At 41.4% G+C, this 143681-nt stretch overlaps 3 protein-coding genes across 13 annotated transcripts; 2 read left to right on the top strand and 1 right to left on the bottom strand.

Moving 5' to 3' along the window:
- Nucleotides 1-4630: 4630 nt before the first annotated feature.
- Nucleotides 4631-18006, bottom strand: LOC135412151 (b(0,+)-type amino acid transporter 1-like). 2 transcript variants are annotated; one of them, XM_064650622.1, is made up of 7 exons: nucleotides 17798-18004; nucleotides 17138-17440; nucleotides 15395-15528; nucleotides 11923-12052; nucleotides 9621-9745; nucleotides 9103-9190; nucleotides 5035-7878 (listed from the first exon to the last, which is right to left on the bottom strand). In XM_064650622.1, the coding sequence occupies exons 1-7, from the start codon at nucleotides 17879-17881 to the stop codon at nucleotides 7645-7647; spliced, it is 1098 nt and encodes a 365-aa protein (XP_064506692.1). In that variant the 5' UTR covers nucleotides 17882-18004; the 3' UTR covers nucleotides 5035-7644. The 2 variants fall into 2 exon arrangements, with proteins under 2 accessions (XP_064506691.1, XP_064506692.1); XM_064650621.1 differs by having other exon boundaries at nucleotides 4631-7878; nucleotides 17138-18006.
- Nucleotides 18007-32154: 14148 nt separating this feature from the next.
- PUM2 (pumilio RNA binding family member 2) lies at nucleotides 32155-105672 on the top strand. 9 transcript variants are annotated; one of them, XM_064650616.1, is made up of 21 exons: nucleotides 32155-32172; nucleotides 55705-55773; nucleotides 62008-62113; nucleotides 62409-62596; nucleotides 63232-63404; nucleotides 66437-66707; nucleotides 67012-67105; nucleotides 68963-69088; nucleotides 70258-70397; nucleotides 72006-72144; nucleotides 81486-81629; nucleotides 82661-82942; nucleotides 87713-87949; nucleotides 94378-94645; nucleotides 95203-95332; nucleotides 97271-97405; nucleotides 97688-97825; nucleotides 99478-99603; nucleotides 100435-100556; nucleotides 101826-102018; nucleotides 102743-105672. In XM_064650616.1, exons 2-21 carry the CDS (start codon nucleotides 55723-55725, stop codon nucleotides 102872-102874), a joined length of 3195 nt encoding a protein of 1064 aa, XP_064506686.1. In that variant the 5' UTR covers nucleotides 32155-32172; nucleotides 55705-55722; the 3' UTR covers nucleotides 102875-105672. The 9 variants fall into 9 exon arrangements, with proteins under 9 accessions (XP_064506686.1, XP_064506685.1, XP_064506683.1 ...); XM_064650615.1 differs by lacking the exon at nucleotides 32155-32172 and adding an exon at nucleotides 32580-32729; XM_064650613.1 differs by lacking the exon at nucleotides 32155-32172 and adding an exon at nucleotides 32890-32978 and having other exon boundaries at nucleotides 97271-97399.
- An 11280-nt stretch (nucleotides 105673-116952) lies between these two features.
- On the top strand, nucleotides 116953-143049 carry SDC1 (syndecan 1). 2 transcript variants are annotated; one of them, XM_064650609.1, is made up of 5 exons: nucleotides 116953-117268; nucleotides 138237-138318; nucleotides 139349-139842; nucleotides 140061-140190; nucleotides 140701-143049. In XM_064650609.1, exons 1-5 carry the CDS (start codon nucleotides 117212-117214, stop codon nucleotides 140865-140867), a joined length of 930 nt encoding a protein of 309 aa, XP_064506679.1. In that variant the 5' UTR covers nucleotides 116953-117211; the 3' UTR covers nucleotides 140868-143049. The 2 variants fall into 2 exon arrangements, with proteins under 2 accessions (XP_064506679.1, XP_064506680.1); XM_064650610.1 differs by lacking the exon at nucleotides 116953-117268 and adding an exon at nucleotides 134314-134551.
- The last annotated feature ends 632 nt before the right edge of the window (nucleotides 143050-143681 follow it).

Genomic DNA, 143681 nt, shown 5'->3' with positions numbered 1-143681 from the left:
TTTCAGTTTAAAACCATTGCCCCTTGTCCTACTGCATCTACTAAAAAGTTTGTCCTCATCTTCCAGTACCCTTTAGGTACTGGAGAGAGTACCTTTAGGTACTGGAGAGAGTACCCTTTAGGTACTGGAAGGTGCTATAAGATCTCTCCAGAACCTTCTTTTCTACAGGCTAAGCAACCCCAACTCTGTCAGCCTGTCTTCCTAGGAGAGGTGCTCCAGCCCTCTGATTATCTTTGTTGCCCCTTCTGGTCTTGCTCCAAAAGGTCACTGTTCCTCCTGTGCTGGAAACCCCAGAGCTGCACACAGTACTTCAGCTGGATCTCACAAGAGCAGAGTAGAGGGGCAGAATCCCTGGACCTGCTGGCCACTCTGCTTTGGATGCAGCCCAGGATATGGTTGCCTTTCTGAAGTGGCGTGGGGTGTTAAGGGCAGCTCAGGGTGCTCACCCCCTTTGCACAGGGGATGGACGGACAGCAGACTGTGGCAATGGAAAGGAGCAGGCAGTGTTTTGACCATGCCTTCTCCCCCTGGGAAGCCAAAGCTGATGACCAGGAGCTGGAGGGAAGCCAGATGGCTGTACACTATTAGAGAAACCCCAACAGCAAAATCTGGGGAATGATCTGGGAAAATTTCTTCCAAAAGAAAAGCTTTGTGCTGGAGGACACATCTGGATCCCATTTGCTGTCTGTCATCTGTGGAGATGCATCAGACTGTTTGAAAGCTCCCGTGACCAGGAGAGACAGGAGCTGGATCTGGCTGTGTTTTCATAGACTAAAGTCTGGGATGTGACCAGAAGCTGAAATTTACTTGTTGGAAGAAGTTCAGAGTGTGTGTCCCGCAGAGGGAGCTGCACTGGCCTTCAGGAGAAACTCAGCAGGAGGTGAGGGGCAGTTTGGCCATGTCTGCCCCCAGTATGGCACTGCTGCAGCAGAAGGAGGGTAGTTTTAAGGCTTTGTAGTTAAAATAATGCAGGTTTTATATCAGGTTTGATTTTCTTGCTTTACTGGTGGTTGTGCCTGTTCCTCCCTTACACCCCCCAGCCAGCCTAAGCCAAAGCCATCCACACAAAATGCTAAGATAGTGTCCTGGATGCTGGGGATCCTCCCACAGAAAGGATGTTCAGTATCCCAGAGGCAACATGGGTCCCAGGACGCTGGCTTGAGAAAAGCCAGATAATGCAACACAGCCCTGGAGAATTTGCTGCTCTGAGTAGTAAGAAAGAGACAACGTCATTTACCAGGTTGAAGAAACCTGCTAATATTCAAAGCGCTTCTAGGAAATTAATTAGCTATTGCTGATGCCTTTTATGAGTCTCACTATATCCACCCACAACATTGTCAGACCCAATAGCCAAAGTTTTTGCCCTTTCTGGACTTTATTTTCTATACTCTCTTACGAACTAGAGCAAGTATAGTACTTTACATGTATTCTTTGCTTTGCAAGCTTTATGATATGGATCGGATATCTCCATTTCTGCATGAAGCAATACAAAACATCTCTGTGGCTGCTGACGTGTCATGAGTATGGTCTCTGGCAAATGGTTTCATTTTTGAGGGGGCTTCTGCATATATATAGCACCTAGCAAAATGCAGGTCCTAACTCACAGATACAACTTCTCTGTGTTAGGGACTAACATATCATAAATAAATGCTAACTTTCTTTAACCAAAGCTCTAAGCTACAGAAAAAAGAAGTTTAACTGACCCTTCACCATTATCCCATGTGTTTATCTCCTTGCACTCACCTGGGACAATGAAATGAAAAAATCAGATTCACTTTGTGCTCAGTTACACAACTTGAGCTTTGAGTTTTACTCTGTGGGTTTCCAGCAAGCCCTGAGCTCAGCTGGGCAAGGTCCTGCCTGCTCTGCAAGGCAGCTCCTGCTTCCTAACAAGCTTTGATCTCAAGACAAGACAAAGAGCCAGGTTTTTAAAATGCACTACAAAAGTACCTCTAGGGGTATCTAACTCCAGCACAAAAGCATTTCATCTGGATTTCCAACATGGCAGGGGGATGGATATGTTTTGAATACAGACATGAATAATTCAGTTTTCATGAATTTGCCTGAATTTACAAGGACTCATGCTGATTTCAGCCTGATAAGCTGCCTTCATTTCTAACCACTACTACTTTAAGCAAAAAAAGCCATGGCCCTTGGGAGAATCCCCTGTCCCAGGGCAGGAGGGGTTGCTGCAGCCCAAGAGGAGAGTCCCTGGTGCTGTTCAGAGAGCAGCTCTGGTGGGTGCTGGTCACAGGTCACAGGACAGGCGGACACAGGGACCAGGGGGCTACTGCTGCAGAGGGCAGGACTCACTCCCTTTCTACATTTCACTTCCAGCCACAGGACTGCCTTCTCCCTTGCTGCAGAGCTGGCATCTGTCTGACCACGACCAAAGCTTATTGATTTTATTCCCCTGACCCAGAATGGACTTTTCTGTGATGTCCGTGGATGAAGCTGGAGGGTGGTACCACCGGGTGACTGGGTGGGCAGAGGCTGCATGCAGCTGCCCATGGCAGCACAGTGAAACAACTCCCTGGGTACAAAAGACGCCTTCCTCGGCCTCAGCTGCACACCTGAGGGCAGCTCAGCTGTTCGTCTTGCCCTGTCACAGGAGAGGGAGAGGCTGATCCTGCCAAGCTCTTCATCACCCGCCTGCCACAGACACCTGCCAGCACCTCTGTTTGCTGCAATGTCACTTCCCTGGCCCTCTGTTCCCAGGACCATCTCACCTGTCTTGAGGAGACCATACCAGGGGACTTGCTGGGCTTAGGGGAGACCTCACTGCTCTCTGCAGTTACCTGAGAGAAGTTGTAGTGAGGTGGGGGAGAATACTGGACTGTTGCTCTGCTTTGTTAATGACACAGATACACTGTGGTAAAAATAGATGGTGAACTAAGGAATAACCCCAGAATGTACAAACAGAAAGGAAAGGAATCACTGCTAAGAAATTTTATTCTGGCATTTCAGAACTTCTGGGCACATGTCTTTGCTGTTTAGGTGTTGTCCATGTCTGTATTTTACATACGTAATTCAGACACACAAGACTTGCACAAACAGGAATTCTTTCTCAATCTACTTTCCCTGTTCTCAGCTCTCCCTTTGCCTGTCATCTCACTGCATGGAAACCAGGGCATAGTCCATGAAATTAAACAGTAAGAACTAATGACCAACCTTTAGAAGGAGAAGATGATCATTTATCTGCCAGACACTCAAGCCATAGGGTTCATTGTCTCTGAGGACAAATCTGACATGGTAGCTTGATTCTAAAAACAGATGGGCTATTTCACTACCCATTAGTCTCACTGATAGTTCACAAATCTAAGACCACCCATTTATTGTATGACCCTGGGTTTGCATCCTTTTTTAGCAAAAATCACTCCTTCAAGAGGAATGAGTCACATACACAAAGCCCCTGATGGAATCCAACTAACTAGTCAATAAATGGTAAAGTGCAAGGTATAGATCTCTCTTCACTGCTGGACTGAGTCATCCTGATGCTAGATTTATCAGAGCCTAGCCAAAGTTTCTAATAGGAGCATCAACTGTATAAAATAAGGGTTTGCCATTGCCTTCAACTGAGCCAGCTGAAGCTCTTAGAAGTGACAGACTGGATGAAAGGAGCTGGGGTTACAAATAGTGGCCTATGCTGGGAGGGGTACAGTCAGCAGACTGAGGGATGTTAGTGTGTCTCTGTAGACCTGACACCTGTGAGGACACACTTGGAATGTTGCATCCAGTTTTCGGATCCCTCCCCAGTTCAAAAGGAAAGTGGAGAAACTAGGGAGGGGCCAGCAGAGAGCTCCATGAAGAAGATTGTTGAGTTGGGCTTGCTGAGTCTGGCAAAAAGAAGGAGAAGCAACGTAACAGCAACCATGAAGCCACAGCAGCTCCATGAAGAAGACCTACAAAAAGGATGGAGCCAACCTCTTTGGCAGTGGCAGATGACAGAGGGAAGGGCAACAGTCACAAACTGCAGCTTGAAATGTTCAGATTGAGCTTCAGGAAAATTTGTTTATCAGTAGAGCAGTGCAGAGAGATGGTAGGCTGTCTATCCTCAGTGCTTTCCAAAACATGAGGGGACAGTCACAGGTGACCTAATCTAGCATGATAATAGTCCTGCTCCAAGCAGGGAGGCCTTGCTTACTCCCTATGTCCCAAGAAAGAGCAGGAGAGACTGAACACTAAACCCTCTGCACTGGCTGAGAACTGATCAGATAAATCCAGCCAATCTAAGTGGGTGAACTGTTTCTGCAACAGAGGAAGATTAAAGCCATTATGAATTCAGCCCTGTCCCACCCAAGGGGAAATTTCTCCTCAACCACAAATTATGGCACTTGAACCTGGGCATAGGAGCAAGGCTTACCAGAAAACCACCAAAGACTTTCTGTACCCTCTCATGCACCGAACCATCTTTGACTGTCCCCAGGTGCAGCCCATCTCTGATGCTTCTGAGGAGGTCAGAAAAGGCCCAGAATACATTCAGCTCTGTGCATCAACTCCTGACTGGTTGTTGCAAGTTGCCAGCTGGAGGATGGGATTCAATTATACTCAGGATCTTGAGGTGAAGTATCGATCTTATGATTATCTTGAGGGCAATGCTGATAGTCCAGCTTTCCTCTGAGCCCACGAAGAAAGGGGTTAAGTACTGGTCACAGGGATCTGGAGCTTTGGAGACAGACAGAACCAACAGGATCTTACAGTACCACCCGTACAAGCGGCAGATGCAGAGCTCTGTCCGCCATCACGTTGTCACTGTGTTGCAGTAATGAATGGTAAGGGCATGCTGCCTCTTCCTGACACTTCTATTGTAAATGTCTGATGGAGGAAAAAGAGACTCTGATTTGCATATGCTGGGGTTGAATAGATAAGCAATCATCTTGAAAAATGAGTCTACGCACATATAAGCGCCCACGCACGTAGTTAAACCTTCTGACCAAGGAGAGATAAGCCTGATGCTGATTGTTTATGATCATGCAGTAAAATTTCTACAGAATTGTTTTTCTTGGATGAAAAACAGAAACAGCCACATTAACTCACTTCATTGTAATGCCCATTTTATTGTAATTATCTTGCAATTCTCTGAGCTTTCAGCATCTTGTTTTGGCATTATAAACACCTGTGCTTGCAAATCCTAGGCAACACAAATAAAAAGAACATCTTGTTACAGTAATATCTACAGAAAATGAGATTGGTGCAATATATGATACTTGCAGCTTTCCAGCTTCCTATGTCCATACACCAATAACATATAAAGGCTATTTATCTAAAGGGGTAAGTCTTTTTGTGTTCTTTATCAGTGTTCATATGTCACACGTGCACAGGGAGAAAGGATGGGCTAAGTGGTAACATGCTTGACTGGACCTTGGGGAAACAGTCATATTTTCCACACATTTCCTGTATGACTGAGCAATCCACTTAATCCTTCCATCTTCCCATCATCTATAGTGCACTACACCCATAATATCAAACAGTGAGAATAACTCCTGTTCCACAGGAATTGCATGCAGGCAATGCCAACTCTGATTGTACTTGGGACACAAGGATAGGTGGCTAAAGCCCCAACTAAGTGCATGTCTAACCCTTGAATAAGCTTTTAAAATCTCACTTTTTAGATACGCACTGTAGGTGGAATCATAGAATGGTTTGGGTTGGAAGGGACCACTTGTTACTAGTCTCCAGTTCAGAAGAGCACAACCCTGTGCTCCATAAAACAGGTGAAGGAAACAGAGGTGGTTTCCAAAAAATTATGATCAGAGAAATAATATTATCCTAATTTTTAGATAAGTGGCTGACATGCAGTTCCATTAAGAAGCTTGCCTGACATCAGATGAAGGGCCTGGAGTAGTGGTGGAAAGGTAACCTAGACCTCCTGAGCTCATCAGTGCTTTTAAGTACATACTGTCCTTTAAGAGAGGCATCCCAAGAATTTTGCATTGTCATAGGATTCAGGAGGGAACACTGTTCCTTCATTCGCCTTTGTTGACAATGCCAATAAAAATCAGAAGGAAATCCTCCTAAACACTCTTTAAGCTGAGGATTTGCATGAGTGGCAACTGGCCTATCCCATTATCATACCTAACACCTGGAAAAACAACTGTTGTTGCATCCCTGTAGCTGCTGGTATCACCACTCAGAGGAACAGAAGGGGTAGCATTGCAGAATGAGATTGTAATCAGATACACAGCTCTGAGATGGGCCTGGGAAGAGGCCTGAAGGATCAAGTGGCCCTGTTCCAAGATCACAGCAGCAGTTAGGTACACATTGGTAGAAGAATGCTGACAGGAAGTTGACCTCAATAACTTTCAGTACTTTATGATATAACTAGGCATTTTAGGGACTAACTCCTAGACTGTTTTAGTCTATGACAGGACAGATCTTATCCTGAAACAATCTGGACAAATTGGAAGAAAACAGCATGTAATATCTCTCTTTCCCCTAGAACAGGAGAAAAATGGTTGAGCCTCAGGTAATGGGAAACAACAGAGGCTTCAGTGTGTCAGGTCTGGGAGAGAGCATAGCCCACGACTTTTGTGCTGTGCCTTTAGAATCAAAGAGTTTTGTGGAAGTGGCTGTGGTGGAAAATATAAGAGAACTGAGATCTCACCACCTTTATGCACACTGCTCCAAGGTTGCACTGCCCTCGTGGTGACAAAATTTTCCTTAAGTTCAGCCTGAACAACTCAAGCCACAACTTGTGGCTGTTGCCCTTAGTTGCCACTACCAAGAAGAGCCTGACCCTGGGGCCTTCACAACTCCAGCTGAACAGCAAAGCCCAACACTGCATGCATGATTTCAGAGGGACAGAGTATTTCCTTGATTTGCTGGCCACACTTCTCCTAATGTATGTGGTTTCTTTAATTCCCAATAAGAGTGCCTTGCTGGCACATGTGCTCTAGGGGGTTTTCTTTTTGTTGTTTACTTTGTTACAAGGTAAGTTATTTGTCTTCAGGGGAATTACAGGAAGAATACTGGGTGACTGTTGGTACTTGAGTGATGTCACTTGTGTCCTCACCATGAGTGGATGGATCCCATATGACAAGTGCATTCTCAACCGAGTAAACTGACAGAACTTTAAAGTACTTCTTGTGTCACATTAGAGATTTTTCTACAAGAGATGTAGGATGATTTGGGACAGAGAAAGGACTGTTGTGACTGTGCACCTAGGACTGGAAGAAGCAAGGTCTTCCCAGAGCAAATACCTGAGTGAAAAAGGGGTTTTTTTTGTTGTGACCATGGTGAGCCCATGCATTATTGATTTGAGAAACTATGTGGTCACAGTGGGCAGAACTAGGTGGAAATAATTAAAGGCATTGCCAGGAATGGCTTAGGGTCCCAGCCTACTATAGGAATAATATTTCATTGTCTGCCTTTTGTTGCCTTTTAGCTTGAAATATAAGATCTGAGATTTTGATGAACAGGCCCTCTTAGGATGGAAAATATACGAAAAGGAGAAAAACACCTCCCCAGAATTTTGAGGAAACCTGAGGAGTCAGCTCTAGTCCATCTCACCTGGACACTTTAATGTCACATTCATTCTACTCATTCATCTTTACAGAAGAATATTTTCTGAGTCTTGAAAACCAAGGTGCCAGGATAAAACATGAGGTGCAGGCAACGTCCTCCATGCGACTGGAGGATGTTATCTCAGTTTGTATCCTTAGTGGTTGGGGCAACTTCCAGGAACAACTGGAGGTGTAAGGTGACGGTCTGCAAAAAGCGAGGGTGGCACTTGAAGCGAACCAGTGGGAAATAAAGAATGATGCCACTGAAAATGAAGGCGATGATGTAGAGGATCTCGATTTGGGGTTGATCAATGATGGGAGCTAACACCAGGTACACAGCTGCCATCAGCACAATTATGGGAATGATAATTGGTACCTGTGAAAGCAAAACAATCAGTGTAAAGACACATGTAATTCAGAGGCAATCTCTGTAAGCCTAGTCAGAAAGCATTTAAACTTGAATTTGAAGCCACCCTCCCTCAAAGTCTAAGAAAAATTACTGCTTTCAAACCAAGGAAATCTTTCCTCTAAATATAAACCATCAACAGATGCACAGATTCTGCAGGACATCAGCCATACCCTGTCAGTTGACATCAGCCATACATTGTTAGTTGACCTGAAACCTTCAGACATCAGCTGCTTCTAGTTAAGAAAAGAGCCAGGTCATCAAGCCAAAGGCTGAGCAGGCTGACATCTTTGATGGATTGGCTGGGAGAACTGTGGGAGTTCTATGCAGTGTATGAAACACTACTGCAGAAACAGAACTTCTTAAAGCCCATTCAGACAAGCTGGGTGAACATCCTTATCCAGCATCCTAATTTCAGGACAGAGCAGCAGAAGCCAGTGACTGGAAGGCCTAATGGAGCGCTGCTGCTCTTTGTGCTAAACCCTAAAGGACACTCAATATTGCTTTGCACAGCCTGTCCTCTAGTTCCTGGAGGAACCTCATAGTAACCAGGATGTTTGTTCAACTCAGGGAAAAGTCACTGTCTTTCCTTCATGGTCTCATGGATCCTATGTTCCTGGGATCTTTTCTGTAAAGATACTTCTCTCAGTCACTGAGGAAGCACTGCAGCTCAACCCGCTCATGGCGTCAGAGGGCAAAACACGTAACTCCTGATCTCCTTCCCCTGTTTTGTGGGGAACAAACCGGCCCCCTGGCCATCTCAAAGGACTTGGAGCATTCTACCTGAGTTATTTTTTCTCTGCAAGACTCTTACACCTGGACTACCCTCTGAAGAGTGTGACCAGAGTCTGAGAGCATAAGCAGGTGGTTGCATTGTTATCAAAATCATCCTTCATTTACCTTTTAAATCTTTTAGAAAAAAAGAGGATATGGTAGACATATTTTCCATAGCGAGGGGGCAGTGCATTATTAACTTATCAAAACTGAGAATTCAGCCTTGACTTATGCCTGTATATCCACACCACCTCACCCCTCTTGGTGACTTTGCTGAGACAGAACTTGAAAATAAAAAAAAAAAAAGTACAACCACATTAAATCTGTAAGCAACCAGTGCTCACTCTTTTCTCATAATGTTTTCTTAGTTATTTGGGCAATATAGGAAAAGGGGTTGAGGGGTTTATGTTATTACTTCACCTTGTAAGATCTTGGCAGTTCTGGTTTCTTGATTTTTAAATACAGGAGCCCAGAAATAGTCATACCATAGAAAAGCCATGCTATAAAACTGGAATAAAAAGAAAAAATAGAGAGCGTTACATCTGGGGTGAGATCATCCAGGAATGTCAGGCCTGCCTTGCAGATCCCAGATGTTCATGCCTCCAGTTAAAAAGGAGAATATTGATATAAATTTAGTAGTTCTTGCATTCATTTCCTTTGCAACATAAACAAGAACTTTGGAATTATCTGAATATTACAGATTTATTTCAATATGAGGATGAATCACATCCAGTTAAGTCTATAGTGACAGAAGCATTCATGCATTGCAAAAATGCTGGTTCCCAAGCTCTTTCTTTTCTTTCTTTCCTCCTCCTCTCCCCAGTATTGGTTAGAAAGTAACAGCCCAGGCTTAAAAAAATATTGAAAGAAAATATTCATAAAACAATATAAAACCCAGGAGCACAGGGGATGCAAACAGAAACGTTACACACACATACCTGAAAAAGTTCACGATACTGGTGAAGTTTCCTGATATTATCATTATTAAAGACATCACAGATGTATACATGAGTGCAGGGGAGGGTGTGAGGCGTCGCACATGAGCCATAGACAGAATGTCTGGCTGAAAGACAAAGCAAAACCGTGTATCATCATATCATGTACTCAGAGGTCCTTACTCATCCCCTCAGCCGCTGGTGGGAGCTCTGCCCGCAGCCAGAGCCACTTGTAACCAGCAAATAAGCATCATATAAAAGCAATTCAGCTCCAAGGAGTGTAAACACAGAAATCTCCCTCGAGGGTATTTTTATTGTGTCTTACTGATTTCATATGAAATATGCTCAGTTTGGGGAGGCAAAACAAGGTTTTCAAACTACCGATGTGACAGACTAAGGCTGAGTCAAATTAGAGCTTCCTGGCCCTCATCAGAACCTTGTGCATGGTCCCACTCTTCTGCCCCTTGCCATGTCTCTCTGGGACTTGACTTCCCTTGGGATGACTGGAAAATAAGACAAGGACTACTCCTGAAACATTTATGTAACTAACTTCAATTTAGATTAGGTTTTGTTTCAGAACACTAAGAGGACTAGTAGCCTCTTTATTGTTTGTTTCATTGGAAAGTTTAATGAGAAAGGCTGTTTTCTTTTCTTTTTTATATTTAATTTTTAATTCCTAACTAAAATATGCAACAACTTCTGCTAGAGCTGAGTGCCTGAGAAATGGCATAAGCATTCATCTCTTAGCCTGGTATGGTCAAATGTGAACTGCTTAGCACAGAGCTTGCCGTGATACAGCAGGCACTGTCCTCAGTGAGAGAAGCTGTAGAACCAGCAACCACCGAAACCAGTAACCACTGAAACCAGTAACCACCAGTCCAGTCATCTCCACCAACCTGGTCATTCATATACATAAAAGATTCCCTGCTATGAACCAGGAGTGGAGCTGGTGTGGAATCACAGACCTATGGAATGGTTTGGGTTGGAAGAGACCTTAAAGGCCATCTAATTCCAAGCCCCCTGACATGGGCAGACACTTTTCACTTCACCAGGTAGCTCAGAGCCCCATCCAACCTGGCCTTGAGCACTTCGAGGGATGGGGCATCCAAGCATCTCTGGGCAACCTATTCCAATACCTTTGCACCTGAGAGCAGAAATGCCAGATGATGTGGGTAGGAAGGACCAAAAAAACAGAGAGGTCCTGGAGGAACACAATATGCCTGCTCAAAACAGAGGAGGACAAATGCAACTCAGTCTTTTTTCTCCTCTTTTTGGAGAAGTGTGTTGGTAGTTGTAGGTGGTATACCTGTGAGTGAGGGGGTCCATATCAGCAGCTGGAATGGGGCAGCAATCTCAGGGGCTTGTATGCCCAGGTACCAGCAGCTGGGAGACTGGGATGCAAGGGCAGCTACTGGGCAAATTGAATGTCTGAGCCCAGCTGCTGGAGGGACCATATTGTACAAATGTTTCTATATATATTTCCCCCTAACAGGCCCCTAAACAGCCAGAGAGGGGAACAACATGGGGTTCTCGGTGCTGTTAGTGTTTGTGTGTGTTGTGTGTCTGTACATGTGCCCTGCTGTCTGGGTGTGTGTATGTGTGTACATATATAGGTTTTATACCTGTGTTTGTGTGTGTGTGCCTACTGGGAATACATGCTGAAATTACTGGCTGGACCAGGGAGGAGGGAGCCGCAGCAGCCTCATCTCTGCTGGGCTACCAGATTTGGCCCCACCTAACAAAACCAATGATAAACCCCAGATAGGGGAGATGTAAGGCTTGGTGTCACCTCATAATTGCTATGAAGCTTGAAGAGCAGATATCCTGTGTTGCATCGGAGCTGGTCTACCCACGAGAAGGCTGAAACATCCCTGAGACCAGCCCATGTAGTCAGTATAGCATGCAAAGGCAGCTGGGCTTCCTTCCCAGTGCAAGCAAGGGTGCCTTGCAACACACAAGCATGGCCAGGTTCCCTCTCTTCACAAGTACATTGGCTAAGTCGCCCCCAGCCTGTGCCCTGTCCTCCAACGCAGCAGTATTTCAGTGTTTCATTTTGAAGCTGTTCTTAAAATTCAGGCTAGATGTGAATATGTGTCTTTTTGAAAGCACTTGACTGGAGCAGAAAGCCCAGAGACAACATATACACTACATTTGAAAAAGATGGGGGTTAAAGTCTTTGAGCAAGGAACCCCTGAAGAGCTATCACTCTGACAGCTGAACAAACACAGTGTTTTCCACTCTGCTTTAGTGTCACAAGAAGGTAAAGCTGCTCAAAGCAAGGCAGACCCCTTTATTTTGTGCTTACCATGTGGCCTTCCCTCGCAGCGATGTAGCACACGCGGCCTCCGCTGAAGAACGTGCCGTTCGACGAACCAAACGTGGACAGTGCCACCGACAGGGACATGAGCCATGCCCAGCTGCCCAGGACTTTGTCTCTGAGGTGGGAAAGAGTTCGCAGCATAAGATACACTTCGTAGATGTATGAAATATTCACTGTAGAACCAGTTTTCTTCCCTCAGTTACACTTACTGAATTTTTTTTTGAAGTCTTTTAAAATGATTTTAAATCTTCTTCCAGTTCCTATAGTATTTAGTGACTAATAAGTTTGTCTTGTCCAGGAAAGACAGCTTTTCTTTGTGTCTGGTGTGTATATATCTACATCTGTCCACAGTGCAATGGGGTACAAAGCTGTCATAAGAGGAAACCCCCCATTTTTATGTACTGATGCTGTGGCAAAAAGCCTGGAGATACTGCTATCACAGCCAACAATATTAGCTTGGAAATCACAGGAAAACTGTTCCCATCACACCAGAAGAAATATTCTGCATTATAACCTCTTCCCCAATATGCATAAGAATTTAATCCTTTAATCCTATATGTACCTATTTCTGCTACTCTGTGAATCAGACTTAAGCCAAAGCAATGGTTTGAATTCCAGAAGTTTGTTTCTACAACATGTTCAGACATTTGTGGTTTGCTTTCTCTGTAACAGAAGAAGTAGCAGGGGTACAGAGTTCAAGGTAAACATATGGAAGATATGATAATCTTCTCACCTGAAAGTGAAGATTGTCATCTGGAATGAAGCAGCATGAAGAGTATTAATTGAGTAATAAATGTTGGCGTTTGGGGTAATTATCACATACATGTATATACACATACACAAACAAACTCACTGTTCATCTAACTGGCAAAAATCCAAAACTCAAAAGTTTTTTAGAGCACTTTATATTTCCATTGAACTGTATGTCTTTGAGCCATCAGTATTCTTTTTTAGTATCAACTCTTTCAGATGTTGAAAAAATCAAGATCTCAGCTTTCCAAAATCATAGCAGGAGCTTATCTACCACAATAATTTTAAAAATGTAGCTTAGAAACTTAATATCTGGATTATGCTCCTTTGAGCTTCAAGTTATTAAGCTTGAATACTTAATACTTAATACTTGCAACAAACAGAACTAAAATGTTTCCCTTTTTAAATGATGGAATCTGGCCATCTCCTATAATCATGCAATTCCATAACCACAAGATATCAAGGGAAAACAACATACATCACAAAATTAATAATGAAATCTTTAGCAATTGTGTACTTCGCATTTATGAGATTGGTTCTTTACTGTTTTGACCCTGGAAATGAAGTACAGGGGCTACTGCAAGCAGCTTCTTACAAGCAAACTGAGACCTGCAGTTGCTGTTAAATCACTGTCATCAAAGAAATGCTGCAGAGAGTTTCCTGAGCCCCTCCTGTGGCTGCACCTCTCACCACAGAACAATGTTTCTCTCTGGCAGTTTTCTTCTTATATGGGGAATAAATGCATTTAAATGTGACAAGTCTGGCTTCATTATACTCCTCCCATGCTTTGTTAATGGCCTGAATAGCTGCATCTCTTGCTTGAGCCACGGCCATTAGCCTCTCCTCAGCATCTGGCTACCTACCTGTACACTCCAGGCTTTTGAGTTCCCCCCTTTCTGGTTGCTAGTTCAATATTTCTTCCTGAATTGTGCTCTTGGGTGAAAAGGTTAATCAGGCAGGAAAAGGAGATGTGTTAAAAAGGAGGAAGCTCACAAATAACTTGTTAATCAGGAATGATGGGAAAGGAAGTGCAGCGAAAGTTCATGACACTGCAGCTTAGTGAGGCTTTGCAACATGCTCAAACAAAGCACTAGATCTTTAAAAGCTCCTATTTATAATGACATGAAAGGCTATTAGAGAACACATCCAGCAAGAGCCCAGTCAGATCTTCAAGCTGGAAATCTTGTGAAAAGCACAAAGAAGCAAAGCTGCTGCTGCTGACTCTTTAGGAAGAGGATGAGCAGCAACATAATCTGTGGATATACCATGTCATCACTTCTGCCAGACAACTCATTTAGGCCTATCAGAAATTCTGTGTCTTTGGAAATATTTAGACTAAGGCTGGATGTTCTGGTGAAAGATCATTGATGATGCCTACATCTCTCATGATGGTCCCTTCCTTCTCTTCCTAAATTCCTTGTCTTGCATGCAGACTGTTTGATATCACCAAACGCTTCAGGTTGATGGAAGATACAAACAGTTTCTGTGCAGCTCTGGCAGAGCACAAGCCCATTAAAGTTACAGTTACCAAGATTACCCAATCCGTGTATAACACTTCCCAAAGGTGGTGTAGAGATCTGTGTCATTTTCTATTTCCCCACATATGGAGAAACTGAACCAAAAGGCTCTGCTCTGCTTTAATTTCCAGGTGCCAAGTGGACAGGATTCACCCAGTTGGCTCCTATCTCACTCCCAACCCACTGCCTCTGCATTAGCAGGGCAGCACATTGCCCTCTCCATTTCTATGGAGATACCTAAAATGTGGAGCATCTACCAGTCCTCAGGTCTGGATATGTGCCATCACTGCATTCCCAGTGCCTATGGGGAGATGCTCCTGGTATGCCCCTCAGCTCTTCTTTATGGACACTTCCCACAGGATGAAACATAAGCTGGATGGGAGCCACAGGTTTCCAGTGTGAATAAATGGGAACGAGGAGTAAGGGGTGTGCCATCTTGGCAGCCTTGATGCCTTGAAGACCATGGCCAGATGGGGCTGGTCAGCCTTGGCCTTCGGTGGGGGAAGGCCATACATTGCTCTGTAGTTGACAGAGCTGGGACACGCAGCCTGCTTCATAGAACCATAAACTCATAGAATCATAAACTCATAGAATCATAAACTCATAGAATGGTTTGGGTTGCAAAGGACCTAACAGATCATCCAGTTTCAACCCCCCTGCCATGGGCAGGGACACCTCCTACTAGACCAGGTTGCACAAAGCCCCATCCAAACTGGCCTTGAACACTTTCAGGGATGGGGCATCCACATCGTCTTTGGGCAACCTGTTCCAGTGTCTCACCACCCTCACAGTAAAGAATTTCTTCCTTATAACTAATCTAAATCTACCCTCTGTCAGCTTAAAGCTATTCCTCTTGTCCTATCACTACAGGCCCTTGTGAAAAGTCACTCTCCAGCTCTCTTGTAGCCCCTGTAGGTACTGGAAGGTGCTATAAAGCCTCACCAGTGTCTTGACTTCTCCAGGCTGAACAACCCCAGCTCTCAGCCTGTCTTCAAAGGAGAGGTGCTCCAGCCTTCTCATCATCTTTCCTCTTCATTGTCTTCCCTATAAACCTGGCCTGACTGATGTTCCTGGCCTGACCATTGAAGTACTACCATTTCTTTGGGGAATCTCCTAAATCTCCTGAAACTCAGGAGAGAATCAATATTCCACTGGGCTGCGTTGGTTGTGTTGCCACACGCAGAGCTCACCCCCAAGTGACGGCCACAGCTCCTGAAGACAGCAGTTCAGAGGGAGTCATGGCTGCTAAGTAGCTCACGTTCACCAGCAAATACAGGCACGTAACCAAGGGAATGGCAATCATCACAGCTCTGGGAAGGGTCACCTGGAAAAGGGGTGACAGCAGTGTTAGGTGCAGCACATTTATGCCTGCAATGGGCTTTTTTTGCTTGTTTTGTTTTTGCCACCGCCCACGTCTCTCATTCAAATTCCTTCACTTCCTAAGCTTTTCCACAGAACAAGACTTAGATCCAGATTCACATGGCAGTTTTTACACCAGCTCCCAAAGATGTCAGGCTGTAAGGTTGTACATTTCCAAAGTTAGTCTAAAAAAGCCCACAACCAACCAAAATAAATCAAACAAAAAGAACCCACCAAATCTTATTAAAAAGATTTTGGCTCATAGCTACCCAAGATGTCTGTTGCATACTTTTTGATTATTTTAATATTGATTAGTGTGTTATGTGTCCTGCTGTGCTGCATCTTCCCATGAACATTGCACTGCCGTGAATGAAGTTCCAGAGTGTGTTGTATCACATTTAACTCCTCTACAGTTTAAATCAAAGCTGGGTTTTGATCTCAAAATCTCAAAAAGGATTTGCTCTAGGAGGGAAATATTTTATTTTTCTTATTAACAGGATGCTATCTTAGAACACCATAGACTTATTTTAAGACTCAATAAAATCAACTAACACTGTCTTATGCAATTGAAAATACTGGGAAAAAGCAACTGTATACATCTAAGAACCTGAAATATCAATTTTTGCATTCCCCAACCCCACCATAGGACAAGATAGAGCAATTCCTAATGTCCTCTGCAAGGGCCTGAGTATCATTGCACACGATCCTATGGGAGACAGTGCAACGTGACCCTGCGATCTTTGCTGCCATTTAGGATAATATTTAACTGTGTATTTTCATTTAATCTGTAGGATCTTGTGTGCTGCACTGGTAGAAAGCACATTCTCTACACTCTGCACTAACACAGCTCTTTCCAAAATAAGAGTTGTTCACTGCTGTACTGTCTGATCTGTGAAAATAGGTAATATGGCACAGAAAAGACTCATGTGAGATGTAAGCAAGCTACTTCAGTGCCTATAGCATGGACTGAACACATGCCAAAAAAGTAGATGTTTAAAGGCAAGGATCATTCAAAGAGTTAGATTCTCTCTCCAGCAAGACTTGGCTTGTTCAAAGCTGCCCCTCCATGCAATGGGGAGAGATAAAGTGGTTTTCTGATGCATACATTATGGATCAAGTCTTTTATGTGGTGTTGAGGATCCTTTATGGATTATAGTAGTGAGTACTTTTCTGAATAAATCTAGACGTCTACAGTCTAAACACTAAGACAAAACTTCATCCCCAAAACATCCAAGTGCTGCCTAATAGTTTTTTTGCAGTCAATGGGGTATTTTAGGGCTTTCATAGAATCACAAGATGGTTTGGATTGAAAGGGACCTTAAAAATTATCTAGCTCCAACCCCCATGCCGTGAGCAGGGGCACCTTGAACTATACCAGGTTGCTCAGAGCCCCATCTAACCTGGCCTTGAGCACTTCCAGGAATGGGGCATCCACAACTTCTCTGGGCAACTGGTGCCAGTGCCTCACCATCCTCACTGTAAATCCCCTGATTACCCCTCTTAAAAGATTCATAGATAGAATCAAACATATTAACAGCAGCATTGAGTAAGTAAAGCCCATCTCATTCACTCACCTCAGGCTTCTTCAGTTCTTCAGTTACATAGTTCAGGTTGTTCCACCCATCATAGGACCAGAGTCCCTGGTAAAATGCCACTCCAACTGCCCCAATACGCGCATTCGTGCCTTGAAAGCCATTCTGAAAACTCTGAGTTTGTCCCTTGGCAAGGAGCACCAGTCCACCCACCACGATCACCAACAAAGCCATGAGTTTGGCAGCTGTAAAAATGTTCATAACAGACGTCGCCAGCCTCACATTGAGACAGTTGATGATAGTTAAAAGCAGGATGCAGGCAGCAGCTGTGCATTTGATGACAACCTGTGGAGAGGAACATCCTGGGTAGAACGGCGCAACAGCGTATTCTGCAAAGCTCAGACAGACAGCTGCCAAACCAGCTGGTCTCACCAGGATGACAGAAGTGTAGGCGAAAAGGAAAGCAGGAAAAGAACCAAAAATCCTCAAAATGTAAATATATTCTCCTCCAGACTCTTTAATTATGGTTCCAAGCTCAGCATACGACAAGGCTCCAAACACGGCCAGGAGACCACATGCTGCCCAGATAAGCAGGCTGCTGGCAGGGTTCCCCATATGATGTAGTACCCACTCAGGGGACATAAATATCCCCGAGCCTATCATTGTGCCTGCAATTAATGACACTCCGCTAATCAGGCCGACCTCTTGCTTCAGTCTTAACTTCTCCTTCCCTTCACTCAGATTTGTGGATGAATGAGGTGGATCTGTTGTCTTCCTTTCCCTCATTGTGGAAATGTGAGGAGATGTTGTTGTTAGGAGAGAATATGAAAAAAGACTAAGGCATTTGAATAAGGACTGTTTCAAGCTTTAAGGTTTAGTTAATAATTACAAAAGTCACGCTGAACGCTGTCAAGACATATAAACTTATCTTCTGCATTTCACATTCTTTCATTACCCATCTTATCTTGGTAATTTATTATGGTTCAGATTCTGCCAAGTTTGATTATCTCTGAATCTCACTGCAATCCAGCACCACCTCAGAATCAGTCAGCACCTTACTGGACTGTGTCCCTGGTTATCTCTCCTTCAAATTATGCTTCAAATGGCATCTGAAATAAGGGTCAGGTAAGCAAAGTCCCCATGCAAATCTGTGCTTCATTCTTTGTTTAAAAGTCAATGTTCAAGCACCTGCTTCAGCACTCAATCATACTTTCATTCTCCACTATAATGTGATCAAACAAACAAGTCTGCCAGCCAGCATACTATGGCTTTGCTCAACCAGAAACATTTCCAGTGTCTCAATCAAAGACACAGAAATATTTTGCAAAAAACAGCCCAGAGACTGTTTTTCTGCACAGTAGTAGGGGGCGATTTGAGCTTTCCCAATTTTAGAAAGTGCATGAGGAGAAGAGTGAAAAGGCTGTAATTACATTTTTCCAGGGCCTTTTTGCTATCATACATGAGGGGTGCACACTCTTACCAGACCTCAGTCTTCAGAACACTTTGTCACAGCTCATCAAACACACATTTCAATGCACACCTGAGAGAAACACAGCACAAGCTTTTGGAGATGCCTCTGACACCTTCTTAGATATCTAACACATAAAATTCCAGACTTTGAGGTGGGTTCTGCTGTAAATCTATTGTTACAGTGCATGAGGGTGCAGTTTGTGATCTGTGATATGTATGAAGTATTGAGCGGAAGGGAATTTCCACACGGATTCCTTTGAACTAAACTTTACTGGAGAGTTACTGTCCTTGGTGGTCTCTTGCAAACTTCTGTTGTGATAAGTACCAGAAAACAGGAGAGAGACCTTCCTCTGCCCTTCATGGCAACAACAGACCTTGAATCTTTGAAACTATCTGTCCTCCTCAAACATTTGAGCTAAAAAAAGCGTGACTATAAACAGAGCAGTATTTTTATTGTTTGTCTAAAAATTCCTTCTAAATCATTTAGACTTCTCTTTCCTTGCCTTTTTTGAAAAAAAATCATCTCACTGGCTTTCCAGTTCTCTGCAAGAAGAGTCCAAGATAACTCTTGGACCCTTAACAAAACTCATGGCTCCACATGAAAAACAGCATACACAGGTCACATCATTTCTCATGCTAAGGCAAATAAAGTTACTCAAATTTTACCTCCATGTTGAAGGCCTTTAAGTTCTTTAAAGCATAAAACCCCCTCAAATCTGATTAAAGAATATTTTTTTACAGTATAAATGTTATTAAGGAAATAATGTGATTAAGGAGATAACAAGAAAAGTTTGGTGGTTTTCAAAAAGGATTTTAGAAGCTATTCCTAATGCCATCTCACTTGTATTCACTAGGAATGGATCCCAGCTGGTTTTCTCCTCATTTCAAAGTCATTGATAGAAATTCACAGCTGATCAAGCTGTAGCTCTAAAAAAGGCAAAAGGTTGTGCTTTATCTCTCAAGTAGGTTTTTCAAGCCTTCTTAGCAAAAGTGTGAGTTCTGAGAATAAACATACACCTTGTACTGCAAGGGTGCAAGTGAATGCATTTCAAGTTAATGGTTTGCAAAGGGGTTGAGAACTTGGAAGGAGGCATGCCAGTAATGCAGAGTATTTTGGTTTACTTCTACTAAGTGACAGTACCCTTCTTGTTGGCTGGTTTAGCTATTTTTAGTGTATTCTTTTTAAAATTGTTAATGACAATGTTAGGCTATGCTGGAATCCTTCAGAGGTCTAAAGGTCTTGTTTTTTTCTGCACTATAGACGCTCTACTTCTATATACATCCACACATGTATTATGTATACCAATCCTTATTGAAAACAAATGCAAAAAATATGGTTAAATCAATGCTAAAAGAAAACTTAATATGACTACAGATAGTTAAGTACCCTTTGTCCTAGTTAGAACAGCTGGGACCAGTTCATCACTGTATGGGTGTAACCCAAAACTGTGTATTCTATAGCCTTTCATGGCATTTCCCAGAAACTGTTATCAATAGACTATTTACACCCTCAGCCCAGAGCAGCCTGACTTCTCAGGCTATAAACTAGGTGTTAAGAGGCCTGCGAGATAGGAGGATGTTTCTGTCCTCACACCCACTGTGGAACTCCCCGCCCTGAGGGAGGTACTGGGCATTCCTGCCTGAACTGGAAGATATATAATCTTGGAGTCTTGGAACTCTTTTAACCACTCCTGGGATCCAGAGGAAGACTGCAGATCACTCTTCTCAACCAAACTGCAGACCACCACTCTCAACCAGACTGCAAACCACCACTCTCGACCGGACTGCAATCACCACTTTTGACCAGACTGCAACAGCACTCTCACCAACAGGTTTTCCCCTCTCCTTTTCCTTTGGACTCAGGAGGCCCAAAGAACACCACTCTGTTCATGCCCCAGGGTGCTGGGTTATACATTTGGTTTTTGTGGGTTAAACCCAATTGTTTGTCTGTATAATCGTACTTATCATATTATTTTATTAAATTGTTATTCTGACTTATAATCTCTCTTCTGAGTTGAGTTCATTTCCCCTGCTGGTTTACCTCTAAACCAGCACACCCTTCTAGCAAGGTTACAGATGTATTTCCACAACTGTTCTCCTGTTTTAATGAAGGAACTTCTTTTATGAAGTGTAAATACAAGGTTCTTGGATGGGATTTTTTCAAACCTTTACAGTTCTTGCTCCTAGAAATAAATAATTTTTAATCTGATGTTGTAGGAAAAAAAATAGAATTTCTTCAAACTTGATCATGTCAAAAAATTTCTGTAAGGCCACTCATATAACCAGAATTAATTAGCTAATATGACAATAGCCTCAGTCAGTTCCTAAATGGAAATCTATTTCTGATCCTAGGATCATTGCTACTCAGTTCTAACTGCTTCCACCAAAAGTAATAATGAATCTAATTAATCACTGTAAGAACTTAAGGCTATTCCTGTGGAAGTTAAGGCAGTCTGATTGCTTTGGATTTTTTTTCCCACCATCTTGGGGTTTTTTTGACTGATATTAGCAGCAAGGAGCAGCCATATGATATTTTAGTCAAATGGATTGTCACAATTATAATTTGTCAAAACTTACTATGTAAAAGGGCAACTTACTGCTCCCTTCCAAAAGACATGTGGAAGAAGGAGTGAAAAATACCACTACTGCTTTCTTCTTGAGTGGAGCAGCAGAGCTTTGCTGCTCAAACTGTCATCTAATAAATCCCCTACCTGAACAACTCTCACTTACCTTTGACACTGCAATGGGTGGTTGCCATCTACTGGTCCTATGCAATAATGCAGCATGGCTCAGTCTGCATTTGGTTTTGATATTTTGCCTTCCTGATTAAAAAGAAACCCCACAATAAGCATTATTTCTTCAATATTAAGGTAACACAAATAGACTAGAGTCGTGAATTAAAACACTCCTTAATGTCCTTAAGGCTATTTTTATCTCAGCAGTAACTACAAGGACTAGAGAAAGATAATTTAAAGTAAAGGCCAATGACAGTGGTAAGAACTAGGCAAAACATGCGGGCAAATATTTTGCAATATTTCATTTAGGTCTCAGGAGTGGTATTTGGAACACAGTTATGGGCTTAGTTTCCCTGTCCCATGCTTGGGGAAGAGTTACAAATCTCAGAATGGGGGTAATAATAACCCATAATCTGAGGGTGGAGTGGCCAAAACCATTGCCCATAACTTTCTTCAGAGGTAGACACCAATATTATACTTATAAAATTGTGCAGGGATAGAGATTTTCTTTCTTTTTTAATTAAAAAAACCCAAACCAAACAATAAACACCAAGTTATATGAGGGGTACTAAAGGTTAGAGAACTCATCCAGTACATAAGAAGTGGGTTTGATGGTCTTCTCTACTCGAGAACATGGAAACCCACAAATGCAAGTTGAATACCCTCACCTCCAAAATGCAGGCTTTGAACTGCAATTGCAGGCAGATCTTAGTGCCTGTGCTTCTGTATAAGTAGAGATGCCTAACTGAAAACAGGGAGGAAATAAAGGCTAGGAAAGGGGAGCTCTGAACTATGTCTTGAGCCCAGAAGAAAAATTGGGGCAGAGAGAAAACACACCCCAGATGCACTGTGTGAAGACAAAGGAAAGAGAATTCATCAAGAGGTGTCTGCCTGGGGAAGGGGTGCCCCACACGTTTGACTCTAAGACTCCACATCCCCAGTGCATCCTGGCTCTTCTCACATCTGAGCTTTGAAAGAGCACAGCTTTGGGCCTCCATCCCACTGGAGATGAGCTGGACCCACCAGCTTTGTTCATGTTGCACCCAGGGCCAGCAGTACATGGTAGCCCCCAAAGGCGACAGTGCCCCTGACATGCCGTGCAGCAAAGAAGCTCTGGCTGGGATTTTAAAAATACCAACTTAAGCTGCAGCTAGCAAAAAAAGAAACAACAGCTTGGGCTACCGGGAGTAGGATGGTGGGGGGAAAATGACATTTCTGAGGATGCAGGACAGCCCTAGGCTCTACAACAAGAACCATCACTAAAACAAAGCTTGTTTATACTTGGAGTAACTGCCTTCCCCTGTCATATTTTAACAGCAGATCTGAGGTCAGGGGATTGAATCTGAAAAGCAATAATTTACCATAAGCTGAGTTAGTGCTCCCTGTCTGGGTCTGCAGACAGCCTGAGCAGGAGTCTTCCCACTCTTGCTCAGCATATTCTGGTTCTGAAACTATTAAACTTTGAAAGATTTGCTTTTGGTTTACAGATATTCCGTATGAAAATGTATTTGGTATCCCATATGTTGCCAATCAGCTACTAGTGTTGTACTGCACATTCTCTGGGCTGCTCTACTGAGCTGGTCATAGGGCAGCAACAGTCCCACTCTTACATATTGTTTGGGTGTACTCTGCAATAAAAGAATGAGGAAGGAGAGGTGGTGAGGTGGCTCTGTACATTAGGGAGTGTTTTGACTATATAGAGCTCAAGGACAGTGATGGTAAGATTGAGTGCCCCCCAAGGATGAGGGGAAAGGCCAACAAGGCAGATATCCTGGTGGGAGTCTGTTATTGACCCCCCAGCCAGGCTGAAGAGGTGGATGAAGTATTCTACAAGCGGCTGCTTGATGTTTCACAATCACCATCCCTTGTTCTTGTGAGAAACTTTAACCTGCCAGATGTCTGCTGGAAACTCAACACAGCAGAGAGGAGGCAGTCTAGAAGATTCCTGGAGTGTGTGGAAGAGAACTTCCTGACACAGCTGGTAAATGAGCCTTCTTACAGCTTGACCTGCTGCTTATAAACAGAGAAGGGCTGGTGGAAGTTGTGGTGGTTGGAGGCTCCAAAATTCTGTTTAATCACTGAAATAAATTCCTACATATATGAATAGATGTATAGTAATACCTTCACTAACACTAAATGGTTTTAATATTTTTAAAACAAATTTTTTCAACACACACTTAGGGCTTAACCTATAAATCTATATTCACTGTGTTAGGTAGCATTCTATTTGGCGAAACAAATAGAAACACCTGAAGAAAAGTACAAAGATCAGTGTTTACAGAGCCATAGTGTTGTCTACTCTCTTATACGGATCTGAATCATGGGTCATCTACCGCCACCACCTGCGTCTCCTAGAATGTTTCCATCAACTCTGCCTCCGTTCAATCCTAAACATCCACTGGTCAGATTATGTGACCAATACATCTGTTCTAGAACAAGCAGCAATCACAAGCATTGAGGCCATGTTGATGAGAACCCAGCTGCGTTGGGCAGGGCACGTCTCAAGGATGAAGGATCACTGCCTCCCTAAGATCTTGCTCTATGGTGAACTTGCCACCGGCTGCCGCAAGAGAGGAGCCCTGAAGAAAAGATACAAGGACTCCCTGAAACAACATCTCAGCCTTGGCCATATTGATCAACATAACTGGTCTACTCTGGCCTCCAGTCGGGAGACCTGGAGACACACCATCTATAACGCTGCTGATGCTTTTGAGAAAGCACACAGGATCACCCCTGAGGAGAAAAGACAATGCAGAAAGAATCGTGCCCTGCAGAATATACCACCTAAGGAGTCTTTCTGCTGTGCCTTTTGCAACCAGACATGCCTACCTTGTATTGGCCTTTTCAGCCACCAAGGCACTTGCAACAAATGTGGGTAGAGCCCTTCCCAAATCTTCATTCGCGAAGCCCAGCCATGATGATGATGAGGTAGCATTCTATAATAAAATAGTCTCCTCTCTACAATTCTTGTCAGAAACATCACAATAACATTGACCCAAACCATTCCAGTTTTTCTTAGGTGAAAGTAACTGCAGGTACTAAACTCAATGCCTAAAAAATTTCACCAAAACTGATCCTTATTTTTAACGAAACTCTGGACCAGAAGTGACATTCAGGGCCCACAGAAGGCAGCTCCCGTGCCCAGCCTGGCCCACTGCTGCCACAACAATGTCTTCCCGCTGATACCCCAAAGACCAAAGGGCTGTTTGCCCACCTCTTTTCTTCTTCTTAATCGCAAAAGTGGAGGAAGTATCCAGCTTTGTTAGTCTGGCATAGCCGAGGACCTGCTCTACTACTATGGGACTAGGAAAAGCACAGGAGGAACAACGGCCAGGAAGGAAAATAGGTTAGCATTGCTTGCAGCAGCTCATGAAAGTTTTGTGGGCTGCCTCTGCCTGTTTGCTTTCCCTGGGCCACAGTCGGGAGCGCAGGGTGGGGCTGGGTGGCTTATCCCTGCCCAGCACTGCTGCTGTCAACATGTACGGGGCAGATCACTCTTCCACGGCTCTTCCCCCACACAGCAGTGGGATGGGCTTCAGCACAGAGTCAGGGCCAGCATGAGGACAAGCTTTGCCCCTGCGTGCCCAAAACATTTTGTTTGTGGAGTAGCTGTAAGCTGTACAACAGGGTCTGGGCCATACTTACAGTACTGTGAAGTTGATCTCCTCAGAGAAGCTTAGCCAGGGACAAGGGGGCTCAGCCTGTCTCTGTGCCAGTTACTGCCTAGCTTCTCAAAGAGCTAGGATGAGGGATTAACTTTAACACTGTTTAATTATAATCTCAGACTTTGCCAAACATAAAGGAAAAATAATGTTTGCCTGGAAAAGTCAAATAAGTTATGACACTCTTTTACATCTCTGGCTGGTGCTTTATCAAGTTGCAACAAACATGTATTTTCCAGATAATGCTTCATCTTGCACAATTTTACCAATAGAAAAACTAACAATCTTAAGAAGAAAGTGATGTGTTGACATTGTATTTACTCCCATCTGTATGCTTTGGTTAAAGCTATAAATAGATATGAATAAAAGGAAAGATGAAATGGATTACATCTTTTCTTGGCCTTCCAAGAGAAGTACATGTGGGAGATGGGGACCAGGTTTTAATTCCATTTGGCAAATTTTCATTTGGGATTATATGAAGAAAAGAACTGTGTTTAAAGGCTTCGAGGACTCTTTCTGGTCCTAGACCATAGCTCCCTAATTGCCCTTGTCAGTGATGCAGTCAGCATGATGTAACAAGGAACACAGGAATGTACAGGAATCACTCTGACGTAGTATTGTTCTCTTGGATGAAAATTTGATGCATCTACAGATGTTGTCTTCTAATTCTTAGCCCTTAGCCAAAATGAGTGGTAAGACACTCTTATTTAAACATACACACTTCCCGGTTTGGAATCCACTAACAGGACGTATTACGAGGGAAGAAGTTTTCCAGCTGATCTGGATTTCCGTCTGGAGCCTGCTCAAGCCAGTAGGCAAAACAAGCCAAAGACTGCAGGGTGTGGTCTTGTGCCTACTTTTCCTGTGCCAGGGAAATGGGAATTGATTATTCCCATTTGAAGAGCTAATCCCTGCTTCCCACTTGCAAAACTCTTTGCTCCCAGCGTCACAGAAACAGCAAAGGTATAGCTGGCTGTGTGGTGGTTTCCTCCCCCAGCAGCTCCTGCATTAAAATGAAGTGCTGCTCTTCCATCTTGCCCTGTCTTTTCCATTTTCTGCTCCAGATGCAGCCTCATCCTTGCCCCCCCCCTCCCCCAGCACTGGGGGTGCAAATGCACAAACGGCTGTTGAGCCCTGATAGCAGATTAGCTGAAGACAAGGGTCCTCCTGTACTGCAAGGGAGGGAGAGCTGACTCACAAAAACAACTTGAATTTTGCAATGTTTAAAAAGGCATTGTCTCATCTCAATGACTTTTTTGGTTTGTTCTGTGTTTGACTAACTGCACAGGAAGAGGGATGCATTGGAAACAGAAGAAATACTTTCAAAGTCTGTAAAACCTGCAGATTAAAGGTAAGCCCACGCAGGTATGAATATACTGCTGTTATTTGTGTAATACTTTATGCAATATGTGCTTAACATTGGCAAATACTTTTTAGTATTACAGTGCTCAACGACTTTGTTTATGCTCAGGAAGCAAACTGAGATTTCTTTTTCTCAGTCTGTCTCTGGCATTCTATATTCACTGGACCATGCCTTGTTTCTCTGAAGGCATGTTTGGCACAGAATAAGGTTTGGGTTTTCTGTGTGGAAATGAGGGCCAGTGAGTATGTCTTCATGCTATAAAGATGAGTCAGAACAGAGGTCTTAACTAGCTCTGAGCTAATACAGTCGTGATCCATTTTGGTATTTAAATGATGTGTCCAGTCATCTTGTTGCTTGTGGTTGGTCCCCTTTGCCACTGGGTAAGAACAGGAAATTCTGGGGAGCTTCAGATGCAGTTAAGATAGAATAAAAATTTATAGCCTAGAGATTACACCGCAAGAGTAGAGATGGCCACAGATGTCCAACGTTACCCTAAACTAAGTCCACTTAATGTTGGGCTGCTTGTTCAGAGCTCTGTCAGAAGAACCTGCAGCAGTTGGAAGGATGAGTATTTGATACAGCAATAGGTAAAAGGTTGTTAATGAACCTAAGACATGAAATTATATAAGTCGAAGTACTATTGCAGATCTTTCTTCTGGTTTATCCTCTGCACTATGGCTTCTCATTTTTGAAGATACAGAGAATTTCTAGTTCATGAAAGTTAAGTTGGTGAGACTTTATGTAAAAAACCTAAAACTTATGGATATGCTTTTAGGGTTCTTAGAATGTATTTCCCTGGGAGAGGAAAAAAGCATGCATTCTTCACACTCTTCCTTGTTCTGACATGGCTGAACTATCTCATCCTAAGTAGGCAAAAAAAAAAAAATACTGCCTCTTATTGAGAGCTCTTGTGCTTGTTTCTGTTGCCTGGGATATTTCTTTGAACTTTTTTCCCTTTCTAAAAATTAGAGTGTTTACTCATTACTGCTTAATGTATTAAATGAGTGACAATTTATTTAATGCTCCTCTTTGAGGTTTCATTCTTTGTGCTGAGTATCATATATATTATTCAGCTCTAAGAGCCACAGTCTGCTTTCAGCATGAAGCGTTCCTGGAACTTAATTCTCCACTTCTATTGAGACATGCAGGCTTTTACTTAAGATAAGCATTGATAGCTACTCTGTTTTGAACAAAGTGAACATGAATCTAAAAACCAGCCAGCGTTATCTCTGGCTTTGCCACTCCACAGCTATTCACATTCAGGTACATGAAGTGATGCCATTAGTTACTCTTGTTGTGTTACAATGACCTGGGGACCAAAGCTGTCCTGCTGGTGAAACAAGTCCTCAGCTGACACCCGCCTGGCAATTCTAGCACAGACTTAGTAAAGCATTTCCACAGGAGACGTTTCTTTCTTGGGACAAGTTCATGATGATCTGTGTTGCAGGGCTGCGCATTCCACTTGCTGACACCTCCTCCCATGCATTTCCTTTAAACCCCTTGCAGAATAGCTTCTTTGGAAAAGCTGATAATGTCTACAGGTGCAATGACCATGTGTGTAACTGAAAGGCAAGTCTGCATTTTAGAACAGTAGTATAGAAATTAGTAATTCCAAAAATGAGATTAGTTACAAAATGCATGATAATTCTACTGTGAATTTTCTGTTGGTCCTAAACTGCTCTCATGTGCACAAGCTCACTATGTCACCCCTGTTGCTACCTAGTCCCTAAAAAACCCAGAATAGATGGTCTTCCTTGAAGAAACTTACAGTTGCACAGACAGATGGGGAAACAAATAGAAATACTACAATTTTGAGCAATAAAGCAGATTGGGACTTTCAGTGTACTGAGAGCCTGGGTGTTATCAAATGGGTTTATGGGAATCATACTAAAGGAACAGCTTTTTGTACCAGTTTTGTCTTAAATGGGATATTTGAAGGATGCTAACTAACTCAGAATTCTTTCCACATGTGGGATAAAAAAGCTTAAAATGTGTAGTTTTAAACATTAAATAGATGCAGTTGCATAACATGGGTCAAATGTTTCTGTATCAGAAGAGAGGGCTGAGACAGGAATAAACTGTGAAGATTGAGGGAATTCAGACAACAGTACCAGTACAACGAGATGCAGCGGGATCTGAGTTAATGAACATGCTACATGGTCAAAAGCAACAGAAGATCAGCCCTGAGGTAGCACAGTGAATGGCTGTGGCAGGGAAAGGCTGTGTTTGTGAAGCAATAGTGGGGCACTGTGAAGGTGGTAGGTAGGTAGTTAACTGCTGCTGTTATTTCAGAGAACTGAGGGGTTCACACATTTATGATTGCTCCTCTTAAGCCGAAGGATGACAGCTAGACTGGGGCTTAGACTGGGAGTAGTTAGACTCGGGAGGATCATTAAATCCCTTCCAACCCAAACCATTCTATGCTTCTATGACTTGAAGGCCAGCAAGGCCATTAAGCAGAAGATCTGAGACAAAGATGGTGAATTCTTCCTGGCAGAACAGCCCAGCTGCAGCAGAGGGCAGCCTAAGTAGGCTGCTGATTTTGAGGACTCTCTCCAAGGAAGTCAGACCTGTGAATCTTGAGCAAAGGAATCAAATCTGGGTGCTCTCCAGTCCTAGGAGTGAAGGGTGTTGCACACTTTGTTTTAAAAGAGTGCAAGCTTTTGTAGGGACCTGCGTCTTTTGTGAATATGATTGGAGAAGGTCTACCACATCTTGTTTCATTTTCATGGAGGAATACTTTTCAATATTTTCAGTTAATACACTTTAATTATTTGATGCCCAGCTAGATCTAACAGCACTGTGTCAAAACTGCTGGGGAACATGAATGTTGTGGCATAGCAGGATAAATTCTGTTCATGTACAGAGTTTTAGGTCTGTAGTTCATGGCTTTAGAAAATGTAGACTTCTTCAGGATTAGCTGCTAGCTGAGTGGGGATGGTTAGGGCTGCAGCTTTCAGTTTCTGTGACTCCTCCTCAGTTAAGTACCTTACCCAAGGTCTCAGAGGAAGACTGTGAAGGAAGGCAAAAGCATCCAGACTTCTGTATCCTTGACTACTTTTTTAAACTGTAGACTGTGTATTTGTTTAGTATTTTTCATTGAGGATGTTTATTCACAGGAAAAACAAAGCATAACTGTGTTAATGGAGTTTATTTAAAACTTGCAGAGTGTAAGCAGAGCCCAGTCAGCTGTTAACACCTCCTTAAAAAAAGGAATAGCTAGGAGAAGGATTTTGTAATGGAGTGATACCAACTAAAACTATCTAAACTATTAAGTACTTTCAAAGTTTCCACTCAGAACAAAGGTAAGACAGAAAGACTTTTCTTGAACTGTTTTAGTGTGAGCCAAAAACTTTAGTGCCATTATTAAATAGTGAGGTGTGTGGTGGAGGAATTTTTTTTTGTTTTAATTTTTTTTTTGAAGAATACTTTAGAAAATATCTAACTAACTGTATTTATCAGTTAGTGCAATCTCAAACTGATTGCACTTAAACATTTTTCTGGTTCATGATCAGATTGGGTTTTTCAGTAGTGAGAAGCAGACTGGTGTAGAAGTTGCTCAAGTTTATGATCACAGAATCACAGAATATTCTGAGTTGGAAGGGACCCACAAGGATCATCGAGTCCAGCTCTTAAGTGAATGGCCCAGACAGCGATCAAACCCCTGATCCTGGCATTATTAGCCCCATGCTCTAACCAACTGAGCTAATTATGTTTATCAAATGTATGTTGAGTTCTTCCTGAACACTTGATGCTTTATACAAACACTGATTAGAATTATTGAAGGCAAATACGGTCCCCAGAAGGGTCAGAGCTGGAGAGATGGTGTAATATAGACCAGCTGCTGTAAGTGTTCAGGATGCCAAGAGCATAACAGGGTTTCCTTCAGTCCCAGCTGGTCTGCATGAAGGGAAGAGCTGGTTTGGAGGCTGTGACTTAGAGACTTTCCCTTCTCTGTAAGCAAAGGAATTGGCTTTTCAGCCCTGCAGCCCCTCTGGAGACAGCCCTAAGGCAGCAGTGGGATAAGACACTGGGGATCAAGCAAGCAGCAGCCGGGTATTTGGCTGAAATCTGGGTGTTTAGCTGACTAATATTAGGCTGAACAAATCATTTCTTGCAGAAATGTTTCTATCTTTATCGGGAGCTGGGAACTTTCATGTTTTTAACCATGTCTATAAATACTGAAAACAGTGAGGATTTTCTCCTTTGAGACATCTCTATTTTTAAGAACACAGTTGGTAGTTACAGACATATCATCTCCACAACTGCTGTGCCAGCAGTAGCACCAGTACAGGTGCTATTCCTGCACCTCAGCTCTCCCGTTCTCACCCTGCTGTACCCAGGACTCACTGTCTGCCTGACTCCTGTCTGCCTCCAGAACAAGGGGCTGGCAGCACTGAGCTGTGCAGTGGCCACAGGACTGAGAGCCTGGTTTTGTCTGAAGATTTGAGCTGTGGATAGCATCTGTGTGCTATTTCCTGCAATGGAGCACTCTCTAACCAGGCTCTTGAAGAAATGGTAAAAAGGCAAAATAGGGGATTTTCTTGTGAAACATATATTTTAAAATGTTGCTGACATGTAGAGATCCTTCTAATTTTAGGGGCTGATGAATAAGCAGAATTTATGTTCACATTGAGTGAGGTTATCAAGACCCATGCTGGCAGTGTTTACCAGCACCAGAACTGTATTTACTAACAGCATTGCTCAGCTGTACTAGTGGTCCCATCTTTAACTTTCTTTAGGAAAGGGAATAATTGACTCTTTGCCCAAAATCACCACTCAGTAACTATTGGCACTGCAGTTAATTTACAGCTATGGGGATGCATTTCTGTTTATTGTACCAACACAGTAACACACACACACAACCCCCCTCTGTGGGTGGTGCTGGGCACAGGGCTCTCAGGACCCCTCAACCAAGGCTCTCCTCCCCTTTGTCTCCCAGCCTCAGGCCCTTGGGCAGGCTCTGCCTTCCACTGCCACCCCTCCCCAAAGGCCTAAAATCAGAGAATCACAGAATTATTAGAGTTAGAAGGGACCTCTGGAGATCCCTAGTCCAACCCCTCTGCCAAGGCACGGTCACCTAGAGTAGGTGACACAGGGAGGTGTCCAGGTGGGTTTAGAATGTCTCCAGAGAGAGTCTCCGTGGCCTCCCAGGGCAGCCTGTTCCAGTGCTCTGCCATGCTCAGCATAAAGAAGTTCTTCCTCATGCTGAGGTGAAGCTTCTTTTGTTTTTGTTTATGGCCATTGCTCCTCATCATGTTGCTGGGCACCACTGAAAAGAGTCTGGCACCATTCTGGGACTTCAGGCTGGAGAAGACTGAGGGAGGAGACCTCGCTGTGGTCTTCAACATCCTCACGAGGGGAAACAGAGGGGGAGGCAGATACCGATCCCTTCATACTGATCTCTTCAGTCTCGTGATCAGTGACAGGATTTGAGGCAAAGGCATGAAGCTGAGCCAGGGGAGTTTTAGGTTGGATATCAGGAAAAGGATTTTTACCCAGAAGGTGGCTGAGGCTCCCCAAGGAAGTGGTCACAGCACCAGGCCTGCCAGAGTTCGGGAAGCATCTGGGCAATGCTCTAAAGGCACATGGTGTGATTCTTGCAGTGTCCTGAGCAGGGCCAGGAGTTGGACTCGATGATACTGATGGGTCCTTCCAACTCAGCATATTCTGTGATTCTCTGATCATCTTGGCACCTGCCTTTGACATTATTTATATGCATTAACGAGATCCCCTCTCCGTTTCCTGCTCTCTAGACAGAAAAGGCCCAGCTCCCGCAGTGTCTCCTCATAAGACAGATGCTTCAATCCCCTCATCGTCTTTGCGACCTCCGCTGGACCCTCTCCGGTAAGTCCTTGTCTTTCTTGTACTGAGGAGCCCAAAACTGGGTACAGTAAGTGAAAGTGAGAAGAAACACACAGACAAACACCAAGCCCCGTTTTGCCCCGTTTTGCCCCGTTTTGTGCGGCGGGAGGAACACGGAACAGGCACAGGGACACAAACAAGAACACCCCCTTCCCGCGGCGCCCGCGCTGAGGGGCGGCGCGCGGCGCATGCGCGGCGGAAGGGGCCGGGGGCCGCCGCCTCCTCCCTCCGCCTCCCCGCGGGCCGGGCCGGGCGCGCAGGCGCGGCGGGGCCGGGGCGGGCAGGGGCGGCGGGGCCGAGCGGCGGCGGCGGCGGCCGGGGGGGAGCGGCCGGGGAGGTGCTGCCGCGCTCTCGCTGTCCCTGACCCTCCGCGCCATGTTGTTGTGAGCCCCGGGCGGGCGGGAGGGCAGGCAGGAAGGAAGGAGCGGCGCCCGGAGGGAGCGGCAGGAGGAGGAGGAGGAGGAGGAGGAGGAAGGGGCCGGCGGGCGGGCAGGGGTGTCCCAGCGGCCGCTCCGGCTCCATCGCCGCCAGCCCAGCCCGTGAGTACCCCGGGGGGGGCCGGCGCCGCGCTGGAGAGGCCGCGGGCGGGCGGAGCGGGCGGGCGGGCCCCCCTTCCTCCAGCCCCCTTTTGTCTGCGGGCTCGGCTGCGCGCCGAGGGAGGGGAGAGGGAGGGGAGGAGGAGGAGGAGGAGGAGGAGGGAGGGGGCCATGTTGTGGCAGGTCACCGGGCGGCGCGGGGCCTGCGCGGCGGCCTCGCCGCCTTTGTGTCCGCCCGGGAGCGGCGCCGAGGTGGGGACGGAGCGGGCGCCGTGAGGGGCGGCGGGGAGGGAGGGGCGGCATTGTGCGCTCCGAGGGGCCCGGGAGTAGCCGCCCCCGGCCGGGAGGTGTGCGGGGCCGGGTCGGTGCCCGGCAGAGCCCCGGGGGCCCGGGGCAGGCGGGGGCGGGCACCGCGCCGGGGCTACAAAGGGCTCCGGCGCAGGGAGAGCGGGACCGGGGGCGGCGCTCGGACCCCACGGGCCATGGCGGGGCTGGGATCGCACGGGCTTTGTTCGAGCGGGCGAAAAACTTATATTTTTTTGGTACTCTCAAGGATAATAACCGCTTCCTCAGAGCGCAGCGAGGAGGCCAAACGCTTTCGGTAGCTGGTAGCACACAATGAAGCGGTGGGGTTTGGTTCTGCTTCAAACGTGCCTGCGCAGAACCACAATAACAAAAAGTTGGGGAAAATGCTCCCTGCCCTGCGTGGATCGTGCGTGCAGCGAGCAGTTTGGGGGTTAATCTCCTTGGCATTCGTTGTGCAAAGATTATTTTTTTTGGTCATTGTTCTCTTTCGTACATTTCATAAGGTCAGGCTCTGTTTCCTTGAGAGAAAATTAATATACACGGGACGGTTTATATTCTTCTGGCTTACAGGTTGTGGCAAGATGGCTTAACACGAAAATGTGCAGCGTGTTTGAGATGTGATAAAGAGGCTTTTATCAGCTGAGTTTGGGATGCTTTTTTTCCCTGAGATGTCTATGAGCAGTGAGAATCGGTAAAAGTTCTTGTATCGCCTAATAGTCACATGCCGTATGTTAACAAAATACTTTGAGGTTTATTTTACTTTCTCTTTGTTGTGTCTCAACTGAGAGGTGAGGCCTTCTTACTTGCAATGAGTTGATGGTATAGTTCTTCACGTATGTAGGATATGAATGCATTTGAAATATAATTACTATGCCGTGTTACTATTTTTACATTTAAAGCGTAGTATTTTGTTATATTTTAGTATTTTGTTATATTTAGTCATTTCTGGATTTAAAAACAGATGTTAACAACAGTTGCAGGTTTGTTAAGAAGCTGAGGGAAATATTGCCTCCCTTTCTCTGCTCCACAACTGTGTCAACCGAATATAAATATGCTAGGGAGGTGGGAGAAGGAAACTTGAATAAAAAGGGAAATGCTAATTTAGTGGTGGTGTAGTTTGGGTTATATGTGTGGAAATGACACCAAATCACCTGACAGTTTCCTGAAGTGTTCAGGGAGTTGAAAATTTGGAATGTGTCCCAGCAGAATGGTTAGTAGGCAAATGCATGTGAGAAACTGCTTGATAATGCACATTCTGCAGTTTATTATGTGGATGCTGCACGTAGGAAAGTCCATCTTATTTGAATAGTATTTTTTCTGCATTAATGAGAATGGCTCTTTTTCTTCCCTATAGTATCATCTTGTAGTACCGAATCTTTTTCTTCTATGTTGTGGATATTGGCACAGTGCTGAGGCAATTGTGATGTCTCTGGTATCGCGATTGAGCCAATAGTGCAGGCAGTTGACTGAGAGCTGGGCTCGCCTGTTTTTTTATGAGAAGATTCCTCTTGTTATGACAGTATATATTAGATCTTACACTGGACTGTAGAGCACATTGAAGGCTTTATGTAGCTGTTTTCCTTGGGTGTTTCTCTGCAGTGTTCTCAGTGGGCCAGATGTTGCAGATGTTTGGGGCAAGTATGTTAACAGGACATGAGCTTGTTGAACACTGTGAATTAGAGCTGACTTTTCAACAGCACTTTTAGATATTACCCCCTCCCCTTGATTTAGTGATATGTGAGTGTGAACTGAATAATCAGCATTTGCAAAAGCATTCTCCTTGATAACTTTTTTTTTTTTTTTGCACAATGGTTTCTAAAACCGCAGAGTTATTAGGCCAGGTTTTTATATGAAGGCAAGTAATCCAGTAGATGGTTTGAATTCCTTCTTGTATGTCTTCCTGCTTCTTTTTGAATGTGGAATTATATAAAAATTAACTGTTTATTGCCCTAAAAAGAAACCTAAATTCTCTTGAGTGTTAAATTCTTTCTGTGTTGGGAGTCTCTGTGAAACAAGTATCAATACATTGTATTTTCTTTAAAAAAAGTTTCTGATAGAAAGTCTACAAAGGAACATAAGACTGTTCAGTAGACATGCCTTATAAGTATTTCTAGTAGTGTGTATCATATATGTAGGTATGTGAGAGTTATCAATCTTCTTTCTCTTCAAAAAATTTAGTTGAAAATGCTTGCCTCGTTAAATGTGAATTTCCCCACCCATAACATAGCTGTTGTCTTCATTATTCCACACAATGCAACCATTCCAGTGTTGTCACAAAGCCAGTGCCCAGGCTTTTGTCTCAGAAATGGGGCAAGAAGTCTTTAGTTTAAAAGCTGGTTCTCTCCTATAACAAATAATACCGGTTGTGTAGTGCTGCTAATAGTGAAGTTGGAGGCACTTCACAGTCATATAGTAGAAAAGCATTTTAAATTACATCAAAACATATGAAGGGGTTCAGTTCTAGCTGCTTCAGTGTCATTTCAAACAAGTTGTATAAAATTTCTTTTATAGCAATGGCTTGCACGCCGAAAATTTATAGCAAGATTTAGTTTGGATCTCACTCAGAATACCTGCTGTGGCTTTTAGAATAGTAGACAAGAACTGGTATGTGAAATGTTTGGTTTACAAATAAAGACCAGATGTCATCCCTAGCAATATCTCTAAAGATTATATTTCATTATTGCTTAACAGTTTTTTTTTTTTCCCTGACCATGACTATTTAAGAGCAGTTGTATATATGTAGAAGAAATATGTCTGAGGAGGTTACGACAACCATCTTGGAAGTTGAGAAAGAGATGCAAACTCTAAAATGTAGCAACAGCATCTCTGTAATAATCCACATTTGACTTTTTTGCCAGCTGCTCTGCATATGCATCTATTTGCACTAAACTTGAGCAGTGATATGATCCTCTGTCCTCTGCTGGCTATGCTAAATAGCACATCTACAGCCTTTCTAAAAGGCTTATTTTTTTGCAACAAATATTTGTGTACATTGGACTAAGTAATATTTTGTGTACGTTTCGTAATTTTGATTATTTTCGATTTTAATTTTTCATACGATTCCAAGATAGGTTCCCTCTGCTTCATCAGTGTTATTAAAGTTACAGGTAATAAGTCTGATTGTCTGTCTTTCCATATAAAGCTCTCAACATGTAAATCCTAATGGAAATGAGAGTTGTGTCAGACCTATGTTCATAACTTTGCTCTTAGATTTCATCCATGTTATTTTGAGGAAGAATTTGGGGTGATGTATTGAACTAGTCAGACACATTTTGTATGGCTGATATGAATTTTCACATAGAATTTGTTCACAAATCTCTTTAAAGGGGAAGTGAGTTTTTAAAAGCTGGATTGAATTCTGTAACTCTTAACATGTGTGTATTGATTAAATACAAAGCTAGAGTTGCTGGAGATGACTTTGTGCAGTTGAGCTAAAAATAAGGAGTCTGTCTGCCTTGACTCATATTTTTCAAGTATCTTTTGTTTATCTCCTTTATGATATATATTGCTTAAACTTGAGTTTTGAGCATGGTACGATGGTGAGTTAGTCACTTCTAAAGAAGCTGCAGAACTGATGTTAGTAGGGTATTTCATCATCATCATGGTTACTGAAGCAAATATTTAGTGTAGCGGTACTGATAAGATAAAGTAGCTTTAGATCTTATGTGTTACAAATCCAAGATTATTCAAGATTATTTTAAAAAAGTACTTATACCATATAACTGTCTATATATTATATATTTCCCTAAAGATGGGACATTCAGTAGTCTGTAAGACTCAGTGAAAAAGGTAGAATTGTGTAGAGGGATTAAAGGACTGTGGTTTCTCTTGTCTGTATTTCAGACCTAAGTGTTGTAGTCTGATTAAATATCTTTCCACATATTTACATTTTATTTGGACTTGACACTTTTGTTTAGCATGAAAAGTGAGACATTTCTTGAACTTGAATTTTTTTTCCTCCTCAGAAAATACTAAGGTGAGATTGTAGGTGGTAGTTTATGGCTTATATTTGTCCACTTACATACTAAAAGTAACACCAGTTATGGTAGATTAGGAATGTGTGGAGATCATTAAGTGTGTGTGTTCAGGCAGGGGCAGGTATTTTTTCCTGCAGAGGATTTTGTCCATACCAGAGATTTTTGCTGTTGACATTTATACTTGTTTTAAGCCATGACTTAAATGCTTCACAAGTAAGATGAAAAACTTAATATTAAATCTGAGCCAGAAATCTTTATTTTGTGAAGACCCCCAAATGTACTCTTGTGGGTTTTAGAGACTTTTAGTGTTGATTACTGTGTTAGAATCTTATATAGCTTAACACATTTGAAAGAAAAACTGAGGCTGGCGTGGAAGAGTGAGATGTAGTTCAGATAGAGAAGTTAGTTTGCTGTGCTACTTTGTTGCATAGTCTACTAATTATAGAATCAGACATAGTAGTGTGAGAGAATTGGTGGTTTTACACATCATGCTGAGTAATAATGTGAAAAACTGCTGCCGTTATGATCGAACATTGTATTTTAATTTTTTTTTTTTAAGCAAGGAAATATCTGGGCAAGAATTTATAATATATGGAGCTCTACCATTTTAATACATTGTCTTGTAAAAAAACTCTAGTAGTTTTTTTTCTTTTAGACTCCTAGTTTGGCAGTGGTATGTATAATTTAAAGTTTAAATCAAATATATTTGGTGATGAATATTGTTCTTATATTGCTTGGACTTCTTTTTTCCCCCCTACTAATTGTAAGAGCTTCATATTTAAACATATGTGGGAAAGTCTTTTATGTTGAGAAGAGTTTTTCTTCTTAGATTTTTGTGTGGAATGAGCATTCCATGTGTCCTCCTAGGCATGAATGAAGTGTCCTGGCAGGAGATCAGAGGAATGATGCATGTGAACATTGGTCAGGAAGCCAGTGGGGTTAGAGCAGGGATTGCCCCGGCTGGAACAGTAGTTGCAGTAACATCAGGGCCCAGTTCAGGTGGAAACACTCCTCACACCATCCCTGCAGTTGTGGTGTCAGTTGCTTCCAGTATCCAGGTATCCCTCCGTGGGTGTTCCCAGGATGGTGGCACAGCAGATTAAAGGGCAGCTGTGTGGGGCAAACACCACTGGCCCGCAGGAGATGACATTCATATAGGTCATGCAGTGGGGCGTTGCTTTGTTTTTCTTTAAACAGTTGCTGTGTTTTGTGTCAAATCCACATCTTTAGGAACAGCATGTGTGAATTAAGCTACCTTTTGAAGGCTGTAATAATCTAAACTGTAAAACTTGCAGTTAATTTTGTTAAAGCAGTTATAAATGAAACTGCATGAAATAATTTTGAAATGTTCTGTTGGAACTGTTCATTTAACTTATATAAACATTTCATATTTCTGTGAGTACCTGTTTTTTATCAGAATACAATCAAATCATTAGTTTTGAATTTATGGAAAGCAATTGGTTCAGTTTGAAAAGGCACTTGCTCCTGGTCAGCTTTATGAGAAGTGATATGCATTTAGCACTGAGTCTTACTTGTTACACTTGCACATAGAAACATTTTATTCAGGTGAAATAGAAGTAGTAGAAGCGTAGATCAAAATGTAACTTTTTCCTTTTGCAGATGGTAACCTAGAAGAAAAAGAAAATCTAGTTTTAAGCTTTTTGCCCCCAAATGTTTGATACAGCTTCCCAAGTTTCCTTTAAAAGCTTCATTCTGTTTGTCAGATGGGAATGGCATTTCCCCAAGGACTCCTGTACTGTGCCACAATTAAGTCCACAAGGGACTTTTTTGCACCTTCCCAAGCCCAGGAATTTTAGTATTGTGTTCAAAAAAATGTAGTAAATGTAGGAGCAAGGGTAAATAAACAAAATTTGCTGTCTTTAAAAGTGGGAATGCCTGTTGTCTGTTTTTTTCTTCACCCGTTCTTTCTCAATTTTAATTTCTTTTGGCACTTTGTTTCTGGCTTTACTCATCTACTGTTTTCTCCCTCTTATATAGGCCTACATAGCAAAAGAAAAAACCTTTTCCCCTGACATCCTGCTTTATGCTCTATCGCATTCTTTATTACTTATACAGAAACCATAAAGCAGTTTTGTAAATCTAGGATTTTACAGTATTCTCTTTGTCCACATGGATACAATTCCTGAATATGGAAATGTTGGGTTTTTCCTTGGTAGTGTTCAGTCTGTTGCACAGGTAATGGTGATGATTTTCACTAGCATTTCCCAAGGCTGATATGTTGTGTAGATAAAATTATTCACAGGTAGGTAAGTGCTGAGTAACGGTTGCATCTCTCTTCTGCCACCTGTTTTCCATCCCCAGTACTCAGAGCCATGCCTTAATCAGCACCTTTGTTTAATTCACTTAGGTCCATCAAAATAGTTTTGGATTCCTCCCACAGGTAAATGTCATGAACCTCATATGCGTTTTCTGGTAACTGGAATGGGGGATGCAGAAGAACCAGTCTTAATTTTTGAAGTCCTTCAGTGGTTTTGCACATTATGAAGATTTAGTGAAGGGGAAGCTACTCTTACTTTGCTGTGTATTATCCATGTGAAAATAGCAGTTGCCAACTTAATGTAATCACTACCACTGTTGTGCCACTTTTCACTGCTCTCATTCTTCCTTAGTAATATGAACTAGCAGAAATCAAGGACATATCAGGGGACTTCTCTGTTTAAGTTCTTTGATTTGAGCTCTGTACCAGTGGGTTTTTTTGGATTTAGTTAAAATGGAAGTTATTCTTTTGGGGTTTTTTGATGGTTTGTTTTTGTTTGTTTTTTTTTTTTTTTTTAAGAATATACAACTCTAGAGTTAGAAGTACTAAAGGAATGTGTTTTCTAAAATCTATATTTATGCAAACAGTGGAGGGAGGTAAACTGTGATTGTGCTCCGTGTCTGTTACACAGACTGTGTAGGTTAATATATTAAAGACAAATTTTTTATGCATTTAGAGAAAAAATGGAAAGAAAACTAATAGGAGCAAGTTTAGTAGATGAATATCTTGTAATGGCTGATTTTCACAGAATTGCAGAACGGTTTTTGGGTTGGGAGGGACCTTAAAGATCATCCAGTTCCAGCCCTTGCCATGGGCTGGGACACCATCCATTAGACCAAGTTGCTCAAAGCCTGGTCCAGCCTGGCCTTGAACACTTCCAGGGACAGGGCTGTGAGACCCTGGATTGTTATATTAGTTGTTGGCTCGGACCAACTCAAGTGTGTGTGTGAGGGGGGAGGGGGTAGATCAAATTTCACAAAGGTGAGGTGATGTCCTGCCTACACTCCAGGCCCTTGAAGCCTCCTCGGTCAGCCCTGGAGCAGCTCTCAGTCGCTGGAACTTCAGAGCACTGCCCACACCGTACCTTGGAGCCCCTGACCCAGCCCCACAACAGCTGTCACACGGGAGCACTGCCCACACCACATGGCACCCTGGAGCTACTAAACCAGTCTCAGAATGTCTGACACTCCTGAGGTCCTGCCTGGGGATTGGGGGTGTGGCCACAGGGGGCCAAGGCAAATAAAAGCAGTGCTCTCCATGTTGTTCAGGTCCTGCCACCTGGACATGTGGAAGCTGGACTTGCACAGGACTCTGGGTGGTAGCTATAAGTCTCTCCTTTTCTCTCTCTTTACTTCTCCTAATCTCCCTTCTTAATATTTTGAGTAACTTAAAACTGAATGGGTTGGATTTTACTGAGTTGTATGGGTAGCATGTGCTAAGTCAATGCCTTGTGGAATGCTTTACTTTAGTTGATTGTTGCCCTTTAAACTTTTGACAAGTTCCCTTATTTTCTAAAGTTTTCTAGTAGAAGTACCTCCTGAGAAAACGTGTGCAGCATTTCTCCCTTGTGCTCTCTCTTAAGGTATGAAAAGAAGTGAAGGCCCTTTTGAAAAAGATTTGGTGGGTGAATTTTTGGAGCCTTGTATATTTTTAAAGTAAAACCCTTCAGTGAGCTCATAGGTCTGAGCCTGGAGTCTTACAGTGGCATCCACAAGGCAACCTGTTCCAGTGCCTCACCACCCTCACAGTAAAGAATTTCTTCCTAATACTTAGTATAAAGCTGCCCTCTGTCAGTATAAAACCATGCTCTCTTGTCCTGTCCCTCCATGCCCTTGTAAGTAGTCCCTCTCCAGCTCTCTTATAACCAACCCCTTTAGGTACTGGAAGATGCTATAAGGTCTTCTGGGTTCCTTCTCTTCTCCAGGCTGAACAACCCCAGCTCTCCACCAAAATCCCAAGACCTTCTCCCATGCGCTGTGCTTGATGCAGTCCTCCGGGTTGGAATAGTCCTCTGGAAGTCATTGGTCCAACCCCCCTGCTCAAGCAGGACTACCAGAGCCCAGATTGCTAGATAGAGATGTATATAAGAAGTAGAAATGAAGATACTGAGATCTTTTCTTCATCATACATTATCTAAGTGTAGCTTAAAACTGTGGCTTTGACATAAATTTTGACATATCATACGGCAGTCAAAGAATGTAAGGTAATGCCAAAGTAGTAAAAAAGCATTCTAGAGAATATAGCAAGAGTGAACCATTTTTTTTGTGAAGCTCTAGCCCCAGTGTTCCAGTAGGAACTTAGAATAAATAGAAAGTTAAATACAAAAGTTTAAAATTGTGAATTCAGGGATTTTTCAAGTGAAAAGAAATCACAAGAAGTAAAAAGTTTTCATATATTGAAAATAAAGATTGCCTGAATTATCTTGGGAAATCCACTAGTCTTTGGTCAAGAAACTCACATGAGAGTGAGGCCTTAACAGGCTTCAAGTAAATACAGAATGTGGAGAAACCTTATATTCACTTTCATACCAGAGGATACCTGATACTTTTGGCTGACTCTGTGTGATACATAGAAGTGAGTTGAAAGAGTTGTTGTGAACAACTAGACGAACATATCAACTTGCCTGGAATCACTGATGGATTGTGAGAAATCTGCAAATTAGTTAGTGCTAAAGAAGTTAGTAAGAGAATAAGCAGTTGATGAATATACTTCATTAATTCAAAGAAATTAATTTATGGGAAGATTAGGGAAGCATTATCTTGGTATTCCGAAAACCCTCTGAAATGTCTTCAAAAAAACTGATCATCTTATTAAACATAAGGCATAACAGTATCTTTAGTAAAGATAATTAATTATTTGTCTAGTTGGATATTTAATTTTCACTCTGGTTGAAAGACTGAACAATTGCTTGTCAGGGTCCTTTATAAGGGATTATTGAGGAATGAACTGTGGGAATTGTCACTGAAGTGTCAGTGATTGGAAGGCAGTTCATGCCATTAATAACAAGCTTTAACTTTTGGTCAGTCCTGAAGTGGTCAACTAGTTGAACTAGAAGATTCCTTCCAACTAAAATATTCTATTGTATATTAATGCGAGGTATCATTAGAGGCCTTGGGTAGCACAGAGAAAGATCCAAGTGGGTTATCCTGGAGATCCATGGTAGGACTGAGGCTTGATGTATGTCAGTTTGGAAATTATCAAGACTGTATTGGAAGATCTTCAGGTGGCACACACATAAGAAGAACAAGAAGTTCCAACACACCACAGTTGAATGGGATTCACTACACGTAGCAAAAAGAATTTTCCATCTCAACCAACTGTGCACTTGACACATTGGTGTCCAAATTAACTGACCACTCTGGCTCAGAACTCACGTAATTGGCTCATAAAACATTCAGAATAAGAGGCACAGAAACACGTGATATTGTTACATTCACACTGTGTTCTTCAGCTGTAACAATGTAAATTGGAGTGATGGACAACAGTTACTCGTTGCAAACACTTTGGAAAGTTGAACTACTTTACTGGCAGAGAGGGAGGCTCTACAGAATATTTGGCAGCATAGAGGAGGGCAGAGGCTAGGGGAGCATGCACTTGCATGAGGGGTGATAACCAAAATTCTTTGGACACTCAGCTGAAACGTAGTAGTGCATGCACAACTCCTTGGTACAAGCTGTCAACAGAAATGTTGAGTCAGGAGACCACCACTGTCACCTTCCATAATAAAACAGTAGTGACCATCCAGTCACTGACAGGGCTAAGTATAAACTCCTTAATCTAGAGACAGTCATCCCTGAGTCTCATTCATCTTTCTTTAAAATACTTAATATTGAAAAGAGTTATAAAGGATAATGGAATAAGTATAAAAACTATTTTGCTTGTGGTTTTGACCTTTTTTATTCTTTCCCTCGAGACCTAAAAAGCCTTCAGTCTCTTTGTTAGCAGAGCAAATGGTGTGGCATCGTTTTGTTCACATCCCCATGGGGCTGCAGATAGGTTAGTGATCTGTTTGTCATTAATTCACATCACTTCTGTAATGAAGAATTGTCTAGGATACAAAGGCTTAGTGATCAGCAGTCTGTCCATAATATTTGGAGTTACAGAGATTAGATTTTTGGGAAGCTCAGGATATATTTTCTAGGATGTCAGAATACTTGCAAATGTTCTCCCATGTGCTGAAGCAAAGAGCTACAGCAGTGTGATACTGCCCAAGCTACTTGTCCTGTCTTTTCCTAAATCACCTCCATCGACTTCATTCCCTCATGACAAAGGTACTTAAACACTTTATTAGTTTAAGCTAAATACTTAGGTTATGAATTTTAACTTGACATGTGCTTCTTTGCTTTTTGCTTTTGAAGAAGCAAGAGTTGATAAGCAGAAGACTGACGGAAAGCTCTGGCTGTAGCAGCCTTTTCAGACTCCAAGGGATAGTGATGCTATAAACAAAAGAACATAAATTGTATCTTTGCACAAGTTCAGTTGCTGCAACTCATTTGTGTTAGAATTTACAAACGTCTTGAAGTTTTGTGAGTAGCTGCTGTAACAAAGAAAAACCCTTCTTCAGAGGGGGAAGAGCAGAGAGAACAAAGGAAAGAGTCTTACTGAGTTCAAGAGCTTTTTGGCACTTCTGTGGTCTGGAGAAGAAGCTGTATCAGTTTTTGCAAGTATTCAGCATGACTTCCATGGAGGTCTATTAAAATTAATATAGCCATGAGAAAATGACTAAACTAATAAAATGTGGAAGCGTTTAATAGGATAAAATGGATCATTCCTAGCAAAAATTTTGCCCTGGTTTTAAACAATAAGGTTGTTTTGTTTGTTGTTCAAATAAGATAGACTAATATGTTTGTACAATGGAAACTGGGAAATAATTTACCATATGAGACCTCACAGTCATGTAGCCATCCCTTGAAACAATGAACATAATCTCTTCATTCAAATTGAGAACAACATAATCTGTTTCCTGACCTTACAGTGGGAGTTGCACATCCTGAATCATTAATTCTTCATTTTATGTGTTCTGCTTAAGACTGTCCTTAAAAATCTAAGTGTGGTTGCAGTCCATTTCTTTATTTCCTATCTTTGCAACTTTTTCTTAAGTTTGAAAATAAAGTATAATTGTGCAATATAACTATTTTTTTCAAGTGCTTTCAAAATCATTTTCATTAAATATTTTTAAAGACTTTTTCAAGTGTTAGTCAACTGTGCAACACAAATACTTTAATGGCTAGTTTGTCATTGTAAAAGCTCGAGTTTTGTCACAACTGATTGATGGGTCATTCTCCCTCTAAAGTTAACATCCATCTGAAGCTGTTCTAAAGATCATTTATTTCTGTTTCTGCAAGCAGCAGGTTCTATAACAATTTTATTCTAAATATTGTCTTTCTGTGCTTAGTTTTGCTGTGGTTTAAGTTTTTAGTTTGCCATTTTCATCAATTAGTTCCAGTAGCATTTAGCTCCACCAAACTAAAAATCCAGATTATGAATGTCAAATGTATGATGTAAGCAGCTTCTCAAAATTGCCAATAAGTAAAAATTTTCAAGTGTCACAAATTCAGAAAAGAAATCTTAGACTGGAAGGATTTTCTGTTGTGGTTAGAGGAGAGCTGGGAGTAAGAGTATTTGATTCCTGTTCTGGAAACTGTATGCCCTGTTTAAACATCTTGCTTAGGAAGTACCTGGTGAGATTCTTCTGTCGTACTAGTGCTGTATAATTTGGGGCAAGTATAAGTTTTTCGAGTGAATTTTAAAGCTGGGGGGGTTTTTATGTTTAAAAAAACTTAAATCTTGCAACCTCCATACTTGGGACACCACCTTATTGCCTGTTTGTGACTCTCAGTTCTGGTAGCATACGTAGCTGGAAAGAGGAGATGTGTCTGTCTTTTCCCATCTCTTTGATTTTAAATAGCCAAAAAGGAGTATTTTGTGACGTACTGCAAGGTGGTTTCATGTAATTGGACTGAAAGAAAAGCATGGAGAAATTTTCTGTGATATACTTTAAAACATTTCCCCAGCTAGAGAGAAGAAAATTACAGTGTTGAATTTTGCAGATACTTGATTTGTATTTTTAGTAGTTTCCAGCATGTAATGCCTGGAATAGGCAGCTTCACATGAACTGCCAGCAGGGCAGGAGGAGAGTTATTGCAGTCACCTGACTTGTGCAAACAGGTTTGTTCCATGTGACTTCTGTTGTTCAGAGACTCTTTTCCTTAATCACTCCTTCCAGTCACATTTGCTATTTTGATGCACCCGCACAGTTTCTGACCTTTTCAACGACATTTCCATTGCAGGTGATAGTTTCAGCGGGTGAGATGCTTGACCAGTTCCCACCCACTGCGTGTTGTCTGGTGTGCTGTCGAGCTGTGAACTGCTACCCCCTCTTTGTGGACTTAGTTGTGTCTTTATTATATCTTCACAAGCATCCTTGTGTTTTCCAACATACATCAAGGCAGGTGGAAATGTGAAGGAGTATCCAAATACCTGGTGCTCACATGTTGAGTGTCTGAATGTGAATGGCTGCTTTACTCTCACTTCACCAGTTCGGTGTCTTATTGTATCAGTCTTTGTAATTTGTGGTACACTTAGACTGAGAGTTCTTTGAAGCAGATTCCTTCATGCTTTAGTGCTTATTCAGTAATTAGCATAGAGTGAGTCTGGTTTGATACTACAGCAAACAAGTTGCACGTGGTCAGCTGTGCATTATCTTGGATTTACATGCAGATAAATTATCCTGTGTGCTTGTGCAGCAGTAGCTCTGTGCAGAATCAGTTCGTGTCTATGAGGAATTACTGACAGTAGCACAAACCTGAATGGTGTTGCTGCTTCTGCTGCTTCTGGAAGTAACATGAGCTGGGAGCAGCCTTTGGAGCCTGACCATGGGAAGCAGAGACCTGAGCTGGTGACTTATAGAGCCTCCTGAAATTTCTTGTCATTTATTCCCACGTGCTCCAGCTTCTAGGTGGGATTACAAGTGAGGCCTCGTTCCAAATGTGGTTATTGTGTGATTACAGAGTTTTGTCCCAAAGCTAAAACAGGTTTCAGGCATTCTAGGGGAGTTTTGCATAGACATCCAGGATAAGGTGGTGGGAGCCAATAAACTTGGGAGAAAATGTCTATATATAGGCATTCAGGCATTTGGCATTTGCTGTAAATTTCTTCATATGTTCTTAGTTACTTTCTTACATTTTTCAAGATGTCAAGAAAGTGAAAATATTTAAAATTTAGGTCAGTGTTGTTTTGCTTAATCTAAGTTCTTGTCTGCAGGTTTAGAATGTTGTTTGCTTTTTTTTTTTCTATAAGATTAAAATTGGGGCTTACGAAAGTGTATGACACTGCTTTATTGCATGGAGGAGCTACATTTAGCTTTCTGAACTACCTTGGTTTGGTACCATTTATATTAAAGTCAGGCTGAAGAGGGCCCTTGTGTGTCTTTGTGAAGGTAATGGAAGAGTTATGTGAAAGCTTTTTCTCTTCAGTTTAAAGACAAAGAGCAAAACAAAGTGGGTAAATACCTGAAGGGAAGCAGGAGGGGCAGCTGCTTTTACCTATAAGTGCTCTTGAATTTTTGGCTTCTTAAATGAAGAGGTTGAAGTATTTGGTTTTAACTCCATTGTAGCACAGATGTATGCCAATCTTTGACCTAATTTTTATTATGAAGTTTTTGTCACTTAAATTTGAATTATAAATAGTCTACTTTGTTTGTTTGTTTGTTTGTTTTTTTCTTTTTTAATTTTTCTTTATTGTCATTGGTGTGAATTCTTTTGTGCTGTTTTAGGCTGGTTTTTACTTCCTTTGAAGGACTGTGCTGGTCAACATTTAATGAGATATTAATGTCCAAGGCTAAGCTGTGGCTCTTAGTGAACTAGAAATGAGGCTTACTGAATTAGAAGTAGTCTCTAGGATTTTTTTACAGTTGGCTATTTTTTTTCAGCTTTTAGGCAGTTGTAGAAATGTGTTGGTAGTTTAAATACACGTTGTCCAAGAGAACATCCTTAAAAAGCAGCTGAAATAATTGATAACAGCAGTTTCTTTCAGTGTCCATTCACCTGCTGTAGACAGATAAGTAGAAAGCACATGTGCCTCCCTACAGCAAGGGAGGCACTAAAAACACACCAAAAGAAACGTTTTACCCTTCTCTGCTGTCCTTGAGGTTATGCAGGGTTTAAAGGCTCAAAAAAAATCAAGGTAGATTTTGAAGCAGGCTGGCATATATTTGAAACTTCGGGCTTTTTCACTGTCATTTTTTGCTGGTAATACAGGGAAGATGTGAGTTGTGTCAGTACCTTTCTTTACAACAACTACTTATTCATAGTGGAGTGAGGAGTCTAAAAATTCTGGATTTCTTTTTTGGACTATCAGCTATTCAATTCATTGTATAATGACTAGGTAGTTTTGTGTCTTCATCTCTCACTTTGAGAACACCAGACTGTGTTGGTATTCCCTGGATGCCCCTTGCCTGTCAGGGGAGGAAAAAACCCAAAAGAAAACAAACCACCAACAGAGTTTGGTCAAAGGGTACTGGATCATGAGGGAGAAGTCATGATGCCAGAAACTTCTGGGCAGGAGAATTACTGGGAGAAGTTTAGTTTTTGATGTGGTGTTCTTGAAAACTGTATCCTTAAGAAATTAATGTAATGCATGGAAAATGCATCTGCTGTGTTCTGGAGTAAAGAAAATGAAAGTAAATGCTCTGAAGAAGGGGATTGTTACATATCAAGAACTGCCGGGGTGGGAGGACCATTTGTGATATCAGCTCTACAATAACACAAATTAAACTGTTAAAACTACTTCCTGGAAATTCTGTCAGAGTGAGTTCTCAAATTTCCTGAGCCCCACTTTTAATGGGAGGGTGTGTGTATATATACATATGTACAAAATATTTTTCTTAGTAGAATTATATTGTTTATAAATGAGTTGTGTTCCATGGGATTCCTTAAAATCACATTCTTTTTAGATGGTGTTAAAAAAACCAATTTTTCAAACAGAAATTTAAAGTTTGTTTTTTACTTTTCAGATGGTTGTGGGGGGAGATCTTCTGTTTCGGATTCTCTGGTAGCAAACAGAAAAGTGAAGATATTTGAGATTTCTAAAGAAAACACATCAGCAAAAAAAAGTATTGATTGCAATGTAGAAAGTTAATTTATGGAATTTTTTACTTGATTCTAGGCCCATGGATTCTAATGTTCCAATTCTTGTTAACACATTTCAGAAAAGTTTGTTGACTCTATTAGAATGAAAGTTTTATGTTTCATTAATCATTGTAATATATATTGAGATAAGTTGTTCCTCGTTCCTGCTTGTGTGTTGATAAGTTTGGGGTTTATACAGAGGAGCACTCAAGGGTTTTTTAAAGTTTTTTAACTTACTAAATAAAGTTTTTGAATGAGAGCAAATGAAGTAGTGAAGGATGATGTCTCAAAACAGCCACACATCAAATTAATGTCACACTTCCGTACAGAACTAGCTGTGTAGTTAATACTCACTGACAAAGCCTTTCCGTATAGAACCAACAGTAACAGTTAGAGATTTGGCTCACAAATTCCTCTAAACTTCTGTTACATCACCAGCAGCACTTGCTACTCTATTACCAGAAAGGTGGTGCTGACTGATCAGTTTAACAAGAGAAGTGTAGATTTTTAAAATTAGGGAAAAAAAAAGTTTAGTCATTTGCATGTAAGTAATTCTGCACAAATTAAATTAAGCATGTTTAGACAGGAACTGCAATTCAGATTTCATTCACAGCTTTGTTTTCAAACTTCTGAATATATTCAGTGTCTTCCTCTTTTGTTTCTGGTATATTTATGCAGGAGCATTGGAGTGAGAGTTGCAGAGCAATGTGTGCACAATGAGTGCAGCAGGGGAAGGTGAAGAGTCTTACCAAACTAGATGGGATTATATCTGAACTATTTCACATTAAAGATTAAACCTGTATATTAAAAAGAGTTCTTCAGTTAATTTACAAGCAGTAAAGGACCAATCAACCCCTTTTTTGAAGAATTACATTTTTCCGTAGCTCATTTAAATAATAAGCTAAAAATGTATGGAAAATAATTTTTTAACCAATCGTTGTAATTAAATTTTTTAAATAATTTATTGTTTACAAAAGCTCCCACTGGACAAGTTTTTATGGGATTTTTCTTCCATTCTGTAAAATTACATTATATAAACTTTTTATCACCTGCCTCATGTCTAAATTTTTATTCTACAAACTTCTACAACATCTGTCACTCTTCTTCCTGTTCTGTACATTTCTTAGAAACTCTTTTGAGTAGATAATTCCTTACACAATTAAAAAACTTTGAGAACAATCTGCCAAGTTATTTAATATAAACTATATGCCCTACTTATGTTGGATTATATCACTTCAGCTCTTCAAATGGAGCGAACAGTATAACTGTTATAAATAGTTATGAAATCTGGTTTCAGCACAGACACATTATTAATTTATGTGAGCCTGGTAGATCTGCCAGTATTTGGCTGTAGGGATTAAAATTCTGAGCTTGAGGGCATCCTACAGTACTTTAGAAAAACTTGTGCAAACAGTTCTGCCAGTCTCAGAGCAAAGATTGACCTCGTTGGGTGGGAAGAGAGGCCTAAAAGCCTGTGCAGTGAAGAAGTGAGTTTCTTCCATGGTGGGAGAGCTCATGTTTGGGGGGACCAAGGGCAGTTGCCTATTTCTCAGAGTCCATAGCTGGGAGCAGAACCGAAGGTTCCTGAATCCTTTTAGACCAGCAAACCATCATCACATAGCTCTGAAACAGGTGACAAGATGTCCATCATTTTCCTCTGCTTTTCTTTGTGGGAGGGGATACCCTATTTCTCTCTGTATCATGTGTTGGCAGAGGACTATGCAAGTAAATCAGTAATTTCCAAACTTAGTGACTTGTGAGAGGCCATCCAGCATACTTTTAGGTAGCTATATATAGATACATACATATAGTTGATAAAAACTTGGAAAATTTCTTCCTGCTTTGTACATGCTTCCAGGTTATTGATATTCCTATTGAAAAACAAGGAAGCAAAGCATTTGGTCAGCTCTTCAGGTCACCTTGCCCTTTTGTGACTTGGCTTTTTCAGCAGGCTGGGCAGTGCTTTTGCTGAGTGTATTCCCCTGCCCCTTGAACATGCTGCAGAAACTCTACCTCGAAATCTATTTGTTTCATTTTTGTCATTGTTAATGTGTTCAGCACTGCTAGAATTGCTTCTCAAACTACAATACAAAGTTCACAAGGAAGTAAAGCACAAGAACATTAAGATCCAGATCAGAGTGACTGCTGAGCTGGGCCAAATAAATTGACAAATTTGGGTTTGTTAGAGTATCTGGATGTATTAAGGGTTATAGAGTGTAAAAGTATAGCTCAATTTGAGAATATGAGTTAAAAAGCTAAAAATACAGCACTTGAAAGATTAGTCACTTACCTGCAGAAGTTTTAGTTGGTTCCATGTGGCCCTCAGAAAATGTTGCCTCTTATCAAAACATGACATACTTGTAGACTTTGAATTACTTGGGAGCACAACTTTCAGTAACCAGTTTGGTCGAAAGAGAACCTTTGGTTCCTTGATGCTTCAAAGAGGTATGAGAAGATCCATCTACACAAAAGCAGCTTTAATCAAAGAAATGCCTTGTTTTCTTTTAAAGTTACAGAAAATATTTGGTGTTTTGTTACCAACTTGTGTATAGAACAGTTCAGTTGTATTTATGGTATTCAGTTGTATTATAGTAGTTGTCTGTTCAGCTGCTCAACAGCTTTTGTTATCTGGATGCACTAAGGGCTGGCCTCTAAAGCAAAGTAAGGACATTTTAGCTAGTTTGGCAAAAATATTCTAGAGTAGAAATCTATATACAACCCTGAACTGCAGTATGTCAGAACAGAGGTTTGGAGATTTGCAGTTCAGGCTTGTTGTGTAGTTTTCATTTCTTGGCCTTTGTATGAATCCCTACTGGATTTGTGTCTGTTGTTTTAGCTTTTATTAAAAATATTATTTTTATTTAGTAGTTTCAAGTTGGCTACCTATTTAAGAGGTTTTAGGTGGATTGGTTTTTTAGGGTCTTTCAAATGTTTAGTCAAATGTCTGACATGACTTTACAATACAGTGTTTAACTTAAAGGAGGGCTGGCAGAATTGCTAAATGTTGTTTTCAAATGCAACCATTTTTGTGTTTTCAAGTTAGTTTAACTAGCTCATAAGCATATATCTTACATAAGATAAATGCTACAGAAGAACCACCCCTGTAGAAAACTACTGGAAGTCCTTCAGTAAAATAAAGAAGCTGAAGCATTTGCGACATGAAATGAAGCTTCCCTTTCTTTCCAGTCCCAGTGCTGGGATTACCAGATGTTTTGTGTTGGATTTCTGGCCTAGGACACTTCTTCAACTGCAAAACGTGTCCTCCTTTTGTTTGTCACAGTGGTTAGGGTGTTTGCCTGGGAGGGAAGGGATGGGATGAGATTTGGGATATGTTAATGCAGAAAAAGTGATTTTCCTACTTTCTGGTCAGCTGCTTTAACCACTTTTGATGTATAAAATTAAGTCATATCTTTCTCTTTCATACTGTATTTTTTGGTTATTATTTTCCACAGACTTTTTTTCAAAGTAGGGGCTGTATTTTGCTTTTGCAAGAAGATGGTTACAAGCTTATTTCTGGCAGGATTCAGCGTTATTTGAGAGAGTTCTTGTTTCTAGATCTGGATGCCTGCATTCCAGAAATGGATATTACTGTGAGCAGCGTTTCTTGTGGTAATCCTAGATGGCTGTCCAGTCCAGAGTCTGCCTCCTGGATTCTGTCTTCAGTTACATGAGGACACGGTTTCATGTTACTGGTTTATCATGTAGGCACCACTGAGTGCTCCTTCCCCACCTTGCTACACACCAGTTTGTCCCTGTTGCTTTCCCCATGTCAAATGTGGTGGTCTCACCACTGTGGTGTTTTAGCCATTTCAGCTGTGTGATCTGGTGAAACCCTTATGCATGGAAAAAGAAGGAAAAAAACTTCTGAAAAGGTTCTGAAGAGCTTTTACTTGATGATTACCAAGGTCATTCAAGGGGATTGATAAAAGCAGTTGAGGGGAGTCCTCAACAGAGTAAAGGAAGGTTTTTGCATAGGCATCTAGATTTATAATAAATTCTTTTTAAATTTCAATGTGAGGAACTGTAAACTTTAAGAAGAAAGAGTCTACTAAAACATAATTTTGTTTTTGCTGTGTATTAAAATATTTGTTCATAGTGGTGTGATGAAAAATGGACTAATACATGCTGGTATGTTATATGTAGATTCTGTGGAAGGGGAAAAAGATCAGAATTTTCTGTTGGTTGTGTCAAAGGGGAAAAGTTCACTGATACACTTAAGCCATTCTACCTGTTCCACAGCAGTGTGTGAGGAATTGTTATAGCTAAAGACAGTTTTGTGTGTAGTATAATTTGGGGGCCCTGTGGAATGATCTGTTGTGTATCAGAAGTTTGAAACCATTGCCTGAGTCTCTGAGTTGGAAAGGATAATCAGTGTTTAACTTCTGAAAACTAAGATTAGATCTAGCAACTAATCCCAAAACCAGGTAGGTGGTAAATGGAGAAAGGGGAATCTGAGTGATTGTATGAGAGAACAAGAAAAAATATTGAATCAAACAAAACCAGACAAAAACTTGTAAATGTTGAGCAATGTGCTCCATAGGCCTCTTAGTGAGTTATGAATTACTCTAGATGACAGGGTATGAATAAAAATAGAGAAAGGGTTTTTTGGGGGGTTTTCCAGGGGTTTTTTTGGGTTTTTTTTAATGTTCTGAATTTGAGTTTAAAAAATTATATATAAAAAATTATTATTTCTGGAACATATGAATTGGGTGACTGTTGACATTGAATTAGAAAAATAAATAGATACATAATACAGATAACAGATACATAATACAATAAATACAGATAATCCCAGTGAAAGTTTCTCCTTCAGGGAGAGGGCATGTCTTGCTCACCGTTGAGGCTGTGAATAATAGACCCAGCTTGGTTGGCATTTTGGATGTTTTCCTCCATAGCTTTTGTGACAGGGCTGTGTTAGCATTGAAGAAAGACCTGAAGATACTGGTGCTGCTTGTATTTTCCCTAGTCTGTAAACGACCTGTGAAGCGTGTATTTATGATACAGGACAGGATCTTGTGGCTGTTGTTTTTGATGGAAACAGAAACAGAGCCTCTTTGCTACAGTAAAAGGACTGTATTATTTCTCTTGCTGCTGGTAGCAGTAGATAACACTAACTTAAATTTCACCTTTGTAAGAAAGTGACCAGTGAGCAAAATTAATGTTCAGTGTACTAGCATGTATTTACAGTTTCAGAAAGCTTTAGTTTCTTATAATGGTCTCTGAACTGCTCAGGGAAAAAAAAAAGCAGTGAGTTGTGTCTTACCCTGATTCTTGGGCTGTCTTTTCTTAGAGACTTGGAAGGGCACGTGGCCATGTTTTTGAACCTGGCTGAGTTGTGGAAAATAAGCATTTAGTATTAGGTCTTGCAACACCGAAACACCCAAACAAATAAAACTACCACCATCACCACAGAAAGTTAAAACAAAACAAAACCAACAAAACTCCCAAAACAAAATATACAAACAACAAAAACCAAACAACCCACCCCTAAAAACACACCCCAACCAAAAAAATTACGTGTCTTCAAGACTTGGTTGTTTTTTTTATCTAACATCGACTTGGGTAGTGTTTATGGTAAATATAGTTTGGCAAGCTATACCAGCATATTTTGTTTAGAGATAGTTAGACCAAAACTACATTTTGAGACAGAAGTACCTAATTTACTATTTGTAATTGAAACTAAAGTGCATGACCTCAGCATGGATAGTGGCCTAAGTAAGATAATGGATTCGCTCAACTCTCTGTAGAAGAAATTATGTTTTCAGAAACTGTAATATTCAAATTAAGAAGTCTTCAAGATCTGAATTTTTGATTTTTGTTTCTAAGCAATTGCTCTTACATGGTTTAGTTTTCTGTGTATATGCACAAATATTTGATTATCCCTTGGAGCTAAAAAAAGTTTTGCATAAAATATGAATATTTTCTAGTTCATTTGAAGAAAAATGTCTTTAGCTTTTCTAAGGCTATGTGAAAATCTGCTTTCAGTTTTTAATAGAATAAAATCCACCTAATTGATTTAAAAGTCAGCATCACTGGAAGAAAAGTCAGTGTGCTGATTTGCCCACTCTGTAACTCCAAAACTGAATTTGCTCTTCAGTGTATCACTGAAATTGTTGGGGATTGGTTTCAGAGTCCATCTTAACTACAATATTTTTCTTTTTAAGGGAAGATTTCTTTGAGCTGTGAAATTTCTTTGTCAAAAGCACAGAGACAATATCAGAAGTTAATGGCTTAGAATGATTGTGAGGCAGTAACACTATTTTAGGAGTAGAATTTTGAGAATAGAGCATTTATTGGAGAGAATTGACACTTTTTCAGTGCTAAGGAGTTGTTTGTGCCTGAATATTGAAAGCACAAGATTGTTTCTTTCCCTGGTATTTGACTATCTACTGAAAAGTGTTCTTAATGTGTTATCATCTCTGTGGAGTAATTTCATTTTGGTTTATTGGTTGCTGTGAGCATATGGGTTTACTGGTGAAAGTAACTCCTGAGGGAAGACTGATGTTGGGAGGGAAACTTTAATTTTACTTTGAACTTGAATAACTTTACCTGCTGCATCACACTATTGGGAGACAAGGAAAGGGGAAGAAACAACTCTGAATTTCCTGGGTTTATATGTTTTTCGAAGCTTATCATGGCTTTGCAAATTCCTTGTGGAAACCATTTTCTCTGGAAAGAATGCACCCAGTGCTTTGCCTCTGTGTGCCTTGGAAAAGGAGGTTTGTTTCAGCAGCAACTCTAGTAATATATGTTTCTTATTTACAACAAAGACACACAAAGAAGGAAGACACACTGTTTCCTGGAATTAAGCACAAGAAATGGTGATAATGGAGTCAGTTACTAGATTTTAAAAGCAATACATTGGTGACATGTTTTCTTATCTGTCTAGTGAGCTTGTCTTTGCTGCCAGGGGTACTCAGTAACACAGTGTGCAATGGCTCACCTCCTTTCCAAGGGATATTGTATGCCCAAATCTTTAATTTTACTTTCTTTGCATTTGTTGCAAATGTAATGTTGGTCACGGTTTCCATAGTGAGCAATAATCGTCTGGATATATGGAGATTAAAATGTTTTAAGTCTCTTGGAATTTTGTTCATGTTATTATATTAGCACAGTTCATTAAACTGGTCACTAACTGTATCTGTTCATGGAATCTAAACTCATGCTGCTCATGGAGCAGCACATTTTTTGTGTGCTTTCAATTGTCAGAAAGCTTTTGGAGTATTGCAAACTCTACTTTTGAAAAGATATTTGACTAATGGATTTTTCTTTTGGTTTTCCCCCTGCAGGTTCGATCTGTGGATGAGATGAATCATGAGTTTCAAGCTCTTGCCCTAGAATCTCGGGGAATGGGAGAGGTAATTATTGAGGGCTGAAAATCCAGTTGGTGGTTTGGAAATGTTGATACAATTTAAGAAGTCTGAATAATACAACATGAAGCAAAGAGCTTCTCTTAAGAACTGGTTGCTTTTTCAGGCAGCTGGAGATTTCTGTTCTAAGGTAAAGAAAAACTAAGTCCTTTGCAAGAACACTGGAATGGTTGTTGACTGGATATGCTGTGTCTGTGCCAGTCTTGGTAGATGACTGGTTCTCTTGGGGAAGTGACAGGTGATTTTTTTTTTCAAGTGTGTGCAGCTGTATGAAATGAGGCATGTTTTCAGTGTCACTGTATTTAAGTTAGTGAAACAATTGCATGCTACTCCTGAAAAGCCAAGAAGACTGGGATCTGAAAAAAGGTTTGGCTCCAGAAAAAGTGAACTGGCATACCCAGCAGAAATCTGTGGTAATTTACTATTTTTTTTACTGGTAATTACTCCTTAAGAGAAGATTTTAAGCAGGGTGAAGAGTGCTATTATGTAATTTAGCTAGAGAGAAGAAGGACTTTTTGTCTTATTGATTTGATTTGTTTGGGGTTTTTCAAGTCAGTGTACTTTGTGAGGAGGTATTTAAGATCAAGGAGGATCACTTGGCTCTTTCAAAAGCAGTTCCCTGAGCTGTTTAGAAAGTAATTGACCTATGTTACAGTTATTTGCCCTGACAGGACATGATAAAGAAATAAATGCATGTTGAACTAAGATTTCAAATACTGATCCTCTTGTCTTCTGGATATTTACCTAATTCAGTTAATAATGGAACAAGTGACAATATTTCAGCTTAAATTTCTTAAAATGATGATAGGACTGTGATCTTTGTGGAAGCCATAACTGACTGATGAAAAGCAAATGCCACGTTCTAGTTGCTGAATGTTTCTGAGCTGACACATGACTGTTCTTACTTGATTTTTTTACTTTAATGAAGCATTTAAGCAATCACTTCACTTTTCAGCAGTTTTTGCTTCATCCAGGGTTGAAAGATAAAGATGTTAGTGAGGTATCTGTGGTAGTGCCAGCAGTGTGATAGAGTGGATGGGTGAAATTCATAGTGATGTTTGTTCTTTTGACACCCACAAAGTACTCAAAAGATTAAAAGCAGTGAAAGTGAAGGATGGCACACATGCCTGGGAATTAAATTAAGGTATGTATGGCCATCCATACTGCACTTCATTTAAGTTATCTGAGATGAGGGATGTATTTCTGCATGGTCATGATTCTGTTTGTTTTCATGGGTCTGTAAAGATGTTTCTAAAAACACAAAAAGACAGACCTTTGGTGCAGTACTGCAGCATCAGAAATTGATACTGTACTGTGAGCCTGCACTTACCAGGTTATTTTGTTGTTCATTTCAAGAGTTTCTTCCATGTATCTTGAGGTGATCCAGGTTCACATAGCTAGGTTGACTTAGTAATTTTCATAATGTATTGCACAACAATAAAGTAGTCTGGGATAAATTCCATGGCTATTTTAACCTTCCTTTTGATTATAACCTTTTAAAATATTAAAGGAAATGTCCCTGCAAATACCCTTGTAAGAATTGGTAGTTGTATGTTCTTCTGTGCTTCCCTCCATCTGCTTGGAAAGGTGTGAAAGAGAGGTCATGTCAAGCAAACTGCTTCTAGCTATAGGGAGGTTATCTTCCTCATTTTCTCTGTCTGCATAGATTTTTCTCTGAACTGAAATTAATTTCTTGGACATAATTCTAATCCTTCTTCATACTCTTTTTCCCAACTGGGTGTCCATACTTGGCATTAGGAGGCTGTTAAGTCTTACTTTTCATGTCATTACGAAAATCAGGACTGTCTGTGAATCGTCAAGCAAGTATCTCTTCCATGTGCTAATGTAAAGGACAGAGTATGAAATCTGTTTTCATTGTACCACAACACATTTTGGAAATGTTATGTACCGGTAATCCTTCTGTTTATTATTGATGTGAGCTGCTTTCAGATGGAGCCTGGTATCAGTCAGTATCAGAAACAGGACAATGTTACACGAGCCAGACCTGCAGCTTCCTTGATCTGTTTCTGTCCCTCAATTCTTTGTTAATTTATTCTGTAAAGAACAGGCTGAAGTTTTGTTAGCTGTATTGCAGATTGTCTCCTAAACTTTTAGCTATTAGATTGGTTATACGCAGATGATGCTTCTGGCTCCAGCTCCCAAAATCTGTTTGTGACCCTTAAGGTCATGTTAATATTCTGAAGAAACAAGGACACGTGGTGCTGTTTCTCTAAGCATCTGTTCACTATTTCAGGGCCAGCATGGTGGGCTTCAGGACCTTTAGTGTGACCCAGTGCAGGCACACATAAAACTTAGTGCCAAACACAATATAAAACTAAATCTTCTTTTGTAATGTCTGTTCTTATATTAGCTTACAGAGTCGAATCACATGCATTTCATTGTGGGAACAAAGTATTCATTTCTAGTGCCAAAACTTCGTGCAGAGAAATTCAGCTAAGGTGTTCATTCAGCTCAATAGGATCAACTTCTGATCCTAAAAATAAATTTTAAAAAATAATTTGAAAATCTTAAATTCAAGAGCCAGTAATCAAGACTGTGCTGTTACTTATCAGAGAGCTGGCTAAGAGGCAGCTTTAACATAACTCACTGTTATTATTCATGTGAAGTAAAGGGCTTTGTTGGTCTGGCAGACACCTAACAGGGATCAGTGCTGATACTGGAAAAGACACTTTTTAGTGTACTGTTGGGAGAACTTAGTAACAAACGTGACAACCTTTTCCATCATTTTTGGTTAGATTTGGATGTATCTTCGTAAAGCTTATTCTTTTTTGGATTAAATACAGGAAATGTTGAGCAAAACGTTATCAAAGGGTAAAGCACAATGATTTTAACTACTTGTGTTTGCTTGTGGTGACTTCCTGATTAAGTTCTTTTCAGTAGAACTAATCAGGTGCACATTGTGTCCTGTCTGTTAAAGATAGACAGTTGTTATGTTTTTCTGAAAACTACTTTTTTTTTATTCCACAGTTAAATAGTTGACAACTGCTAGGGCTGCTTGTATGACAATCCAATAGCTAAAATATCTATTTAAAAAGAGTATAGTGTATGTCCTATCCATCATCTGACAAAAGTAAATCGTAAAGCTGAATCACTGCCCCTCAGGAAGCTGCAATATTGTAAACTTTGAAATATTGCATTAATTTAAATATTTGAGGGATGTCTTTATTGTGTAGAAATTTTAATGAAAAATAATTTCTGTACATCTCTTTAATCTTCAGTAATTTAAATTTAGCCTCTTGAGGTATGGATGATGCATTATGTTTTGTATTAAAAATATTCTATATTCTTTGTGTACCAAAGAGTACATGAAGACTGCAAGCAGTTGAATTTATCTGTTTGGAATTTAAAAGTAGTTAAAGGGGAAAAAAAAAAGGCAAAACACAAGCACAAAAAGAACAAAACAAACCTAAAAAAACCTTCACAACAACAAAATCCCCCCAAAACTTTTGCACTGAGGATTATTGCTACTTTCTACTGGTGGACAGTTTTTCCTTTGATAGAAATCCTGTGATTCTGTTTTGAAATCGAACCTAGTATTTCAGTATGTTCTGATCTAAATTTGCTTATTGTTTTTAACATTGAGTTGTCTAAACACCTGTCTGATAGTAGAATTTACTAATTTCAGGGAATGCATACTTTAGGTAATTCTCATTTTATGACACCCAATAAATTACTAGATCTGCTTTATTCTGACAAGGTTGTGTTAGGCTGTGACACCTTCACTTCTGTGTTTCATCTCAGCTGGACACATACTTGAAATTGCCTTAGAAAATAAAATGTGATTCCCAAAACCAAGGTTTCATAGATGCTGTTAAATGCTTGCTTTCCGTTCTACCGCTGACCTACAAAATGAAAATGAAGTGGTGTTGCAAACTTGTTACAAATGCAAAGCTAAAAAGGATGTGTAGATTGCATAAGCGGATCTGGATTTTGTAATCTTTTGCTTTTAGTTGAAATGCAGTTGTAAGATTCCATTAATCTATTTCTCTTAGCTAGTCTTCTCTTAGTCTTCTGATAGCTAACTTCATGCCTTAAATTTGGGGTAAACTCAATATCCTGGTGTTCCCAAAGTGTGTGTGGTTGACACCTGGTGGTGATTCTACAATGTATCTCTGTCAGGGCAGGTCATAACAGTCCAGCACTCTTGCAAGGATGGTACTCTCCTATGGTTTTGTTGAGCTTTGACTGTTTGTCATCCTTCAACCTGAATCCTTCTGTATTAATGAACTTCTGTAAGGAAACCATGGATCTGAGTATGTTAGCTAGTCAAAATCCTTTGTTTCTGGTAAGAACTCTGGACAGCACAGAAAAACAGCAATCCTGAAGTTACTCCAGAAGAGCTCTTGTCACCTCTGTTGCAGTGTCAGTACTAATTGCTAATTGCAATCTTATCCTCCTTCTCTTTAAGCAGGTTCTTTCAATGTTAAACTAAGAAATATCTAAAAAAATACTCCAGTTAGTAGTTTCATCAAGGCTCATACTCAACAACCATCACGTTCAGAAGAGTTTTTTAGTCACTTAAGTTATAGGAGAAACAAATTTCCAGAATGTACTCATTTATTGCAAACAGCTTCATCAGATTGTTTGTTTTTTTCTAAGTTTACGAAATTTAAAATTCTAAATTCAGCATTATATTATGCAGAATCTGATGGATTATGCTGCTTTCTTCAGAACTCTTCCCAATATTTTTTGCAAGTTGTTTTCACTTTAGTTTCAGTTGATGGACCTTGTAAAGTATGTAATATATAGTCTGAGAGTACAGTTTTTTAATTACATATTCAAGAGGAAGTATGATATGTAGAGTTTGGCAATTGTACTGTTACTGATGGGAGAAGTTAGAGGACCAAAGTAGAAAAATGCAAGTGACAACCTGACATGTGAGGTATTGTGTGATGCTTCTGTCATGTCCCACTAAGTCCTTCTGTCCTGAAGGAAGTACCAGAAGTGATACTGATCTAATGTGACACTTTTCTCCTTTAGAAGTAGGAATGAAAAAACCATACAGCTCAATGGCATTGTTTGTATGTAGAACTTCACATTTGAATGTCACTGATTTTTAACCAAGAGAACCCTGTGGTCTAAAGGAGCTGATCTGCTACTGTGTGTGTTAGTCACTTCCTAGAATTTGTAAGGTGATGCACTTCTGAGTGAAGAGAACTTCACAATGAACTGCTGCTGTTTCTAGTTATCATCACAGTATTAGTTAACAGCCAAGCTTTTGAGCCCTTGGAAAGAAGGCACTGTTGGTTAAGGCTTCTGAGAGGATTGACTTGATTGGGGATTAATTTGATTTACTCTTTTCACAGCTGCTTCTATATTCTGTATTTCTCCCTCGTAGCTTCAGAATCTCAGTCCTGTTGCAGTCATTTTGGCTATTCCTTTATACATCATCAGCTGTAACAGGAAGTAGCTTTCAAGTGTTATATTATTCCTCAGCAATACCTGCTGCCTTATTGAACGCTGACTTTGGTATCAATGGGTGCTTGCAGCCCAGAAAGCCAACCACATCCTGGGCTGCATGAGCAGCAGCATGGGCAGCAGGTCGAGGGAAGGGATTCTGCCCCTCTGCTCTGCCCTAGTGAGACCCACCAGGAGTGCTGCATCCAGCTCTGGGGGGCTCAGCACAGGAAAGATGTCAGCCTGTTATAGCAGGTCCTGAGGAGGCCACTAAGATGATCAGAGGGCTGGATCACCCGTCCTGTAGAGACAGGATGAGAGAGATGTGGTAGTTCAGTTGGAAGAAGAGAAGGCTCCCAAGAGACCTCATTGCAGCCTTAAAGGGGACTTGCCAAAAAGAGGGAAAGCAACTTTTTACAAGGGCAAATAGTGATAGAATGATGGGGAGCAGTTTGAAACTGAAAGAGGAGAGATTTTGATAAGATGTAAGAAAGAAATTCTTTACTGGGAGGGTGGTGAGGCACAGACACAGATTGTCCAGAGAAGTTGTGGCTGCCCTATCCGTGGAAGTATTCAAGACCAGGTTGGATGAGGCCCTGCACAACCTGATCTGGCATGCCACCTGAGTGGCATCCCTGCCCATGGCAGGAGAGTTGGAATTAGATGATCTTTAAGGTCCCTTCCAAACAAAACCATTCTATGATTTTATGATGTCAAATTAATTACTTGCATACTCTTAGAAGTATTGCTATTTCTGCCCATTTATAAGCATATTTAGATAAAAACGTTTTCTCTTTTTAACAGCTTTTACCTGCCAAAAAGTTTTGGGAACCTGATGATTCAGCAAAAGATGGACAAAAAGGGATATTCCTTGGTGACGAGTGGAGAGAGACTGCATGGGGAACTCCTCGTAAGTGATTGTTGTATATGTATTGAAAAATCAATCAGGATTACTGAATGTTCTTCAAAGAAAATTAATATCAAAACCTGTAATTGTGTATTAGATTTTATTTTATTTTAATTTTAATTGTGAAAATGTATACTGCAATGGTGATTGTGTGTCAATCACACTTTGTGATTTGGAATTTTTTATTTAATTTAATTTTGATCTTGTTTAATATTGCTGCTGTAATGAAATGCAAAAACATTACAAATGGTATTTTAAAAAAATACAATAGTTTTATTTATTTGTTTGTTTTTAACAGACCATTCTATGTCCCAACCTATTATGGTACAGAGAAAGCCTGGACAGGGTTTTCATGGAAACAGTGAAGTAAATGCTGTATTGTCTCCACGATCAGAAAGTGGTGGCCTTGGAGTGAGCATGGTAGAATATGTGTTAAGTTCCTCTCCAGCTGATAAATTGGATTCCCGGTTTAGGAAAGGAGCTTTTGTAAGTAATGCAGTGTGTTAAGCTTGCTTAGTTACCTGCTACGGTCTTTCTGTTACATGGTTATATTTTCTACTCTCTTTGTCTGTTTTCTTTTTTAACTCTCTTCTCTTTAGAATCAAGTGTGTAGTAGCTATTTGTCTGTCTTCCTTGGTTGGAGGGGGCAGAAGAGGGAAGTGGTTTGGGAATCTTGACTAAATAGCTGTCTTAAAGTGCTTTCCTAAAAACATTATTTAAAGGAAAAAGATTGCAAATAGCTTAATTTAAAATGTGTGATGGGCTTTATTCTAGATCTTCCTATTCTTTGTTTTCATGCGGGTTTGTTTTGTAACTGGATGTTTTAATTGTATAAAATAAACTTTTGTCTAATTCAAAGTGTTACTGCTTTAACAGCACCGCTATAGTTAAGGTTGAGTTAGCTCTTCCATTATAAATCTTGGCATTCCTTTTCACATTTTGGCAGTTATTAATTGCATGTGGTTGAAACTTGACGACCAAGTTACCCACCAAATGCAATTTCATTGACAACAAACTGTTTGTATTGTTTACGTGCACTGTAGTGTAGAATTAGGTCACCTTGTGGTGCTCCTATTGTGTTCTGTTCAATATTCAGAATCAAACAGATTCTTTTTCCTCAGGGCACTAGAGATGCTGAAACAGATGGACCTGAGAAAGGAGATCAGAAAGGCAAGGCTTCTCCATTTGAGGAGGACAAAAACAGAGATCTTAAACAAGGAGATGATGAGGATGTTACTAAAATAAATGGCAGAGGTTTGCCAAATGGAATGGATGCCGATTGCAAAGATTTTAAGTAAGCTTTTAACTGTTTCTCAAGAAGACGAGCATGTCTCTTAAGGGCATTATTACAGTTCTGGTTTGTGTGTCAGCTTTAAACATTACCCAGCTGCAGACTGATTCTTTCCACCTCAAGTCCTCCCTTTCCCACTGTGCCACATGTTTCTTAGGATGTCATTAATGTGTGTGTCACTTCTCATGAGACAAATTCATCTTAACATAGTTATTATTAAAAGTAAACGGGTACCTTTTAAATGTGGTGAATTAAGGAGAGATGAAAACTTTTAACCCTTTTAATGTCAAATAAATCCCTTTCTCTCTCTGCTTCTTTTTAATACTCTAACTTTTGCATCTGAGTGTTGTTGTAGAGAGTAAGTCCTACCAGAATTTTAACTTTCCTTCTGATTTTCTTAGTGGATGCCACAGCCTAACACAACTAATTATTTCCCCACGAAAGTCTTTCTAGAAACCATATCTTTGACTTTGGTGGAACAATGTATTTCCCTATTCACATAGATGTCACCTATTCACAGTATAGAATGGTGATGTGGTTTGGTTGTTTGCGTAGGGAACAAAAGATTGGACCAAGCTCAAGCTTTGGAACAGTGAACTCCCATATGACAGTACAGCCAGTCTGGGTTTTTTTCCTAATACTAAACTGCGTTTTAAATTTGGTATTTTTTTAAGGACTAACCTTTCTTTTTTGGGTTACTGTGATGCATTTGTAACTGTCATACAGAAGAATTAACAAGATAGAGAAGTAGAGTGCTGCTCATAAATTTATCTTAATGTGGTGAACATGACCGAACAGTTGTGCTTTCATTAGTTCTTTACTGAACAAGTATATTAAAATGCATGTTTGAATCCCATATGTAAGTTTTTCCTACCCTTTAAAAAATGTATTTACCTGAGGCTAAGGAGTGATTCTTCAAGTCTGTTTTTCAAGACATATTATTGAAAATAATATAATACCAAGCATATTAGAGAACTCACATTAGCTCCTTTCGGATGCATGCTGCAATATGCACAATAAACAAAGTTACCTTCAATATTATATGTAGAAAATGCAGAATAAATATTGTCCTGCTTTTCTTTACCAGTATCTATTACAATTTTGAAATAGTTGTTTGCAAAATACCTTCTGTATTGTTTAAAGAGAGAAATTATTAAAAAATACACAAGTGCAAAAAAGCATCCAAAGCCAGTAAACCTCTCAAAAAAAAAAAAAAAAGGCCATCTAATTGAAGTGGGCCATATAAAGTGGTACTAGCTCTCCAAACAGAGGTTTATAATTGAAGTATTGACACAACTTTAACTATAGCAACAGAACAGCACCAATGTAAGGAGCAACCTATATTAGGTAAACATAAGTATTAACAAAGAAACTTTGTCCTGTCCTCCTCCTTGTATTTTTATTGTACTTGCAGCGTTTTTAAACTAAAGTATGTACTGAAATAACTGCCTTTTTTCCTTTTGTTCTTCATTTTGTTGATGCTGTATTTCATTTGGGAAGAATAGGGAATATTAAATGGCTTCATACTCAAGTTTTGTACATGGAGCAAGACATGGTTGCTAGATAGGATCCTTAGATGGTAACCAGTATGGTACAGGCAATTGTCGTGAGGTTAAAAAAACTCTAATGTACCTTCTTTATCTTTGAAGTATTTTTTCTAAAGTAATTCTGAAGTGTTGCAATAAACTCACTAAAAGGCTGATTTCTAGCTGTACAGGCTTCAGTGTTGGTATCAGCAAATACATAAGTGCCGGTAGTTTTCTTTGCATTAGTCTTGTGCTTCAGTGAGGAACAGATACTTCAACCCTTAGGAGCCTTGAAGAGGAAGGATAACAGGCAGTACTGAGGCTGTGTCTCTGTCCTAGAATTAGCAGTACACCAAACTGTACTGCTGAAATAAACGTAGGTTCTTCCTGCAAGGTGGCATTCTGTATTGGAGCCCAATGGTCACAAATAAAGCAAACTTAACTACAACTTGTACATTTCCTGAGAAACAATATATAATAATCAAGTTCTGCCAACACAACAATGTTGTTAAGGGGTCATAGATTCTCTCACACAACTCTTTCCTAGTAGTTAACTTAGATTTTTGCCCGTAGAAATCAATAGTCTAAACAATGTGGCCTGACACAGAAGGTGAGGTACCACTCCAAATTAAGGTACCCTAAATCTAACCAAATACGGAGTTGGGAATATCTTTAGGATGTGAATCTGTTGACATCTCACTCCACGTGTTTGCCTATAGGCATTTTTAGGTGCACAGAAACTCTCCTGTAGTCTCTGGGTATGTGGGTAATATAGCCAGTGCAGATGAGAAAGCAATTCAGCTTTTATATATAATTATATATATATATATATATATGTATATATAATGTTGTATACAATATTCAGGGTTATATTAAGAACACTTTTTTCCCACCAGTCATCACTGTAGTTTAGTCTATTAAATGAGTGGTGTAGGAAATGAAATGTTTTAGTCAAATGCTAAATGAGGCAGCTATTAGTTCATTTTACTTAAGTTAAAAATAATATCTGCTTTTCAGATGTGAAAAATATTTGCTGTATTGTATATTTGTCTTTTCCAGTTGAAATTTTACTGTGTTTTTCTCTCCTTTGGCATGAGATACACTTAGCCATTTCCTTTTATTTTTGTTTTAATGTCTCTTCAATACATTTTCTAATAATTCCTGTCACTCCCAAAATAAAATAAAGAGCCATCCCAAAATTTTGCAGATAACAATTTATTCCATTTGACTCAAAACAGCCTTGAAATTTAGTTTGTTTTTCTCATAGTGATTTGGCGATTGTACAGTCTTAAACTTTTTAAAAATACATAAAATTATGTTTTGAAATGAAATGTGCCCATCATCTTGAGCCATCAATGCATGCTGGTTGAAATAGGTAAAACCACTCTGTCAATTCCCTTTTTAAGGTCTCTTGAATTCAGAGGTGCTTTTAAAATAGAAATGCTGTACTCTGTCCATGGACAGCATTATTTCAGACTGAAGAGTCTATCTCAAATTTCTTCTAAACAGTCGTACCCCTGGAAGTCGACAAGCCTCCCCAACAGAAGTAGCTGAACGCTTGGGCCCCAATCCCAGCACCACAGAAGGATTAGGTCCACTTCCCAATCCTGCAGCCCACAAGCCTCTGGTAGAAGAATTTTCAAATCCAGAAAATCAGAATCTAGATGCCATGGAACAAGTTGGTCTTGATTCTCTACAGTTTGACTATCCTGGCAATCAGGTACAAATGGACTCTTCAGGAGCTACTGTAGGACTTTTTGACTACAATTCACAGCAGCAGGTCAGTAATGGACTTGAAAATTGATCCTTTGAGTTGTTCATTATCCTCTTTTGATAATCAGTCTTTTAAACATATAATGCACTTAATTTTCTTTTGTCTGTGAGTCAGTCAAAGGCAAATAACTGTATAATTAATCTAGGAGAATATTGGTGCATAGTTTTCTGGTTTAATGCATAATTTTCTAGTTAGTTAAGTCTAACTTATTAGTATAGAAGCCTGGTTTGAAAATTCTTTTTAAGTAAATCCCAGTATATTATAACTGATTTCTGAAAACTGAAATGCATCTTTTTTTCTTTTCCAATAGCTTTTCCAGAGGACTAATGCTCTGACTGTTCAACAGTTGACAGCAGCCCAGCAGCAGCAATACGCCCTGGCTGCAGCTCAGCAGCCACACATAGGTGAGGTGTCCCTGGCAAAAGTGGGTGTGTTGCTTTGACAGAATCCTCTTGGTGTTACCCACAGTATTCTGATTCATATAGGTACTGATCACTTGGCCCATTTTAGCAGTTCTCATGAAAACTGCTCAGAATGGCTGCATGAAACTGTTCTGTCCTTAGAGGAAGTTTTCTGTTGTAAATTTTCCCCTACTTTGAACAGTTGTATACAAAGAAATAAAATTTATATTTGCTCATGTAGCACAGTAGTTGAATTTTGATGTGAGTAAAAGTAAAAAAACATTACTGCTACAAGCAGTGATGGAAACACCAGCATTCTCTGCTAAAAACCAAAAATATGCAATTCTAAGATTCTAGTGCAGTTTAGTATTTTTAATAATCCAGTTAAAAACCATTGTATAGTCGAATTTGAAAATCATGTTGTTGTGTTGATCAAGTCATTATTCCATGGCACCTTTTAAACAGACAGCTATTTCTTCTTGCAGGCACCTTTGTGATGGAGTTATTCTTTAGCAGGCATTTCTTTTCTGTCCCTCTAATTCAGTGAGTTAGTTAAATGCATAAAGTTCTTAGTGTGCTGCAACTCAGCAAGAAGGCTTTATTTAATTGACAGCAGTTTTATTTTCTGCTGTAGGGAAGCTGTCAGTGTTTAGAGTGAGGAACGTTGGAACACACATGGAAGCAATTCCTTGTTTGAGGAAGGGAGGTTCTCAGATTCTGACACTGTAGGGGCAGGCTTAAAGATTCCTGCCCTTCCTAGTCTCCACCATTGGGCTGTTGAGGTGTATGCACAAATCCCTTTCCTCTCTGAGGGAAGAGGAGTTCTCAGGATCAGAAGGACAGGCAGAAGTAGGAAGCAGTATCTGCAAGGGGATGTGTCCATGTTCTCCTATGATAGGGTGGCAGGTAAGTTTTCCCACTGGCTTGTTTAGCAGCATGGTGAAGTCTGTCCAGACAGGGATCAGCAGGCTGTAGCTGAGGTTGAAAAGTGTTATGCAGCTGAGTGATGCCATCTGAGAGCTGGAGACATGGCAGATTGAGATGGGAGTCTACAAGTCCTGTCTTTGACTGCAAAACTCTGGAGAAGCTCCTACTTTGTATGAAGTGCTGACTAAGCAGTCATATAAATCTAGCCCCTTTGAAATGTAGCCTCTTCTGATATGCATATTAATAGAAATCTATCAAGAAATATTTGGAAGGAGGAACATAATTTGATGTGCAGTCCTTGCTGCAGCAGTTTCTGACTCAGTGTTGGATAACGTATGTGAACCTGACTGACGGGAAACTCTGGGTAGCAGTGCTTTGTTTGACTGAGTTTCTTCTGTTGTTTCCTTCCATTACAATGCCTATATGAAATTAAGATTCTTGGAAGTAAGATTATCATCTCATAACTGGCTTTTTAAAAGCCAGGTATCTGATTTAAACTATCTGGTTAGAATTTTTTCCTAATTGTCAATGAGGAGAGATTTGTATCTCTTGCAAGTGGTTCATTTTATCTTAGTGATTCATTTAAGACACTAGATGATTTGTCTGATTCAGATTCATTGCAAGACTAGTGTAACTTTTAGATAGTTAAAGTTGGGCAAGATAAATTCCACTTCTACATGAGTGAGTAGATACATATGAGATAAATCTCCTTGGAGTCTGTAGATCCAACAAACAAAGCTGTTTGGCCTTGGGATTAATAAGAAAGGACTAGTGAGAAGACATAGAAGTGTTGATTTTGTAATGTTGTACCTCCTTTTAAAAGCTGAAATACAAGCAGTTCTGATTTTAGCAGATAGGCTTTGTTATTTGGTTTGAATATGATGATGCTTGCCAAGTGTGTTAGCTGTAATGAAACTCTGTTTATTACTGTAGCAGGCGTATTCTCCGCAGGCTTGGCCCCGGCTGCTTTTGTGCCAAACCCATACATTATCAGCGCTGCTCCTCCAGGTACTGACCCGTACACTGCAGCTGGATTGGCTGCAGCAGCTACCCTAGCAGGTAACTGAACACTTTCTAGTCTCTACTTTCATAATTTTCACAGAATGAAAAGAGAAGAAACTGAAATCCATCCTGTTTATTCTCTGCAAATGTATTTCTAGGAAGGAGAGACTTGTAGGAAATTAATATAGCCATTTTGAAAATTTTTACTAGGAGGTAAAATGTTTCTGTTATATATGGATTCTGACTTTCTCTTTCCACTGGACTTTTATATGCAACAATTAGGGCTTTTTTTCTGTTCTGAAAATGTTTGTCCTTAATGAGGTTTCATCTGACGTTATAATATGTATTATTTTCAAAAGATGAGACAGCCTTTCCTGGTATGTTTTCACTTGGTGAAATAATTTTCTAATTTCAGGTTTTCTTATTCCTGGTGGGCATGAGAATAAAGATGGCGTCCAGCATGCTAAAAGGCCCAAACAACAGATAAACTCCAAGCCCAGGAAAATCTCTTAGAAAGTGAATAGATGTCGCTGTGAAACAACACGACTGAATATTCAAGTCCCAGCTAGTGCTCAGACTCGAGCATAACATTTTTTAAAAAAAGCCCTGTATTTCTAGTTGGTGGTTTCACAGGAAAGGCAGTAGATAAAACTAAAATACACGTATACATAATGCATTATCTGTACAATGCTGTGAATATAGAGAGATTATTCTTCTATGGGTTCTGTATCAATAGACTGGAAGAGTTAAGTGTGCCCACTCAGAAGAGCATCATGTAGTATGCAGGGAAGGCAAAGGCAATAGTTATGTTTTTAAGCAAAGGCATAAAGAAAGGACAAATCACAGATGATCAAATTCTCAGCATATCACTCACTATCAGGAGGATGAATTTTGTTCATTCTGTGATGGTCTGAAATGATCTTTTTTTCCAACCATGAAAACTTGATTTTGAATGTTCTTTGATATACAAACTCTGAATGCTTTTAACTTTTTTCTTCGTCATCTGAGTCTCAAAAGGGTGTTTATTCTTTCATAGAGAAGATACGGTTTGGTGTGAATTTTTTAAATTAACTTGTTTGTATTCATGCGTCCTTTCAGTTAATATGGGAATTCATTCTTCTCCATACTGATTTCTCTTTCGACATTTAGAAGGTGGATCGATGAGGGATGCTACAAACAGTTTTTTAACTGGCTGCAATAGATGGAATAATCATGCTTTCTTTTAGGTCCTGCTGTGGTTCCGCCTCAGTATTATGGTGTTCCATGGGGGGTGTATCCAGCCAATTTATTCCAGCAGCAAGCTGCAGCAGCAAACACCACAGCAAATCAGCAAGCGGCTTCCCAGGCACAACAGGGACAGCAACCGGTATGTTCTTTGTGAAGAGCAGATGTGCAGTTTTCTTACGTTACTGATTGTCATTGTCTTACAGCATCCTAAATGTTTAGGTTATTTTACAGCCCCAGTTTTTAAAACAATAAGCATTAAAAATAGTTCCTTTAATTCAGGTAGCGGTGCAGTTACGTGTATGTCTGTACACAGGAAGGTAATGCTTCCTGTGTAGTAAAGTATTGTAAAGTTAAAAACTGATCTAGAAAACTAACATAAGGGGATGAAAAGATGCGTTCTGTTAATTTTAGGAGGATATTGTTTCTTTTGAGCTTGGGAAAAAATTGATCTGTGGGGGGTTTTTTTATAAATTAGCTGGAAACTTGAGTGCTACACATTTTTTTCTGTCTCTTTGAAAAGTAGGGAATTAGTTGTTATCAGGAGTTTTGATGTTCCATGGGGAGGAAGGATTGCCCATATTTTTCTATGAGAGAATAATTGTATTGCAACATCACAATGTACCGTGTTATTTTTGCCTTGGTAAATCAAGAGTGAGCAATTGTTATAAGCACTTGTTGAAATTTCCATTTCTTTAAGTAATTTTAAGAAAATGCTAATTTTCTGTTGTCACTCTGGGTGCATTTTTAAACTATTATATGATCTTTCAGTGTAAACAAATGGCCTTTTTTCACAAAGGAAAACCACAAATTTTCTAATCTTATGCTTGAATGAATGTAAATATTTTAATTTTTTTACCAGCAGTATGGTTAATTTCAATGCCATTCCTAGAAATTTAATATAAGCAGTGGTTCTGAGATACCATGGAATTACAGAGTGATTTCATTACTGTTTTTATATTCAGGTGGATCTTTCTTCCTACTGTTCATTTTTGTCAGTGACCTTCATTGATAACTAAATGTATATCATCTCTATAAAATTAATATCAAATTTATTCAAATCACATATAAGATACTTTGTGGGGATATATTGTGAATTGTATTTCTCCCTTATTTTGGACCTGAAAAAGATGATTTTAACCAAGAGGAACAGAGTGGTTGCAAGAATTTAGATTGCTTTTCCATCAGATTCCCAGAAATACGCTGTCAGAACATAATAAAATATGCCTGTGCTACAAGGTGATGGAGTGTTATGTGAATTTTTAAAACTTAGTGGGTGCATTATTTACAGGACTGTTGGCAGTGGAGTGTTAATTATTTAGACAAGTTACTACAAGCGCTGAAATATTCAGATTTACATCATTCAATTGCCTGGAAATAATGTAAACAAATGTGTTTATCAAGAAGGATCAGGTGTTCAGTTAATAAATAATGTAAGTCATAAATGTATCACTCTTACAGATTTTCTTCCTTACTTTGTACTCATTACCATTGATGGAACATACATGAATCCTGCTGTCCAGAGCAGGGAAGATGTTTTATGGTTGTATTTGTCAGCAAAATAATATATACTTTTTATTCTTTATATGTATATATCCTTGAAAACAAGATGGAGTATTGCCAAAATTAAATTCAGAGCTAAGAGGTATCAAATACACAAAGCAACTGTTCTAGACCTTTTTTAACATATAATGGACTTGCTTCCTTACCTTTTAAGGACGTTCCTTACCTTTTAATTGGCCTTTTCCAGGTTCTGCGTGCTGGAGCAACTCAGCGCCCACTTACCCCCAACCAGGGTCAGCAAGGGCAGCAGGCAGAGTCACTTGCAGCAGCTGCAGCAGCAAATCCAGCTTTGGCTTTTGGTCAAGGTCTTGCTACAGGCATGCCAGGTATGTATGTTATCAGTGGATTAAGAGACTCGCTGAAAGTTACAATATTGGAGTTATTAGGTAACAGATCAACACGGTCCTGTTATGTTTATAAGCTGCTTAGAATTGAGTTTTGTAGCTTCATGTTGTTCAGTTGGTTTAAAATGCTGGCACACTATTCTTGGAACACAAGAAACTCCTCTAGCATTTTTTATTTGGAGCATTTTCTCTGTATTTGCTGTTAAAAATAAATGAACAAGGAGTATCATAGATTTTTGCAAGATAATGTCATATATAATGAACAATAGCATGCTGTCTTCAAAGGTTGTGTGTTCTCTGGTTCCTCTGCAACAGGATGTATTAATTTTTTTTCTATTATAACTTCTTATTTGTGACACAACAGTAATAATATCTAAAATTCAGAATCCAAAATTAGGAAATGTAAAACAAAAGTACTGCTTAATCATCTTTGAAGATCACAACATGCTTGAAGTGGAAGCCCTCTGTCATGGTTGGAGCCTCCTTTTAGTGTGCATGGCTTCTGACTCATCAAGGAGGGGTTCATGTGTCAGGGAATAGTTAGCTTGAAGTTCAGCATCACTTCTAAGTGTTTGGAACAGGTACCCGAGCAAGAACAATTTCGGTATACCTGGCCCTTCTCTTCAATATGAAAGTTAAGAATTTTACGTGGTTAAGTTACATAACATGGATGGTAACTGCATTCCTTTCACCTCTACAAGTTCTCTCCTCGATCGGCACCACTGTGAAATGCCACATGGCCTAGAGAAGGGAGAGGTGTTTGCTGCATGCTCTGGAGCTGCACTGTGCACTTTGTCTCATGTGATCAAATTTTAGACCTCTATCTGCCGAACTGACTGGCTGTTGTGTTCTTCTTGCCTGTTTTATTTTGTAACTGCCATTTCTATTTCTTCTCATCCAGCAGCATCTTCAGCTTTTAGCATCTTTCTCCTAAAATGAGGAACCAACAAAGTACTGTCCTAGCACCTGCCAAATGGTATCTCTGCACCTCACCAAGGTGTGCTAACAGTGAGGCATATCAGAGATGTTATAAGCATCTTTGCACAAGCCTCAAAGGCTTAGCTATACCTTCTTTATTTTTTTGAGAGGGAGTGTTGTGTGGTTTTTTATAGTTACTTATAAGTTCTTACTTTGGGCTTGGAGCATCTGTCTTAATTCAAGAGTAGCTCTTAAAACCCATAAAAAGATCCCCCCTCTAAACAGATGATTCAGAGTTGTTATTACTTTGTGGTCAAATACATAAACTCTGTAGTGCAAGAGCCTGTCCTGTTAGGAAGGTACTTGTAGACTTTTTTTGCTCCTCTGCAAGCCCCAAGAGGTTTTTGGTGAAAGCAGGAACCTTTTTATCTAGTTTCCATTGTAGGTTGCTGCTTTATCCCATCTGTTGCTACATGCCTGGATGGCCAGAGAAGAATTCTTTTGGATATATTTCAGACTGTTCTATAATAAGAACTGTGTGCAACTGAGTTCAGCTCTACTCACCACACTCTTACAGAGAATAGAGCTCAAAGTGTAAACAAAGACATTTATTTTATCAATCATTGTAAAATAGGTTTGTAGTGAGTCACAGGATGTGCTGGTGATTTCTGTTTTTATGTGAAGCAGAAGGATATAGGATGATGAAATGAATACAAGCCATTTTACATGGGAATCCTCATACTGGTTTAGATGTCTGTATTTGAGTGAGATGAGATACTTGGGCTCCATTTATAGCTAGCAAAGAGAAGTAGGAACTTTTAATGTTGATTTGTCTCTCTCTATTTTAGTTACCTGATTTAGAGTTAGGTGAGTTTTGCTCCAGAGATGCCTTTTTCTATTCCTGTACTAAATTGAGTCAAGATGGCTAAATAACATTGCCATACCAAAATGTGGTTCAGCAAATCCCGGGTAGCAGCCACTGAGCAACACATATAAAGTAATAAACAAGAGGAAAATGTGTGGAATTCTTATTTCAATGGACTGAGATGTTTTACAAGAAAGTAAAGGTCCAGATTGAGTTTCAAGCTTTTAAATATTCTTTACAGAGAGAATATTTGTAGTTTGGCTTCACTGTGAGCTAATAAGGGAGAGTGTATTGTTGAGCTTGTCCACGCTGTTGTCCTTAAATTGTTAAAACTGCTTTCTCCTTGCCACAGCCTTCATGTTGGATGACATTAATGTTATCCCAACTATGCAATTGTTTTATTTTCAATTTTGATATATCAAGTATTTCTTTATTAATTATTTAGGAGCTGTATTTCTGTATTGCTTAAGGCACAGATCTCATTCTACATGCAGAGTGAAAGTGTCTGAAATTCAGGTTACTTTTCACATAATGTTGTTGCTAAGTCTCTTTTCAGAAAAGCATAGAATCATAGAATGGTTTGGGTTGGAAGGGACCTTACAGATCATCTCATTCCAATCCCTTGTGGACAGAGAACCTTCCACTAGACCAGGTTACCCAGAGCCCCATCCAGCCTGGTCTTGAACCACACCATAGAGGGGCTGTTCACAGCCTCTCTGGGCAGCTTGTTCCACTGCCTCCCAGTAAAGAATTTGTTCTTAATATCCCATCTGAACCTATGCTCTTTCAGTTTAAATCCATTCCTGCTTCATGCCCTTGTAAAAAGTTGCTCTCCAGCCCTCTGGTAGTCTCCTTTGAGTACTGGATGGCTGATATAAGGTAAAACTTCACATTCTTGTTTAAAATCATTAAATGTGAAATATATTTTACATTAGAATTGTGCAATTACATTTTAAATTCTTCCAGTCCTAATTTAGCAGATCTTTCAGTAACAAAGATTCTTAAAAACCAGAACATTTCTGATTGAATAAATGTGTGAGACAGAGGGCATTCCCAGTTTCATGGTATGGTCAGTGTACATTCTTTTTACGAATAAAACCAGTCCTCATCACAGAAAATATCTAGATTCAGCTTAATTGTCCAGATTCAGCAATCTTGTGACCTCAGTTGTCTAAGGAGCCATTGTGCTCAGTGGAGATCTCCCTTGTGCAGTTACTGTTCAGAGGCTGCAGAGCTGCTCAGCTTACCTTAAAATAGATGTCGAGCAGCAGGTCTGCTGAAACCCTCCAGAGGCTCCACTGACTGCACTGACTGTGTCAGATACAACTTTATGTAATTCACACAGTGAAGTTGTGATGCTGCATCTGGCTTTCAGGTGGGCATATAAAGTGAGTTGTCTGCAAAAAAACCCATGTATAAAACATTAAAATCAACAATTTCTATCTGTTGGTATTGCATTTTTTTTTTAATTACCTAGAAGCATTTGAAGTGTGACATTGCAGTTGGTTGTATGTTCTGTGCCTCCAGGTAATAAGAAGTAGAAATCAAATTTCATTATAAATTTCATATACAGAGAGTTACAGTATGGGCAAAGTTGTAATGGTTATAGGAAGTATAAATTGTTTACTGGTAGGATAGTAAGTTTGAATTTGATTTGTGAGAGGACCCGTGCAGAGATAAGGCTGTGCATATCTTCATCAGAACAAGCAAAAAGTTATAGGGGTTCAGATTTTGGGGACGGAGGGGGTCAGGATGGCATTATTAAAAGGGGCAGATAATTGAGTTGGCAGTAAGAAATGACATGTCTGTTAAATTGTGTAGAGAGAAGTGACAAACTGACATGAATTTGGATGTCATCATCACTGAGAGAAGTTGCATTACTGGATGGGTAAGAGCAACACTAAGGATGGGCAGCACAAACCAAGAGAACAGATTTCCTGCCTCTGATTCTCTTGTTCTTTAAGTACATTCAAGGTTTGTGTGCTAATCCAGAAAGTTTTTCAAAGTCTGTGGGTTTTGGAGACATTTAGAAATCATTTCAGCAAAACACCATATTGATAAACCAGATTGTTTGCTTTTATATTCCCTGCTGATCTGGAGAGAGTAAATGTAGATAGAGCAATTGAACTCTAAAATAAAAGGTGTGATTAGGAAACAGAGTATGTTTTAGTTTTCTGATTGCGGTGGAAGACCACAATAAGCTTCAATGTTGTGGTGGGGGAAAAAGTTTTCCCCCTGGAATTAAAAAAATGGTAACCCCCTGTCATGGTTTGAGATAGCCCCAAAATCCAATTCCCTAGTTCCATCCCCCCTCCCACATCTCAACCTAATGTGAGATGGGCTTTTCCAGACAAAACACACCAGACTCAAAGTGGGGGAAAGGGAAATATATTACAATGACTGTACAAATAAATATAACATCACATTATACGCATGATCACAAACTATCTCTACCATGACATATAGTATTTACAATGGATCAGGTCTCCTCTCCCCTCCAAATAAAAGTCCAGGAGGGAAAGAAGGACAGATCCCTTCCGGTCCTTAAGCAGCAGCTCCTCTTCTGTCCTCCATGCAGCAGTAACTGGGTTGTTGTAGCTGGATCTCTGTTCAACATACACAAGGGGGTCTCCAAGCCCCTCGGCTCTCCTTCGATCCAAGCAAAGGCCTCACCTGTGGACTGCCAGCAGGGACGAGACTCGCATCACCACAGGCATATCACGAAATGCAGGGGCATCTTCGTGAAAGTCCCTTCCTCAGGGGATTCAAATTCCCGTTTGCAGAGCTCTGTGCTCTGTCTCCAGGCAGTGGAGGGGGCGAAGCCCTCCTCCACATTCCTTTGGCTGTCCTGGTCCAGCTTCAGGACGCCTTTGAGCTTCTCAGCTCCTCTCTGTAAGTGCTGTAGCACTCCAAGGCTCTTTCAAGTAAGAGTCCATCATCTTCCTCCTTCCAGGAGGTCTCAAAGGAGTTTTGGGGGGTCTGGTACAGCCTTACCCCAAACTCTGTCTCTCAGCTGCTGGTTCTCTCTCTCTCTCTTTTTCCAGGAGTCTTTTCTCTGGTGCTGCATGTTGCTTCTGCTGCTCCTTCAGTTCAGGTCTTATCTCCTGGCTCTCTGCCACCGTTTTTCTGGTCAGTCCCGGCTGCTGCTCTGTGCTCATGGAGAAAAAACATCTCCCGACATAACTACAGGCACCTAGCCCAGCTTTATGCTGTTCCAGGTCCCCGCAGCCCCCCAGCCAGGGGCTGGGAGGGGGCCAGAGGCCCCAAGGGGCACAGAGCCCCTACCTCGTGGCTCACAACATGGCCACCTCTCCTACAACAACCAAAACTACAACTCTTCTCTTCCGGTCTGGTTGTGATATGTTTACATTTCTGCAGGAGCGCCCATTGGGCAGAACTTCAAAACTTCCAAGGGTTTCCACCCCTTGGGGTCTACCACTTCTCTTAGCCTCTGGGGGAAAACAAGGTCCAAACCACGACACCCCCACGGAGTGGTGACCCTTGGGGTTGAGCCAATGAGCGCTCCTGCAAAATATAAACATACCACAAGCAGACTGGAAGGGAAGGATGTTGTAGTTGTTGTTGGAAGAGAGTGGCCATGTTCTGAGGCCACGAGGAGAAGGGGCCCGGAGCCCCACTGGGGGCTGGGCCACCCCCAGCCCCATCTGGGGGGCTGCAGGAACCTGGAATGGTGTTAAGACTGGGCCAGGTATCTGTAGCCAAGAGCTGGGGGGAGTTTCTCCCCTGTGAGCAGCAGCGGGAGACACTGAGAGTGGTGGCAGAGCAGCAGTGGACGGAGAACAGTGGCAAAGAGCCAGAAAGAGATAAAGAGCAGCAAACAGGCATTGCAGCCAAGGCAGGAAGACACAGAGATCTCTAATGGAGAGAGAGAAAATGAAGACTAAACTCTATGGAGAGAGTTGGGGTAAGAACTGAACCAAACCACCCAAAATCCCTTTGAGACCTCTCCTAGGAGGAGGGAGATGGACTCTGGCTTGAAAGGAGTCTTAGAGTGCAGCATGCACCAAAGAGAGGAGCTGAGAAGCTCAGGCATCTTGGAAAACTGAACCAGGACAACCAGATGGAATGCAGAGGGGTGACCTTGGCCCCCCCCCCGCTGTTGCTGCTAAGCTAGCAGCCTGAGACAGAGCACGGGAGCTCTGCAAGGGAGCTTGAATCCCCTGAGGAAAGGGACCATCACGAAGATGCCCCTGCACTTTGTGGTATGGCGTGGTGACGTGAGCTTGTCCCTGATATCTCAGTCCACGGAAGAGAGGGGGGAGAGGAGACCCCCCTTGTGTGTAATGGAAGGAGATCCACCTACAAGAGTCCAGCTACAGCTGCTGCATGGAAGACAGAAGAGAGGCTGCTGCCCTAAATGTGGAAAGGATCTTTCCTTTTCCCTTCTGCACTTTTGTTGGAGGGAGAAGAGATTGATCCATTGTAAATACTGATTTATTTAAGGAGAGATAGTTAAGATTCTATATGATGTATTATAATATTTATGTGTATAGTGATTGTAATATAATTCCCTTTTCCCCCCATGTTGAGTCTTGTGTTGTGTCTGGAAAACCCATCTCACACTAGGTTGAGATGTGGGAGGGGGGCTTGGACTTGGGAATTGGATTTTAGGGGTCTCAAACCAGGACAAATGTGAAGGCACTGAAGTAAGCTTTGATAATTGTTAAATGGGAGGGGAAATTGCACAGGCACGGGGAGAGAGAATGATGTGATGGAGAGGTAATAAAAACTGAAACAGGAAGAGAGAGGGAATTAGAGGAGAAGATCTGCCAAGTCACCACCTTATCTTTGATAAGAAAGAAGGCTGGGGAAGTTTTTATCTTTGTGCTCACCTTTGTGGGATGAGGCACAAAGTTTGTGGAATAGTGTGAAGAAAGGGAAGATTTAAGTTTTGCTATGAGAGCTGTCCTTAGATTACTTAATCTGATCTGAGATGGTCTCTCTGAAATTATATTTTTGATGTCAAAGCAAATAATTTTATACCTTTGAGGCTGTAGATGCACTTAGCAAAGTTTTAGCAATTTCACAAGTAGTCCTACATTGCTTTGTTTTGGTAGATTTAAGTAGAAAGCTGAGGCCTTCTATTTCGGGTCAGAATGTATTCATTTCTGAGATTGGGAACACAGATGCACCCATCAGTTTTCATGCATAGCTTGAACCTTCTGTATAGACAGTATCTTGATGCTATTGACCTAGCCTGTCATTACTAATTTAAAGTGCCCTGTCTGTGGGTGGATCACAGGTTAAGATAGTGACAGGGAAGTGTCAAGTGAAATTGGGCATCTTGTAGTGTAAAGAGCAAGTCCAAGTTGCTTCCATTTTTTAATTTAGCAGCCATACAAGTAAATTATTTTAGAAATTCTAATATTAGTGTATTAAACGGCATTAGTATTAATGTCAGTAAATTTAATTTATGTAAAATTGTGAGTTATCCCCTCCCCAAAGTATTTTGCATTGGAAAATAGGCTCGTTTACATCATGGGCCTGAAGTCATATATAATGCTGTATATTAGTTTCAGATGAGCACAAGGGTGTAAACATATGATCAGTGCTTTTTTTGTAGAGTTACAGCATTATCCATGGGTGTGTACGTTTGTGGACAGAGTAAATACTGGTAGATATTGGCCAATTCTGAGCTCTGAAGAAGTGGAAGTAGAAATTATGTAGGTACTAGTAATTAAACATTGCTAATGTATGCAGGTGCATGTTATTATAAAAAGGTTTCCTACTGTGTCACTAATCTTCTAATATTTTATGATGTGTTCTCTACAGAACTGCAGTAGAACAGACAGCAATCACTCATCTTTCATACCTTGGAAATGTTGCAGTCTTTGTTAGTGGTGAAGGTAGAGCAGCATAGCACATTTTTATAGGTGGAAGAGTCAGTGGCAGTTATACCAAAGGTTTCATAATGAATTCAATTGTAAAAATATGTTGTGGTTGTTTTTAACTAGCCAAACTTTCAGACAAATGCTGTGGAGGACAATTGCCTTCCTTTGCTGTTGGTGGGAAAGAGAAGGTAAATAGAATGCAAATCAAATAGTGAGCAGTGAGAACAAACAGGTTTGTAACAGTATAGTAATGACAATTTTTCATAACAGTATAGTGCATTCACCTCCAGAACCGTGAGTTGAACCTAAAGATCTGGATTTTCATTGCTCCTCTCTTGTTCAGTTACTCTGAGTCACCTTTGTATCTTTACATTTTCTTAGTATGAGAGAATTTGGACCAGTGTCTCCAGCTTCCCTGCAGAGCACCAGGCCAGTAGGCAGATGATGTTTCCATCTCTTTTTTTTGGAGCAAGGTGTCCAGGTAGAAGAGATTACAGAGCTGTTTTAGAAACTGAGGAGGAGAAATTATGACTTGGAAAGCTGGTGATTGTGGTACTTACCTGAAATTGGAGGCCCAGGTCTTTATGTTCCATTTGCATTTCAGAGAGAACTCTGCTAGACCTAGTTCTGAAGATACATGGCAACTGATATGAACAACTTAGAATAGTATGCAAAATCTTTGTTCTTACATGCACAAAAATAGATGTGTGATTTTTGCAATCTTGGCTTTTTTGTTATTAGCATTAGTATGGATATGAACATGGGAGGAATATGGAAACTCTGTTGGGTTTTTTTTATTGCTTTATATAAGAATAGCCAACCTAACAATTGGACATCGTTATATTTTAATTGACAGCACCCTTTCTCGGGTTATCCTGGCTCATCTCCAGTTTTTTAAGAATTCTTATTCCAATTCATCTACTTCACTATAAAGTGTCAAGAGCTTTAAAATGAATTCTCTTGTTCTTGTCCTAAATGAAGTTCTTCTGTTTTGCTTTTTTTGTTTCTTTTGCTGTCCTTCATTCATATATTGTATCTGTTTGCTTTCCTACTGCTTGCTTTTTTCCTTTTTCAACTCCTCCTTTTATCCCCCAATTCCCTCTCTTAGCTGTCAGCTGAATTAAGTGTTATACTTGGATTACAGCCTTTTATTCCCATTAAACTGACTGGTACAAGGTAGTCCTGCACATACAACATTCCTTTCCTAATGTGCTTTTGCAGATGGACTTCTAAGTGTGGCTGGGTAATGTATGGAATTGCCAAACTTTGCATTTAGTTCAGCCCTTTAATTGTACAGACTTCAATAGCTTTTCCATGTGCAAAGAAGTACAAGAGAAAGTTGATTCGATAATGATCCAGATATGGTTAGTTGTGTTGTGCCTGTACCTTCTCACTATACTGTTAGAACTTAAACCTTGACAGTAAATTCAACTTTAGATAACTAAATTTAGCTGTTATTCTAGTTGTAAAATATTAAATGAAGCATTTCTAAGTCCAGCTTTGTCACAGTGTTTTACAGCATTCAACTGTTTTTTCATTTTAAAGTCCAGTTGCCTTTCAAGGGCAATGTGGAAGAAAAGATCTGGTTTTGTCCTTGTAGTTTGTGGTTAGAATATTTCCAGGAGAGAAGAAATGCTGCTTATATGAGACAGTCTGTACTACTAATCTTCATCTTCTGTGTTGTGTAGGCTATCAAGTGCTGGCTCCCACTGCCTATTACGATCAGACTGGTGCCTTAGTAGTAGGCCCTGGAGCGAGAACTGGCCTTGGTGCACCAGTCAGATTGGTGGCCTCAACTCCTGTTCTAATCAGTTCTGCAGCAGCACAGGCAGGTAAGTGTTTGATCCTGCATGGAGGTTTCTTTCACTTCTGTACTGAGTCTTAACAGTAATGTTGATTAGTATTTGATATTATTGATGTTTTCTATGCATCTGTGACGTTTCCTAGTTGTGAAGTATATACCGTGCATGCTTCCTTTCTTACTTTGTCTCCTCCTGTTCTCTGAGACTGCTGTTTCTCAGATGTGGTTTTCCATTTTTAATTCAAATTTGGAGTCCTCTCCCCATACATATACAGGCATGTTTCTGCAAATGTTGTTACTTGTCAGATAGGAACATTTTCTCCTTCCGCTGCCCATGCATATAACATGCACTTCTCATCAGTCCTCTAAATGGTGTCCTCTAGGAAGCATCATTTCATTGCTTCGGCCTGGCAGAAGATGGACTGCTCTGGAGCCTTGCTATGCTTTTCTTCTGAAAGTATTTTGTCCTGAAAAGTGTGACAAGGAAAATAAGTATAGAACGGACAGCAGAAGAGGAGAGTTAGTTATATCAAAAGTCTCTAGTTTTCATCTTTTTTTTAATCAGTTCTAAGATCTAGTACTACTTTACTGAACCATTTATTGCATTTGTTAAATTAAAATCCAAAATACTAACCCCAGATTAAATAACTTAATCTGTTCAGAAAATTAGATTTTAAGTTAATCTATAAGCTTCTTTCTCTATGCAGAACTCGCTTCTGACATTAGTAGCTGGAGATGTCTTTGAATGACTCTTAGCTGCAACTCTGCTATTGCAACTTTGGATATAAAAAGTTCAGTAAACAGTAATGTGTTTACACTGAAAATTCCCTCATTTACATTAAAAGTTCTACAGCCTTGATTAGCCTACATCATATGCTGTCTTCATTTTTTTCCTTGAGTAATTAAGATTGTGTAATACTACAAAGTTTCTTTTAGTCCTTTAATATATGAATTTCTGCTTGTTTAAGAGAGCTTCAAAAAATACAGTTTAGCTCTGAATAGTCCATTTTCAGTCAGAAATGTTTGAGAGAGTAATTATGATTGAAAACGTGTGTTTTACAGCTGCAGCTGCTTCAGCTGGAGGAACAGCAAACAATCTCGCGGGAGCCACGAACGGTCTATTTCGGCCACTTGGTGCCCAGCCACAACAACAGCAACAGCAAACAAATAGTAGCCTACAATCCAATTCATTTTATGGCAGTAACTCTTTGACCAGTAACTCCCAGAGCAGTTCCCTTTTTTCACATGGTCCTGGCCAACCAGGAAGCACATCTCTTGGCTTTGGAAGTAGCAGCTCTTTAGGAGCAGCTATCGGCTCTGCACTTGGTGGATTTGGCTCATCAGGTAGGTTGTTAATATAGTGAGGACATTCTGTGAGACTTTTGTGTTAAGCAAAAAAATGTATCTGCATCAGGCATACACGTAGATGTCTACAAAGAATGCAAAAATAAGTTATTCAAGTTTAAAACAAATTATAGGGGAGTTAAAAGGGTTTTTTAAGTTCACTCGGGCTCTGTATACAAGATGCATTTTTTAACAATATCTTGTAGTCATAGATCTCTCCAAAATACTTCTCCATACTGATCGCTGTACTCTGGCCCAGAAGTTTGTTACTGTTTTTTAGTAAGCCTGCTTTTATTTTCAAGGAGGTCTTTATTCTGTGCTTAAAATAACAATTGATGATATTTGCAATATGCATTCTTTTGTTGTAATTTTCATGTCAGGAAAATTCTTAATTTTTTTTCAAACAAATTAAATAGCATATGACTTTCTAAATTTGATCTAATATTGAAATGTTTGTTTTATAGGATTTATAAAATAAAAATGCTTAATACACAAGAATAATCCTTGTTAACTCTAGTAAGTTTAATCTTAGATTTAGTTAAGCCTAAATAGTTTTGTACAGATCTGGGGCCTTAAATTATTTCAAAATGCTCCTAAATATTATCAACCCATTTATATTAAAAAAAAATTAAAATAATTGTTTTTGTCATGTTTCTGCTGTGTAGCAGAAATTTCGTATTCATACAGTTTTTAAACATGTGAGGTAGGTTTTCTTATGTTCCAGATTCAGTATTAGTGAGGCAAGAGAAACACCATTTTTTTAAAGACTATTTCCTTTGGCTATTAATCTCTAGGTTTACAGCACTGAATTGCCTCTTATTAATATTATTCTTTTAATGAAATCAGTGAAGCATGTTTATAATCTTATATATCTTGCAGATGGGTAGAAATTGGGGGAAATGTATGTACTCTAACAGTATTTTTTTTCAAAATTAAATGCCCTAAGGAAAGTAATTTTTTAAAAAAACCCAAATATTGAAAGAAATGTTAAAAATGAAGAAAAAAAGAAGGAAAAACATGCCCTTCAGTGTTAAGACATGATATTTGTTATTTGGTAACTAAGTGTAAGTGACTAATGACATCAAATATACTGCAAGCCAACACAGTTTTTCTTAGTGTTGTTTTTCATAAAATAATTGGAAAAATTATTTACTTTTACAAAACTAATGCTGGGAAATCCAGAATCAGGTTTTTACACTGATCCTCTCTAATATTTCATTTTAAAAAGGAGACTCAAAACATTCCATTTTTAATTAAAAAAAAAAAAAAAGACAAATTTTGAGGCTACTCAGTTGTGTAAAGTTTCTTAGTTTTCCTTAATGCCACAGCAGGTAAATTTTATTTACAAAGTAATTATGCTTTCCAAGTGCTATATTCTGTAATATAACTTGTCCTGAGCTACTTGCAGGATTTCAGTGAATCCTTAGCAGGTGTATTTCACTCTAGGTACAGTTTCAATACATTGGTAGATAATGATGATAAGTATATCTGCATTTTAATGCAGTGCATCCATTTAAGCCTCTAGATAAAATAGATTTAAGTTATGAAAGTTTTTATCCAGCTTTATCATAAGGACCTTCACAGAACACAAATTTTAGTTGTATATCTACTTAAGAACAATCAGCATAGTTCTTTCTGGTGCAGGAGAGGAAGCCTTTTTCTTGTAGCAAAGGTCAGTTCCAGAGCTTTGTCCAAAGCCCTGAGCATGGAGAGCACATGCTGAAATCTTGCAGTATCTGAGGTGATTTAATTAGCATGGCAGTATCCACAGGGAAGCAGGAACCCTGTGCTTTTGCAGTTTGAGAAGTGCTGATGAAAGGTGCTATCTAAACTTGAAATATTTTTAGTGGTATTATTAGAATAAAAGTATATTGAAAGTGCCCTTCTGCCAAGTATAAATTGTACTTGCTCTAATAGCCACTTAAAAAAATGCTTTCTGATAATTTATTTTTTAGAGAGCTCCTGAGCTATATATATATATATATATATGAATTGAATTACACAGATGAATACTTACAAAAATGGTATTAAATGCATGTTGAGGCAAATTGAAAACAAGGTTAATTTTTTATCTGCCAAGGTTTCAACTTCTTTGTAACTCCCCTCAGTGTGTTGAAAGGGTTGAATTTCAGTTAAAATATAGCCATGAGTACTGATAGATGGCAGTACACATCTTGCCCTTATGTTTTCAGTTTTTGCAGGGAGGAAAAAAAATAGCTCTACAAAAAAATGTAAAGGTGAGCATGTTGTAGCTTGAATGTCTGAACAAAGTAACAACTGGAAGTGGCAAACATAACCTATGTTGCTGTAATGGCTGTATGTACTTACAGTCTCTGTTCTTTTATATTAAAGTTATTCATCCTCCATTTTAAAGGTTTAGGTACATGATGATAAGTTACTGCAGCTTAACAGGTAGCCGAGAATTAGATCAACTGTGACAGCTTTCCAAATGCCTTCTCCTGGCTTGTAACAGCTGTAGAGTAATTGCATTAGATTAGGCAGGGGCAAAGAGGAGTAAGCTAGTGCAAATTATCTGCTGGGTTTTGTGAGCTTTGCTTGTGTGTGTGAAAATGTAGCTCAGCTGCATTTGGTAACTTGGTAAGCTGCAGTAATTTAGCTGAGTAAGAAACCCTGAAAGATGGAAATACAACAATCCATCGTGTAGCATTGTATTAACATTTATGTGGTTTACTGAGCCAGAACCTGTAGAGCTGGTCTCAAAGCTTGAGATTTCTTTCAACTGTTGCCTTAATTTGCTCTTCTGGTTTCTTATTCTCAATCTCCTTGCCTAGTTAGTCCAGTATCTTTTCCTTCTGGCTTCTCCTCTAGTATGTCTTCCTTCCCAGTTTCCAGGCAACATTTATCTCCTACTTCCCCCTCCTAAATATGTTTCTGTTTCTGCTCGTACTGTGTGATGTTCCCATCATCAGCTTATTATTCCAGTCTTTTTGCCCCACGGTCACATATACCTTCTAGAGCCTAACTTTTCTTCAGATCTGCTTTCTTCTCATCCTCACTGAAAGTGCTTTCTAGTTTTTCTTGCAGTCTCCTTGTTGGCTCCTTTGTCTGACCTTTCTCTCCTCCTTCTTCTGGTTTCCTTTTTTCTCTTTCCTCCCTCCCTAGTCTATTTCTTGTGTTTGGCTTTTGTCTCCTCTGCACTTGAAATAGAAAATATCCTTTCCACATTGCCTGATGGGCCTTCCCAACACAAGGTGGAATCTTGGACAGCAGTTTCAAGAGTCTGTTTTTGACATGGCAGACAGAAGCCTAGAAATTCAATTGCAGGGAAAAACCTTTATCAGCCATCTCAGAAGCACTGTGTATGGTCAGGAGTTTTCAGCTATGAGTCTGTAGCAGATCTGTGCTGAACTGGGATGAACTGTGATTTTGCAGAGATTTTTAGTTCAGTCAAAGAGAGTGAAAATAAAGGTCTCCTGTTGCTGGCATATTTGGTCTGACTACATGAAAACTTTACCTTCTCGAATAGGTAGCTGGATTATTTTAATAAGGATAAAACACTTTTCCTTGACAATATTTCTGAAATGACAGTGTTTGGACAGAAGTTCTTTGAAAAATGGTGTCCGAGTAAGTACCTGCTGTGAAAAAATATTAGCCAAGTTACTAATGTGATGAGAAAACAAATCAGTTTCTTAAAGTTGAAGTATCAGGTGACCTTTATATTGGGCCATTACTTTATATTGGACCATGCTGCCAGCTTTAGTAGAAAGGTACTTAAAAAGGGTAAAGATTATGGAAATATAAATTCCAGCCTTTCCTTTTTAAATTGAAGTAGAAATCAATTTTCCAAATTCAGCTTAAGAAACATATTTGTTATTAAAATATCCATAATCTTGTTTTTTTTCATAAGTTCATTTGTTCAATGTTCTAGTGTTTAAAATAAGCACTCTAGTTTAATATTTCACTAGTATGCAGCAGATACTAGAATTTAACATTTCTAAAAATTTTTTATTGTTCTCCTAATTTGTCCTAGACTGTTCATCGCCCTGCTGAATGATGCTGTGCAGGATAACCAGTCCTTCACTAATACATTGTTATCCAAAGCCTCTAGTCTAATTTGACTTTCAGAAACACTGGTAGCAGTAAAATCACATTTTTAATTTCTCACCTTAATTTTCCTATCTCTGCTCTGCTTCTCGTCTTCTTCTTAGCCTGTTCCCTCTTTTCAAAATACTTCTTTGAGAACCGTAATTCTCATAGGGAATTTTAAGTAGTCATTTTTTTCCTACAGGTGAGGGGTTCACAAACAAGAGGAAGTTCAGAAACAGCTGAACAGCAACATAGATCATTCTGTGAACCCTTAAACAACAAGTAATTGCCTCTAGACTTTTTCCTGAAATGAGTATCACTGTCTGACTAATAATTTATGATGGAAAAAGTTTTATCAAAGAATTTCGTGGAAATATTTTTAGAATCATTTATTCTATAGAGTGACAGTGTAATCTAATCTTACAAATTCCATATGTCTCCCGAAGCCTGAAGCCAGGCAGTTAAAACAGAGTACTGCAATATTACTGTGAGAAGTCTAGTATGAAATGTTGAAAGAGTGGACATTGGTGAAATTACTTGCCAGTGGTGTGTTTATACCCACTTAGATTTACTTAAAAGCATGTGTGGTTATCACAGTAATTGTCTTTGTCGTAACGATTGCTGTAATTATTGTGATCGCATCTGTTGTTGCCCAGCTGTAGTTGGGGATAGGTTTTATTCAGTTGACACTGTGTAATTAGGGTCTTTTTATTTCTTCTTCAGTTGGCAGTTCTGCAAGTAGTAGTGCCACAAGGAGAGATTCTCTATCTACTAGCTCTGACTTGTACAAAAGATCTAGTAGCAGCCTAGCACCCATAGGGCAGCCATTTTACAATAGTCTGGGATTTTCCTCCTCTCCAAGTCCAATAGGCATGCCTCTGCCAAGCCAAACGCCAGGACATTCACTTACGCCACCGCCATCACTTTCATCACATGGATCCTCATCCAGTTTGCATTTAGGTAAAAAAAACAAAAACAAAAAACCAAAAAAACACTTTTTGTTTGTATGTGTGTATGTATTTCTATGTGTAAAATATATGTTGCATAAGAGATGTCACATTACCTTTGCTGTTAAACAGTTTTGTAATGAAGAAAGGTGAAGAGCACGCTCAAATGCTCATTGATTTGACAGTGGAGAGCACTCAGCTTTTGGCAGTATTGGGCCAACAACTGATTTTTCTTCCCTTGCAGAATCCCGATAGAGAGCCCAGTAAGAATTATTGGTGCTTTTTCTATTATGTTTCCACAATATGACAAGCAAAGGTGCATTAATTTTGTTTCTCCTTCAGTGTGTTACCACTTTAAAGACATTTTAAGATGATGTGTTTAGCAGTGAAGTGACTTTCACTCTAGTGCCCCTTACCATGATAAAGTAGAAGAGTGAGCGGTGCTCTCAATGTAAAATGTGTTGAAAGGTGATTTTTGAATCAGTCAGCCTACAACTCATGGCCCAGGTGGTTGGGCAGGAAGACAGTTTATCACAAGGCTGGTGGAATTAAAAAAAAAAAGGCATTTGTGAAAGAAGTAAAAAAGGCATTGTCAGTGGTGGCTCTCTGTTATCAGATCTGTTTTTTAAAGGAATGCTGATAATAATCTCTTAGAAATTTTTTTGGCTACTTAGATGACATGGGAGCTCAACCCTTCTCTAAAAAAATTAAAAATAAAATAAAATTAAAAATCTAAAAAAACCCCACCACAGTCTAGAGTATATTTAGAAAATAATGCCTCTAACCTGAGGTTACCTGATAAACTTTTTCTTTTTTTACTGCGAATATTTTTGGTCATTTAATTTGGATGCTAAAATCATACAGTGAAACTGGATATAATTCAAGATTGAGTTGCCTGTTGCTCCAATTACTGTTCAGGGCACAGTTCTATGCTTGCAATAGGCAACCTAATTTCCTATACTTCTCTTAGTGCAAATAAAACAGGAAAAAATTTTCAGAAGTGTCTACCAGGATACACTTTAAGTGAGAAATGTGTGAGTGATTTGTATAACGAGGTTAAATAATTAAAATATATTACGTTTACAGTTCAGTATCACCTTCATGGTTAAGTGCTGAATACCCGAACTAAAACTGGGCAAGGGGATGTTTCAGCACGTTTTATTTTTTTTTACTTACCTTTTTTCCTTTTTCAGGTCTACAAAGTGCACCTTTGGGCTGAGACCAAGCATGGAAAGTTTCAGCCCAAATGGAGGCTTTTGAGAAAGTTCTGAACATCTGACAATGGGGTTATCATGGAAATCTTTTTCTTTCTTTCTTTTCAAAGTACTCTCACAATAGTTTTCATATTGCTGAAAACTATACTTAAATCAAATTTTGGAAGGCATTATCTAAAATTTAAAACATTCAAAGTTTTGTGTTGTTTCACATTTGATAAATGTTAAAAGACTTTTTTTCAGTTCTGAGAAAATAAGCTGTGATCAGTATAGAGGATTGCCTCTATCAGCAGAAATTGTTAAATACTGACTTCGACCCATTTCAAACTGTTTGGCAGTGTGAACCAAGCCTAATAGTTTGTTAAAATCATGTACTAGATCAGTGTGTAATGGCCAGAATATACAGTTGTACTCTGAAAATTGACACAACCTCGTTGGCTTCCATGTGTCCTCTTCATCTGCCAAGTGAAGTGGACCTTGATTACTGGTAAACTTTTTGCTACGTTACCAAATCAATCTGAAATTTGGAAATGGAGGTAGTTTGGATATTTGCTTTCACAAAAGACACAGTAATTTTTTTAGCCTTTCCTGCACCTCTACCCTGTGTCATATTTTTGCAGTTATATCCAAGGTGCACCATGTCAGAGTTAAAGACTTATTTCTGCAGTTAATTGTCTGTCCTGTTACATTTATTCTGGTTTGTTCATCAACCACTCCTGGAAGCATGTATTTTGTTCTCACATATAAAAAAATTTTAAAAAAAAAGTAAATCAAAGTTTTCTCACCAAATGAGAAGTTATACCTGAAATCAAACAGTGGCAGTATATTTTAAGAAGGATATGATTATCATGTAGTCACTTTTCAGAGTAGAACAACATTGTAAGTTCATGTCTGCATGCAGTTTCCATTGGTATTCTGATAATGCCTGTCAAACACAGCTCTCCCTCCACCTTCAAAACTTGTCCTACCTGCTTGTATCAACAGGTTCAGCTAAGTTTAACTCCTGTTTTAAAATGGGCATCAAACTCGGTTGCTCCTGTTTCAGCCACCAGAATCTAGAGCACAATACTGGGAAAGGGTGCATGATTTTATAACCCCTTTGTCAGACACTGCTGCAATTTGTAGCTTAAAAGACCAATTTCCCTTTTACAAGAAATTAATGATATTTTACTGTTTTCATCTCTTCTCACCAACTTTTATCCAATATCCTAAAATAGGAATGTGCTAATGACTTTGTGCTAGTGTCAGTTTTCCTATATTTAAAGGGATTTGTCAGTTGTCTGTAACTGCTTCTTTACTGTAATCAGTTGGAGCAGTAAGGTCATGAATTTGAACTACCCTTTCACTCCCAGGGACAAAGAACTGCAAGAGGAAGTATTTTTCCTATGTCATAAAAATCCTTTTAGGTTGGTAGTGCTTACTCTAATGGTACATTGCAGCATTAGTGTAGAGAAGGATTTTTAAATTCTGGGCTTTTTGAGGTAATTATTTTCTGTGTTGCAAGCCAAGCTTGTTAGTAGTTTGGATTGATGTTGTTTTATCTTCAGAGGTGGTCATTGTGGGTAAGAGTAAAGGCCTCTTGGCCAAGGCAGAATGGGGAGCTTTGCTTGGCCTCTGCTGTTGTACCTACTCTGTAGGGCTGCAGTAAAACAGGCATAATAAGCACTTCCATCAATTCCTAAAGTATACACAACGTGTACATAGATATGTGCAATTCTGTTTTCCATATGAAGATGAAACTTCTAGCTGAGGATGAGATGAAGCTACTTTTTTACAAATGAACAAATACTTTATAGAATGTTACTAGAAAATACTGCTGACACAGTAAATACTGTAAAAACAGTTACTGTGCGGTAGATCTGGTTTCTGTCTTAAGTAGAAACAAATGAAAAAACACTTTGATAAGTACTAACAGACTAATGCTATCAAAATAAATGTGCCTAAATCTAGTTTTTAATAATTTTTTTCATGTTCTCCTTAACATTAAATACGCTATCCGTGTTAAGGAGTTAATAATTTTACATGCTTTGTGTTTTTAAAGCTTAGTAAGATGCTGGTTTAGATGATCTATATCCCCTTTATATCTCTGTGCCTTCTCTATGGACTAGCCACAGGGATTTAGGTTCAATTAAACTGTAAAACAACTTAATATTATTCAGTGCATCTTCGTTTTATGAGACCAGAAGTGATAGCTAAATGATTATGTGAAGAATGAACTGCACGCTTTATTCCCCAAGAGTTTGGAATTGTGTGGCTATACTGATGCCTAATAAGTATTTAAATTTTTTAATGCTTTATTCAGTAGGGTATGTTCCCCAAGTACCTTATAATAAGACCTAGTTCCTAGTTTGGAATCAGAATCTGTAAAACAAGTGTCCCGAGTTCTTGAAGAGCATGTGGATGCTGCAGGCTAACCAGAAGGATTCGGGTAACTAGAATTCAGGTTTCAGGTGTTTTTTTTCTAAGCTGTTGACACTGTTTTCAGGAAGGAGACCAGGTATCTGTAATGTCCACACAAATGCTTTGGGGATTTTGGACTAAGAAAATAATAAGTACAAGATTTTAAGAAAATATGCCATTGTACACACAAGTATGTCTGCATGTAATAAGTACCTATGACAATATGCTTTTATTTTGGGGGTTTTATTGTTTTTCAAATCTGCAAAGTTGACACTGAGCCATAACATTACTGTAATGTGAAAAGTTACATGAGAAGAAAAGCTAATTACTTATTAGATTACTCTTTTTTTGTAATAGTGTCCAGTATTTTACAAGGTTAAGCTTTCTGTGTGCTTTTGGGTATGACAGGTTCTTGTAGGCACAGTGGGTATGCTTTCAGCCTTCTTGTATAATGGTCCTGCTTAATGTGATTGTCTGAAATAGTTTCACAGGCGAGACAGGAGCCTCCCAGTTGCAGCATAGTCGTCTTACAAGTCTTAAAAGGTGATGGTTCCAAAATTAGACTGAAAAAAGGCTTGATAATCCTGAGTGTGAAATGTATTGTATATTACACATACATAGCATATTTGTTAAAAGCTACCAGGTTTCTTAGTTTCTGGTTTAGTCGCTGGGTAAATTGTCACTTTTGATTTATACAGACATGAAGGCTCAGGTAAAAAAAAAGCTGAAACAATTCCTGATTCACATGATCAATTCTATAACTGTATGCTGATTGTGAGCATATGATCAAAACTGCCCTTTTAGTTTCTGGCACAGAATTGAGCATGTGATGAGTGGAGCGATAGAGATGCTACAACAGAAGAGTAGCCTATAACTTCCTTTCAAATGGGCTTTGGTGCCCTCTCGTGATATTAAATAGTGTTACTGCACAGCACTTACAGGGAAGCCAGGATTGCATTCTTATATTTACATAGTCTAGATGAGAAATACCATAATTTCAGCTGCATAACTTTTTGTTCCTTGGAAGGCCTTTCCTAGAACAGAAATGACTGTAGAGCATCACTCTTCATACTGCTTCACCTGCAGAATGTTGGGTTTCTTTTTTCCTTTTGTTTGTTAGTACCATGTTGCTGTCACCTCTTTTCTGGAAATAGTGCTTGTCAATGGAAACTAAAAATGATAGTTTCTGATTTTTCTAGCTGAAAAGAATTAAGAGGCTTTAATTTAAAAGAAAACGTAGTGGTTTTTAAAAGGTATTGTGGGGCATAAAATATTCACTGATGCTTATCACTAAATTTTGAAAACTAATCGTAAAATAAATACTAATTGTTCCTATTTTAGGGCATAATACCATACAGTGCAATAAATGTGATGCTTGATATGTCTTGCAGAGCACTAACATCTCAGATTCTGGTATTGCAATTTGATCTTTTGGAAAAGATAACTTTACCATTAATACATTACCAGTCCACCATAACACTGTTGTTGCCTGGCCTTATAAATACTTGGAACTAAAAGAAGGCTTGGCTGGGGCACTGTCAGCTGTTTTCTTTTTTTTTTTTTTTTTTTTTTTTAAATTATTTTTTTTCCTTTTTCTTTTTTCCTTTTTTTTTTAAATTAAGTTTGTAATAGAGCACCATTCAAACAGCACATACTGCAATTTGTTTTAAATTCAAATGTCAATATTTATTCTGTTGACTTTGAAAGGGCTTCAGTTACTATGTCACTTTCCAGACAGGAAACAAATTCTTTCCTTTTCCAATTCATGCTCAGTACTTTTAAGGGAGTTTTTGGGTTTGATTTTTTGTTTATTTAGTTTGGTTTTAGTAGTAGAGTTGAGGTTTCTAGGTGGCAATTGTCTGACTATTTCTGCTTGCAGTATAGTAAGAGTATCCTTTTAGAAAGTCATACTGCAGTTGGCAGAGATACTTTGCGTGGTTCTTCCTGCTTGTTGTAAAGTAGAGGGGAGAGGCCTACTGGAGGAGTTCAGATTGACACAAACTGATCAGAGAGAGGAGAAATGCACAGGACCGTGAGGTGATGAGCTGTGGGTGGAATCACTAGCAAAAAGGAGTAGGACCCAGACATAGGAAAGCAATTCAGTTCTTTGAAAGTAAGGAAGGATGAAGTGTAGTGTGAGTGATGAGTGTTTGCGCATCAAGGAAAGGAGCTTCAGTTTGATATAGCTGTAGTTGGTTTAGAATTAAGTAGAACATTCTTAGTTACCTGGTTTGAAATTTGACATATTTAGTGCTTACAAGAGGTATCAGGTTAAAAGCCTGGGATGTTAAAGTCGTCAAATATCCTGCAGGACAGGTACAGCATGACAAGAGGCACCACACGTGCCTCCCCAAAAATGCCCTTACACACTGTAATTTGCAAAGGTACCTCAGTAGGGACTGAAGGGTAGTTCAGATTTCATGGTCTATTTTGAAACAATTGGCTAACTTCAAGACTGCTAACAAGGGTATAAGCCAGTATGACTTGTGGAGTGCAAATCTGCCCACTAAGCTTAAGACCCACCCAATTCTAAAAGTTTCTGTAAGCCTGAGTGGGTGCTCACTTTACCTGCTTTGATACATTCTTCTAATGACATTTCTTTTCCTGGTGCCCTTCACATAAAATAAAAATGAGGAGGAGAATGGTTTTATTTATTGGAAGATAAAACTATCTAACTCCTCCAACCGTAATGAGGTAAATGCCAATAATGAGACAGCACTGTTGTTTTCTCTGGCTCCAGGGTGTATCCGTAGTTCTAGTACACTTGCTGGTTTTGCTGTTGCTTATTTTCCTCACGGCCTTTACTGACAGAGCTGCTTCCTTGTAGGAGGACTGACAAATGGTAGTGGTCGCTATATTTCTGCAGCACCCGGAGCCGAAGCAAAGTATCGCAGTGCAGCAAGTACCTCCAGTCTCTTTAGCTCCACCAGTCAGCTCTTCCCTCCTTCGCGCCTCCGTTACAGTAGGTCTGACATTATGCCTTCTGGACGTAGCCGGCTGCTGGAAGATTTCAGAAACAACCGTTTCCCTAATCTTCAACTAAGGGACCTTGTCGGACATATTGTTGAATTTTCCCAAGACCAGCATGGTTCTAGGTAATTATTATAGTACAGTCAATGACTTAATAATATTTTACTGCTTTGATACTGTTTTATTAGCATTGAACGTTTGAATGAGCTGCTAGTCATCTTAATTCAAAGCGTGCCATTAGTTGGAGCACATATGATGACCTTTTTCTTCTCTAGGAAATTTCATTATAAAAGTAGTATTAATTTAGCTGCCTATAGAAGTTCTCAGTGTAGAAATAGCCTCATAACTAGACTTGTAAACTCTAGCATTTAGGTACCAAAAAGGCGTTGATTAAGAAAACAAAGTATGTGGCATCTGGAATGCAAAACTATTTTTCATCAGTACATCATCAGGTACTTAGTTGTTGTTATTCTTTTCATCTTTAATCCTTTTCAAATGAAAGGTTTTAAGTCTTAATTTTACTGAAATGTATCCTTTTGTATGCAAAGGCACTACTTTCATTTTAATAAATTTTATAAATGTTGAATACTTTCTTTAGAGTTTTGAGGTGTCTCATTGAAACAGTGTTTGAGAGGTTTTCCTGTTGTTGATATAAAGCATAATGTACTATTTTTGCACTTAGATTTATACAGCAGAAGCTGGAGCGAGCTACTCCAGCTGAGCGCCAGATGGTATTTAATGAGATCCTGCAAGCAGCATATCAATTGATGACTGATGTGTTTGGAAACTATGTAATACAGAAGTTCTTTGAGGTAAGCATAGCACTAAGTGTATGGATGGAAATGCAAACAAAATGCTGTAAATCTGATGAAATTTAACTGGTTTTGTCATAACATCATAGCAGAATTCTACTGGACTTCCATGGAACCCGAGTGTATAACACTGCACATGTTTTTCTGTTCTGTATCTCCTGCTTTTTGTGATAATGGGCACAGTTTCTCTTTACACTGGATTTGTTGGTGAACATTGTTGAAAGTACAGGCTGCACACTCAGGCTTTGCAAGCCTTTTAGCAGAACTTACAGAGACTTTCAGCAGATGAAAGGGAACATAAATATTTGAAAGATACTTTTTATTGATTATTGCATCATGATATAGAGTGGGTCTGGAAAATGCTCTTGCATTCAAATAGCTGTGTGAATTTCATCTGGTGCTGTATATGAGGGAACTCAAAATATATTGAGGTGGAAGAATTTTGAGTAAGGGATGTCCAAAGATGCATCCTATATTACAACAAATACTATTTAAAACAGCTTTGTTTTCTGTTAAAAACTGTGGTAGATAAAAAAAAGCCTTATCAAAGAATTTGTCTTGCACAGAGAAGAAAAAGCAATAGCCGTGTCCTGGAAAAAGTTATATGTAGGAAATGTATCTAGCATAGTGTTCTTTAAATCAAGGATCATATTAAAGTGTCTTAGTGGATAGAAGGTGAAGCTGGAAAATGTCCAGTAAGAAATAAGACAGTTAGTGTAAACAAGAACGTAGTTTTTAGTGAGTAGTCTATGAAACAATGTGCTCACTCTTTTTATATTTTTTTTCCTTTTACAAATCAAAATATCTTCTAAAAAGTGTCACTGATGTGTGGTATGTAAGATCTTAATCTTGCTCAAGGGTCATCAGTTACTGGTTTTTTCCATAATATTAAGTTAGATGGATACATAGATAATTATTGCCAATTAAGTGTTCTCATCTTAATTCTGAGGAACAGTACTCAAGAAAAGAGTGCACTTGGCCGTACGTGTAGAAAGGGACCTTAGTTCACTGTTTAAGTAGGCGGGTGAAGTTGTTTGAGCTTTCTTCGGAGTTCACTACAGGTGTGGAGTTCAACAGTTCTCAGCAATGCTGTGTGAACTTAGCTACCAGCTGGTTCTCCAAGTGATCACTTCTGTGTCCTCTCTTGTACTGTGCCGACTGAGGAGCTTGTGTGGGGATCTAGGAACAGGGTTATGTGTATTAGTTATGAAGCTTGACTTCTACTCTGCTCAGTGTGGAGCAGCACAGAAGTTGCAGTAGTGCCATGAATGGGATAATAAAGACAGGAATCAGCTACTGGTGAGAAACATTGGTTGAGTCATACTCTTAACACAGCTATTGTATAAAACTGTTTTGATTTTGCTCTGCAAAACCCAAGTTTCCTAAATTTCCCAAAGTGCCCATGCTAAGAATCATTGTTCAAGAAAGATACGAAGTTACCAAGAATCTACTCCAGGAGTTGACATACCTCCCCTCACTCCCCTGTCCCCTCCTGTTACTGTATACAAATGTGTTCCCTAAGCTTGCCTGGCCAGTACAAGTTTGAGATATCAGAGAAAATCTGATTTGGATTCATACATTATAGTGACCTGTAATAAATTCTCCTGGTATAATTTGTCTGAATAAGTGGTTTATTACATTTAAATATTGCTACATACAGACAAGTATAAACTATTTCGATTTCTTCTGTTGTCTTTCAAGGTCATGCATTTGATAGCAGGTATGTGACTGAATGTGGAATATTAGAAAATGTTGCATTTAGAAAAGATTCTGATAAATATACCCACAAAAATACAAAATGAAAAATCCTTGAAGTATTACAAACAAAATTGTACTACCATCATGTAGTACCTTGTGAAAATACTTACTCTGACATATAAATTCCAGCATGCTGCAATATGTCTTCATTTGTTTAACTGCATATTTATTTTCTTTTAGTTTGGAAGCCTGGATCAAAAGTTAGCCCTAGCAACACGCATTCGTGGTCATGTTCTGCCATTAGCCCTCCAGATGTATGGTTGTCGTGTTATTCAGAAAGCACTCGAGTCAATCTCACCTGACCAGCAGGTAATTGTAAGTTAGAGCAATACTTTTTTATTTTATTTATTTTTTTTATTGTATCCATTTTTTTACTTGCTTAAATTGTTTATTTTAATTGTTTAAGTAATTAATCCTTTCATCATGAAATGCCCTAGGGCACTAAAATAGTTGTTTAAGTGAAAATACTGAGACACACAATTAACACCAGTGAATATGAAGATTTGAGTTAGGATGAAATGAAATTTTTTCTCCCTTTTGGGGGGGAGGATGGGAAAATCATTGTAAAGACAAGAATAATCTTTTTTTTTTTTCCAGAATGAAATGGTGAAAGAGCTGGATGGCCATGTTCTGAAATGTGTGAAAGATCAAAATGGAAACCATGTTGTACAAAAATGTATTGAGTGTGTTCAGCCCCAGTCTCTGCAGTTCATCATTGATGCATTCAAAGGACAGGTAGTGTCAACAGTTCATTTCCTTTTCTCGGGGTTGCTTAGATTTGCAGGGCCTTGTCCATCATTTGCATATACAAGATAGTGTTTGGCACTTTGCAGTCAGCTTGTTTTAAGTAAGATGAAAATGGGGATGATAAAATGGAAAAGCTGTTGAAGAGACAGTTAACATGCTGTGAAAAGATGAATCTGTTGGAGAGGAGGCTCTAAAAAGACCTGTTTGGATATATTATAAATACACCTGGTGAATGTAATATAAATACATACAAGGGATTTGGTGTATGGCCAGGCTTTATGTTTGTGTTTTGTGATAACACCATTTCAGATTTCATTCATAACTTTTGACAGTGCCATTTTTGATATAATAGTAAAGTATGTACTCTCTAGAATATATTTTTCATTAAAAATTCCATTCTCTTCTTCTGTTGCTTATGTTGCATATGTCAATTGTTAAGGAAACACTGTCGTGAAATACAGTGATCTGTTCCCTACATATGGGCTGATGTTGACTGAAGGAGAGTGGTATTTGTTTACTTAAGGTTGGGGTTTTTGCTTTGTTTCCAAAAAAGTTATTAATATAAGATGGATACTGTGCTGCAGGCTAGTGAATATGCTGCAGCTAAATAACATTTTAATACTCTGAGACAAGCATGTACTTTCATCGTCTTGAGAAGAATCATAAAAATCTTACTAACTTGGCTGTGTAACTAAATTTTACTTTAATAAATGACCAAATGTATTTCCTAATAAAATCTACAATATCTTTGATATTTTACAGAACAGCAATACTGAATTACTGTGGTACATAGTAGTAAATTGCACACCAAGGTTTTTGGGTCGGGGATTTTATATCAAAAAATGTGTATGAGGTACATGAGATGCAGTTTCTAAACTGTAAATAGAGCCCATTGACTGAAGTGTGACTGTTTACTGAACATTCATCCTAAGGTCCAAGTAATTATATATAGAAAATATTAGCTCGTATGAAAGTAGCAAATGAAAAATGCCACACTTCAGTCATGTCACCTAACAATTTTCACCTGCCTGCATCATTTGGGTTGATGTCTAATCAGACAAGATTCTGTGTTCAGTCCTGACCAACACTTAAATCTTCTGAATTAATCCCCAAAACACAAACCTAGTTTCTGGAGAAGCAAGCAAAAAGAATAAGCAAGATTTTGGCTGTACCTTTTGAATAGTTATTTACAAACTTCGTATCTATAACAGGGAGCCTGTTGTATATCCTGGAATGTGAAATTGTTGAAAATCAGCCACCATAATAGAACTCATCTTTGTAATTGTCCAAATCTTAAAATTTGAAAATTAACTACAAAGTTCAAAGCAAAGCTTGGAAGTTGAACAGTGCTTAACCAAGGGTCATATTTCCAGGCTTTCCTTTGCAGCTACGTAGACTAGAAACATGATAATGAACACTTGAGTTCTTGGTTGTATGGGTACTGGAGTCCTTGACACACAAAAACCTGCTTTTTCATCTTTTCCTGACTTTGTCTGGAAATGGAATTATGTATGGTCTTGACAGGCAAAATGTTTTTTAATAGAAGTAGTTGGCATCTTCAATTCCATTTTGATTGCAGTAATATTACTATATCTGTGAACTTCAGTTGTCTTCACTTCAATTTACAATCCTATTTCAAGGTGTTTGTACTTTCAACTCATCCATACGGTTGTAGAGTAATTCAGCGTATTCTGGAGCACTGCACTGCTGAGCAGACTTTGCCAATCTTAGAAGAACTGCATCAACACACAGAACAGCTAGTGCAGGTTAGTGCATGTGTACTCACTTCTTAATGCATTTTAGAGCTTTTTGTTGTAATCATAATTTATTCCTATGTCCTAGTTTAAGAAATAGTTTAAATGCATTTGCCTCTTTTTAGTTTTGTAGACATTGATTTTTTGTTTTTCTTTCCTTCCATAGTTTTAATGAAAATGAATTTGGAAGTTGGGAGGCAAAGAAGATATAAAAAGCCTTTTTCTTGCACTTTTGGCTGTAGCTTCGAATATACATTGTAAATGCACAGAATTAGTATATTTTTATTGCAAAGATTGCCTTTTTGTAGTTGGTCTTGATTCACTCTGATGTTTTCCAGATAACTTCTAATAATGTCTAAACACCAATACATTGTCAAAATACTGAAAGGGTTCCTGTGTTCAGTAGGAATTTTTACCCAGAAAAAGGCAAGAATTGCCTTTTGCTACATATTCACAGTCAAGTTTATTTCTCAGTGGTTTCTTGCATATACAAGTCTCTAGTTAAAACACAACTGTCTTGGGGAACCCAAGTTCAGGGAGATATTACAGCTGTTAAAAAAGCATGATTCTAAATTTGAGGATTTCTTTCTTTAAGAGGTGAAAAGATACTCTAGCAAAACACTTGTTTTACAGATTATTTATATTTTTCATGTAAAATTTGTGATCCGTGAAGTAATCCTTGATGCAGTATTTCTTGCATCACTTTGTTTCTGTAATGTTGACATTATTGTATTTTCCTTATATCTATTCAAATAGTAATTTGAAACTTTATGCTCATGTACAAAAGCTGTATTTATTAGTTGGTACGAACACAAAAGAAAATTGAAGTAATCTTATTTTCAGGATCAATATGGAAATTACGTTATCCAACATGTACTGGAGCACGGTCGTCCTGAAGACAAGAGTAAAATAGTTTCAGAAATAAGAGGAAAAGTTCTAGCTCTGAGTCAGCACAAATTTGCCAGGTATTGCACAGCCTTCATATATTAAAGATTCACTAACCTAGTAAAGCTGTAGTGTTGGATTTATTTATTGTGTTTCAAATAGGATATAATTTTTTTTCTGTTGTGTCACTTTGCCTCCTGCAATTTCATATTTTTATAGAGATGAATGGTGGTGGCATTTCTATATTAGATTTGGGGAAGGGAAAGGGCAAGTGCTGTTCTGTAGCAAAACAAAGGAAATTCTGTGGGTTTATGGGATGGCTTTTGTTCACTTTGTGCATGTGCAGAGAATGGATTCCAAGTCTCCATATGAAGATCTCAGAGCCAGGTGAAAAGCTCTCCGAGAACTTGTGTGATATGATGACAATAAGATGGGACTTCCTAACTATCAGTCCAGCCAAGCAATTTACAAGTATAACAAGGCTCACATTAAAAAGTGATGGTTCAGTCTGAGAAAGATTTTCTGCAGTAGGAAGTCTCAAAGACTATTGTAGGAGTCCTGAACTATTCTGAAATTAGAACCTAAAATTCGTCCTTTCACCCTGTTTGCTGAATTACAGATTATGTGCCTTTTGCTTAAGGAAAAACATACCTCACAATTCATCCTGTATGATTTAGTGAGACTAACTTTGTCATCAACATTAAGGAGAAATGCACTTGACATTATGGAGGCATTTGTTTTAAAAATTGTTTGCAAACTAGCAAGTTTTTATCTGGATTTTTTTCTTTGTTTAAGTAGAACTGTTCATAATCCTCTAACTTGCTTTATTTCTAAAGCACAAATTTAAGACTGGAATGACTTTGCTGTGTTGTAAGCTTTGATGGCCTTTCCAGCTTCTGAGATACCTGGAAGGTCAGAGATTTCCTCTACAAAAGGAATTTGACAGAATCTCTGTAGGTGTGCTCCTGGAAAGCACCTTTATTCAAAAAGCAGGAAGCCTCTTGTCTGGTTTTCTCTGTTGTGTCTTCAAAGGGCCCACAACCAGAACAGATGTACTAGAACACATCTGCAGCCTGAGATTCAGTATATCTGCTGTAGTTCCAGTAGAAAATCTCTCCTACAAGATAATAAGTATCAGAAAGTAACTTTTTTTACAGGGGTAGGGATGTTTAATCCTGTAACTCCCTCAGTCATTACAGACTGAAGCTTTGGAGATCCAGACTTGATGTGTTTGCAGTACGGTTTTTACTGACATTAAGATGCCTGAACTGTTCAGGAAAATTTAAAATTGCCATGTAAAAGAATGTTGTATCTTCAGTCCCCTAATGCATTTATGTCTTATTTTTCAGCAACGTGGTAGAAAAATGCGTAACTCATGCTTCTCGTGCTGAAAGAGCTTTACTGATTGATGAGGTGTGCTGCCAGAACGATGGTCCTCACAGTGCCTTATACACCATGATGAAGGACCAGTACGCCAACTACGTCGTGCAGAAGATGATTGACATGGCTGAACCTGCCCAGAGGAAGATAATAATGCACAAGGTACATTTCTACATGGTTGTAGTGATTAAAAAACATTATATATGTGAATTTTTCTGCTAGAGCACCTTTCCCTCTAGATGTGAAACTCACTACTTCTGTCATCTGGAACTTGATGCATAAGCATTAAATTCAGTGGAGCTTGGTAAAGCAGAATGCATTGAGGTCTCTGAGCACTGAGCTAGAAATAGAAACTACAGAAAAGTTTCAAAAGTTGGATTTTGTAGCCTCTCTTTGTGCCAGCTTTTATATGAAAATACTCTTAGTATGAAAATGTACAATCTGTCATCGTTATTAATGTAACAGAAGAAATACAGGTAAATACAGGTTTCTTTTTTTTTATTTTCTGGTTTGGGGTATAAATTTATTCTGCAGTTCCCCCAGAAGAGATTCCCACACTTGGTAACATACAGGCACATTTTCTACTTAAGAATATCCAGACATGGAGAAAAGTGCCGTTGCCATAGTGGCCCTGAGCTGTTTAACTCAGGGCCCAGGATATTCCTGCAGCTCTACTTCCACCAACAGGACTCTCCCACAAAAGTATCATCTCCCTTCTGCACTGGGTGGTGAGTCAAAATCACCACCCTGACATCTTTACAGAAAATTCCAAAATTTTGAAATACAGGCTATTAGCATCTTTTTGTGTAGTATTTTGAAAGTGTAGTCACCTCTACTTTAAAGTTTGGATGTTAAAAAAAAACAACAAACCTGTTTGTTATTACAGATTCGACCCCACATCACGACTCTGCGTAAATATACCTACGGCAAACACATTCTGGCCAAGCTGGAAAAGTATTACCTGAAGAACAGTGCTGATCTGGGGCCAATTGGTGGACCACCAAATGGAATGCTGTAAAAGAGAAAGAGAAATGGAAAAAAAATTAAATTGTGAATTATCAAAACGTACAACTTAACTCTAAATGTTCTGATTTTTTTAAATCTATTTATTGACTTTGTTCATCCATTTGTAAAATTTTTATTCTTGTGTATATTTTTGGGGAGTGAATTATTAAAAAAAAAAAAGAAAAAATATCTCCAGCCCTGATCCGGAGACCTATCAGATTGGATGGCTGGCAAAGCACAGAATGCCTGTATATGATGTAATTGTATCAAAATAGCTGTCACATATTTTGTAAATTTTTACCTTGTAAAGTCACTGAAATAGTTTTTAAAGGGAAAAAGTACAGTATTCTTTTAATACACTGGCTTGCAATCTGGTAGGTCTACCCAGCATCATAGCACAACAGGTTTATAGAGTTGTATATAGAATTAATCCTTATTTTTCCCTTTTGTGTGAAGTCTTTTATACCAGATTAAAATTGATCAACTGCATAAACATTATTTAACATGTTGAAAAGTTAAGTTGTATTTTGGTGGTTCACAACATCCTATCCAAATAACAAACAGGGCACAGCAAATTAAAATAACAAAACAATGGAAACTTTAAAAGACTAGCTTTCGGCACTTGCTGTGTATACAGGCTTTTTTAAATGGTGCCCTAAGGTTTTCTCTAGCAATGTATTAAAAATAAAGTGCTGTATATACTTATATATTTAATTGTTGTACAAGGTAGAGGGATGAAAATGATGGTGGTACTTCCATTCAGTAAAGTACACTGTTGGAAAAGGAGTGAACCCTGTATTAACTTTACAGTCAGTTTTACAAGCAGGAAAAGTAGAGATTTGTATTTTTTTATTTTGCATATAGAATTGTAAGGATTTGAAAGTGTTGAGCATTTATTTTGCTTTCTCACTGTAGATGCAAAAAATAGGTAATGATGAAGAGAAAAGGGGCCACTGAAAAGTAAACTTGATAGCTCAACATTTAAGCATGATTGATTAAATATTCAGATAGCTTTTTGCTTCCTATAAATATATGCATTGTATACGTGTAGTTAATAGGTGTAAGTTTACAGTTTGAAAACAAATCTCTCGTTTCGATGTTTATTACAAAGCCTTGCTAATTTAGTAGTGATGCTTACCTTGGTTGTACAGATGTACATTTGTAAACCTTCATGCTGTAAATGTAATTTGTTTTACCCCTTTTTGGGACAAAAATTTGCATTTTAGTGTATATTCATATCCCCATTCCCTTCTTTCCCCCGGCATATAGTGTTGTATAATGTAAATTTATTTCAGCAAATCAAGAGTGATTTTTTTAAAATTCTATCTTTATATGGTTTCAAAAATACGAACCGGCTTTCTTTTTATCTATTGTGAGAAACATTATGTTTTGTTTATAACACAGCTGTTGATTCTGTTCATATGGACACTTTGGGAAATCAATCTGTTCAAATTTTAAATTGGGATAAATAAGCATAGTAAAAAGTGGACTGAAATATTTGGTTATCACAGAAACCAATGCTTCTTCCATCTTAATAAATGTGGCATGATTTTTTTGTACAGAAGAGTACTGTATTTTTGAATAGCCTTCTCCCAGCATAAAGCAAATATGTATGATACTGTCAATTTTTTTCTCTGGACATATGACATTGTAACAGTAACATAAAGATGATGTACATTTACAAGCGGCCTTATGTACATTTCCCAATGATCTTTTTAAGGCAGAATTGTGACCATATGTGTATAATTAAAATCCTTTTTAATCCTTTGCCTATGGAAATATTTTGGAAAAAGCTTACTTTGTATATTCAGTTTCTGAAAGATAAAGAAAGTGCTTTGTATGTTGTTGAAGTAAGTATTTTGTGTAAAACGTTGGATGGCTTAACCTAAAGTTTTGATCAACATGATAGTTTGGAAACAATGTCTTGAGCATTGACCAGATAAAAGGCTGTTATGGTAGGGGTGTGATCACGAGGAAAGAAAATAGCAGTGGTATAAACTTGTAAAAGGATTTCTGTCATGTTACTGTTGATACCAGGTTTACATAACTGTTACTAAAGCGTACATCTGAGGCGCTGCTTTCCTAAGGGTAGCGTTAACTCATTAATAGGCAAATGGGAAAGTTTGTCCTGGCCTGCTTCCAGTGCCTGCATGAAGTGGTGTAGTAGGCCTTGTTATTTTGAGTAAGCACAATTCTAATTGCCAAATAGTTTTTGCATGGCAGTTCACAAAATCCCTCTCCGGAGGTACAGGCCCTGTCACTGGAGCCAGAGCTTTCCCATAGTCACCCAAAGGATGACTCCTGAGCCACTTCCTTGGACACATCAATTCCCCTCAGTGACTATCTGTACCCTGTGTACCTGTGCCGTGTGTTATAATCCACAGAGCCGACATTCCTTCAGCATGTAAGACAGTACGTCAGGCTTTCGGGGGTGTCCAGGCAGAAACTGATAATGTCCCAGTACTTTGTCCCTGTAGCACTCATGCCATGGTTGAATTTAAACAGTCCTGTAACTGTCATCCTTGGTGCTTTCAGTATCTTGAACATAATCTTCCACTTGCTCTCCTAAAATCATTTGTGCAGAAATTCTGTCCAGGAACATGAAAATCACTGGGTTTCCTTTCAACTATTTTAGGCTTTGGGTAGAACCACTAGACTTTTTGCTCAAGTATTGCTTTTTGATATAGATTGTTTATGGACCAGTTTGATTAGGTTTGACTCCAGGTGGCTCGTATTGAATAATGTAATGTTCACATGTATATACTGTAAAAATCAAAATGAAAATGTGTGAATAACACTGTGTGAAATACATTTGGTCTTGTGTTTTTTCCTGTAGGAAACCAGCCATATTGTCAGTTATGTGACTTGTCTGTATCTGTGGAGCTCAGTTTTGGGAAGGTGCTTGCTTCTAGTGATCTGATGGGAATTGGGCAATTATTGAAGAACCCTGGATTAGATCATTAAATCTCCAGAGGGCAGTTCTGAGCAGCTAAACCTTCCTGTTGTCTTACAAAAAATCTTTACTGGTGTCTAGTTAAGGCTACAGCGTGACAACAGTTTCTTCATACATCCCTGGATCCAGGATGAGTTCTGGAGCATTTGAGACAGTTAGCTTTCACATGAGAGAGATTGTTAGCTCTCTGTGGCATCCCTGGATCCAAGATTGAGGTTTTGGGGTCATGATGCCTAGATGTTTTAAAGTGCTGATGCAAATTCAGAAACCTCTCTTCTTCATGCTGCCCTAAGGAACAGGCTTTTGGAGAGATGCTCGTGACTCACTGCTGCGTAGTAGCATTGCAATGGGGTTGGTCCATCAGTCAGTTTTGTTCCATGAGAACGTTTGATGCTCAACATACCACTAACTAGGAAAGTGGGTAAACCATGAGGTGACAACAACTCCCACCATGTCATTTGGGGAAGTAAAGCTGAGAGAATGATTGCAAAAGCATTTTAAGATCTAGTGACTGGTCATTAAAACTAGGTTGGATGTAAATCATATGCCTGGGGAAGGAACCCAGGGCGAGATCTCCAGAGCAGCACTTTGCTCCTGCAGTCCGGGCAGCTGCTGCACTCTGATGTGGAATTTTGTACAGAGTGGTGGCTGGTCTGTTCTGAGAGCAGCAGATCCCTTTGTAGTGCTGACACAGTTCTCTGTTGCTGCTTGAGGAAGGAACAGGGAAAACCATGTGCTGTATCTGATCTGAGCTGTCCCAGCCCACAGTAGGGTAGGAGCGCCTGTCACTACAGTAGTTCACATTGTACCAGGCTACTGGTACACTTGCAGTGACCCCAAGGTCTCATTAGTCTGTGGGCAACATAGAGGTTGTGATGAGCTACAGGCAATGCTTTTACTCTGCACGAAGAGTTTCAGAAACAGGCGCTATCTGTGCCCAAAGGTTACTTCATTCAAGCACCTCTTGGCTTGGAAATGCGGAAGTTTGGTTCTTGTCAAGGATATATCCCTCTTGGGGCTCTGCTGGATTCCTAGTCTTGAGCTGGAGAGGTTTGGGAGAACTTGGCAAGTGTAGATCCTGCCACCCAGTAAGAGACAATTTGAGAGCTGCTGCAGTGAGCCTGGGGTGTTGGCACTCCTGCATGGCAGAGCAGCCCAGGCCTCCCTCATGCTGTCATCAGAAGGGGTTAGAAACCAGCACCACTGTCATGGAAAGACTAGTCACACACCGAAAGGATGGAAGGATGTCCATCCAGTGTTGATAGGACTCCAGAGCCAGTACAGGATGTGGGCTCCCCCCCCGTTGGTGCAGGAAAGGAGGTAACTGCTTCAGCTGAGAGAATGAAACAGATCCCAGCATCCCATATTACATGTCAGAACACAGAGGCTTTTGGGAAGTGACCACCCTGTGTCAAGTCAGGGAGCAGTAGGGAAAACTGAGCTTATGGGTTTAACTGAACTGCAGTTGTTTCTCAGGGAGGTGGTGCAGGAGCATTTCCTCCATCAACCCATTGGACAGAGCCTGCTCCCTTTGCACGCTGCCCCTGTGGTCAGGGAACTTGCCCAGCAGAAGAGATGCTTGAATTAGTTTCCTTTACCAGCCTCAGGGTTTTGAACCCACCTCCCTCACTTCACAGGCATTTTCCTAACCACAAGAAGCTGGGCGGGTTCACTTGCTACTCCTGAATTTGGGCTGGGCTTTTAGCACAGCTTGAACCATTCATTGCATCACAAAGAGCACAAGATGGAGCATGACTTCTGAAGCGTGCAGGTGGGAGTGGGTGGGTTCTGCGCTTGAGATCCTTGTCTCCACCTCGATTCTCCCAGACTCTCTTAATGCAAAATACATCTTGGGAGCAGCATTCCCCCATCATTAACAGACTGGAAACTTTCCAGAGGCTTTATAAAAAGCAGCTGAAATGTAGGAAAATCTATTCTAAAGACCCTCTTCCTTTCATTACTATGAAGAAACGTTGGAATGAAACGTTCACCCTCTCACCAGCATTAGTACTCTGGGCACAGGAGGACTTCTGCCTCTTCCTCGTCTGCTTGCACAGTGCCTACCCAACCGTAAATTCCCTAGATCTGCAAACAAGAGCCAGGGGCACATTGCAGGTGACACAACTGCTGTTCTAGACCATTGGACAGGGAGAAATCCCTTACACAGCTGAGCTGCGTAGCCCTAATGAGCTTCATTTGAGCTTCAGACCTGCCTAGAGGGTTCAGATTTCCTGGCAGCCGCACAGCACCGCAGCCCTTCCTCGGCTCGGCTGCTGGATCGTTTCCCAGCCGAGCCTCAGGGAGGCAGGGAGGGAGCCAGCCCTTCCCCATCCCAGCAGTGCTTAGGTGGTGGAGGCTGTTGGGGAAGGCAGCCCGCTTGTCTGCTATCGCAGGGCAGGTTCACACGCTTCAGTTTCACAAACACTTGCCTCGGTTACTGGCTACAGATTTGTATCAACAGCGGGGAGCTCTGAGGTGCTCGACCGCTGCAGAGGAATGTCACCGCTGGGGACTGGCGAGGAACTGGCCAAGCCTGATGAGGTCCCTCTCCATACAGGTCACATTAGCTGTGCCCTCTCAGGCTGCCAGGCCACACTGATCCTGTCAAAGGGCTTTTCACAGCATTGGGGAAGCAGAACCGTTTCAAGTATCACTTAAAGTAGGTCCCAAAATGAAGTAAGATCCCCAAAGACATACAACTGCTTACTGAGGGCTAATGGAAAGTGCAAGAAGGGGAGTGTTACAGCAAGGGAACACACAGGCAGAAAGCACTAGGCAGCCTGGGCAGCAAGGCAGATGGTGAGAGCACATTCACAGCTCCGTTCTCTTCTCCCACGAGTTCAAATACAGGCACCTTATTCCTTATCTTGGAATCTTGGATCAGAAATGAGAGATTCCCTGGTGGGAATGAAGACCTCTCTTTCCTCCCCTGTATAATCCTTATCTCCCTAACAGAGCTGAAATACAGCATTGTAAGTATTTGCAATTGTCTCCCTGCAGGATCAGTCCAGGAGGAGAGGTTCTCAGAGGCCATCTGCTTGCACAAGCTCGGATCTTGGGCAAGGATTCAGCCCAGTTGCTTGGGCTCAGGTCTGGTGGGACTGCCTCGGTGCTGTTCGCTGCTCCACAGCTGTGTGTCTGAACTGGATCCAGAGGCTGGTACAACAATCAGGGCAATCACTCATTAAGCAAGAATTACAGAGACCTGAACCTGGGCTGAGGAGCTCAGGATGGAAAAACTCAGTGCAAGCCACAGAATCAATAACAAACCTCTGCATGGAGGGACAGAATAAATGGAGGAGAGTTCACCCCTGTCAGAGCTCCAGGCTATACACTGATCTCTTTCAACTGGGCCATTTGGCTCTTAAAAAGCCTTTTTGTATGAAAACTGGCTATCTTAAGTACTCCAAAATTCACATGATAGCTCCTATTTCCTTGAAATGTCATGTGTCTCATGAGAACCAAGGATTTGATTGTTTGGGAGTCATACGAGCTCACATCCTGCTGGGAAAGGGTCTCTCATCCAGCCCTACCCCATGTGTCACCCCCTCCACATGTAGGGAACCAAAAGCCCAGAGGTTTGATCAGGGTGTTAAAGGTCACCCACTCCACACTTCAGTGAAGTGCTGCATGGCTCCTGCTGGCCCCTTGGAGAAGGGATATTCTCACAGGGACCACGCAGCCACACCTCATCAGCAAGGCTGTTGGGGGGACACCATTCCAGTTTAAAACCACTTCTGTTTTGGTGTAGACACTTCCATGCAGATACATACACTGGGATCAGATCTTCTTGCCTACTTAGGGATCTGGTGCCATTCAAGAGTCCTTTGAGCATCCAGGACACCTGGACAGAGCAGAGGAACATTCCCTAGGAGCTTGCCTCAGCCTAGCCTCTACCTTCTGTTCCAGATAGCACTGGACACCTTCATAGACACAATGGGTCTCTCAACCTAGCAGGGATCAGAAGCCAATAAGTAGCATTTCATAAATCAGTGATTACAAAGAGGAGGCAGGGAAGAGAAGATGACTAGGCCCAAAGGGTTTGTTGGGGGTGAGAGTGAGAACAGCTTTATACTGCAGAATAGGATGGGATGAGAGATGAAGAAACAAAGCATCCACGTCCCCACACACATGCTTAAGGTATAAAACAGCCATAAGGACCCTTTGGTTTGCCAATACTTGGAGAAGGGGAGGGGGAAGGCAGAAGGAGCACCTCGAGAACAAAATGGTGTCTTTAAAAAGTATATAAAGTAATAATAATAGTAATAAAACAGTTTATGCACAGCAAAACCTTGATTCCAGGCCTCCCTGTAAAGTATAGCTAGTTTCATCTAAATCACCTAAAAAGAAATCAAACTACAGAAAAGAAACATAAATGCAGAAAATATTAAGCAATTAAAACATCTGTGTTCACCCTCCAAGGTCAGTGCTGCTCAGAGTGGGGCAGGCAGCAGGTACACATGCTACACTGAGCTTAAACCTGTGGTAAACCCCCCCTCTCTCTCCTTCCCATAAACATGTTGGTCAGCACTGCAGGAACATAACCCAACCAGAGTCACAGCCCTTGCTCCCCTCCTGCCTTCCAGTTCCTCTCCCACGTGTATCCCCTCCTGTCCCCCCTGCCCTCCTCCCTCTGGCCATGCTCGTGCCTCCCCCCTGGACAGATGCTCCTCTAGTGGTGGTTCATCCCCAGTTACAGGTGCTGACGGGCAGACAGCTCAGGCCCAGCTTGGTCTCTGCTCCAGCCTTGCATCAGCTCCATTGCTGCAGCACACGAGCACCAACCTGCCCAGGGCAGGGGGTTACACCAACCCCACTCCCACGTGGGGTGACAACAGGAGCTGGGCACAGGCATTCCCCTAATGACTGCGTGAGAAGGTCCAGGGTGAAGGATGAAGCAGGATGGGTGGGGAATCGGTGAGTGAATCAACGCTATGACAACAAGGGCAGAGAGACTCTCGTACCGCCTGGAGGGGCATGGCTGTGGGGTGACTGCACACCGACAGACAGTTCTGCGGAAACGGGTAAGTGGCCTCAAAATGCTAAATGAAGGATGATAATTACACCAGGATGCATCCTTTTGGTTAATCAGGAAGAAAACCTGTGTGTTACATCAGAGCAATTTCCCGGCATAGTCACGGTTGGCAGCAAGAGTAAATGGTAAAACCTGAAGCTGGCCCTGGAGCAGCATTCCTCAGAGACCCTCAGCCAGCCTGGGGTCCAGATCACATCAGCTTGATGAAAAGATAAAGAACTAATAGTATTTTTCACAATGCTCGAAATATCTGCTCTAACCAGCAGTTACTGAAATGGAACTAAAACATCTGATGCAGCTAACCCTGCTCTCATGACTGCTCTTCTGCAGCATTTGCTTCTCCCAAGACCACAGCGTTTTTGCATATGTAGGAGTACTAAACCTGCTTAGGCAGAATTCCTGGAGCTAGAAGTGCTTACTCAACTTCTCTTTGTAGCAGAAACACCTAATCCAAGTCACTTAGCTGTTTAAAAGTGACAGTCTTTAAGCACACAGTTAACATGTTTCATGTGGACTGAATACTTCTGTATTTTGGCTAAAATTCTTTGATTTTCTCCTTCATTTGGAACTTTTTAACCAGCAGTAAAGCACTAGTTTATGCAAAAACTGATAGCTAACCTCAACAGTACATTGTATATTTGGTACAGTCAGAGAGGTACAGGCACCACATTGCACAAGGAGAACGTTTATTAAAGTTTTATGTAAGTTATTCAAGCATAACCTATCATAAGATAGAGCATAAGCCTCTCTCACAAATCAAGTCAATAAAGGAATACACAGAGAAAATAGAGGAGTCCTTTGATAGGAGATTATACCTCATTTGACCTGGAGTCCCCATCTCTCCCAGGCAAATAATGCATCTCTGTGGCACTGCCAGAGCCAGCTGTAGGATTAAAACTTCAACATATTTTATTGTCACAGCACTCATCGAGGTAGTACAACAGCACTAAGTATCATAGCCCCTATTTTACAGGGTGGTAGGAAGCTATGAAGGGTCCAACTTCTCCCATGTCCAGAGGGTTTGCAACGGAGGCATCCAACCTGCAAGTCTTGGTCTCAGCATTTCCCCACTGAATGCACTGAAGACAGCTCTTGTTCCTTGTGATACCCTTCTCTCTGTGCTCATTTTCATGCCAGGGCAAACCCCATTCTGTGCTCAAATTATTTGGGGTCACAGAGGTTGAGGGATCACGCACTGCAAGCCAGAGTGAGTCACTGCAAGTGAGTCACCCCGAGCTGACCACATGGGTAAGTGTATCACAGAAATGCAGGAGAGCCTCTCCCTGGGCAAGGGAAAAAACAACAAAAAAGTGGTTACTCAGGTGAGTGCTTTGAGAAGTACCTGCCTAGTCCGCAAGCCCTGAGAGAGGTGGGACAAAATTGTTGAGCAGTGAAAGCACAACCAGCATTACAGCAAAAGGCCTCATTAAGAAAGAGCGAGTCAGTCTTTTCTTGTGGGCAACACCTGTGTAACTTTAGGGTAATGGGAAATCCCTCGGTAGATTTTGATGCACCAGCCCCCAAAATCCAGCTCTGAAGCTCTCTGTAATGAGCATGCAGGATCCTACCAGGCCCTCACATGCAGCATCAAAGCAATGCAGCTGGTTTTATTACAGATGTTTATGAAAACTATCACAAAAGTGGCATGCCACTGCCAGCTGGACTTTTGCCAAAGGAAGCTCTGCTTAATTAGGTCAAGAATTATTTGGTTAGTGGCACAGACAGTGTTATATATAGTTTTCAGTGTCCACACAGGAGTTTTCATTAGCAGGACACAGGGAAAAGGGATGGAAGAGAATGAAAAAAGTCACCAAACTCCTGCGAGAGGCAGCCAAGTTGATTCGGTAGTATTTATAAAGCCAAGACTGACACTTGGACCATTAAACATTTCATTGTTTAAGCTGAAGAAAAAACCCTCAGAGTTTTTGCAAGAGGGCTTATTCTTGTCCAAATAAGCAAGGACATCCCTTCCATCAGAGCATTACATTGGGAAGAAGAAAGGAGAACAGAGTAGACATCGCCTCAGGCTAACTTCACACTCCACACCTTAGGGTGGGCCACAGGGGAGTCTCCTTTGGTCTCCAACTTCCTGGGAGTGAAAGCCAGGAGGCAGATGGAGTTGCTCAGAGATGTCTGACTCACTGCAAAGGGTGCCGGACAGAACAAGCAAAATCAGATATCACTGTGCAAGCATTGTGGGTGGGTTCAGGTGATCCTGCTGTAAATCACAGTCGGCATTTGAAAGGGTCAGAATCAATTATGTCTGCATTGGTGCAAAAGGACAGCCAATCCAAACTGCACAGGATTTGCCAAAGCATGCAAGGAGTCAGGAAGAGAGTTAAGTGTATTTGGTGCCACCACCCAGAAGTAACAGAGATGATCTTAGGAATATGGGACCCCTGTGCCTCTCTGAGAAGATGAGTGGCACACTGGATGCCAAATACAAGCTTTTGGTAATGCAAAGTTGAAGGTCCAGGCTGCTTCCTCTGCAGACTTGTTCTTACACTTTGTATTGGTTTAATGACTGGGCAGATTGCTCTTTTGTTACTGCATGGAGTTAGAAAGAGGAGGATGTGTTGTGAACCATGGATAATAGAGGCACTGGCCAGAGGAACTTCAAAGGGGAACAAGCTCTAGGCTAGCAAGAAATGAAACTTTGCAAATCTTCCCTTTCTATGCAGTCTCCAAATAGACCACCAGCCACACCGTTCTAACCTTCTCCTGTTGGGACAAACAAGTCTTCCTCTTCCATCTCCAGGTTTTAGCCCACTGATCAAAACTTCTCATTGCCAGCTCAGCATTCTGAGGCCTCATCCATGGAAAAAAACCTGACATTGAAAGGAAATGTCGGTGACAGTACTTCAATCTCTTCCCAGACACCATCCATTGTTTTGGGTGCATCTCCTACCTCACTCCCAGAAGTTTCTGGGGCAGACTGAATCTGAATGCATTTAACATAATGTATTTAACGTGCCGTAGCTGCCCCTCCTGTCCAGAGGCAACCTCTTTCCTCTCTTTTCTCTGCAGCAATCACCACACAAATTCAGGCTTTCACCCAAAACCTTGCCTACACATTATAGCTGAGAAGTGAAACGCATGAGAGCTCTGTGGGTTTCCTGTTCTTATAAGCTCCCTTTAGTCAACTGAGGTAAAGGATAGGGGAAGAAAGTATTTTCTTTCTGTCACAAAGGCAACAACAGAGAAAATGGCAATCATCAGCGGGGAAGCCAACTACCTGAAGCCAACTAGGGATAGCACCCATTAGCAGTGAGCTGTCAACTCCACCACCCCAGGAGGCAGACAGCCTGGACACTTAAAGCAATTCAATATTTTCACGTACTGTAACCTCGCACTGTGTATTAGGGTATATGCTCCTCTTCTTCATCCCAAGGCATCAGGCGGTAATATCCTCAAACAGGTTTATCAATAGATGAAGTCACCGAGATGTGATGAGTGAGCCTGTCCAGCTTGATGTCACAGGTACAATCCAGCCCTCATTAAGGAACTCAAATGAGCTTTCTCTAACCCTACCCCACTTGGTCACAGTCCATTAATAAACCATGTAAGGACACACAGCACCAGGAGAAGCTCAGCAGGCTGCACCACTGCTGCAAGGTGAGGACACACGGTGACAGTGGCCACATCCTCACACACTACTGTTGGAAGGTCCAACACCTGGAAAGGCAGGAAGCTCCTGCTGCTGCGTGATGCTCACGTTCACTGGGGGAGAAGGGACGATGGATTCTGCTGCTGAACACAGGGAAGAATGGTGGCGGTTGCCCAAGAGCAACATTTGCCATCCCTGCTCCCCTCTTGCCTCTGGTGGTTGCGGAAGCAGTGGGCTGGATTCCTCCTGCGGCTGTGTTTCCCCTCTTTCCATGGCAGGACACAGTTCAAACCAGCCCCTTTTCCCTGGGGAGGCTGAGTTCAATTGGGCTACGCTGCTGGAAGCCCTTGATCCAGTTCTGGGAAATCCCCACAGCTCCACTGTACTGGGCAGAGGCAACCAACTCCTATGATCCCCTGAGCTTCAGGCTGCCAAGAAACTCCTCTCCATACAAGTCTCATCTGGCTTTTCAGCATGGAGCTCTTTTGACTGAAACCGCAATACTTAACATGCTTCAATGATCAAGCGGAGGGCACGGGAATGTCACTGAAAACACTTGGCTTCCAAACACTGCATTGTTCTTCCCTTACCCCATTCACAGATCCCAACCAGAACATCCCAATCAAGCTCTAAATGTTTTCTAACAAATCCAACAAGGAGCACCAAGTGCTATTCGATCTACCGAACACACACGTGCACCCACGCTGGCATGAAACCCATACGCCCCACAACTCCACCAGTGCCCCGCCTCTGCCCCCAGGAGCAGCCTTGTGGAAGTGTTTCCTCCCTCCTCCATGCTGCCAGAGTCCACCATACACAGCCCTGGCCAAACTGGCCCCTGCTCCACCAAAATCTGCCAAAAAGGCTGACCTTGCCCAGCACACATTTCCCAATTCCCAGTGACAACAATGCAGCTCGATGTCACCATCTGTCCACCAGGCCTGGGTGACGTTTTCAGCCTCATGCTCCGCTGGTCCTACCCAGCACCAAAGACCTCTGTCCCAAGACCTATCCCAAAAGTCTCATCTTCAATGTTCTGGTTATATCAAGTTCAAGACATGGCAGGGAGAAGCACATGGTGGCCATGGCTCATCTGAGGGAAAGGCAGCGTGGTAGGAGTCATTCCTAGGAAGGCTGCATGAGTAATTTAAGAGAGAGGGAAAGAAAGCAAGCTAATTAAAGACGTGATAAAATCTCAACAGTTTTAGCCACATTGAATATCCAATTAGGTCTATGAAGCCTTTGGGCCACAGCTGTGGGAAGGGATTCTGTGTCTGGCAGAGATGGACCAACACCCACCGAGAGCCTCGGGAGCAGCCAAGAAACACCAGTTATGGCTCTTTTTTGGTTACTCCTCCCCCAGGTAGCCCTGGGACAACAGGGCCCAGTGCCTGCAGCCTTGGCTGCCCCCCTCATCCATCCAGCTGCTCTGCAGGCATGCAGTGCCCCTTGGCTGTATAGCCAGTGTGCTCCTACAGCTCCCAGAAGCTGTAAAAATTCCTAAAAACTGCCTCTTTTTTTTTCTTCTTAAATAACGTTTGCACACGCATTGGGCTGCATTGCTTATACCAAACACTTCAACAGGAGCTGGCACACGCAGAGAAAGAAAACCAAGACAACTGAATGGACTGAAAGGCAACAGGAACTCCAGCCCTGACCAGCTGGGGTGATAAAATCCATCCTGCGGTGTGCTTTTGCAGGATGGTTGTTGCCGGCCTCATTTTTGCCATCGTTGGCGGGATGTGCAAAGACCAACCCGCAGCAGTGCTGAAGCCGCTTTTAACTCCAGAAAAAAAGAGGGTGACTTGCAGGAGGGCGCTTCTTTCAAAGCAGCATTTCTTGCCGCAAACCTCCAGCAGCATTTTACACTGCCAGAAATCCTGTTGAGAGAGGCAGAAAAACGGGAGCACGAAGGCACGGGCAGAGGCTGCGGGGCCGGTCCTGGGGACCCCCGGGCAAGAGGGAGGACACCCTCACCCCCCTAAACACGTCCTCTTGGGGGGAGAAGCCCCCGCCGGAGGTGCTCGGGAGCCTGGGCACCAGGGGGCTGCCCCAGGTGCGGGGCCACCGGGGAGCGCTGCCGCCCCTCTCCCCGGAGCGGCGCCGGGGGAAGGGGGAGACGGCCGCGCACCCCCGGGATTTTCTCACAGCGGAACGGGAAGGGAGAACTTTTAACAGCATTACTACTACTATTATTATGAATTATTATTATTTTTAGCGAGAAGGAAGGAAGCTCGGCAGGAGCAACGCCGCTGCCAGAGAGGAAATCTGGGAATGCAATGCGAGGGAAGCGGGGGCTGCCGGAGGGGCTGGGGGGTGGGCCGGGCGGGGAGGGGGCACCGGCGCAGGTATCCCGGCGGCAGGAAGCGGGGGCGGGCCGCGGGGCAGGGCGTGCCGGCCGGGCCGGGCTGGGGCCGAGGAGCCGGGCTGAGCCGACCCAGCAGAGCCGAGGGGAGGGGAGCGGGGCGGAGGCGGGGCTGGCCGGGGGGTGGCCGTAAGGTGAAGGTTGTTGCAGTGGGTTCATTAAAAGACAGGGTTCAACTCCTCGTCGTCGCAGAACGCTGCTGGGAGGCTGGTTCCGTGGCGTGCGAAGGGAGAAAAGGGGAAAAGAAAGAAAAAAAAAAAAAAAGAGAAACCAGGAAAGGGAGCAAAGCCGCAGCTACTTAAAACAATCCTAAGAGGAGCGGGGCAAGGAACGGAGACGGCGGGAAGCACGGGCAGGCTGCGAGCTCCCGAGGCCCAGCGAGGAGGAAGGATGATAAACGTGGTGTCCGTGTGGCTGGTGGCCCTTTGCTTCCAGGCTGCTGTCCCGGTGAGCCGAGGGGAGCGGAGCACGTGGGGCGGCGGGGCCCGGGCGGCGTGCGGGGCCGGGGCCGGGGCGGCAGGGCAAGGGGGGCCGGGGCGGGCTTCGCTGGGCTGGGGGGACCGCCCGGCTCCCCCCTTCCGACGGGTTCTCGCAGGGGAGCGGAGCGGTGGCCAGCCCATCCCGGCATGGAGGGCTGCGGTGGCCTTTGTGCTGGCGGCGGGCTCCAGCCCGGCTGCCCCGGCAGCCTTAATTCAAACCAGACCCGCCGCGGCGGCTCCTGACCTGCCGGCGGCTCCGCCCCGGGGCGCCGCGGGCCGGGCGGGCGGCTCTGCCCGGCTCCCCTCACCGGGACCGGGGACCCTTCGGGGCGCCCCTGGAGGGGCCGGGGGTGGGCAGGATGCTCCCGCCGTCCCTCCGGCGTGTTGCGCCCCGGAGGCGGCGAGCGACGAGTCCGGGTGAGCGTGGGCATGTGGCCCTTTGTGGTTCGGCCGTGGCCGAAGTCACGGGTGGTTCCTAAAGCGGGGGCGCTTCTGCCCTGCCCCAGCACAGCCCAGGGGAGCGCGGGCCGGCGGCTCCCGACCGCCTTTGTGCCCGGGAGCCCCATCCCAGTGGAGGGTACGCCCGGGGTCGTTAATTTCTGCCCACTCAAACAAAGGTCTCAGTGCCGGGCTCGGAGCCAGCCCTGCTCCCCGGAGCTCGGTAACCCCGCGGCAGCGAGGCCTGTGCCGTCCCGGCCCCGGTGTCCCGGGAGCAGCTCTGGGGGCCCGGGCGAGCCTTGAGCCGTGGGGAGCGCTGGTCCCGCAGCAGCAGCCGCCAGGTGTCATCCACGGACAGGGGATGGCTCTGCTCTTGCTCCAGCCTCGCCTGCGAGCGGCTTTCCGCGGAAACCTGGCACCACCGCGCTGTGAAATGCTGTGCTCGGTGCTCCAGGTCTGTAGGGTCAGCGGGTGCGGGGCAGGAGGCATTGTGGCTGCCCCTTGATGGACACAAAGGCTCAATCCCATCCCTTTCTCCTGAGGTAGCTCCCCGTTTCCCATGAATGCCCCGCCAGACCTGAGTGTGCACCGGTTGTGGAGTCTTCTCCTTTGGATGGAATAGGAGGAAAAAGTGTGAGCAGGCTGGTACATCAGAGTCAAAACTGGCCGTTTTGGTTTTTGTTCTTAAATGGAGTAATTGATTTGAAACTTGTCTGGGGATGAATTGCAGCAGCAGTAAGATCCATATCTGGCAGAACGAATGCACAGGGGAATCTAAGCTGCCCGAAATACCTCCAGTTTCACTGTACTGTTCTGTTTGTGAACCCAACATGTAGTTATGGGCATGTACCCTTCTGGTCCACATGGCAGTGAGTCGTTATGACATGGCTAAAAATGACAAACATGTGAGCACAGTCAGCACTGTTCCATGGGGAGAGGGCTCTGCTCACAGCTTCTGAATAAAGTGGAAAAGCTGCAGTTAATTTAGTCTCTTTAGTGCATTTGGATAAAATCCCCTCTATGATAAATACTCCTTACTAGGAATGATAAGGTCATGAAGTTAATGCTTGTCTGGAGTTTTCCTGTGTGTCAGAGACACTTGGGCCTGGGTGACACTGCGATCAAGGGGTTTCTGGGGTGAGCACATGGAGGAGCAGAAGTCCTCGGGGCTCTCTGTGGTGACTCAGCACTGAGGTTTTTTCCCTTCTGGTGATCATGTGGCTTTTTTCCCCATGTTGAAATGTCAGGGACATCGACTAAGCTGCCTTTCCCACCCATCTGGAATAATTATACTTTTGCATCAAGTGGCTGAAAACCTCTTGTTTTGGGCACAGAAGCAGAATGACCCTACACAATCCTTTGAATCTGCCATATTGCAGTGTTATGGGTGCTGCCATGGTTGTGTGGGGTTCTTGGTGGTCTGATCGTTGGGAAGGGTGCCACTGCTGCTGAAACATCTCTTGGCTCTTGCTGCATGACTTGACTTGTCCATGCATATTGTTGTAGAAATAATCAACAGGAACAAGAAAGTGACCAAACAATAGTTGTTTTTTTCCTGAGTACTCTTACCTGCAGAAATGATTAGGGAGGTTCCTGGTCTTCTTCAAGGTGACACTTTATTGCCTAAAACACAATGTGGGAGAGTAATTACCCTCAGTTATGATGGGTGCATGGATTTCCTTGAAATAAGAAGGCTGATACGTTTTAACAGACTAACCTAGTTATTGTCTCAAAGAGAAACTGTTACATGGTATAACCCTGCCACCAAGCCAACTGAGCCAAGATGCACATCCTACTACAGGAGGACAATCGTGAGGGGAAATGGGGTTTGATTGTTTTGTCTGGTATGCTGGTGGTTGACATAAGCTTAGCAGAGCAGGCCGAACCTTTTTCCAAGGGTGATGTCATTGCTATCTGAATATAAACTAATTAGAAGAAATTAGGTAGTCCAGCTTCATTATTAAACATGTAGGCAGTGGATAAGGAGGAAACACTTTCTTCTATAGTACATACAGAGCAGTGTCACAATACTTATTGAGCACTATAAACAGAGATTCTTCATCTAAACGCTTGCTGGTGGCCACTTCACAGTGAAATGGTGACTCTGTTATTTGGTCAGCTCTGATTAGAGCAGCAACAAATAGACTGGGGTTTGTGTCTTGTAAGGGGGCTCTGGTGCAAATTTGTAGTCTTTGTTCCAGGTTTCTCTCAGTTTCAAGTGATGGGAAGAGCTAACATTTCTAATGGCAGCACTCTGAAACTTCTGGAAACCAAACAATCCTCTCCTAACAACTCAAGACAAGTCACAGCAAGTGCAAGAAACCTGTAAGCCTTCTAAAAGTAAACTACTGCACGAACCTGAAATGTAGGCTGCTGTTTTAGCAGCAAAATTGGTCCATTTTAAATATGTGTTTTGCATTCCTAGTGCTTAGATGTCTCCAGGTTGCCTATCCTAACCTTGCTTAAAGTGATTCTTGTGTCCAAGAATCCTACTAATGCCTCTGAGAGGGACATTCCACGCTTGTTTCTGGCGTCTAGGGAGCTGGGATTTCAGTAGGGCCTCCCACAGGGAGGAGAGAACTTATTGGCAGAGAGAAGATAGGACCCCTTTCCTGAGGAGGTGCTGTCAATTATAAAATTGCAGTGCTTCAGCATTGCAGCGTTAGTATTTTTGTCTTAATAGCTCTGAGATAATCAAAAGTAGGAGATGTCTAATACAGCACTCCAGGACAGCTGGAGATTGATGCACTCACTGTGTGCAAATGGCATTACTCCCTCGGGACAGTGTTCAGCTGATGTTAAGGCACTTAAATGTAGGTGTCTGTGTGTGCTGGGTATTTAAGCCCTCATTAGAGTCATGGTGATGTAATCAGTGGAGCCAAAGAGAGTGATTATCTGACCAGCCCCTACACATCAATTTCAAGGTGAGTTGCTTTGTCAGGGCTTTGTTGACTAGATCTCTTGTTGCCTATAAGGGGAGCCTAGACACCTTTATTTTAGTGCTTTTGTCCGAGAGAAATTTAGCTCAAAGTGATAGACTTTATTTGTGAAACTTTCATTGTAACTCTCTCCACAAACAAGCAGACTGGACAGGTGCTGTTTGTGCCAAGAGAACTAGCAACGCAGTGGGGAACATCAGCTTTCAGCTAGAACAACAGCTCTTTCCTGTTCTAGTGCAACTGGATTAGTGCCTCCAAACAATTCTGTAGTCTTGCACTGCTAAAGGCTGTGGAAGAAATTGGGGAGTATAGTTGAGTCCTCTCTCAGTGTTCTGAAGTGAGCAGAATATATATGAGTGGAAACATAAGTGGATGTGTTTTTGAGGGATGGTTGTGAGCTGTTGAGGATGCATCACTATTTAAAGACACTATTTATTTGCGAATTAGAAGTGAGAAACCTTTGTTACTCCTAGACTCCTGATATAGGCAGTGAACTTACAATGTGGAACTTGTTTTGACCAACAGTGAAAGTACTACTTATAAGTTTACTTCTGAGCTGAGAAGATATTCTTCCATGCAGAAAGCATGTGGTGTCTCCTTTGGAGTGCTGAGTGTCAGTTTTGTTAGCAGGTCTCTAAGTTAGAGCCTTCATTTGAACGGCTGCTCTGCTGGCTGCTGGTGTACCACAGCAATGAGCCTTATCTGGCCTGGCTAGAAACCCAGGATAGTGCACTTTCTACCGTGGAGATGCTAGTGGAAAAGTTACTGTACTGTGAAGCCTCACCTCAAGGTGAGATAACATTTGGACCTCCTACAAGCAACCCTTGTGGGGCAACATCTGCTAATGTGGTGGTTTCCCAACCTCTCCATTTCTCAAGCAGTTCTTGGCTGCAGTCGATGTTCTGGGTCTTGTGGAACCGGCATGGATCCAACGGAGTCTGTTAGCTTGGGCTCCTTGCCATGCTTGACTGTAATGTTGTATCTCACTGCTGAGACCAGTCTCACCAGTGGGGCTTGCTTTGCTGGATGGGAATCAATGTGTTAGTGGGATTTGGATGGAGCTGGCAGTAGAACTTCCCGTTGAGTCACTGGAGTTGCAGTTACAACTGAGTCATGGAGGTGGTGTAAGTCATGGCTTTCCCTGCTAGACTTCTAGCTTGAAACCCCTTTGGGTATTGATCAGTTAAAGAGCTCTTGCTGCTATACTTCTGTGTCTTGCTGCTGTGCTCTCTGGCAGAACTATCTTCTCCATAGCCCTTGTTTTTGCAACATGGTTCTCTTTCATGTCCACTCATTTTGCCTCTTAGTGTTCAGGCTTTTCTAATGAGTGAAAGGCCTTCAGGATTGCTATTGCAGAATGACTCCCAACTAAATCAAGGGTACTGATATAACAGATAGGGAACTGCCTGCCAGCCAGCTTAAAATACTCATGGATGTCTTGCCTTGCATGGAGGCTCTGTGTTCTTTTCATGCTCTACTGTGTAACTTTTCTGCACTATCTGTGCAGTAATGTCAGTGTCTTAATTGTCAGTAGTGGAAACAAAGGCTGACAGTCTTGATTTTTGGCTGTAGGCAGTCCAAGGCACATACTCGTGTCAGCCAGCCTTCTGCAAAGTACAGCCTGTTCATGCAACTTCTCAGAGTGCTCTGGCTCCATCACCTGAGCGCACACAAGCCGTAGCTGGAGAATGGGGGTTGCTCTTTGTCTGCCTCTGCCACGTGATGAGGAGCTTATTGCCTCTTAAACTTTAGGAAACTTGAACTCCATTCCAGTTGGAAGGGGAGCGTGTAGAATGCTTTCTGGGCAGCACTGCAGACCATGGCTGTCTTGTGCTTTACACAGGAAAGCTCTTACTAATTAGTTTCTAATGCTGGTGGCTGTACACCTCCTGGTCAGAGCCAGTCAGCAACTCCAGTCCAGCCCCTTGCATCTCGGGATTACTGGAGGAGCAGATTGTAGATTGAAGCCAGAGGTGGGCAGGGGTGAGTGGAGCCAGTCTGCCTTCTAGAGAGCAAGCGGTGATTAACATAACAAGTTCCAGATGAGAGCTCTTGTGAAGCTGTGTATCATAGCAGCTGTGCTGCTATGGCTGTGCTGGTATGGAGCCTTTGTATGGTCCCTGGGGACCGGGCTGGCACCTACAGCACTGTAGGAAGAGCCTACCTGGCTTTTTCCTGTCTCAGAACAGAATCCTATGCTGCCTTATTGTATGCTCTGAGACCAGTAGAATGGAGAAATACAAATACAGTTATGTATATATTTATATAGAGAAATATCTATACCTGTTGTGCTATTTGTTATCCAGCTCACAGCAAAATTTGGAGGGTATGTGCCCTGACCCCAGGATGATGATCAGGGAGATTTGATGCCTGTGCTCTGCACAACCACAGGAGCTTAGAGCAGTCTGTTGATCTACCAAAACATCAGTCTCTGGTTAAAGCGTCTCTGCAGAAGGGATAACCTGTTATCCCATTGATCAGCTAATAGGGATCTTTAGGGTTAGAGCCCAGGCTTTCTTCAGTCAAGAAGTTGAGGGGTAAGAGGAGTAAAGGAACCACAAAGCTTCCTTGAATTCATGTCTGACACAAACACTAGTATATGTGATATTTTTCACTCACCTGCTGTGGTCTGTGCTTATGAAACTGTAATAGAGACTCTCACACCAGCAGATTTGATGGACAAATGAGATTTGTCCACCTCACTGACTCTAACAGTGTGTAAGTGGCACCTACGTGCAGTGGAAAAGTGGTAGTGAGGCTTGCATCGAAACTTGCCTACAGCCTGCAGCTAGACAGCTTTGACTTCTAAATCTCTTTCTGTCCTAACGGAGGAATCATCTAGATCGTGACTACTTTCCCATCAGTGAACAAAGCACCTAACAAAAGAGGCTGACTCTGGCATGTCTGGGCAGTGGCAAAGGAGTGCACTGCTATCGTGTGCTCACATCGACTGACTCATGGCCTCGCAGAGGAAAGCTGCTGGCTTAATCCTCCAGCAGCATCGACTCCGCTCTGGAGCGTGTTTAACCTGCACAAAATTCCTCAGTCTGCATCTGTAGTTGCACTGAGCTGTGAGACACTGGTGAGCTCCTTTCTACAGAAGTTGGAAGATGCAATTATGAATAATTAGAAGTTATTACTCTAGTAGCTGAAAAGTGCTAAATGCTCAATATCCCCTCCCCCCCACCTAGCATGCAGCCAAAAGGGGTTAAAAAGATTCACCAAACCTCCTTCACTGAATCTAGTAAGCAAATATGGTGGGTTGACCCTGACTGGATGCCAGCTGCTCACCAAAGCTGCTCCGTCACTGCCCTCCTCAGCTGGGCAGGGGAGAGAAAATATAACAAAAGGCTTGTGGATTGAGATAAGGGCAGGCAGAGATCACTCACTAGTGACTGTCATGGGCAAAACAGACTCAACTTAGGGAAATTAATTGGTAATAAATTCAATCAGAGTAGGATAATTAGCAGTAAACCCAAATGTTAAGAACTTCTTTCCCTCCTACTCTTCCATCCTTCTTGGGCTTAGCTGTATTCCCAATTCTCTAACTTTTCTCCCCAGTGGTGCAAGGGGACAGGGAATGGGGATTGCTGTCAATTCATCATACATCTCAGCTGCCCATTCCTCTTCAGGGGAGGACCCCTCACACTGTTCCTCTGCCCCAGCGTAGAGTCCCTCCCACAGGAAAGAGTCCTCTATGAACTTCTCTAATGTGAGTCTTTCCCATGGGCTGCAGTTCTTCGTTGACTGCTTCAGTGTGGGTCCCTCCCATGAGGTGCCATCCTTGGGAACAGGCTGCTCCAGGGTGTATCCCTCACAGGGTCACAACTCCTGCCAGCAAACCTGCTCCAATGTGAGCTCCTCTCTCCACAGGGCCACAAGTCCCTGTCAGGAGCTTGCTCCAGTGGGGGCTTCCCATGGGTTCACAGACTCCTGCAGGCATCCATCTGCTCCAGTGTGAGGCCCTCCCTGGGCTACAGGTGGATCTCTGCTCCCCCATCAACCTTCATGGGCTGCAGGGACACAGCTGCTTCACTATGGTCTGCACCAGGGGCTGCAGGGGAATCTCTGCTCCGGCACCTGGAGCTCCTCCTGCCCCTCCTCCTGCATTGACCTTGGGGTCTACAGGGTTGTTGCTCTCACGTGTTCTCACTCTTCTCTGGCTGCGATTGCTCCTGTGCAATAACTTCTTTCCCCTTCTCAACTCTGTTATCCCAGAGGCACTTACGACCATCGCTGATGGGCTGAGCCTTGGCCAGCAGTGGGTCTGTCTTGGAGCCGACTGGGATTGGCTCTGTCAGACATGGGGGACGTTCTAGCAGTTCTTAGGGAAACCACCCCTGTAGTCCTCCTGCTACCAAAATCTTGCTGTGCAAACCCAGTACAGTAAAACACATTGAACACAAGGTGTCCTGTGGCCAGTTGAAATGCTGGAGTCCCAACTGTGTAGAAAATCTAATTTTCTGGCCTATTCTGAAACAGTCCCCCTGCACATGAAACTGCCTGTGGGGAACCTTCCTGTGCATTATTTGGGGGCATACCAGTTGACAAGGCTCAAAACTGTGCCAGAAATCATTCTAATAATTTGATGGTGTAGATTGTGTTCCAGTGCCTGGGGACGTTCTCTGATGTTATTTAATTTACTAGTATGGATGTAGCCAGTGGGTCTCTGGCAGCAGGCCCAGAATATTATGAAGTTGTGAAAACTGCAGTATCCAGTAAAAGAAAGTGAAAGTTCATAATAAGAGATCACAACTCTCTTGTTGAAAACTGAACCTGTTTTGGATGCTTCAGAGAGATGAGCAACTACAGTTGTATGAGAAATCCTTCACAATCCATCAGCTGAGGGTTGTGAGGTGAATACTACACACCTGGGACAGCAAAGCATTCAGTGTGGTGGTGCTGGTACATGCTAGTGATTCAGATGTGCTTTTAGACTTGGTCTGTAAGTGGTCCTTCATCTTTTTATGCCCTGCTTTATTTAGAGGGATATTGTGCTGGTTGGAGTTGGTAGTCAGTGAGTAGACCCGGAAGTTTATTCGTATATGAAATATCTTTAACTTAGTAATGTTTGAACAGATTCTTAGAAGCTCAGCCTATTGTTACATAGCTATCCCAACAGTACTCCTTGACAGAAACTGGTCTGAGCTATGGGATGTGTTGTGCTAGGAGTAACTTGGTAGTAAAGTACTTCACCTTGCCTTGCAATTTTAGTACTGTTTTATTGACTTGTCTTAATGCCAACAGTCTGTCAGAGGTGGCATTAGTGATGTCTTGTCTCTTCACAGCATAGATGTGTGAAACACAGGGGTGTCCAAATTGCAGCTCAAGTCTGAACAGTTGCTCATATGAGGCATGAGGGCATCAAGATTGCACAAATGTGGTAGCATTTCCCACTAAACTCAAACCTCCCCAACTGATTTGGTGACTGCTCTGAAACAAGGCTATAGGGAAGACAGGTGAACAGGCTGTACACCCAAAATGAAGGCATGAGGTAGCTGATCTGTTACAGTGAAACTTGAGTTACAGCTGAGATCAAAGGGAAGCTCTGATTTATCTTGCCTTCATAGCAGCCCCTTATTCAGGGCTCTGCTATACAGATGTGGTACGAAATAGTGTAACTGGGTGACTAGGTCAGAGTTAGTTTAATCCAGTAGGTGTTTGGTCAAGAAATGCCTAATGTTCATAAATGAAATCAGTGGAACAATAGGTGACTGGAGCACAATTGCAGCAGCAGGTTTTTTAAGACTTTCTGGTGGGAGGATTTCATTCGATGCTTCAGTGTTGAAATTATACTCCAACACCCTCATGACTCAGCATGGAAGTACACCAGTCAGCTTCCATAATCTCACTGAGGTGTTGCATAATTTAACTGTAAACAGGACAACTGCTGTCAGAACTTTGTAGTATGTGTAGGATTACCAATGCTTTTGTAAACCTGAACACAGAGACCATTAGTGTCTTAGGAAGAGGCACTGGGAACTTGATTTTCACCATTTTATATGGGTAGATCACTTGCTATGTTCTCCAGTGGTTGTGAGCAGGTGTATTTCTCAAAGGGAGTTCATGCAGTCTGAACTGTGTTCGACCTTAGACTAATTTAGTGAAATGTGGTCCAGCCTGTGCCCAAAGACCATCTGACCTACTGCTCCCTACTCCAAGGAGACTTGTAGCACCCAATACATTTGCATGCAGCTTTTTTTCAGGAGCTGCTATGTGAAAGGAGGGGGTGATCCCGAAAGTGCCTCTTTGAGAAGACACTTCAGATGGGGGAACAGGGTATTCCTGACCTGAGATGTGGCTCCGTCATTTGGTGGAGATGTTTTGGTCCTTTTGCAAATGCCTTAGTCATGCTGGTGTAACTGCATCTGTTAGCAGGGATGACTTCTGCATTATAAACAATCTAGGCTTAGTCAACACTGTAAGATCCTGTGGATAAAACAGATGTGGCAGCATGCCTCGTAATGTAGGGAGAGACTTGATTTCATCACATCTACGCTGGTTTACTTGAAACTGGAAATGGTGAGCTGTAGAAGCAAATACAAAAGTATACCTAGAATCACAGAAGATCCTGAGTTGAAAGAGACCCACAAGGGTCACTGAGTCCCTTCTGTGTTAATGTAAGACCTGCCCCGGTGGAGGAGCTGCCTTGCACTGGACCAAACCCAAAATTTAAAGCTGCTTCTTGCATGGGTTTTGTGAGTCCAGATGCTGGCTGTAGATTGAGACTCTCTAGTTCCTTCCTGACAGACTGGTGGCTGACTGGTGTGAGTCCTGCTGTGCAAGAACAGAATTTCTTAAAACTGTTAAGAGCTGAGCTACATAGAGCATGACTGGATCAGAAGGGAGCTGCTGAATGCTGACTCTTGGCTGACTTTTGCTGCCCAAGTCTCACTTGGTTCTGCAGCTCCCTTGCAAATAGTCAAGGTCTTCTGTAGCAGGCTGGCAACTAACAGCACCAAGGGATCAGGCTGTGGGATGTCACTTGTTTGCCATCTGGTGTGCACATGTGAGACAGAGACTGACATGGTATTTGTTCAAGCCAGGCAGCTCTTTTTGGGTGCTTCCAGTTCCCTGATCCATGAGTTCTTCAGTGGGGGGTGGGCTTGAAAGGGCTGGTGGTGATGCTGTAACTGAGAAGTTTGAGTGTGAGTTTAATAACAAAATACAGCATTTGGAGGGAATGTATGTCTGGGATGTGTGTGTGGAAGATACAGATTGTTACCAAAAAATAATTTCACAAGCATTGAAGACTTCATTGTGCATCCCTCTGAAGAAAATGTGGAATTTAAAAAAAGCAATCAAGAGGGACTTGTCTTGGATTGTTGAGTCTCAGGCTGTTGTCCTGATATGAAGGCCTTGATGTATGTTCTGTAAGGTAAACTGTGAGCAGATCAGCTGGGAAGCTAAAGCACAATTTGATAGCAGCAGGCCTTGCAGCTGATAGGTCTTTCTGTCACTGAAGTGTAAGCAAATAGACAGTAATTTTTGTTATCTTTTGTATATCCGGTTGCTGCAGGATATATCTTGCAAAACATTAGGTCTGGGTAGTTCCACTGTAACTCTACATAACTAATCAGAACACCTTGTCAGCTTTTTTGTTGTTGTAAGGCTAAATGTTTGTAGGTTTAAGTAGTCTCATTTTAGTTTACCGAGCGCTTTAGCTGAGACCTTTTAGTACTCCAGGGTTGTGAGTTTATCTTTCTGCAGAGGTTTAAACAACATCCTCAGTTCTAGGAACTGCCCTAAGTATAAACTCAGTTTGATACACTAGGGATTTTTGTCTGAAACTTGGATTTCCTTAGTGAAGCACTGCAAGCAATTTGCTCAAATTAGAAACACGTATGTATCACTAAAGGAGTGAAAATGCTTCGGTGATCCTTCAAGAAGATATTAGAGCTTTGTCTCCTGGCTCCCTGACATAACCTGCATTGCTGGAGTTCAAGGAGAAGAAGAGGGAAACTTCTGGGATTGAGATAAGAACATGGGTCTTCTCCTAGCTGTGTGTCTGGATGCCAAAAGTTTTTGCATTTACTCTTGTCTGATAATTGTTTGTGGCTGCATGTTGGCTTCCCTTCCTCAGGTGAGGCAGAAAAGCTTCTTTCCCCCCAGAATACTGTGTAGCATAGTGATAAGGTGGTTTTTGACTTCTGGAACCATGTCTGCTCAGGTCAGAGCACTTGTGCAACTTGTAGTAGTGGTGTGGATCTCATTAGAAATGAGTAGTAGTTCCACCAGCCAAGTTGCATGGCATTTGTCTCCAGGAATCAGGCTTCCCTAGGACCAGAGGCACGTGTGTTTTCCTGGTGCTGCCAAGAGACATCAGAGATGCACAGTGAGATGCACCAGCCTAATTCGAAGACTTGAGATGCCATAGAACATGTTCTATAGAAATGATTTCCTATAGAGGTGTCTGATTTCTGAGCTGGGACTTCTTGAGCTGGATGGCTGATGATGATAAGAGCAAGTTGTGCACCTGTGGGACTGAGGTCCCTGAGCTGCCCCTGCCACATCCCGACGCTGGTGTGCTGCAGGCTTGTGCTCTGTTCTGCAGCAATGGCCTCGGCAGGAGGAGTGTGCAGGGCTGAGGCTCTCGGCATCCTGGCACAAGGCCTACGGCCACATGCTGACCAGTTTGAGCTGACAGGTCTGCTGGGAGAAGATAGTCTCAAATGGAACAAATGGAGACCCTTGCAGCTATTCCCTCAAACCCAGCCTTGGACTACATTCAGCAGTCTCAGGGCTGTAACTGGTCTGCTTCCCTAGGAGCTGGGTGGTTTCTGGGGAGAGGAGACTGGCTTCTCTAGAGCATGCATGCTGTCCAGGAGCAGTCAGGCAGTCTGAGGCCCACTGCTGCACTTGCCAGGAGCTCTCGGTGGTTCTGTAGTAAGTTTAACTCCAATGACAGTCCTCGGTGCTGATCCCATAAAACAGGGTAAGTGGGTGTCAAGAGATAGGGCAAAGAAAGGAATCTGCACCCAACAGAGGTCAACTTTTTGGAAATAATTGGCTAAGGATGTTATGTTTATATATGTTGGGCAATGCTACAAAGTCCAGTATCTACTTTAAAGTGGCTCTAGCTGCTGCTGTTTTGTGTGAGGTGAATTGCTCATCCTCACCTGCCTGAACTCTACAACAGGGGCTGCGTGGATATGGGAGGAAGAGACAGCAGGGACCTTAGATTATGTCACTTTTAGTTTCTTTTCCTGTCAGGAGGGTCATGTTTATCTGTGTTGTAGTTACAAGTACATATGGGTAGTGAGTCTTGGGCTGCTGGAGTCCTTTGCTGGATAGGTTTTCATTTAATAAAGATTTTCTCATCTCCAGCATACTCCCCTCTTTTAGCCTTACTTTGTCAGGATTTCAGAGATGGGTGGCCCTCCTCTAGCCTTAGCTGAAACCAAGCAATTTTTGGTCTGTTCCTTTCTAAACAAGCAGATGAAGTAGCTGTTGCTGTAAGAATGAATCTTCTCTGCATTTTGCTATACTAGGAACTAAAAAGTGCTGTTGACTAAGTCAGAGGGTTTTAAGATAAGCAAGGTTTGTCTGGTCTTGACTTAGGCAGCTCACTGCTCATCTCTCAAGCCAGCTAAAGTAGATTGAAATTAATTCCCCAGGATGAACTGGAGCTGTTAGCTGTATGGCCTTCCTGGGCTGCACCTACTTTGCACAACCCTTTGAGCTTATACACTGGCTGTGGCTTTCTTGTGCTAGCTCAAGAAATGAATACCTGAACTATCAAGTATGTTAAAGAGCTGCAGGGAAGGATCTTTAAAGAAAAGTGGTTTATAACATAAAACTGAACTGGCTGCTTCTCATGAGATTACCTGTAGGGAAATGAGCTTTCTCATTAGACTGCATCTTCAAAGCCCAGACTGCCTTGAACATGGGAGACAAAAGGGACCCCACTTCTGGCCAGGTTGTGACAGCCTGCCACTGATAGACAATTAAGTTGAGTGATTGTTGTGTGCCACGTCTGTGGATGTGTTGACCTGTCGATGAGATTCAGTCTCTGGCCTGGGCTACATTGCTTGGCTGGAAGGAGCAGGTTGGTGTGAGTGGAAGCAGCGTGTAGTAACTTACTTGTTTGATATATTGTCCAGGTGCAAAACTAGGAGCACAGGCTGTAACTCGCTTCTCTGTATTGCTGGAGGACTGACCATGCTTCTGGTGGAGCTGGCTGAGAGGCAGCTCAGCTCTTCTGCATGAGAACTGACCCAGTGCTCAGTGCACACTCCCAGGCACGCACAGCTGGCGTGCTGTCACTGCTTGTGTTACATGGCAATGAGCTCCTCTGGCTGTGGAGTCCATAGCTCTCTTGGACTCCAGCTACTCCAGGTTTGCTCAGCCATCTCTTCTAAAGGATGTGCAAGGTACTCTTTGTCTAGGATTAAACAGCAATTCCGCTGCACCTCCTCTAAAGTTCAGGTGACCCAGGGCAAAAGCAGAACTGCTCCCATTTTGAGCAAGGCATCTGTCTAGCCTTTGCTACTGTGTGCATGAGGTCGGGGAGGACTTAAAAGCACTGTTGTCAGACTTGGGAACAAACATTATCCATTGTGAGCAAACACTGCATAAGAGAACTCTCTCTACAGTCCCTCTCCTTGCTCATTTTTGTATGAACCTGTGTGGCCCTTTGAGTCAGCCACTGATTTGCGTGTTGCCTGCAGCCTGGTTCTGTGCATTTCCATAATGCATGGCGGGCAGGGGAATGTGTGTCAGCATCCCAGAACCCAGACTGTAAATCTGTATGAATGCTTCAGCACCCCTGGCTGCCATGCTCTGCCCTGTGCCAACACAAACACTTGTGCATTCATGCACTGAGTAGGACTGGGGAACTGGTCCTGCTGGAAAATTCTTTGCATGATATTTTATCCTCTTTTCTTTTTGTTTAGCCAGACCAGTTCCCTGATCTGGTTCACTATGAGAGTGCACAAACAGATATGCAGGGAATGGTCCAGGAAGCATGAAGTGACATGCTCTTATGGGAGGTGGGAATTTAAAGGGCCCCACTGCAGAGTGTGGAACTCAACCTGATGGTGATAGGCTGGTTTATTTTTGCTCTTGGCATGTTGATTGCTGTGTTTTAGCCTTACTTAATTAAAAAAATTGCCCTGTTGCAGTAAGGAGAAAATGTAATGCTGGTTGGGCAATAGTGTGGAGTCTCTAGAAACATTGGGACTGTGGTTGATGTGGGTGTGGAGGAGCTGGATGCTCTTCCTTGGCCACTGCATCTTGTACAAAGATCAGAGTATGCTCCTACAGCTTGATAGAAAAGGAGGATCAAAGCCTAGTGGACAGTCTACAGTCTGTTTTGTTCAGCTCATATAGATCCTAAGAACCTTCATCCTATTTTGAGTAGGTGTTGGAAGGTGTTCTGCTGCCTTGAGAGCTGAGTGCCAAGAGGAAACTTCTGTTGTGATGATCAGAGTTCATGTTTCAAACAAAAGCAACTGCTGTTGCAGCTAAGACCTTTCCCTCAAAGATAGTTCCCTTCTCAAGTCACCAGCCAAAAATGCAGGAGAAGGCCAGAAAGAATGCCAGATCTTACTGGCCAGTAAGAGAAGGCTAGTAAGATTTTCCAGATTTCTTTCTACTAATAATGATCTGATAGACAAGCAGCCAGATTAATTGGATTACTTACCTCTAGCTGCTAAAATGGTGCTTGCCTTGCTGAGCAAAAGAGCATCCTTTACTTTCCACTTGCTTTCCTTTGGAAAGAGCACCCTGTGAGCCACTAACCAGCCTTCCTTCAGGTGACTCAAACTGATGGATGGGTGGTGGGCATGCTGAAGCTGGTTGATACGCATCCAAAGCTTGTTGAGGGCATTGGGGAACAACACCATCTGAAACAGGGAGGGCAGATAGTTCATAGAATCATAGAAGGGTTTAGGTTGGAAGGGACCATAAAGATCATCTAGTTCTAATGCCATGGGCAGGGGGGTTTGTAATGCTTTGAACAACCTTGACTGGAACACTAGCCAGGGGATAAAAATACTGCTTAAATCTAGGCTGTCCAGCCCATGGGCTATTTGTGGGGTGGTTTGTAGCTGTCTTTCTGCACTTTGGCCTTGCACTGTCAGTCTGCATCTTTGGCTCTTCTAGGAAGAGAGCTGCTTCATTAACCTGCAGGGCCACCAAGCAGCACTGGGGTTTATTTTGAGCAGCAGGAGAAACAATGGAAGAGAATTTAGGTGAGATGGTACCCCACTGCTACTGACTTCTGATGAAGCAGACTTACATGCAAGCTTCACTTTTGACTCACCATATATAAAATCAGTTCTCTTTCAGCTATCCAGAATTTATGGCTGACTGTCTCAATGCTGCAGTCTGTATATCTGCAGAAGGAGGATAGGTGAGGGTACTGCTGGTGATTTTTTGTTTGTTTGTTTGTTTGTTTTTTTGGTGATAGTGGGTTTTTGTTTTTTCTTCCCTTAACCAATAAGCTGTCTTCAGACCATGGACATCTGAGATTGGAGTTAATCATATATGGACTATTAACTGCAGAATACAAGGTCTAACAAAGCTAAAGTTTCCTTCAGAAGGGGGTTTTATCTTTCCCTCCCCCCACACTGATATCAAGATTATTTTGAGGTTAGAAGCTCTTCAGGCTCTACTCTGCCTCAGAAAGCATTTCTGTTACTGGGACTAGCTCTGCTCTTCAATATACAGGAAAGACAAACCTTTCTGTTTATTTTAGAGCTGTTCGAATCCTTGTGAAAGTATTTTTCTACTTGGTCTAGTGTCCTATTTGGTAGCCAAATTACAGAGCAAATGCTTGAGTTGCTCTTATATACCTCTTAAACAAGACCAAACCATTGGTTTTGCCTTCCATAAAGTTGGAATAATCTCACAGAATGCTTAAGGAGGTGTTTGAGGTGGGAGAGCTCAGCTCCTTCCTTTTCAGGTGAGTGAGGAAGATTTATTAGGAGAAACAAATGTGCAAATTTAACAGCTTTATTCAGATAATGGAGGATTTCAAGTGTTTTTGACACTGCTGATCACTAACTAGGATTAATAAAAGTGGGATACAAATCATCCTTAATCTAGTTTAGGGCTTGTAGCAGCTTGTGGCAAAGCCAGTGTTTTTGCTTACCTCAAAGAGCAATTTGAGAAAAGCTGTTTCCTTTTGCATATATCAAATTAAATAAATGTGGTTCCTAGTTTGGGCAGGGCGAGATTCAGCTAATAAACTATAAATCTCCCCTTCATCATGAGAGAGTACTTCAGATCTGTGCTGTAGCAGGAGGGAGCTCTGTGACAGCTGATGGAATAAACACAGACTCACGTATTGAGACTGTGACCAAGATGAAGACTGAAGAATAGTTAAAAATGATGCTTAAAAAAAAAAATCTAGAGTATGTCAGACTTCTGGAGCCAATAATATTGCTAATGAGTTGTGAAAGCCTGGCCTATTGTTGATTAAATTGAAGATGCCACTAAGCAGCTTTCTGGTTGTCCCAGCAGAACTGAATAACTATTGTTCTGCAACAATACAGCGCTCAGCAAGAGCAGAAGCTACCAGTCACCCCAGGGTTTCCCCCAAACAGGCTGCTTTGATCCTTGGGGAAGGGGGTCTTCTACTGGTTAACGCATATCAAAAATATCGTTAAAAATTTTACCCCTCACATGCAACTGAATTCAGTAACAGCAAATCAAAAGGACTGGGCAAGCATTTATAAGCAGTTGTCTCAATGACTGAAAAAAACCTCAACAAAAACATATGAACTGGGTAAAAAAGCAACGTTTTATAGGTCCACTGTAAGAATTTAAAGTTTTTTGACTAGAATATGAGATACCACCAGAGGTCCTTCAAAGAATCCACTGCCTGAACTTAGATGTGTTTATCCAACATCTCTCTCATCAATTACTGTGTGAATGGTCCACAAATAGTCTTGGTGGGCTAATAAACAAACTGGATGATGATGGAAGTAATTTCTATAAGCATGTCCATGTTAGATTATATTAATCTGATGATAAAATTTTGAGCTAGAGCAATGCAAAGTTGTTGGTAGAGTAAGCTTACTTTAAGCTGGAATTTATTTTCAGCTCTTTTGTATGATAGCACAGCCTGGTGACTCAACCTGGATTCTGTGCCCCTAATCCTCTTGGCTAATCAAAACCTTTCCCATTGGTGTAATTCAGCTGCAGTAAAAGGTCATGGAAAAGCCTTGACCATGAGGTGTTTGTTGTTTGAACAGCACAGTCCATCTTCCTGATGCAAACCCAAATTAGTTCAAATCCCTTCCAATGCTGTCCTGAGTGTTTTATGTTAACCTTGCGGTGTCTGAAATCCTTCAGCAGCAGATCATTATAGTAGCATGACCTTTCTGCAGTACTTGTATTTTGTGGTGCCATAAGGAGAGGTTACTGCCTCTTATGCCCATTGAATGTGTAATCTATGGAGCAAAAAATGTAGTCTTTATATAACCATACAGTTACATAAATTAGGCAAATGTTCCTTAATACTAATCTGTCATGAAACTAGATGATCTCATGAAGTTACATCACCTTGTGGGTATTCTAACTGCTATCCACACGTGCATAATCTTATACTGTTCCTTGAGTGTTTGAGACAAAGAAAGTCCCTCTCAGTTCCCAAGCCTTAAACTGCCTGGTCAAGGGGAGATGCCACAACAACAGAGGAGCAGCTTGGGACAAGAGACAAGAAGACACAGCTAAGTAGAAGGACACACGTAGTGGAACTTCACTAAGTTCTCGTATAAAACTGTGGAAAGCAGACTTTATTAATCCTGATGCATATTTTCTATTATTCTCTTAAGTGTAGAAGCCAACCTCAGGGGACAGGAACTGGTCTGAGTCTGCCTTTGTGTTTGTAGAGTGAGTGCTGAGCAGCAGCTGGACACCTCTGCACTGGAACACCGTGGGTCTCCATTGGTTTAACTGGGCTGCACTGGGCTTTCCCCTTTTGAGGAGGACCTAGCTATCCCTGCTCAGATACAGAAATCAAACTAGGGTTCAAACAAGTACATAACAAAGGTTATGGAGAAGCAGAACATGCAGCAGCCTGGGAAGAGGCTTAGAGCTCAGGTGTGAGGGGAAGTGTAAGGGTAGGGTGGCTGGACATGCTCAATAACAAGAAAGGAAGCATGGCATGACTAACAAGCTGCCTTGCCTGTTAGCCCCACAAGGGCAAGGGATGCAGGCTCAATAGTCCAGATCAAGAGTTCCTATTTCATTTATTGACAGTCTGTGATCATTTCAGGAGGGTTTGTTAAGGTGTGCAGACCATCAACCTGACCAGGTGTTCTTGGAAATCTGGTATGAGCTACCCCTGGAGATTCAGATCTGGGGGGAAGTTAGTCTCTATCCTAGAGAAAGGTGTATGGTGACATAAACTGTATTGGCAGTCCCTTTCTTCAATGAAAAGCTGGAGAGATTATTTTCTAGCTGCTTCAATGTAGTCTTCTCACTGGGAGGAGAATGCACACACACCCCTTTTCCCCTTTTGCAATGCATCCCCCTTTTTCACTCAAACAGGCCAAGTGGAAGAACAAAGGGTTGTGCTTGCCTCTGCTAGTGCAAGAAGTGAGGGAGAAGAATGGTCCCCAACCCCCATCAACAAAAATGGTGCAATTCCTGAAGCCTGACTTAGCTTCCGAACGTACTGGAAAGGGTGAGGGAGATGAGTTTGGGAAGCCTGGCAGTTATTTCTTTATTCTTTATGCACCAACAGTTTGTACTCTTTAATATTTGAAGTGTAGTGAGATCAGCTTGTGTGAGTCACCACCCTTCGACACGAGAAGGAAAACATAGGGGAAGTACTTATCTGACCTACTTTCTGTGGAAGACTGCAAAAGCACAGTGCAAACAAGCAGGGACAAATCTAAAATTCCAAATTACCTCATGACAGGCAGTTAAGCAAGAGATCGAAGGGCAATTTACTCGAGATTTATGCTTGCAGAAGCTTCAGGAATAGTGTTTTGGGGGTTTATTTTCAGTAGGGAAAGAAAGTGCTAAAAAGTTTAATGAGAGGATTTTGTTCCTACTTTCTTGTTATTAAAGAAAAAAAGTCATCTAACTATAATGATTGCCTAGAAGGGGTAAGATCTTGGACCTGATTGGGTTGGTGGCAACTTGGATACTTGTCTTCAGAGAGGTCAAATCAAATGGGCTAGTCAACCACCTTGGAAACTAGTTGTTCCATGGAAATGTGGGGAATGGATAAGATATTAAAGATAGAAGGGAAAACTGGATAAACTTGGTGTCATAAAAAGAATGAAAAGGAGATAAGGTCAATAAACACATCCATTGTAGATAATAAAGTGACAACAGAGAGCTGGATTGCTTTGACAGTACATACTAGTGCTGGCTAACTTCTTGGAATAAAGATGAGTGTTATTTTTAAGTGAAACTGTGTTAATGCAACCATGGGCCTGGTTGCAAAGCTGTGAAGAATGCATGTTCTTTTTTACATAATAAAATAAGATTTCCCTCTCCTTGGGATCCCAGGGATCCCACAGCTTGGATGATGCAATGCAACATCTAAACTTGAAGATGGGACAGCGCTGGAAAGGGGTGACAAAAGCATCTTGAGGATGGGATAGAAGTCAAAATTTGGGAAACAGGGAATGTAGCTGGATAGGAAAAGATAAAATTCAGGAAAGGTGACTTATAGGGCTTTGGTTTGAAATCTGAGAAGGGTGAATGACTTGGTAGGTAATGGTAGCCCTACAGAAATAAACCTGGGGGCTCGTGACAAGCTGAGAGTCAGGCATGTTGTACTGATAGGCACAGTAAGCGTATACAGGACAAGCTAATAAGATTCATGAAATAATCACTCTGAAGTAATTAGTAAACATTAAAATAGCATTGTCTTCTTTAGAGATCCTGAGCAGCTTTGAGCATTGTGTGCAATGACAAACAAGTGCCGTAGAACAGGAGTTTGGCCTCTTGTTTCAGCAACCGAACTTTTATGCTGGTTAGTGTACTCCTTGGAGCATAAATGGAGAAAGCTCAGGGCTGTATTCTACAGGGAAGGCTGGCTCCTGGACTTAGTTTGAGCACCCACACTTATAAAACGGGGCTCTCATTCTACTTCCAGTTAGATGTTGTAGTTTCAGGTATGTGAACAGTGTTTGAGGGGCTCAGAAAGGGAGAGAAGGCAAACTACTTTGTCTCCTCTTCCTTTCTGGTTCTTAGAATTAATGCAGTAACTTGCAGGTGAAGTGGTTGGTAGATAGGGAAGACACGAGCAGTCAGCACTTGACACAGACTGGTTATGTTGTGTAAGGACTGAGTGTCACTACCAGGATGCAGCTCTGAATGGGTTCCTTGCGTTCTTCTTTCCCAAAGCAAGTGTAGAGAAAGTGCAGCAGTGCAGAGAAAGGAGACAGCAAGACTGACCTTTTTAGCACCAAACAGAGTAACCAGAACTACTCTTTTTGGGAAGGGGGCTGGAATGAAGGAAGATGAAAAAATGCGATCTGAACAAAGAAAGTTTGTGTAACCTCCAGGAGCCCTTAGAGGACTTGGTGCAAGCAATATGATAACTTTAATCTCATCACTGACACTCCTTTTTTCTCCTTCTCTTTAAAGCAAACTACAAATCTGAATCTTCCTCCTGAGGACCTTGATTCATCTGGTGATGAAGATGATGCATTCTCAGGTTCAGGTGCAGGTGAGTTATTAGCACTTGTACTGTTAGTGCTTGATCCTTCTAGAATGTGGCAATTGAGATCTTGATGAATAACCAAATGGAGGGGGGTGGAGGGAGGAATCACACACACACAACCCTGCCCAGAATATGAGAGCTGGGAACAGAGAAAGAGCCTAATCTATTAATCTTATATTGCTTGAGATACTAACAATTAGCAGAAAATGAGTTGTAGGAGACTTGAAAGGGAGCAGAAGTAGGTAGACTCTGTGTGACTGCTAATGTGAGATGTTGTGTGAAGAATGTTATGAAACTCGAGTGATTCTTTACTCATGGGGAAAAGAGACCATAAGAAGGGCCTTTATGAGCTGCTAGGAGATACCATTTGAGGGTGTGTAAACCCCAACCTGCCAACATACATCAAGAGGAAAATTTTATCTGTCATCAGATGTGCATGTTCCCATGGGCCATAATTTTTTTATAAGCAGAATGAAGGGGGGTTAGGGTGGGGAAAAAGTCTATTAAAATGATTGCTAAACTGCATGAGAGAGATCTTTGGTGTTCAGTGCTGAAGTTGAGGAGATGCTACTAGAAAAGAGCAAGCCATCGAAAGCTGAAGCATGGTATCCTTCTGCTTCCTTCCAGCTTGTATTTCAGATTAAATTCTGCAGGAATAACACCCTGAAATTGGTGCCAAATGTGCTAGTGACTAAAGGTGTGGCTGCTCTGAATCAAGCAAAAATATTAATGTGAAAAAAGTCAGCTAACCACCCTGAGGAACCACTGTACTGAAAGCAGACTTCCCCCTTGTCACCGCAAACAGACTGACACTTTGCTTTGGGGAGAAGCAGATGACTAACAAAGTATTGCTGATAGCCTGTTGGTCTGTCCCTTCCTTATTCCACAGAAAAGAATGAGGAATTACAAACTGAACTGCTGTTATTATGAAAATTGGCTATGCAGGTTAGGCATCCTCCTTAGAGTGGTGTCCTGAAGATACTATTAATAGGTCTCTCTAAACTGGGCAAGAATAATACTTTTTTTGGTTTTTCAGGTCCTCTGACTGACCAGTCTCACACCTGGAGAATCCTAGGAGAACCAACTAATTCCTCAGTACTGGCAACACCAGTGGACTTCAACGAGCAGCTATTTCCCGGGATTGAGAGCCGAACTGAAAAGGAAGCAGTATCTCCTTCTGCAACTAGTAATCTAGTGACAGAGGAACCAGTTGTAGCTGTGAAGGACGAAGTAGCTGTCCTGGGCTCACCTGATGGGAAACCAACAAGTGATGTGGTCACAACAACAGTGAGAAGCCCCACTACTCACTTTCCTTCAGTGGTTCATGTAACTCCTTCAGAAGCCTCAGATGTAGTCCATGAGCTCGAACCTAAAATCCCCAGCTCTCATGTACCAGACACTAAAGATGTCCCTGAGCCCCACTCTACTGTCCATCATGAGGGAGACATCACTGCCATCCCCACGACGACAGCTCCAAAGGATGTTGTTCCTACACAAGAGGAGATTTCTGAAGATGGCTCTGGAGACCCAGTAAGGACTAACAGTTTTGACACCCTTTCTAGGGAGATGGCTTTAATAGTATGCAATCAGTTGGTTTGGCAGGAAAGAATGGTAATTTCAAAAACAATGATTGATTTAATAGGTTATATTGGTGGAGGGTTTTAGATGAGAAAAAACAAAGCTGTGGAAAGTCTTCAGTAACAGACATGATGAGAAACATGAATAACCTTCCTTTTATATCCCAACAGGGAGACTTCATCTTGACTAAAGATGAGGATTTGATTCCCACTCAGAACTCAGAAGTACTGGCTGACTCTGGGAGGAATGCCAAAGCAGCAGGAGCCTCAGGAATTATGGACAGAAAAGAAGTTCTTGGAGGTACCAGATATTCTGGATTTCTAATTGGTAAAAGCAGATCCCTATGGGAGTCTCCAGGCAGCAGAAGCTGCAGTTCTGCAAGTACATCTCTGTTGGCATCTCTGAAGCCAACCCTTTATGTTAGACCTCTGAAATGAGGGTGGTGATTCACAATTCTGTGTTCTCAAAACCATAGCAAGGGCAAATATTGTCTGCTAATGCCAGCCAGCAGTGGCTGCTTTATCTGCAACTTTATGTTTAAACCTATTCCTTCACTCCTCTCAAAAATTACAGTTAAATTGCTCTGTTGCTGTCTGGATCAAATTACTAGGGTGTTCAACCCTTGTGTGCTTTGTAGTGTGACCTGGTGGGAGATCTGTCCCTAGGATTGGCTAGTAGATAAGTAGGTGATTGGTAATGGCAGGGTGACTGGGAGGGGGCAGTAGGACAAATTAATTTCAGGAACTTAAAATCATAGTAGCATTATCTGATGTGGCATCTGGAGTAATTTGTCTTTTCCTCCCCTTCTAGGTGTTATTGCTGGAGGACTAGTAGGCTTGGTGTTTGCAGTGTTTCTAGTTGCATTTATGCTGTACAGAATGAAGAAAAAAGACGAAGGCAGCTATTCACTGGATGAACCAAAACAGTCGAACGGAGGATACCAAAAACCACACAAACAAGAAGAATTCTATGCATAAACACTGATCTTCAGGACACTTCTTAATCCATCTTTCTTGGATTCTTCTCTCCCTGCACGTGGACCTCCTAGTGTACTTTGCATTAAATTTAAGCCATACGATCATTGGGTTATTTGCCCGTACCACTTTGCCATTGGAAATCTTATAACTACAAAGTAGATCTGGATTCATTGAACATTCCCTGCTTTCCTGCACGATTTTTTTTTTTTTTTTAAACAGAATTGGGACTGCAAGTTCCTAAACTCACTTTGGTTTATCTAGAGACTGCTGGAGCAGGCGGTGGGGAGAAGACAAGGGAGCACTGTGTGTATAGAACTATTGATATTTAGGGAAAGGGCTAGCAAGAATAAACAATTATCAGTGCTCGAATTCTGTATAGCAGGGATCCTTCCTATTTAACTCATAGATGTGTTTTGAGTGTAACAAGTGTCTGTGCTGTGCAGACATTTGGTATGCTGCAATGCTCTAGCTCTTTATGGCCGCTGTATTTGGAGCACTTAATGCCTATTAAACATCAAACCGAACATGATTTCTAGTGAAAGTTGGTGTGAGGGGCAGAGTAAACAAATGACTGTCACATGGTTTAAAATAACTTATACTTTGGAAGCATTATCCCATACTCAGAACCAGCTCCTAAGCAGTTGGTACATAGATTAGCAAAAAAACAAACCCCAAAGACCCCAAAACTACGTAGAGAGTTAATTTTACCAATAGTGTTGGACTGTCCCACTACCCTCTTGCTCTTTCAAGACTTAGGTAAGTAGATTTTTCTAAGCAGTCTCATCTCAGACATTCCCTTTGTTAGGTGCTGAACCAAGGCTGGGCTGTCGTGCTGTTGGTGATCTTACCCCGCGCTACCGTGCAGTCGGCAGGTGACCGATGGCGTGTTGTGCCACCTTCCTCTACACACATGTTCACAGTGGTTGTTTCAGAACTTGGTCTGCCATCTGTGCCACAGAATGCCTTGGCACACAGGGGTGGGAGATAGAAAGCAGCACGCCATGACTTTGCAGCTGAGGAGTAGAGAAGCCTCTGAACTGAGTCTGGGGAAGGCTGAGTGTAGATAGCCTTAAACAGACACAACAGTTTGTGTGCTTGACTCTCGCTGCTCCGGAACAGCTCTTCAGAAGCTGTTCCTGCACTTTGGAGAGAAGCAGCTCCAGGGATGTCAGACTAGTAAAGGCCAAAAAATGCTTCCTAAGAAAAGTCCGGGTGCCTGAAGCTGTGTGTGGTCAGTGTGTGCCAGATGGCAGGCACTGAGGCCTCACTGGGGGCCTGGAGCTCTCCAGAGTATCTCAAGCCGAGTGAGAAGACAAGTGTGGTGTTCTGTACAAAGCCTTACTTCTGCTCTGCCTTTGGGTAGCTTCTTGCCAGCTCCGTTCCTCATCACTCAGTGCAGAAGGTATGGGGTGGGTGGAGGAGTGTTTACAACTGATGTAAATATTTGTACTGTTGAGCCAGAGGGAACGATCGGAGAATATTGGAGAATACTGCAACAGTTGGTATAAATGTTGCACATTAACAGTCAAAAACCTGTGTAATTTAAATGAAGTATAAAACACTCCTGGGCTGCTATGCAGCTAAAATTGGTGCCTTCTCTGCAAACTCAAGAAAAGAACCCAAAACTTCTTGATTCCAAACTCTTCTTTATGCACAGAGAGCTTGTGCATATGTGTAGCTGGCTGTTTTTAAGTAAAGCTGCAACAACCATTATGTATTTTCTTTTCTTTTTCTTTTTTTTTTTTTTGGTTGTTGTTGTTTTGGTTTTTTGTTTTGTTTTGTTTTTGGTTGTTTCTTCTTTTTTTTTCTTTTTTTTTTTCTTTTTTACTGAATGAATTTTTATAGGTTAAATGCAATGACCAGATGGTGTTAATTTCAGCTGTAATTCTTTGCTTTGTATAGGAATGTAGAAATGTTGTTTGATAGGTCTGTCTATGGAAAGGTTCTTGTAAAGCACAGGAAGATAAAGTAGTAAACTTCAGTTGTACCTCACAACCTTGTTAGGGGGAAAGGAAAAAAAATTGTATATTTTGGTAGTCTTAACTGACAGTTTGTGAAACAAACATGACATTCTGTGTTATTTAAGTGGTACAAATGAGATGAATTCTAACAGAAGATGCAACATTCGGTTATCTGTATGCCATGTAAGGGTATACTGCAATAAATGGCATTTTGGCAAGAATGTGTCTGATTGGTGAACATTGATCTTTATAATATTTTAAAAAATAGGTGTGGTTTTTAAGACTGCCTGGGTCTTTAAGGAATTTGGATTCCAGAAGTGTGAATTTTTGGGCTAAAGATATGGAGATTCAGCTCAGCATTTGAGGGGTAATAGAGTGGCCTCCTTCCCTCTCAACCTGCCTTGAGTGTCCTGGTTGCAGTGACCTGCTCTACCCAGATGCAGTGGTGTGGGGTAAATGGGCTGTGGTGGAGACTGAAGGATTGAAGACTTGCCTTCTTAGCTAAACAAAGCTGGAAAGTGTTTTCTAACTTCATGCCAACTTTGCTGGTCCCTTAAGCTGGGTGAAAGGCTTCTGTAAGGTCAGAGTTGGCTGGTTTGTGTTGAAGTGCCTTACCAGCTACGAATTCTCTTCCTTAGGGCTTTACCAAGACTTTTGCTTCTACTTTTCTAATCAGTGATACTGCAGGAAATTAAGGTGGCAGGGAGGGAATAAAATGAATTGCTGAGGGAAGTGGGAAATTTCTATGTGAAAACCCTTACAACACTTGCCTCATCCTTGTTGTGCACTTGAGAGAAACTTCATTGTACCAAGAGTGAATAATTTACAGGAGGGCTGGTCTGCCTCTGTACTC

The sequence above is a fragment of the Pseudopipra pipra genome, chromosome 3 (genome assembly GCF_036250125.1).
Source record: "Pseudopipra pipra isolate bDixPip1 chromosome 3, bDixPip1.hap1, whole genome shotgun sequence".
Lineage (NCBI taxonomy): Eukaryota > Metazoa > Chordata > Aves > Passeriformes > Pipridae > Pseudopipra > Pseudopipra pipra.
The sequence above is the reverse complement of the archived record's forward strand: the minus strand, read 5'-3'. Positions and strand labels throughout refer to the sequence as shown.

Coding starts and splice junctions, on each gene's coding strand:
- SDC1 (XM_064650609.1), top strand. CDS start 117,212: ATGATAAACGTGGTGTCCGTGTGGCTGGTGGCCCTTTGCTTCCAGGCT. Junction 138,319..139,348: donor ATTCTCAGGTTCAGGTGCAG/GTGAGTTATTAG, acceptor TTGGTTTTTCAG/GTCCTCTGACTGACCAGTCT. Junction 139,843..140,060: donor AAGATGGCTCTGGAGACCCA/GTAAGGACTAAC, acceptor ATATCCCAACAG/GGAGACTTCATCTTGACTAA.
- LOC135412151 (XM_064650621.1), bottom strand. CDS start 17,881: ATGAGGGAAAGGAAGACAACAGATCCACCTCATTCATCCACAAATCTG. Junction 15,529..17,137: donor AAGAACTGAAGAAGCCTGAG/GTGAGTGAATGA, acceptor CCCCTTTTCCAG/GTGACCCTTCCCAGAGCTGT. Junction 9,191..9,620: donor AGTATCGTGAACTTTTTCAG/GTATGTGTGTGT, acceptor TTTTTATTCCAG/TTTTATAGCATGGCTTTTCT.
- PUM2 (XM_064650613.1), top strand. CDS start 32,898: ATGTTGTGGCAGGTCACCGGGCGGCGCGGGGCCTGCGCGGCGGCCTCG. Junction 63,405..66,436: donor GCCGATTGCAAAGATTTTAA/GTAAGCTTTTAA, acceptor TCTTCTAAACAG/TCGTACCCCTGGAAGTCGAC. Junction 70,398..72,005: donor CACAACAGGGACAGCAACCG/GTATGTTCTTTG, acceptor GGCCTTTTCCAG/GTTCTGCGTGCTGGAGCAAC.